The sequence below is a fragment of the Motacilla alba genome, chromosome 4 (genome assembly GCF_015832195.1).
Source record: "Motacilla alba alba isolate MOTALB_02 chromosome 4, Motacilla_alba_V1.0_pri, whole genome shotgun sequence".
Lineage (NCBI taxonomy): Eukaryota > Metazoa > Chordata > Aves > Passeriformes > Motacillidae > Motacilla > Motacilla alba.
Window position 1 is genome coordinate 34,826,033 of NC_052019.1, and position 144,179 is coordinate 34,970,211.

At 36.3% G+C, this 144,179-nt stretch overlaps 3 protein-coding genes across 12 annotated transcripts; 1 reads left to right on the top strand and 2 right to left on the bottom strand.

Annotated features, from left to right (window-relative positions):
- Positions 1–6,455: 6,455 nt before the first annotated feature.
- On the bottom strand, positions 6,456–16,396 carry SPCS3 (signal peptidase complex subunit 3). The gene is made up of 5 exons (XM_038134363.1): positions 16,144–16,396; positions 13,619–13,692; positions 11,032–11,108; positions 9,492–9,607; positions 6,456–9,043 (listed from the first exon to the last, which is right to left on the bottom strand). The coding sequence occupies exons 1-5, from the start codon at positions 16,284–16,286 to the stop codon at positions 8,911–8,913; spliced, it is 543 nt and encodes a 180-aa protein (XP_037990291.1). The 5' UTR covers positions 16,287–16,396; the 3' UTR covers positions 6,456–8,910.
- On the top strand, positions 14,664–56,678 carry ASB5 (ankyrin repeat and SOCS box containing 5). Of its 6 annotated transcripts, XM_038134358.1 has the most exons (9): positions 14,664–16,218; positions 22,880–23,039; positions 46,049–46,116; positions 49,410–49,489; positions 50,538–50,645; positions 52,003–52,153; positions 52,287–52,421; positions 54,404–54,595; positions 55,953–56,678. In XM_038134358.1, exons 3-9 carry the CDS (start codon positions 46,059–46,061, stop codon positions 56,078–56,080), a joined length of 852 nt encoding a protein of 283 aa, XP_037990286.1. In that variant the 5' UTR covers positions 14,664–16,218; positions 22,880–23,039; positions 46,049–46,058; the 3' UTR covers positions 56,081–56,678. The 6 variants fall into 6 exon arrangements, with proteins under 6 accessions (XP_037990286.1, XP_037990290.1, XP_037990284.1 ...); XM_038134362.1 differs by lacking the exon at positions 22,880–23,039 and having other exon boundaries at positions 16,204–16,218; XM_038134361.1 differs by lacking the exons at positions 14,664–16,218; positions 22,880–23,039 and adding an exon at positions 28,419–28,539.
- Positions 56,679–61,006: 4,328 nt separating this feature from the next.
- On the bottom strand, positions 61,007–116,064 carry WDR17 (WD repeat domain 17). 5 transcript variants are annotated; one of them, XM_038134355.1, is made up of 30 exons: positions 115,696–116,064; positions 97,110–97,238; positions 95,940–96,123; positions 93,950–94,180; positions 92,014–92,265; positions 91,146–91,268; positions 90,633–90,820; positions 89,197–89,365; positions 87,151–87,242; positions 82,745–82,827; positions 81,747–81,833; positions 80,874–81,038; positions 79,786–79,988; positions 79,480–79,629; positions 79,255–79,385; positions 77,306–77,431; positions 74,977–75,132; positions 74,630–74,694; positions 74,114–74,246; positions 72,834–72,925; positions 71,620–71,719; positions 70,381–70,520; positions 67,945–67,965; positions 66,874–66,985; positions 66,023–66,164; positions 65,832–65,934; positions 64,898–64,999; positions 63,767–63,862; positions 63,416–63,599; positions 61,007–61,754 (listed from the first exon to the last, which is right to left on the bottom strand). In XM_038134355.1, the coding sequence occupies exons 2-30, from the start codon at positions 97,230–97,232 to the stop codon at positions 61,635–61,637; spliced, it is 3,873 nt and encodes a 1,290-aa protein (XP_037990283.1). In that variant the 5' UTR covers positions 97,233–97,238; positions 115,696–116,064; the 3' UTR covers positions 61,007–61,634. The 5 variants fall into 5 exon arrangements, with proteins under 5 accessions (XP_037990283.1, XP_037990282.1, XP_037990279.1 ...); XM_038134354.1 differs by lacking the exon at positions 115,696–116,064 and adding an exon at positions 115,427–115,689; XM_038134351.1 differs by lacking the exon at positions 115,696–116,064 and adding an exon at positions 103,916–106,340.
- Between the last annotated feature and the right edge of the window lie 28,115 nt (positions 116,065–144,179).

Sequence of the window (144,179 nt, forward strand, 5' to 3'; positions counted from 1 at the left end):
CCCTTTTTATTTGGAGTGGCTAATGTTTGTAGGGAGAGGATAAAAATAGTTGGTCATTTCTAATCCAGTGGGAACTGCAGAGGCAGCAATTCTCATTTCATGCTCATGCTTTCTGTTGTTTTAACCACAGCTGCTTTGAGATTCCCGTTGCTGCAGCATAAGCAACTGACTTGTATCTTGTCTCCTCAGGAAGCAGCTGTTCCCACTTAGCAGGGGTAGATGCTCAGAACACAGACATTTACCTTAAAGAACAGGGTCACTGCGGTTATCTGTATAGAAATACCACCCCACTTCAAAGGACAGCTACTCCTGCTCCACTGCCCAAATATTTATAAAAAATATTTTTTGTTTTCTATTTGAAACATGTAACAGGTAATAAATGCACTGAAAATTGCCTTAAATACATTTGCTACAACAGTGTAGCTTCAGAAAGAAGATGATGTTGCCCAGAATTCATTCCCTACAGCAATCTCTACCCATACTATTCAAAGTTGGAAAAATTGATTTATATTTGCAATGAATTAGGTTTCAAATGCTTGTGAGACAAACAACTGTCACTCCCTATATAGTTTAAACCTCATCTGCAGCTTTTTTTTTTGGCCCATGAAAGATCTGTTGAGGACCCAAGAATAACATCCCAGAGTCCCAAGTCTGTCACAGATTTTAACTGTAAAGATCTTTTCATTTACAACAGATGATGGCAAATCCCATCCCAGGGATGGGATTCCCAGGGATAAACTACACAGCACTCTCTTAAATGTCACCAGACACTTACTGCTTAGAGAACACAAATGCAAGGATGTCACTTGTGTACACATGTACATAATTGACTCATTTTTTTTTTACTGTGTTATACATGACATTCATAAATATGTCAATTTTTTAAAAAAAGATTATGTTACATTAAGACCACCACTGTCTAAATCCAAACACTCTGAACATTCCTTAAATTAAAATCTCTCAGTTCTAATAGGTAAAAAACTGCATAATAGGATTATATACCTAAATGTAAAATCCAAATATCTTATATATCCTACTCTGAAAATGAACATTTCTCTTGCTCCATTGTTTTGTAAAGTGAATGCCTGACATCTGCTGGCAAATATACAAACTGCATATTGTTGAATTAAACTATCTTTGGTTTTTAGACTAAGGAAGATGTTTTAGAATATGTAATTTATTCAAAGAAAATATTAAAATTATTACAATCATGACATAATGAGGTTTCAAAACTGAACTGCATCAATATTGCTTTTATTCATTAGACTCGAGGTAGGTTCTTAGATTTTCCTACAAAATTTTCTTGCAGGAATGATCAAATCCAATCTTCAAAAACCAACATGAAAAGCAATCATTTTTCCTCAACATGATTTTTGTTTATGTTATTTTTACTATACTAAATTAGCAAGAGCAATTTTAGTGCTATTACACTGCCATTTTGTTTAGATTGAACATTCTTCAAAAAGTGTTTCTACACAATTCTGTAATATTTCAGTCATGCTACCAAAAATATAATTGCTGGTTAAAACAACTGGAATGCCCATTAAAATACTGATTTATAAAAGTCCAGTCTGTGACAAAGGATACAAAACTTTTTTTTTTTTAAGACTTCTCAAGACCCAGGAAAGATATGAGAGAAAATAAAGGCTATTTCTCTAGAAAAAGCAGCAGAGAGCACTGCCCCAGGATTGATCAAATGAAGGCTTTCAATTTTTTTGCCCTCTCATGTACTGCAGTTCTTTTTCTAAAATCTGAGGAATTTTTAGCATGGATAATTGGGACTCAATTTTTATGATTTTTATGATGTACCTTTGTAACACAATGTCTTGCTGAAACACAATTCAGAAACTAATTTTGTGCACAAATGGGTCAGCATATCAGAATTAAAATAACATTGCTGGATCACAAGCAGAAATCAGGAAGGAACTAATATGTCCAGGAAAATAAAAAACTAAAATATTGTATGAATTCTTTAATATGGAGTAATATGAAAGTGATAAAAAATGAAAATATTTTTTGACAAAATCTAAAAGGGGAGAAATTTTCCAACGTTAACAACAGACCTTTGCTTAAACTGTATGTGGATATGAAAGAGCAGAACTCCTTCTTCAGTCAGAGAAACTGATCCCTCATTCAAAAAAAAAAATTGTTTGACAAGAACTACTTTTGTAAAGTAAAAGCTATTGTCTTCATTCATTTTTGGTTTTTCATTTGCCCTCTGTACCAACAAAAACAATAAAATATAATTAAAACTTGGTACAGTTTCTCTTGAATGCCTCTATCATAACGTGCATTTCTGGGGGTGAGCAACATAAACACTATACTTTGCTACTATACCACCAAAAAGAGAGCATAAAATAATTACCATAAATTTAATGGCAAATGTATATCAGTTTTCCAAAAGCAAACCATCCACAATTCTCTTTGACAGGAGGTAAACAATAAATAAAAAAAAAAAAAGAGAAAGCACTAAAAAATTACAAAAATTAATTAAAATCCAAGCCACCAAAAACCTTCACTTTGGATCCAGGAAAACAAATCATTTACACCTCACGTAGCTCCCCGGGGAAAGGGTTAAATTTGTGTTGCACCCTGTAGAAGTGGCCAGATAAATCTCAGTGTTTGATGCTGGTTCCTCTGAAATACAAGCAGCACTGAAATAAAAATTGCTAGAGTTCCCTGGTGCTGACCAGCTCTTGAAGGATTACGCTGAACAACAGATACGCACATATAGCATACATATTGATTGGATCTCCCTGAAAAGATAACAGCTTCTTATGTAAAGTACAAATGGAAGTTCCCCATTCTTTGTTTTCTTAAGTACTAAAAAATTATGAATTTCAGAGTACTGGGAAATTCTCATCCTGGGATCAGGAGAGCATTAAAAGAGACATCACTACCAAACCCATGACATTACCATTACGCCAAGTAACCAGAAAAAAAGAAACAAACAAACCCAGACATCTCTTATCTGAAGACACCCACTGGCTTTGATGAATATTGATGGATTCTTACACAGGTTATCTCACTTTTAGGAGTGGCCCACTGTCCATGCTGAGGATGTCAGCATGTGCTTTACAAATTTCTGATTAATAACCTATTAAAGTGAGGGACATGGAAAAAAGATAGTCATCTAGTCAAAGGCTCTACCTATACCCTATTAAGTAAAAAAAAAAGTTGTATTAACTTTGAAAAAACAAATCCTTAAGGAGATACTCCTTTTTAGGAGAGATACTTGACAATACTTTAGGAGAGATATGTGACAACTAGACAAAGCTCACGTGGATCAAAGCTTGTGAAATGAGACAGTCCTTACAGTGAGCTCAGATAACATATCTGATGAGATATATAACATTTGAGTTATTTCATTACAGCATTAAACCATACAAAATATTTTACTTTTTAATATTAAAATATGAAAATATAAAAAAACCCCAAAAAACAGTCCTTAAAAAGAAGAATGTTAATGTTGGTTGTGCAGTTAGAATGCAGGCACCAATGCCCTTCTCTCTTTCTTACTATACTAACTCCTAAAGCAAAACATAAATGAACAAGCAATATTTAATGAGCAATGGGGACTAGAAAGGCAGGAAAGAAAAAGAAACCCTTGCCCACTCTTTCTTTCAGAACTAAGAGAAAGAAAGAAAGAAAACAGGAAGACACTTACCTTTTAGAAATAAAAGTGAAGTAAAAAACCCCAAAAATCAACCAATCAAAAAACCAGGAACACCACCAAACAACAAAATGAAAAACCAGGAAGACTTAAGCAGCCACAATCTCATCACTGTTACTTCCAAATCACAGTTAAACTAGTTTTATCTCAATCTTCAGTTACAATGTCACACAAAAAAGACCTCTGTCTGCCTCTCATAACTACATCTAACATCAACCATTCTTATGTGTAAATATTTTTACACTTCAACTCAGAAATTAGTGTTTGGCTTATCTTCTTTACCCATCTCATAGCTTCTACCACCACACTCTGACACCTCATCTGTGAATCAAATTCAACAAATTCCCTTCAATATGAGCACACAGGACCATAGCAGTCTCTTGGAAAACAGAAGCAAACCCAGACAAAGCAAGAAGAAACACTGAGCAAAGAGGCAGACTGATTGAACAGCACTGTACCTGCTGCGCACATTGCAACACAGAAGCAAAACTCCACGCATGGCATCCAAATCCTAGCTCTGCCAAAGACTTACCTAATTAAGAGCTCTCAATTATCCCTTCTGGTTACCAACCACCTGTGCAGCCAGCTGGTAGAACCTGTGGTGGGTTTATCACATACCACACAGGCAATTCTAGTTATCTCAGGGTACTGTTTTGAAGACTGTTGCTTGGCAAAAGCATTTGCAGTATGGCTTAAGAATGCCAGGATCATTCTGGAACTAAATGTGTATTTTTCTTGTAAAGCACTTGGAAATCATTGTATTTCAAGTGCAAAGCACATGATGACTGCTGCTAACAAAGGTAGGGGTATAATACAAACATGTCTTCCAATTACAGAAATGCGTGCTCACTGTCATGGTCCTCTAGCACTGGAAATATGTATGTTCTCTAACCCCTTTCGGCCAATTTTGTAATTTTTAAAAGTGTGCCAGCTATTTCTTCAGAATTTACACGAGTACTACCAAGGAGCAAAAGAGAATACACCTGGGAAGCAGAAGAAAGTTTCAGATTAATTTGTCCATGGTTAGCCCACAGTTGTTCTTTTTCCACTTTATTTTCTAAATAGCTTATTCACAGAGGATTTAGAATTTCATTATTAGACCATTTATGAGTGAAAAAAGCAGTTGTGTTGAAGCTTGGAGTAAACAGGGAGGGGTACTAGAACGAGGGAAAGGTGAGAGGAGAGAAAGAGGAGAAAGTGGAGAGAAATGAAGAGAAAAATCCTGGCCATTCAGATGATTAGAGGGATGGTTGAGAGAGTTGGGCTGTTCAACCTGGAGAAGGCTCCAGGGACTTCTAATTAAGGCCTTCCAGCACTTGAAGGGGCCCTAAAGAAAGATGGGCATTAACATTTGAGCAGGGCTTGTTGAGCTAGGACAAGTGATAATGATTTTAAACTGAAGAAGGATGGATTTATAAAAGGAAGTAGTTTTTTACAATGAGGGCAGAGAAGCACTGAGCATGTTGTCCAGAGGTGTTAGATGTCCCATTCCAGGAAACATTCATGGTCAGGCTGGATGGGGCTCTGGGCATGGTTTGGAGATGTCTCTGCTCACTATAAAGGGGTTGTACTAGATGATCTTCAAATGTCCTTTCCAACCCAAGCTGTTCTATGACCATTCTTAATATTGAATACTCATTTCCATCTGTGCCTCATCTTTGGCCCATTATCTTCAATAACATGCCAATTTGAGAAAATGGTCTTAGGAAAGTGTTGGGAGGGCACCAGAAAAAGATCCAGAAATTATTTGGCTTGTTCAAGCTAAGGTTTGGACTTTTTTTTGTTTAATAAAAAGATGCCTGATATAACTACTGCAATATGAGCATTTATCAGTACATGCAGAATGGAAGTTTTCAGACTAAACAATATATGTCTGTTGACTTGTTTGTTTGAATGAATAGTTTAAAATGTTTTTGTAAATTTTAACTTTTTTAATGGAAGAAAAATTTCCAAAACATAGCAGCCAAATAAACCAGAAAAACTTTTCTTGAAGTCTGACCGTTATTCTGTATGTATTTTCTGACACAAATTTGGAGTAAGATTGCTTCTCCAGTACCTGAATTTTCAGCCTAAATAGCTTTCATTTTGCAGAACTGATCTGCAAGACCTATAACCTTAAGCAATTTTCAGAAGAACAGTATTTTCAACTGTTGGATTCCAAAAATTATGCAGGAACTCTATTTAAATCTTGCTAGCCAGCAATATATTAGCTAGCTTTAACTTCATTGTTCAGAAGAAACGTATTAAAAGAATTAACAACTGATAGAAATAATTTATTTTCTCAATGTCTACTTTCAATAACTGCAGAGCCACCCATAAATATGACCAGCTGCTCAGGGAAGCAGAGCTCTAAACACAGATTTTTCAAAGCTATTTTGCCTCTCCTGCATAGAGCTGTCAGTATAGCGCTGCATGGTTTTGATGGCAAATGGAAACCCAGGCTACTTTAAAAAATGTCAGTTTTTCAGTCCTTACACAAGAACTCCTGTCACCAGAAACTCACTTAAAAATTACTATCTGAAATGTATCTTTAGTGTTTTCAGTTCAGCCTCTCCCCATGAAGTAAATCACATGCCAGGGAAGACCTTGTTTATACATATTACTCCATAAACCAGCAATCTTTAGTCAGCAACACAGCTAAGAGAACACTCAGCTGCCAGCAATACTAGTACCTCATGAGATGTGTGAGACAAGAGGAGGAAGTAAATGCCGTTAGTTTCCACACAAGCATGTTCCTTTTTGTAATCAATTTGAGAATTGTCACAACAAAATACAGTAGCCATTTGACTTTTGGAAAGGCTTTTTACTTTTTTATAGAGATCAGTTGAGGAATTTGCCTCTTTAAAGTCTGAACCAACACCCTGTCTCACTTAGTGGCTCAGGAGCAAAAACAAAGCTATTACAGCATCAAGCGCTCATCTATGCTGGCCTTTTCCTCAGGATAAAAACAAGTTCTTCTCTCCAAGATTTTGAACTCCATGATGGTTTCTTCTTTATCCCTCTAAAATGCTTACCTCAAACATAATTTCTCTTCACAGGGAAACACTAGTAAAGTATCAAACACATTTGAAAGCTACTGTTTCTGTGTTTTGAAATTCTGCTACTGTCTGCTGGGAGGAATATACCATTTTGTAGGACAGAAAGTAGCTTTCTCCCTGATGCTCTTTGACAGCAGATCCTTGTCTTTGTAGTTAAAGCTTCTCTTTAATAGGCAGACATTATATTCATTGGAAGAGTACTGCCAAAGGAATGCAGGGAAGTGGTTGAATGCCAAGCCACAAGAAATGCTTCAGTAAACAATTCAAGAATATAATTTATGAAAAAACCAACCACTTATTCGGCAATTAGCAAAACAAATCCACAACTTTGCCCAATTATCTCTAAAAATATTTTGTCTTCATTCTCTGTGACAGTTTTAAGTTCTCTGTAACAGTTTTTAGAGCCATATATACAATTGATATCAAAGCACAGCAAAAATAGCATGTGTTTCAATGTGCTGATTATACTACTCTGAGGAAAACACCACAAGTTCAGAGAACTGAAATTCATGCAAATATGCTGGATACAAACGACGAATTCTCCTACAACATTCATGTGAAAAAAATTTTTTAGTTTTTGCACTTAAACAAAATTCTGTTTGTACAGACAAAGCACCTTTTGGGAATTTTTTTCAATACCTTTTTGATTTAATACATCAACATGAAGAATGCATTAAATAGTCACTTAGGGATAATTCACAAATATTAAAGATTCCTTTTTAAAAGCAAGTTAGTTCCTTCAAAATCAATCAGCTCTTATCAATCAGGTGAACTCGAAACAAAGGGGGATACTCTGCTCCAATCTCTTGCATCTCTTCTTTTGTAAGGGTTTTCACAATGCAGCTCTCATCATTTTTCCTATTACTTTTTTTCTGATTTACAGTATTAAAACCTGAGTTTTAGTTTCCTCCTTTTCCAAGTCCCCAGTACATCCAGAACATTCCCTGTCTGGCAAAGAATTCCCTTTGTCATGCTTTGTTTGAAGATACACATGTAAATTAGGGACTGTGGCAGGAAGTCCATAGCAGGCTCCTGGCTATCTCCTGGATGGCCTGAATGCACCAGTCAATCACTGCAAGCTATTGCCTAGAGGCGACCTTGGTACCCTGCTCCTTCCCTCCTTCCAACCCCGAAGGCATTCCCAGCTGTAGCTGAGGGAAGGAGCACAGACAGGGGGGTGTGCAGCCACAGAGAGGCCGCTTTTTTACAGGGGTGCTGCCTGAAGCTGCTGCAGGCTGCTTGCTACCCTTCCCGGCTGATTCAACTCAGCAAGCCTTGCAGGGAGATTCACTGACACTCAAAATTCTCTGCTTTGGAAAGGTTTACCCAGACCGTTTAGGAAACATCTATCCTGTTCCTTGCTGTGGGAAGGTCCCCTCTGATATCAGTTGTCTCAGCCTCTTCTGGAACAAGCATGTTCATTCTCCCTGATGAACAGATCCTAGTAAAAATCTAGAGATTCCATTTCAGAAAGCCTTTCTTTACCTAAAGCTTTTACTTTTCTTACTGACTTAGCCTTATGTCTTATGCTTAAAGAAATAAGACTCATACTGAATAGATTTATTTTTATTCTTCCAGTTTGCTGCACTGCAAGCAGTTACTAAAATGATTTGTAATACAGAACTAAATGTGGACTATATCAGTGGCACTCAAGATTTGAGGCTGACTGACAGATAATGAACTACCAGTTTTCCAAGTAGCTGCTGACAGTCCTAGAAAGGACCAAGCTTAGCCTACTGTAACATACTGCACATGGATTTAAAAAATGCCCTAAAATGGAACAGCCATTTCCTTCAGGCACTTCCAGAAACCAACTCCAGAAAGTATATTTGGGTTCTACACAAAATAAGTAACAATCACAGTACTTAAAAAGCCCAAACACAGGAAGAATATCTTCTGGTTTAAAATTATTTATTTAAAAGAAAAGGAGATCTATACTTAAATGGCCAGGAAAAAAAATCCTCAGTTTCCCCCCCTTAAAACCGTTACTCTGCAATTTACTTTTCCCTTAAGTTTCAGCTTCAATGTTTTATTTAAAAAAAAACCCTGAATTTTCATTTCCTTTTCCTATGCTACTATCCTGAGGAAATTAAACTCCATTCAGTGAAAAATTGCATGGGGTGCAAGAAGAAACTGCAATAAAATGTATCCACAATATACAAGTATAAAAATATTTTGCTTATGATTCAGTACTATAATTTAATAACTTTTTGTTGTTTCATAGGTATCTGGGAAAGGTACAGACACATGTCCTGATCCTGTTACAAGAGGTAGAATGCCAGCATTTGGTACAACATTCCAGGAGAGAGTCAAGGTGATATTCCTGTTTCCCCTGCAAAAGCAACAAAGACTATCAGCACAAACACTCAAGTTAAGTGATTTAATTAACAGTTACTAGTATTAAATAAATTAAGATACAGATTGTTTATGTGGTCCAGAAACAACAAGCTGCTTAATTTTAGGTAGTTACTGCCTAGTTTTTTTTTTTACTTGACTCCTTTGGAGTTGAGTGCATCACAGAACCAATTTTACACAGACTGAAGGCAGAAACCCAGAAGCCTGTTGCTCATAAGAGCAGTGCATCCTCCAGTCTACAGAATGCATAGGATATTTTGTACCTCAAGGCCATCTTCTAACAATCAAAGATGCAATAGAGATGACAAGAGTATCATATAGAATATAGGTACCTTACCACACCAATGAACACACATATTAAATGCAAAGTATGTAAGCAATTTAAGACACCATGAATACCAGTAATAAAACAAGTATTTACTTACTTGAGACCATTTCCATCATCAAAGAAAAAGTACTTTGACTTCATGTCTTTTAACGACAGCCTTGGGTTATCTCCTCTCAACATGATCTTGTCCCAAAGGACCACCTGATTTAGGGCCTAAAATATCAATTGCAATTAAGTCAGCAAGGTACCTTATCAGATCACATTCAGACACTGGACCTTCATTGCACTATTAAACTAAAACTCCTGAAGTACATGCTTGCAACCCGTAACTAATTTAACAAAATAATGCTTCACAATGGGGCAATGTAATACTACTACACAGTGAAGTGTGGCATGGAATAAATGGAAACAACAAGGAACACCTTAAAACACAAGAAAGACATTTAAAAAGAAGTCATATGCTTTAAAAGAATTACAAAGCATAAAGGTGTTTCCTTCTGAATTGCAAAGGCAAGCCACTTTTAAAGCAGTATTTAGACTTTGTTTCAAATAAAGGACTTAAACTGAGTTATCATGACTCTGCTTATGTCCTTAACATTCTTCCAATTTTAACAGAAATCTGTATCTGAAGTGCAAGCATAACCCCCAAAATATTTATTAACAGTTGAAAAAAGTGAGATCTTATGTTACCAGAATTTACACTCTAAAGTGTAAATTTCTTTCAAGTAGATACTAAACAGTCTTGTTTAGTAATTTATAGAACAATTTAGAAAAATACTTCTCCGTATTTGTGAGAAGTGTTGAGTTACACGAAACAAAAATCTAAAACATGGAATAATACAATAAAATCACTGTACAATCTAGTACAAAGACAATATCCACCATCTTGTTTAATATAACTAAAGTACTTTAAAAAAACCCAAAGTTAAAAAAGAAAAGACAGTTTTGTACACCAAGTTAAGAAAACCCCTAAACTTTCACCATATCCTTGCAATGTGACCACATTCAGTGGTCCATTCAGTGGAATTCAGTGGTACCATAGCCGCATGGTGTTCCATGAAAGCAATTTTTAAAGGCTGCTCCACATAGCTTTTATCAGATCAGTAAAAATGGTTTTCAGCTATCCCAAATGGAAGGCTCAGTAGCAACCAATTTAAAGGAGCAAGGCAAATTATTTTGAGAAGTATGACAAGGTAATGTAAATGAATTATGGGGCTACAATAACTGCTAGGATCAACTGTGATCTGTGAACAAAACACACACCACATCAGGCCAGCTCAGAAGCCACTCTCTCTTGTTTCTAACAGCAGCCAACTGCAGAAATTTAGAAAAAAAGTAAAATGGACAGAAAATGTGAAAAAACTGATTTGCATTATACTGTTTTAAGTATACTGCAACACAAGGCATGTGGTTTTTTTCTCCCATTCTACTGGGCATATATCATTAGGTTTTATGGAGGTGAACTTCCCAGCCTACGGTTTAACTGCCAAGAAAATACTCATGAAGGACAGTAAAACCAGCGCAGGCTAGTAGGAAATACTGGTGGCTTTAACTCTTCTCAGCAGAACTACAGAATGTTTAAAAACAGCTGCAATAGTAAAATGGGTAACTGCTTCAAACCTCTTTTTAATACTTACATTGTTTTTTGTTGAATATTCTGCAGACAAATATAGAAACAATTGTTTAACATTCCAATCAAATATACTCTGCAGATGTATGCAAGTTAAGAAAAATACCATACTGTACTTACATAACCTTGTTTTATTTTTACTAGATCTAAGTAGTCTGTAATCACTACAGCGAGCTCTTACCTTTCAACAAACCTCATCTTACTCATAAATCAGAGAACTGCCAGCAGTTTGAACACATGTTTTAATCATTATAAAGTGACAGGTTTTTAGCTGGGTATTTCTTTTTACTACTTATGAAATCTAGCAGCTATTTCTCCTCCAATAATTTAAGAGTTCTATATCTGACAATGCAAGCTAGTAACCACAATCTTCTGCTAGACAACCTATTATAAAACCTTAAACATAAAAGCCACGACAGAATTCTTCCACAAATATCCTCAATGCAATTTTTTATAGTATCAGAGAACCCTTGTATCCAAGAACAGTAACATTCAACAATATATAAATACAAAATTGGTGAAGTGTAGGGAATTCAAAGAGCCTTTAATGCCCATGTTAGAGAAATTAGAATATTTTATATTGGAAGAGACCTCAAAAATTAGCAAATTCAATTCTCTATTGACAAGAAAGAAAGCTCATTAGACTGGAACAAAACTCTGACCAGATTTTTGATCAGCAGTAAAGAACTGATGACTGCCATTTGAGACAGTATAATAATGCTGGGATTCTAAACAGTTGTCTGTTTATTTAACAATAAAGTGTGACTGCTAAGGAAAACACTAATTCACAAAAGAGCTGTAATCTTTAATTTCCTAGTCCTCTTCTCTATTCTATCTGCCATTATTTTAAAGAATAAATAGATTCCCTAACCAGCCTCAAAATCTGTTTTTCCTTCTTCCACTCATCCCAAGACACACATGTTTTCAGCTACTAATTCAAAGGGCAAGAATAGAAAGAATTAAATATTTAACTCCTGTCACTGCAAGAATAGGTAGAAATCTTTTACTTGAAGATTTTTTGTCACCTGGCTCAAAATATCAAACAAGATTCTGAAGATCTCCCTGACAGGATTTCTTATCACTTGCAAAAGGTAACAGTGAATTAAATAAGCTTAAAGGAGATTGTGAAAACTATATGCTCCCCTTTCCTTTGCCTAGTTCCTTTTTCTAACTGCTGTTTGATTTAACTTCTCCCAGGACTAACAACTTCTTTCTTGTAGTTAAGACAGTCCATGTACCTGTATCTCTTCACAAATTTTGAACAGAAAACCTACCATATTTTTACAGCTCTAAATATTGCAAGGTTTATTTATGCCAGGCATGAGAGATTCAGTCGGAATCATTAAAAAAAAAAAACCACAAAAAAACAAGGCTGTTACTAGCAGAAGTCATTCAAACATGGAATCTTTATGCCCACATATTGCAGACTAATCCTCGTATAAGAACATTTCTTTTAGAGGTCTTGTCCTGCCTTGCTCTGCTTCTCTCTACACACAATATGTACAGGTCTGTGCATCTACTTTAGAATTTCAGTCTTCGATTTTAATATGTATAAACATTTCAGGGGTAAAACTCAGACTTAGGAGCTTACCTCTCCTGCTTCCAGTTGATTAAAAAAAATCCTCTTATTCCTGTGCAAACAGACCTGCAAAAATCTGATTAGCCTGTTTACTCAGCATTTTTATCAAGAGTTGTATTTTGTGTGGTCTGCTCACACAACACAGCGTTCTTCAAAAGGGTGAAACCAAAACACAGAGGTGATCAGTGTCTTGCCTTACAGACAAAAACCAGCAGACACAGAAAAATCCCAGGATTCTCAGGCCAGCTGCAAAACACAGTTTAGTGTAATCACCTGAACACACTACCTATTATTTGGTACTGACTTCTGCAGAAAAACTCTTTCAAGAGCCTAAATGCAGACTAGCAGAAAAACAAAGAAATACAAAAGAAAAACTGCAAAACTGCAACAGCAATTGAGAAAGAGGCCAAGAAACAATGTGATACATTTTTTAGTAAATCATCTGCTCCCCAATGAATTCCATACTATTCAATACTAAAGATTAGAGTGTTTAGCATCTAAGCAGGTAAAGGATTACACCTTTTTTTATCTTTAGAAGAAGACAGGTACTTCTATGCAAATGTTATACAGTCAGGACTTGAAAGGCTCACAACAAAGTGAGTTTGAAAGGTGCAGTTCCTCGATTAGGTATGACATTCAAAACAATATGCTATATAAACCCTACCATTAATTCACTCCTCAAACCACTGATACAAACTTCACTTAAAAGTAATAACGTCTAGGTGTTAAACTGCACTCCCCATTATCAGATACAATGCGCTTAACAATAGAGCCTGATTTCAAAAACAGGCATTAAACAACATGTCATCTACTAGAGACCAAAGAGCTGGTTTAAGTTCTATTTCACTGCCGTAGCTATGCAAAACACTATTTTTAGCTGCTTTAAATTTTTATTTTTAGACAAATTGCTAGTTTCCCCATGTCCTGAATATCTGAAGATGATAAGGTAACAAAAATAGCACTAAAGTGTTCTTATTCCAAAAAGTCTGCAAACCAGTTTTTTCATTAAGGATATCTGCAGTAATGTCAAATGTGACGAATCCCAGATCGCTTCTTTCTCTAGGTCCAGTGAAATCTTCTACATTTTTTCTAGAAGAAAACAAAACACAACACAAGATTATCCTTTCTCATTATTATCTCTTACACACTACATAAATTATGGTTTTTATTAGATATTTCCCTCATCCATTTTCTGTATTTTGCTTTGTATAGTTCTGGCTAAAATGCAATCAACATTTCAAACTAACACCTACCTTCCAGAAATTATGGTGTCCCAATTTTAAATGTCAGGCCTTACCACCACAGTGTCTAAGACATACAAGTAGCCTATTGACTTTTTCCTGTTAACAAAAATCTGTATCTAAGCTGGACTACATTTCATTTTAGTAAAATATGTTTTAGCATCCCCCTATATGTAAAACTGACTGGGACATCATCATAGCAGTCTGCTGGCAACCACGTTCAATATTATTTCTCAATTGTCCTCGAAAAAACAAAGCCTCTCATGCTCCGACCATTCCAACACAACAGTTTGTTACATGCATAGTCTACACAAGTTTCAAGATTTATTCCTGTGATGTATTTAAATAACAGCATGAAGAAAATAGTTATTTTCATCTACATTCTGGAAAATTGTATCATTTTGGAAGGCTTTATTGTAAGCCTACATTTGGAAAAGTACCTCACGTTGCCACACAAAACCACAATGGAAAGAGCAACTGGAAAATAACAGACACACAGAAGATATTTCCATATGTATTCATAAAGCTTATCAGTTTACCAAACTTACCATCTACGAAGAGGAGTACCATAAGCAATTAGCTTGGCCATCAACTATGAACCTCAACTCCCCACAGAATAATTTTTTAAAATTATGAACTTCATAGTTATATTTATTCCAGTTCAGAAATTAGTCAACTAAACCATCATTTCATTAAAACCAAGTTTAGTAATATCAAATAAAAAAAAAAAGTTTATAAGAGAAGAAAACACTTTTGAAAATAGCAGTTAACAAAAACATTACCAAATCATCACAATTAAAGCCTTGGTATGAATTTCCATCTCTTTGCAAAAAGCAGTATATTTTTAAGTAGGAAACCTTATCAAGCACTTGACTTCACCTCTCAACCACTGTCAGTCAGATGGAGTAGCAGGCCTTAAGCTTGGGGTCTCCAGAACTTCTCAGACATTCATGAGAAGCAGATTAGGTTAGCACCTCCCAGTGACACCAGATCTGTGCATCACAGAAGGGACCAGCAATACACATTTTCAGGCATTAGTATGCAGCCCTATATACGCTGAGCTCACCATAACACTCAAAGACATGCTTTTATGCCAATTTTTTGCTGTTGCAATCCTTAGTGTAGCATTTTTTCCTGTGGTATCAAACCACTCTGAAAGGTGATGGCAGTCCCTTTATTTGCATTCATGTCTCCTTTCAAGTCCTGATATTAGGCATCCATTGGTGCCACTTATCTTGGGGTGGTTCCAAAGCTCCACAGAAATCATCACCAAATCACAGAATGGGCTGGGTTGGAAGGGACCTTAAAGATCATCAAGTTCCAACCTCCCTGACATGGACAGGGACACCTTTCACTAGACCAAACTGCGCAGAGATCCATCCAACCTGGCACTAAACACTTCCAAAGGTGTGCTGCTTTAGCTCCCTAATCTGAGCCAAAACAAATCAAACAAAAAAGGATGAGCTGAGTTAAAGCAGCTCAGCAAGGTGTCCTACGATTCCCTGTGGAACTGTCCAGATTCCCCTGTGGAACTCTGGTGAAGAACCACGTGGCAAAAACGGGAGCAATGACCTCCACTCATAGGTGGCTGTAACAGCTGCTCCAATGCTTGCGAAACTATTGCCCTCCGTATCACACATACTAAACTTAATGGAAGTTCTCTGTGAGGAAGTCTCCATATAGAGAAAAAAACCACCCCGAACCAACACCAAAATTGGGGAAAAAAGGTCTCTCAGCACAAGTTTGTATCAGCCCATTTTATCGGTGTAGGCAACACGTTTTGATGTGGTATTGTGTCCTACACCTGGCATTTTGCAGACAAGAAGCCATCCCAATCACTTTGCTACCACAGGACAGAAAGTATGCTAGGTTATCAATGGAGAAACCCAAGAAACTACTAATTAAAAGGAAAAGGTACTACGATGGGGTAAATGTTCATAGGATAAACTCCACGTTCCTGTAGGTCCCTGCCTCTCCACAACTGCGGGCAGCAGCTGGCTCCACTCCGCCGTGAGCGGCCGCTCGGCCCCGGGCCGGCCCCCGAGCGCCGCCCCGGCTCCCGCCCGGCCGCGCCGTCGTGGGGCTCCCCCATTGGCCCGCCCGGAGCGCAGGAGGCCGAGCCCCGAGCGCCGCGCGAGGCGCCGGCCGCCCCTGCCGGCCGTCAGCGCGCCCTCACCCGCCCCGGCCCCTGCTCTCGGCTCCCGAACCCTTCACCTTCCCGGCGGGCAGCGACCGCCGCCCGGCCCGGCTCGGCCCGGCCCTCCCCCGCCACTCCCTTCCCTCTCCGCGCCGCACTCACAGCGTGACCCGGGAGACGGCGATGCGGACGGGCACGCTGCGCTCCTTGAAGGCGGTGGTGATGAAGCAGCCGAAGGTGAGCGCCGCCATCACGCTCAGCGAGAAGGCGAAGAGCGAGTTGGCCCGGGACAGCACCGTGTTCATCTCCCCGCTGGGCCCGGCCGGGGCTGCGGCCGCTGCTCGGGCGGGGCGGGGCGGGCGCGCGGACGCGGCAGGAAGCGGGCGGCGGCGGGCAGGGGGGGGCGCGCGCGCGCGACCGCCGCGAGGGGGCGCGGCCTCGCGCCGGCTGGGCGGGCTCCAGGGTGGCCCCGCCCCCTCGCCAGCCACGCCCCGTTCCGCCAGGAGATGGGCGGGGCCGGCGCCGGGGCGCGACATGGCGGCCGGGATGGGGCTGGCGCGGCGGTGTGGATTTGCTGCTCGCCGCCGCCCCCTGTGCTTCCAGGGCACGCCCTCTCAAAGGAGAGTGGGGATCTGTCGTTCTGCTGGATTTTTGCATTCGTGTAGTAAAGCGTAAATAAGTTTCAGGCGGAGGCTTGTATTTTCACTTGATGTCTGTATCTTGCTTTCACTGGTGGTGTTGCTATTCCCTCCCTTGCTTCCTATAGGATGTTCCTATTCATTTCCACTTTGTTACACACGTGCTCAGTATGTCAATGTTGTTGCCTAGAAATTTATTTTAGTAGCTGGGCTTGTTGCTGGAATCTTTGGCGTGGTGATCCCACACTGTTGGCAGGGTGAGGCAGTCTTTTCACCTTAACCCACCAATTTGGTTGAAATTTCAATTTAAATTGGTACCAGCAAAGATCAGTTTATGTATTGAGGTGGTTCCCGACTCCTCCCGGGGCCCCTCTTTGGTGCCCATTCCTGCTTCCCGGAGCTGCAGCATTATCCGTGTGAGAGCCCAGGGGAATGAGAGCTTTTGCAATGCTTCGGGGCCGATCTGTTCGGTGTTCCCAGCCGCTGTATTCCTGTGTATTCACTGTACCAGAGCCGATCGCCGGGGATTTCTCGGGGCTGCCAACAGGTGTCAGCAGTGATTCGGTTTTGTTTCATTTCCTCTTCCCAGCCCTGAGGTCCCAGTGCTACAAATTCTGGGAGTAGGAGCAGGAGCTCAGATGCAGGAGTCTGGAAGGGCCCATGGTGACTGAAGGGACGGGGAGAAGGAGGGCACTGCCAGGCCATTCTGAAATACCTCTGTTCTGTAATGATGGTGCTGTGTCTTTTCCTCCCCGTAGCCAAGATCTATGAATCAGGGAAAATATCTTTGCAGATAAAGGTAGGAAATGGAAGAAGGAGAAAGATCCTACTGAGGCTTTTTGTTTTCCCCCAGCCTGAGTACCTGCAGCACATGCCTGTTTAGCCTGTAGCATGTGAAGGTGCCTGTGCAGACATTCCTTTGGGGACCGTGTGTTCCACTATGCAGTTGGTTTCTGTGTGCCTCTGCATTTGCCACAATTAAATCAGTCACAATCCCAAAGAGTCTAGGCTCTTTTCTGGTTTATATTTACTAATTCTTGGCCTTTCAGATATTTCATATCAGGAAGTTTCAGCAGCACAGAGAGTTCTTTGTGTAAATATTTTAGGCTTTTAAAGGCTTGTTATTATTTTATGCTATTCAAAATATTAATTATTGTCAAATTGTATTGGTTTATGGTCTGGAACTTGTTGTTGCTGAAACCTTGGATTATTTTTTACTGAAAAGTGGGTACTTTTCCTCAAAATAGTTGAAGACTTAGAAGCATTATGGAAGCTTTTACTCTAAGCTTAATTTTAGAAGTTATAAAATGTCTGCTGCTTTAAAAGAGTAGTTCAAAAGTGAACACCATATTTTTTCTCATATCTACAAAAAAAAAAGGTTTAATCACCTTTGTTCTTGCTTTTAGTTCATATAGTTGCTATTTGGAGTTTTTCATACTAAACAACTGTTTAATAAAAAATGGCTCTTGGGCAGAACTTACAGTAATAAAGTAGTGAAATTTTCAAAGCAGTAGTTAGGTACCTGCAAAAGACCAAAATCAAAAGGCTTAGCCAAATTCATGTGTTTTTAAGGCAGTGCATAAATATGGCTATTGCTTGTGGAGGTTTGGATTTATTTTAGTAGAAACCTTAAATAAATGTCACTTAAAAGCACAATAAACAGGGGAAGATAGATGGTGTAATTTATTCAAGGACTGATCTATTACTGCTTCAGAATAAAGAAATCTATAGCTTTTTAATGACTGAAATCTTGCAAAGTCAAAATAGGAAAATATCTTGAAATAAGGCAGTTGTGGGATATAATTATTCACAATAGCTGTTTGGTTGTAAGTTCTAGATTGCTCTTTGAAAGATATAAAATCTGATATTTCATGAAGAATGGTGACATTAATGTGAAAAGTTGCTGACAGCTAAACAAGTTGTGTAACTGGGGATTGAGCAAATACTATAATTATGGAAACAAATTTGAAGGAGCTTGGGGAAGCAGAAAAATTTGGGAGACCATTTCCAAAGATGCAGTGGAATGGTATTCATTACACCCAAGCAGTGTCCTTAAACCCAGACCAGCAGAGCACAAGGCATGTCAGTGTTCAGGCTGCCTATTACTTCAAGAAATGACATCTTTTTCATTACAAACTCATTGAAAAAAAATGCAGAGATAGGATTGGCAGCAGGTCTGAAATGTAGAATTTGCCATCCTTCTCCAGTCCTCACCCTAAGATTATCTGACTTTGAAAATGAGTTTTTGTGCACTCTTTGATCTATTAAACATGTGTTCTTTTTTTGTAGTGCTGGTACTTCAACAGGATTGATCCTTGTCAGCAGCTGATGATAAGTAGTCTTTTGAGAGAGAGTAGCTTGCTTTCTTTGTTGACATGTTTCTACTCTGATGTTCAAGTTACGGAGCGCTTTCTTTCATCAGCTGTAAACAAGATAGCAAGTGTTGACACTGACCATCAACAGAGATCGCCATGAGTTCTTTGTTTTCTCACTGAAGTCTTGTTGGTTCTAACATGGAGCACATAGGTGGAAGCTTTGGGGTGTATGTTGTGAATTTCAAGTGAAAGGGAGGTGTTCAGCCCAGCACCTTTAGCCTTTTTGGGGCATAAGTTTCTGACTAATTTTACAAGTGAAAGTTTAGGTGCCTGTGGCATCTTTGGCACCTAGATAGATGAGGACCTTTTTTTTTTGATCTTGGGACATGAATGTCTAAATATTTCTTGTATTTGTCCTTTATTAATTGTTGAAATGTTAATTCTTTAAGAGATAGTAGCAGCACACAGCCTCTTAGGCAGCTCTGGGTAGGAAGATAAAGATTAAAATAAATGTGGCCATGATCAGCTGTCTCTTGCAACAGCCCCCTTTCAGTTAACACCTCCTCTGGATGGCTCATTTTTACAGCTGGTGTGGAAAGACTGTGACTAAGAGAAGAAACTTTTTGGGCGGCATTTGATTCTAATGTTCTCCTCACCTCCATTTTTTAAACTTTGGATCTACACAGTGTGCAGAATAAGAAGATAAGCAAGAGAAAATTTTCACTTGTCTTTGTAGTATTATTGTGAATCCTTCAGCAAGAAAATCTCGGGGAATTTTTAATTTCTGATTTCAGAATGAAGTTGATATTTTACAACATTGTCCCATTTAGTGGCATAAATATGGCAAAATAAAAGCTGCATCACAGAGAGAACTAAATATTCTTGGCTCCAAAAGTCAATATGTTTTGGAGCCTAACATATTTAATTTTTGGTTCCTGTGAGGTTTGCCCATTTCATGGTCTATGAAGCTGGGTTAGATAAATTCATTCAAACATTACTGATTTAGCTTAACCTTTCTCACTTCATTGTACTTTCCATTCTGGGCTAGAAGCTGAGTGCTACTGCTCCACCTCACCCGGGTTTTTACCTCATTCACTCAACATTCACTCAGTTGCAAGTCTTCATCACAAGGTATTTTTATGTCTCTCGTAAAAGCACCAAGCAGAGACTTGTTGTGCCGCTGCTTGAAGAAAAAGATGTTTTACTAGCTCTGTCATGGTGATATCATTTAGCCTATACCAATTTTAGTGGACGGAAAAAGCCTTTCTGATACGCACACTAGCCATGGGAGTCAGCATATAATGACATAAGCTTGCAGAATAAACTCTCATCCCTACTACTGACTGTAATATCCTTTTATTAACAACATGCTTAGGCACCAAAATATGCTTTGAAAGAAAAAGAAAAATTAAACCCCTTAACCACTTTTACTTAGTCAAGAAGAAAACCTGACAAAGTTTGAGGAAAAGGGAGAATAAAAGGAAACAAATGATTTCACTGTTTTGAGAAACAAAAATTATTTTTTGAAGAAAAAAATTAAATGGTTAAAGAAAAATTTACAGACAGCCTGTAACTTATTTATTAGAATAAAATTAACAATTTTGAAAGGAATTCAAATTGATGACAAAAGATTCACAGTTAAAGTTTTTATTTAGAGGCATCTATTTAATAAGAACAGGTGACATTTTGCTGTTGAAGAAAAGATGAACTATAAAATCTGCAAAAGTACCAGGTTTTAGTTTATTAGAATAAACACAAATTTAGATTAATAAGGTGCTTTCACTGCCTATTAGAGAAATAGCAAAGTTAGTTTGTCAAGCTAGTTGAAATACCAAAAGCATAGCTCCTGTGATACCACAATCCTAAGGAAGAGGTTGAGTTAGTAACCACAGAGGGAATCTGTGTTCTGTAGACATGATGGGCAATGAAAGAAATTGTTCGGACCCAAGAAAGGAGCTATACAAAGGGAAAGAGGTGCAAAATGAGATTCTTTCCAAGATTCACTGATACACCTGTGTCAGTATATAAGGCCATCAAAAATTATACCTGAGTATCCTTAAGAAGAGGCAGTGAGTATGTGCATTTTGACATTGCTTTCCCCTCACAGTTTGCTACGACTTTTTCCAGGGGGTCATTTGCCTTGTTGCAGAATGGATTGTAGGGGATGGGTGTGGGTGTTTTTTTCAGTGTAAAGTCCAACAGGTTGGTTTTAGCTTACCAACAGTTGAAATTGCCAGATTTTGAATTGAGAAATGTACCAGTACACATTCCTTCCTGTTGATCTCCAGCAAGGGAGAGAGAGGGGCAGGAACCTTTAGCTGAGGAATGGAATGGGCAGCTGGAGGTGGTAACTTTTTAAACTTCTGGGGGGCAAGATTTGCTAGAGTTCATCTGTCAGCAGGCTGTGTGTGCCTGCTGTCTGACACGTTTCTGGGTTTAGTAATGTATCTAAGTACACACATGACTTATTTTGGAATCTTCTGTAATACTTTTAATAGTTGAGTTATGTTAGGTATCCAAAGAGGACTGCAACAAATACTGTAAATAAACTTACTATGTTTCTAGCAAAACTCAGATTGAATTTACTTATAAGCTTGTTGGTCATACCTACTTCCCTTCTGAGTAGAGCTTTGCTGTCAGTGATTAGATGGACTGGTTAAGCAGATGAAGCATGTTCATGTGATAATGTGACAGCAGAATTGGCTGATACCAGCCTTGTAGCTGAAGGGGAATCTATCCCCATTATGAGAAGTGGCTATCCAGTGGTGCATAACATAGGGGTACAGATTTAACATTACTATGCTATTTTTTCAAGAACTGAGAAAGTTAGAAAACTAAAATTTCATGGTCACTTAAGTATCTGAGTTACTTTTTATGCTTTTAAATACATGTTATATGGAGAATGTCTGTTATGTGCAGAGATACTGATTGATATTTAATCCCTGCCTAGTAATTCCATTCTCTGGAAATCCAGACATGTAAGTCTGTAGGCTAGAATTATTTTCTAAGATAGGAGTAGTATTTTTAACTACTAGAAAAGGCAAAACACCTCAATGAAACAATTTTGAACTCATTAAGAATTAGTGGAATAAACAATCTTTTCATGATGTTAGAAATTAAAGGTTGCATCATTCATGTACTCAAATAACTTGATTTGTACAGAGCCTAAACTGTGTCAGACCAATGATTTTACTACACTGAATGAAAAAAAGTACCACCGTACCACCCAAAGGCATAAATTTGAACTTTGTAGAGCAGTTCAAGAACTTATGGAAATAATGTGCTACACTATAATATAGACAGAAAGTATCTTTGTAATAAAACCTTTATAAATTTTTGTGCATTAAAGCTCTTTTAAAGGAACAGTTGTGCTTCATTATTAGAGAAGGCAAATGGTGTCTAAATATGTAACTGTTAAGTAGAATGGGTGTCAAAAGCCAGAGCTCACTTATGGGGAGGAATGTTTCAAGACACTCATTTTTCCCTGTTGTGCCACTAAAGTTGTCATTACATTCCATTTTGAAACAGACTTTTGGTTCAAGTCTTTGGTTGGGTTATCAGGCTATTAGCAGGGATTATGAGAACTGCAGAAATCAGAATGAAACATAACTTTGGTTATGAGTTGTAACTCTATGTTCTATGGTTTGTGTAGATCCTGGGTAGATACGGCATTCAGGAAGAAATCTGTAAAAAGGAGATATGAGCCTTTCATTTTTGGTTAACAGTGTTGTATCTGTTGCAATTGGCAACACAACTCTTAGGTTTTTGTGCTGATAGTATGGCTTTGTCATGATGCTCAAGTAATTCTGTAGAATTCTCAAGTAATTCTGTAGATAGCAGTGGGGTGCAGTGAAAAAGCAGTTCAGATCTAAACTAAGTTTCCTCTTTTCTGGATGAAAAAGTTTGTGTTCTCTCATTTTTTGTCTTTTCATTCCCCCAAAACAGTAGCACACAGTCTGTACATCAGCAACCTCCTCTCTTCATACTTTATGAAGAGTAGTATTTGGTTTGAACTAATGGGCTTGAGCTCCTGTTTAGAAAAGGACACAGCAGCTGCTTGATGTTTTCCAGTCACTCCAGCTTCTGAATTTCTTGTACCTCTCAGGTAAGTATGACTTGTTTGGGTTTATTTTCTGTGCCTAAGCATAAATGCATAATAGCCTTTAGAATGATATTAATGAAAAGAGCATTTGAAACTTTTTGAAAATTGTTTTATGATATGTATGCCTTTTTTTGGTCTTCAATATGATGTTAAAGTAACATTTTGAATAATGAGGAAATGAATTTTAAAATATTTTCATTTTAAAAAATAAACCAACTCTTTGAGTCTAGATTTCTCCAGTTCAAATGCTTTGGATATAAAATAGTAGAAAAAATTTGTCGAACCTAGATTAAGGAGGAAATGACATAACATTCAGTAGCTTTAGATAAATAGGTAAAATTTAGAGGATTAGCATCTCTTACACACATTAAAATACAAGTCAGCTGGTCTCTGAGCAGGTAATTTTTCATGCAGAGTTAGACATTTCCTTTTCAGTAGCTCATGCTTCTCTTTTGAGTCCTTCATGAAGCATTTCATACTTATATCAGAAACTCAGTACTAAAACTTGATTTCTTACTGGTATTTTATTTTAAACTTTTTGTTTCAAGGACATTACTTTACAAGTTTCTCCTGATTGGTTGCCTATAATGTATAAAATAATCAATTCTTCAAAGCACCTAAGAGTTCCTGTTCCTCTGCCTGTTATCTTAAAATCTTCTGTTGTATCTGTAATTGGACAGAAGTTTCAGAGCCAGGATGACTATCAACTTCTTGTGTATATTTAGCTGTCTCTTATGTGTGGAGGAAGACATGCAGGTGAAGTGTCATACAAATAATTCCTTGTACTGTATTTCATCTTTGTCTCATTGTTAAAATAAACATTTTCACTTTCAGAGTTTTATATGCATCTCCAAAATACAGAAGAAAACTGTTAAGACTAACTGTAATGGAATTTGTGCTGCAAATATAATTACTCTTTTACATCTTCTATCATTTAGTTTAAATACATTACTTTAGAAAAGAAAAATAGAAGGTAGTATGTTTTCCAAACGTAACAACACAGCATGTGCTACAAAGAAATCATATTTCTAAGGGTTTTATAGTCTTTGATGTTAAAAAAAAATGCCTTCAAAGACTAAATATTCTATCAGTTGTGTTAATTTTCTTGTGTATTTTACCTTACTGAAAATTAGACACACAGGTCTTCTAAAGCATAGATGAAAAATTGCCAGAATAAAGTAGTTTACGACTGTGGTTATGCAATTAATCATAGATGACAGAGCATAGGTTTTGTGGTTTTAGGGGTTTTTTTTTGTTTTCTTTGTTTGTTTGTTTGTTTGTTTTGCTTTAATTTTGTTTTGTTTTTCTAAAAATTACTTTATTTGGTTGAGGGTAAATTGTACACAAGGTTTTGGACAGTTTGAATTAGCACAAACAGGTGCAACTGCTAAATACTTTTTTTCTGCACTTGGCTTCTACACAGCAAAGCATTAAAGGCCAGGCTACTTTGTCTGAGCTCTGGAGTTTGAAATTAACCACTTTCTAGTCATTATAAACAGCAGTATTGCTGTCTTGATTATACAGATTATGTTCTTGAGAAATAATAACTGACCAAGCTACATTATCTAAGACCATAAATTCCAGCATTTGAAGTTTCTTAAGTGGTTTTAAAATTAAAATAGTTAATTTCCAGTAGTGGGGAAGCATATCAGAGGAATCATGACATTGTCCTTGTTTTATTTGCTGGAAATGTGCTAGTATGGCAAGGTAAGGGTATTGTTGTCTGTCACAGTATTACTATCTTCTTAAACAAAATAAAAATCCAAATATTGTTAATCTGCAAAGTAGCTTGGTACCATTGTCTTGTGTGCTATGATAAAATCCTAAATGCTAATAAATGCTAAAATAATTTTACAGCCTATCTCTTCTGTTGACATTAAGTGGATGAACAGTCAAGATTTCCTTTTATTTAGGTTTGTAATCTGAATTTTGTATTAAAATAAAAATACAAAAGAATAATTAGTTATTCTTTTCACAAGGATATCTGAGTGGTTTTTTTAACAGCAATGAAGTTATCTTCAGAATACTCCCCATTTTACTAGTGAGGAAATGAGGCCAAGAAATTTCATTCCCAAAAGTCAAAACGACATGGGAAATGCAAATATCCAGATTAAGCCACTGATCTTTTTAAGTGTTTTGATATCATTATATTGTTGTACATTTGTTACATATGGTGCATTTCCATTTGGAATCTCTCATTATTCTGAAGTGCTGCAAGATCTGACTTCAGTTACTTCACATTGCCATGCAATAGAAAATGTGGGACACTTACGTTCCACCTTTTTACAGTCCCTCATGTCATCACATTGACTGGCAGATCCTTCATTTATTTACCTATGCTTCTATTTTCTGATTTCCATTACAACAGCTGTAGCTTTCTGTTTCTGGTTTTCCCAGTCTGCATGGGCTTCCTCTCAGCTCTTGTGTTCAGATCTCAGCACTCACGTTGTTGGTTCTCCCAAAATTCCATGTGGGCGTTAACTTCTAAGCAGTTGCTCAGTTTTCACGACTGGGTGCCTCATAGCATGGCTTTGCCAACAAGCTGTAATGGTAATTTCTGTAGCATTTTAGAACCCTTAGATTAGGATAGACTTGGTTCTGTGCAGTTGGGAGAGTTTCCAGCTAAGCTGGCACATAAGAGTTACAGAGCTCTAAAGCAAAAGAGGAAATATTATAAGACTGATTTGTCAGCTTCTGATGAGTATGTGTGAACTGGAATTCTCAATACTCGTGATTTCATATCGTTTTTCATCCTTATGCAGCCTATTACTGATGAGGGAAATTTTTGAAAGGACACAAGGCAAGTTTTGATACAGGAATAACCTTCCTGTTCAATTTCCATCTTGTTCCTAAAAGTGATTTTACAATTCCGTGAGGTTATTTGAAACATCGCTTACAAAATACTAAATGCATATTAGGCTTATTATTGTAGTTTTTCATTTAATTTTTTGAACCTAAACCGAAAAAAATTACCTTGAAGAAAACTATTTAACAATTGAGAAATTTATTTTGTGATTTATCTGCTGTAGTTACAAGAAGCAGGAAACAGTATTGTGAGGTGAAGATGAATTCTGAGCACTCTTAACTTCTGCTGTTTTTTATGGTAATTGCTATTTGGAGTTTTGCCTCCAAAAAGAAAGATTATTTTGTTCATTAACAAAATGTGGGAGAAGTCCAGATGAGAAAGCAGGTACTAGATGGTACAACATGAAAAAAGGGAAAAAAGGTCAGGTAAAACACTGTAAGGAAGAAAAAACTTTCTGTAACATAATTATGGCTTTTCCTTGTTCTGCATGGTAAATTTGTGAAATAGGTCCATAAGATGGCTGGGGAATTCTGTGGACTGATCAGGTTAAGCTTAGTAATACTAGTACAAATATGGAAGAAGTAAGAAATTCCAGTATTGTGTGTATTACTAAGGAAAATACCATTTCTATTAATGATTGAAACAGAACTTGGCAGTGGTAGCTCAGAACATAATGCCTTTTATACTTGTGGAAAACATGACACCTCAATTCAGTGTCGGATAACAATGTGCCAAATATAAAAAGGGATTTTCATTTGGCATTTTAAGTACTCATTCCTACTTCTAAGAATGGTATGAGGAAAGCAGTTCCTATTCTGGCTGGATGAGAAAGTGTCTATAAATGAAATTTGGTAAAAAGTTGCCTATTTTTTTTTACTAACTAAAATAGTTTACAGTGTAAACTCCTTTTTAACTGCCTTTTCTAGTTATGTTTGAGTTTTAAGTGGATTAATTTTTTTCAAGGAAAAATACCTATTGCCCGTTTCTCTCAAGATAAGCAAAATTCACTTCCTGTGAGTTAAAATTTTAATGTTTATTTCAAAGAACATTTCCACTTATCATTGTCTTTTCTTTATTTGCATAAGTTTGTTTTAATTTAGTTTCCAGAAAACATTATAACTTCTTAGTAATAAATTACTCCGAGAGTCAGATGATAAGAGGTGCCTTATTGTTTCCACTTTCCTTTCAGAAATATGGTTTTGTATTATAGTGCTTGCTATCTGCTATTCTGTTCATTGAAGTCAGGGTGATCTGTGGATGCAGTGACATTTGGATCATACCCTTTTATCCTGATGGACAGCTGCCAACATTCTAAAACGTCTTTGTTTTTTTTCTAATCACCAAATGAGAATCTAGGGTAGAATAGAAAGGTGTTTAGGATTACTTTGGGTAGAGCATTTTAAGTTATAATTCAAGACACTGTTTTTTAATTTAGAAGGAAGTATAAAAGTTTAGAGTAGGACCCTTTCTTGTGCTGCCATGATTCTTTACTTTAGGTTTATAGTTCTCTTAGAAATCTGGTTCTGTCATGCAGCTCCTCAGTTTGTATCATGTTGCAAGTCAGCAATTTACTGAGCAATTACTCACACTAATGGAACAACTTCTGAGTGACTGCTGATGACTGTGAGTAATAGCCTTATGGTATAAAAGCAAATTAATTCTGAAAAAATTGGAGGAATTTGGATTCCCCTCTCTAAAACTGGCCAACAAATAAAGCCTGTCATGTCATATGATGCAGCACAATGAAATACATGTCATAACTCTTAGAAATTTTCCATGTTGAAATTTTACCATTGCATTTAATTATGATAAAACCTGAAGCACCTAAAATTAAATTAAAAAATCTAGATGATTGATTCGTATCACCTGCTCTGAATACTGTTTTTTGTATAGTGCTAAAGTCTTTCTATACTAGATACTTTCATTCAGTCTGAGCAAAATAATGAGACTGTCAGAGCTGGTATATATTAAATCTCTGTTTATTTATTAGTGTGTACTTCAATTATTTACTGATGTGATTCTAGTTTTCTAAGGAAAGAATATCAGTCTGACACAAAATGAAATATCAGAAAAGAGCAGTTGTACTTAGGCAGCAGGAGAACATATTTTAGCAAAAGCAGGTTATCTGAATTACGTGGTTCAGTACTTGAATTTCAGGGGTTTATAATAATACTTTTGAAAATGTATTTTAAACATGTAAACAAATGAATTAGAAATGCAGAATTTGGAATGCAACAGACTTTTAAGTGGAACAAGTACAATCCAGGATCTTGGAACCTGCTGTCCCACATGAATATCACCAGGCTAGCAAGAGCTGTAGTGAACTCAGTACTATGTACAGTATAAATAATCGTCATATTTTGAGCAGCAGGCATCATGACCAGCTGATATTTTCTTTCCTCGGGACCAGTTGTTCCCAAGAGTGCATGGCTGGAGCCATATGATCTTATCAACACATTTGAGAGCCTGACCCAAACACTGACAGAGGTTTTGCTGCAGCAATGACTGTCATAGAAGAAAGTCGCCCTTTTGCACAGCAGTTATCCAATGTCTACTTTACTATACTTTCACTTTTTTGTTTTAAACTTTTTGTGAAGATCAGCCTTGCTATTCTTAGTCATTTCTACATTGTGAAAGGAAACCGTAAGGAAGCAGCAAGGATAGCTGCTGAATTTTATGGAGTTCCTCAAGGACAAGGTATATTTGTACATACTCTGTTTTCACTACTGTTTGGGGATATTGTTTTTCAGGTAATTACTTATCTGCTAGCCTCATTTACATTCAGTTTTTCAAATTATATGTGTGAGTGGGTTTTTTTCTGTACTTGTTGCTGTGTTTTTGATAACCAAAGTTATCTGTAGGAGTGTTGTTAGATTATTTGAGCTTTTTTTCCTGTGGTTTTTTTTTTTAATTTTATTTTAATTAATATTAAGTTCAGAATAAAACTGAAATATCACAGCTAGTTTTCTGTTCGGAGAGAGGCCTATGTATAAATAAGGTTGCCAAATACTTCCCAATCTGGGACTATTTTCCCAATTGCTCCTAATGTTCCCCAGATTACCATGCATAGTTGAAATTTTCCATGTTTGGCATATGATTATTTTGCACCACTCTAGTGAAACTAGTCCAAATATTTCTGAAAATTATGTCTTGATTTAGCTAAAATTTTCGTATAATAATTTTTTGGAGAAGATATAGTCCTCATGTACCTTGAATAAGTTGTCTCTTGGTACATAGCAGGAACCCTAGTAACACTTTGTCAGGGTCAACTTTTGGGCATGTGTGTGGAAACCCTTCAGATTTTACTGGGTTGAAAACTCTTGCGAAAATTCCTTTTTTCTGTTCACGCAAGCAGAACTTTGGCAGAACTGTTGCCCCAAGCTCATCTGTGGTGAGGTTCCATTTTCATTCAATTCTTCTGCATTACAGAATACTCCTTCTTCTAAATTGTGGCCTGCTGGTACATGACTGAGCCCTGATTTTGGTCAGCTTGGGATCCCTGCTACCTCACTTGTCTTTATTGTTCCTTGTATTCTGGGATGGCATCAAGCTGAATTAGGCAATGGAACAGGAAGACTTGTCTTGCCTCTTACTGCCTTTACCAATCATCCCTAGGTACCACAAATGTGAGGACATAGCCCAGGTTAAACAGTTTCTCTCTTAGAAACAGAGAAACTGTAGAAATGAGCCAGAAAGAGTTTCAAACTCAAAAGATTTTTTCAGCCTTCAGTGTTGGGACTAAAGCTAGACATTTTTTGTAGGGGTGTTAAAATTTGCAATCCAGAAAGAAAGGCTTAATTCCTAAAGTAGGAATTAGCTTGCTTTGCAGAAGATTTACTTGAGATGGATTTGTATCGTGTTTTTTGCAAAAGCTCTGAAACCCAGGGTTTTTACATCTGGGCCTGTTAATGACCACACTTGAACTACTATGCATGAGTGTGTTTGTGTGTGAGTGTATGTGCAGATAGTTATGTGGGAGGCTGTGGGTGTGTATGTATATGTGGGTGTGTATGTATATATTCACTACAGTAGGATAGGAAGAGCACAGACAGGAATACTTGCAGAGAATGGGGAAGGCCTTATTTGAAGTCAAGAATTTTTTGCCAGAAGGTGCTCGCTAGCTCTAAGGCAGCTCTTTATGGGAAGACCAACCCACGAGCTGGGCACAGAAGGAGACTTGGGAGGAACTGGAGTGAAAGGAATAACATGCATCAGGCTGGAGAGTAAAATAGTGTTTATGGTGTTACCTGTTGCTGAGCCCAGGAATCTAATTCAGTCATTTGTCAAAAGTCTCATCTCATACCTAAAGAAATTGTAAGCATTAAGTATTACTAAGCATTCTAGTAGCTGGCCAATGCAAAAGATGAAAATCTATCACTCTTGCAGGTTACTGTTTTGGTCAGGTAGTAGAGGTTTTTATTGATTTAAAGGATCAAACATATGGTAGATTTTCTATTTTTCTGCTTGTTTTATTAAAATAAAATTATTAATGCTACTGTTTTGTGCTTAAGTTTGACTTTTTACAGTTCAACATCAGTGTGCCTTCATTTTTTGCTGTCCAGCTTGCAGTGGTTGGTTCTGGATTTGTAACAGTTGTAAGCACATATTCAGCTAGTGTTATGGAATCTGCTATTCATCCATTTGTTGTGACTAACAGCAGCAATCCTCGTGCTTTGGGATGCAAATAATTCTTCTCAGAATTATTATTTTATCTTATCTTTTCTATACTTTAGTTCTATGTCTGTGGAAAGAGGCATGCTAGGGTCTGAACTCACAGTGTGTTGTGGGATTTGATGTTTTGGTGTTGGTGAAACACAGGGATGCATCAGTAGAGTTCATGTAATACATGTAACAAAATGCCCTGTTAACAGTGATATCTAAAAGATGAACAGTAAGTAACATGAAGCATGAAAATGCTTGAAACATTACATTGTAAAATTAAATTCTGAGTATCCTTCTAATTAATGATCCATTCTGTGTTTTTTCTCAAGTAGCAGAGAAACCTTGGCAGAAAAAAACACAGCACAAAGAACGACCAAGATAGATAATTAGCCTAGCAGCTATCATTAGCTAATTCAAGTTTATAGTGTTTCAATAAGTAATTCAAATTAGAGGAAATGTTTCTTTTTATTTTCTAGTTTTAACCTGATTAGATACTCTCAAAATTCTGCTAGAAATGGTACTTTAGGTTTGCTTTTAATAACAAAAGATTACTTATTGCTGTTATAATGGCTTGGCTAGGACAGAGTGCTATAATTTTGAAGAAAAAAGAACCTTTGTAAATAATATGCTACTAGGCACAGGCATTATTTCATACTTTTTAAATTGACCCCCTGAGTTAAAATAAGTCTTTCTTTTATGAAGTCTGTATAATTGAGGGTGTTTCAGGTACAGAGAGGTAGTTTTTGGAGGAACTCCTTTTGTCAGATTGAAGGTGTAAAGGCCAGTTCAGGAACTGAGGCCCAGGGATCATGCATTTCAAGGCTGTCTTACTTTATTTTGTCACTTTTTCTTTATTAAATATAAGGAGACAGCTTTGCCTGTGTCATCTACTTTGTGTGGTCTTGTTGCTAAACGTTAGTGGTAAAATGGGTCATGCTTTGTTCCTTAATGTTTCAGGAATATTTTCAGTTTCAATAGTCAGCAATCTATACTCCATTTATCCTTTGGATCTCAAGTGTATATGAATGGCTGGATAATGTCACAGTCATTAATTAGAAATTATTATACTGTTTATGTGACATTGAAATGCAGGAACTAGATCAGTGTTCAGCATCAGGTAAGACCAAAAAAGTGCATGTAAAAGCTCTACTAATTATGGGGCACTTTCATTTGTTTATGGAAATGATGTCTGAGTAAAACTTTTCCTGTGTATAGCTCAAAGGTACATTCAGAGGTAAATTGAATGCTCTAGGATCAATTATACATGAGTTATCTGGCGAATGTTTGGCTAACCTGTTTTTTAAATGCTTAGTAATAGTGATTTCTGCAGCATCCTTATGCAACCAATTGCAGGTTTTCTGTTCTCATCACTAAACTGCTTCCCATTTCCCCCAAGGGTGACCTAAATCTTTATTTCTGCTAACTAAATTCATGAAATATGATTATTTCTCTCTGTGTATGAGAAGTAATCTATTTAAGGACTATTATAATGAATTTTCCTACTTCTGCTGTTTTTTTCTTTTCTGGAATAAAGTAAAAAACATTTAACTTAGTCTGTCCTCCTAAGTCTTATTTTCTAGCGCCTGGAGTTACTGCAGTTGCTCTCCCTTGGAATTGTGCCAGTTCATATATAGTTTACAGACATCTTTACTGATGTCTAATTTCCCATGTTAAACAGAGTGCTCCAGCTGAGACTTTATGAGTGTAACCGGGGGAACTATTAGTTGTATACAAGTGGAACACTTATGTCATGTGCCATGTATATGGCGCCCTATGTAATACCTCCTGGAATGATGCTGCCCCCTCAGCAGTAAAGTATTATGGATAGGGGCTCTAGCCTGTAAACCACATGTTAAAACAAAGTCACTGTACTCTGCATTTGCTTTTTCCTCTCTACGTGTAGTACTTTGTACTGGCCTTTAGCTAATTTCATGCTGTCTTGGTATCAGACAATTTCTCTGTTTTACTTGTCTGTTTTGAATTGCTTCCCTCTAAGAAGTTGTAGCATCTACAGTTTAGTGTCACATACTGCCTCCATAACAATAAATACTGTATTCTGTCTTTCACAATATTAAAAGCTTGAATAGCACCAAATGCAGGACAGAACTTTGGATTCTTTTACATTTGCTTAAAGTGAATTGAAGACCTCTGTCCTAATAAGCTATTAAGAGTGGAATGATTTTTTTTTCAGTGAAGTCAGTGGCATTAATACCATAAAAAAATAAATGGAAAAGGGATCCATTCTATTATAAAGGTGTCATTTGCTGGGTTATTTTTAACTTTGGCACTAGTTTTGTAAGCACTTACTCATATCCACTTGCCCCATTGATTTGAAAGGGACTGATTAGTTGTTTGGAGCCAAGTGCTTTCCAGTCAGGGACTAGAGCTAGGTTGTGGTGCCTAGTGTTTCTTTATTTATTTGTTGAAGTGAACATTTACATATTCATTGCATTTGAAACTTTACAAAAGTCAGTATTTTAATAATTTCTTTCCTAATGGCTAAAGATGTAACAAGTATATGTTTGCTCCATTTTAAAATTCTGTTCCCTACAAACTGATACACAAGAATAAAATAACTTGAAAAATTAACTTTGGGTATATTTAGCTCCTTAGCAAACTATATGTAATGACAGTGATCTGCACAGTAACATTTCTTCTCTCATGGTATTTCCAGATCTGTGAAGGGTTAATAAATCAGCCTTTTGTTCAGCTGTCGCTGGATGAACACTGGAGGGTCAAAAGCAGCTTTTAGACTCTTCCTACTGTACCAACTAACAAGTCATATCATGAAAGTGCTCTGTGCATAGGGGTTGGAGCTTCAGATGAGTTTTATAGTTTAGTTGCTTAAGGATGAGGTAGTAGTTCTGTGTTATGAGGTGATTTCAAAGTTTGTGGATCAAATCTAAAGAATAAATTTTGGGTCTGTAAGATATAAGTTCTGCCAAAAAAAATACTAGTAAGATCTTGGTTTGTACGAAAGAGCCTATACTTTGTTACTAAAGATAACTTTATAGAAGGAGACATAGTTCCCACTCATAAACATTTTTATAAGGCAGAAGGTGTCTATTTTATCAAAAGTAAACCTGATGCTCAGTAATTGTCAAAATTATCTACAAGCAGAAAGCAATAGAGAGGAACTTTCTTACAAAAAAAAGGGGAATTTGCAGAGGTTAACATAGCATAAACAGCAGTCATGTACCTATACAGATACTTGGGATCTGATAGACAAGCTAAGTAGTTCTGAGAATATAAAATAATTGGTCTTAAATATCGTATTTTTTGTTACCTCTCTTTAGAAAAAATTATATAAAATTTCACTTTATCCATAAGTCTATAAGTTAAAGTTACTTGAAAGCAGAAATTGTGTTTGTGGTATGCTTCTTAAAATACACATTCTGGTTTTGCAGAACAGGAGAAGTGAATATGCCCTGGTTTCTCTAAGGTTAAGAAAGTCTACTCTTGAATGACTGTAGCAAATTCTAAGTTACCCAGCTTTGCTGTATCTGCCTTGGTCGGGCATGGTAGGAAAGCTCAGTACACTAGTTAGGCTAAATTAGGCCATCAACGGGATTGTGGTAGTTCAGTCTACTGGAGTCTCCATCTTCTCCCAGAGACTGGTAAATACTATGAAGTATTCTGTTTCTTTTTTTTCTTGTACACTGAGAACTACTTGGGTAGTCCCAAGAGTACGGTCCTTAAAATACAGCTCGTAAAGAGGCAATAATGTTGTGTTTCACTGTTAGAGATCTACTGTTTGGAAGGCTTGTAGTGAATGATTAGAGCAAAGTTTTCATATTTATTTTATCCTAACAAGTTGCAATTGATAATGCCACTCAGCAACAGTTGTTAGGTAGGGAAGATAGGCATGAGGCATTTTCTCAACTCGCATTCCACAGAGATCACAGTTCTATTAATAAAAGCCATACAAGACCTCTCTTAGCTTCCTGGATACAATGGAGATTCATTTAGCAATGATAGGAATATTGTATGGCATACCTATTCACCATACCACTTGGTGTAAGGCACCACATTTAGCATTTGTTTTTCATTTGCAGCACGTAAGCTAATGGTGTAAAAATGCTTAAGATAGTGTGAATATTCTTTTTTGAAATTTTAGAAGGTTTTTTTTTTTTTTTTTTGATGGAGCTCATCACTTTCTGTTGCATGCCAAACAACTTTGCCTAGTATGACAAATGACTGCCAAAGAAGAGTCATACTGCAGAATAATGCCAAAAAGGCACCTTCTTTGAAGAAAGAAAATGACACCACATACTAGACAAATACCAGAACATTCTTTTTTGAAGAACATATTCTACCTTAAAGAGGTTTTGCTCAGAGTTATATGATGCAACTAAATTAGCATGGCCTTAGCCCTGACTTGCAACAACAAAAAGCAAGAACATCTGTTGGCAAGCATGTTACTTTTAATTCAGATTTTTCATTTTTTACATCCCTCATCTGAAAGCAAATTTCTGAAGCCACAGAAAAATCTAGTGAATAAGTATGTTGGAGCCTGTTTGCATGTTTGCCTCTCTGAAAGAAACTGATATAGCCTGTTGTGGATTTTTGGTGGGTTTTTTTTACTCTTCTGTCTGTGTATGTGAGGACCTCCTTGAGGTCCACCAGCTGCATTTTTTGGTTGGTTTCATTCAGATGTACCTCCTTGAAATGTATTTTTTTTCTGAATATGGACCTTAACTTGTCACCAAACTAGATCCCATTTGCTTGCTTGGAGTGTACGCTCTAAACTCACATGGAAATGCCCTTCATCAGTTGATTTCTGTATTTTTCTGTGTGAAATGAAGAGTAAGCTTGTGAAATAATAAAAGTACAAAGCGAACATTATGAACTCTGATGTATCTGAAAACCTGGGGTTTTAAAGGTGCATAGCAATAAGACTGAGCAATAAGACTGAAAGGCAGTCCTGGAGCAATCTGTCTGCAAGGCTTTAAAGAGAACTGATGTTAAAGAAAATATGCAGAAAACTGCAGTATTGGCTTGGGGCAAGCTCAGTTGTACCATCTGCACTGGTCTTTCTTGCATTGTTGGGGCATAAGGCAACAGGGGAAGACCAAAATAGCAAAGCTCCCTGAAGGTGATGTTCCTTCCTTCAGCCACTGGATTCCTATGGCCAGGGTTTTGCTCTTCACATTCCTCTCCTGTAGGGGATGTTCTCAAACACTCGCAATGCAGGCAAACAGCGAGTGAACTCCTGCCAGTTAGACGATGATGACTTGGGGGGAATTGCATAGCATGCCTGAGTACTGAGCTCTGCTCAGGACTGCAGCAATGCTGGCTGGCTGGCCATAAATCCTTTGTGGCATGCTGCATCTGTTGCACTAGTGGATGTTACGCTCTGCCATGTCTGGAGTCTTTCTGGCAATAGATATGTTCTCTCTCCTCATGGCTGTTCTTTCACCATAATTGACTGAAGATTCTCTCTGGGCTGCCCTTTGCCACTCCTATGCTGACTACTGGTTTCATGCCTGTGTCTGTCTTTCTGTCAATATCTGAAGCTCAGGCCTGCTTGGTAACTGATTTGCTCAGGTTCTGCCCCATGACTTCTGTAATTTAGTTTAGTTTACATATTAGCAAGTATTCTGTGTTACTGCATGAAGAGTCTGACAGGTACACATTGCAAACAAGCCAAGAAATGTAATAAGTGTGTCATTGTTCTGTACTTGACTTGTGGGACACCTGAGACAAAGCCTTTGTCATATCAGAAGTTTAAATCCTTTTTCAACCTTTAGTTATGATTCCCAGCATCCAAGAACATAAGATGTAAAAACTGTAGAAATCTTAGGAGAAGAGGTAGGGAAATTACTAGCCAGACAGCCATGCTGTTGCTAACATCATCATCATCATCTTCTTCTTCTTCTTCTACTACTGCTACTACTGCTACTACTACTACTACTACTACTGATTTGGATTTCCAGCTAAGAGACAGTGATGAGATTGTATTAAGAGTATATAATAGAATTTTTTAGTGCTTTTAATGGTGTAAAGAAATGTCATTTTATGCTTAAGTAACTAGTGACCATTAGAGCATTGTGTACCTTTCTGCAGGTATTTGTCAAGAGGTCTGGTTGGTGACCTGGATAATGCCTAAGCTTCTGGTTGCCTGCTAATGACTTATATCACCATCATACTTGCCATGAAGTATGGCTTGATGCAAGAATCTATTTAGCAAACAAATAAAAAGTTGTTCCAGGCCTTTCCCTGTTCCCCTCCTAGAGCTTTATCCCTGTACTTTCATGGTGCATTTATGTTCCTTGGCATTGAGCTGGCACTGTAGAATGTAACAGTGGCCACCACTGTGGCCTTGTAGGATGCTGTTTTTGTCAGAAACCACAGTGCCTCAATCTTTCCTAAAATTTGCTTCATCTTGGCATCTTCTACAGGGAGGAATGTTGAAGATTTCTTCTGGTTTGTTTTTGGCAATGTCAAATAGCCGGCCTCTGCTGGAGTACTGGCGCTGAGCCACAGGGGGCCTCTCTGTCATTTCAGCTCCATGGTTGCAGGGTGTGGATCACATGAGCAGGAAGAATCAGTTTCTAGTCCTGTTCCAGAATTTAGTGTGGCACGTTCCATGCAGTCACTGTGACCCCATAGTAATCCTGGTCATGAAAACAGAGTAACCTGAAAGTTCAGAACAGTTTGGGAAGCAAGGTGGGTCATCAGTTTACTGTTTTGAGATGGTTGCCCACAAAATACTGATCTGTGACATTTGAAAAGGTGCAATTTTGTACAATTTTTCCTGAAAGAAAAATTATTGTTATAAGAGTTTAGACTGTATTGCATTGGACTGCATCATGTGTTGAAAGTCAAGGGGGTTTTGGGTATTGTTGGTTTTATTAACAGATTTTTTGTGTATTACGACAGTTGCATCACTGTTGCCTTAAAAATAGTCTTGAAAATATAATGAGTTCCCTGCTGAAAGGGAGGAACAAAAATTTACTTCTATTTTCATTCCCACCTGTTAAGAACTGTTGCCCCTTTAAACTCAGAGCTAGATGCTGACATGGAAATGTTGAAACTTTACTCATATTTCTTTTTATAAAAATCTGGAATAAAAACATTTTGAGAGTTTCCTTCAACACTTCTTCCTCTGGGTTATAAATTTGAACAGAATTAATTATTAATGAAATTTAACATAGTGCTTTATTTAAAGCTTGTATGCTAATTCAGCTCAGAATTCCAAACCCATCAGTGAAGTCCTCTGGTTTCCTTACTCTCAGATTGTAGCATCTGCCCCTGTCTACTTTTTTGAAGGTAACTGCATGATTAACTGTAATCTAAATGCTGTCCCTAATTGCTTGTTTGCCAAGTCAGGAAAAATAATGGTCAACTGTATTTTTTACATGCTTGGACATTTACTTAGACTTGTGTTAAAGGTTTTCTGGCAGATTTTGGAAGTATTTGAATGTCTTCTATAGAGAAAAATCTGAAGAACGTAATCTCAGGACTAAGCCTAAGTGGTTTTGTAGTTTTGAATGTTAATAGTTTTATTACCTAATGAAGTTGAAGGATACTGGTTTTTATTTTGCAGCTAATGTAGTTCAGGGCATAGATGGCTGAAGTGAGAAAGATCACATAGCAAATCCATGTCAGAGGTGGAAGTGAGATAGCACGGTCTTCAGCCTTACTCCATGGTTTTAACCATGTTCATTCCCTCATTTCAAGTATATTTTTAACATAATTTTGGATTATTTTTGATGCTGGTTTAGCTGCTTTATTATTTTATTTTAATCTTGTATTTGTGAACTGTTTTAATAAGACTTTTAAATGTTTTTTGCCTGGAGGTTGAATGGTTTGGCCTAGCAGAATTTAGTGAAAAGTTTCTTCTGGAGTCCTGAACTGGATAAGCTTTGCCTTCTTTAAAGCACAAAAATGCATATTTTTTAATGTCCTCTGGAGTATTCAAAGTAACTCAATGAGTGACAAGCATCTATGGACTATCCCTATGTAATGGAGATATCTTTCCTATAAGCCATGCTTTGGAGGTGGAGGGTTTTGGGGTGCTCTAACTGCATGGGGAGCTCCTTGCTTCCTGTGCAGTTGTCTGCAGAAGAGAGCAGGTGATGCTGGCTCCTGGGGCGCTCTGCCTCTTTGAAGCCATGGCAGCTGTCTGTGTACCTGCTGGTTTCCTTGCTCTTGCCAGTCACACCTCCCAGACAAGTAAGAGAGAACAGGGGCTGGAATCAATGTGGGAAGCATTTGTATGAAGTCCTTCCAGGTTTGTACCACTCCTGTAGAAAGATGCAGATTCATTCTCAGCTGACAACCTCACCCACAAAACTCCTACCAAAAAAATGTAGATTTTTTTTCTTGCCAGACCACTGTCAATTCCTGCTCTGCAGTCCCAGATGCTTTGCTTGATCCTGATCCTCACCACCTTCTGAGAGTCCTGAAATTCCATTCCAAATGGAAAATTGAAACTGAGATGAGCCTCAGAGCCATGGCAAGCACAAAAACTGTCAGGTTATTTCTCACAGGAGAATAGTGCTGGTATCTTCCTTCACAGGCACATGTTACATACACATCCCTAGTATGCTCTCCTGTTAATTCCCCTTCCAATATTTATTTACTTGGAAGAAAGCACTACAAAGTAACAAATAATTCTAGTATTAAAGTGATATATTTATAATGGCCCATTTATAATGAGCCGTTTTGTGAAAGCTCTGTTTCAGATTTACATGCAGAGATGGATATGTTGAAGTGTTTATTTCAGTCTGGGAGATATTCTGATTTGTTCAGCTAGATAACATCCAAGGAAAACAGTTGTCTGAAGGCAGCCTAATGTCTGTGAGAGTTCTGTTTTGTTCTATCTTGTCAGAAAAGCAGTAGCCCACCTGCTTCTGTTCTGTAAAGAGTGTAGCACTATTCCAAGTAAGAAAGCTCTCATGTGCTGCAATTTCAAGGTGAAATTTGCAGCTGCTCCTTCTTCTTCCCCTCACCCTCTCTACCTATAATCTTGCCTCTGATTTTCTCCTAAAGAAAACCAAGAGGGAAATAGAAAATTTCATTAAAATCTGAGCATTATTTCAGAATTTTAGGGATTTAGTTTTGTCAGGTACCTGAAAAGAATAGTAGTAGTGAAAGTGAGTAATGTTGATTTGCTTGTTAAAAAATTACAATTGGCTTCTTTATATATCTGTAGAAGAGCATAATGAGGAAGTACTACAAGGAAATGCCAGGGAGGTAAAGGTGACATTTTAACATATTATTATTACAGAGAAATCACTGTCTTTTACTGTGATGCAATTTTATCATGGATAGCTTCTCTCTGCAGATTTCTGTTGTATAGTATCAGCCTGATACATAGTAAAGAACAAAAAATTCTAGCACTCTTTGGTTGGTTTTGTTACTATTTTTAAAAAATATTGATCTGTGCTTCTTCTGACAAAACTACAGCCTTACTTTCATAACAGGATCAGACTTTCAAAATATTTTTTTTAGTCAAAACATGCTTTTATTCAAGACTTAGTTTCTGTTGACATTTGTAGGATAACTTGCCCCCTATTAAAAACAAACAAACAAACAAACCATAGAAAACCAGGAGTATTTAATAGTTTCATGGATTCTCCTGAATTCTAAAATCACTCTTTACTGCACATTACATAAAACCTGATGCAGTAATAATTGTTGTTACTATTATTAAAAGAATTTCCATTCTGATGAAATAATTTTGGTTTTCTTTTTTAGGCTGCTTGGTATTCAAACAGCAAAGCATTTGAATACTTATGCTTTAAGAATCTGTTTCTTTTTTTGTGTTAAATGATTAAAAAGTTAACACCTTCTTTCCATTTAAATCATGTAAATAGTTAAGACTCATGCTGTAGCTAAGCTGATTCTTTCTGTGTTTTAAAAATAGAAAATGCTGGAGCAGTCCTTCCCTTCCCCCACTCTGTAGTCACTAGTCCAAGCTAGTAAATGTTACTGAATGGATTTCAGCGTTGTAGCCATTCTACAGTAAGTACAGCAAGATCCTTTGTGAAAAAGCCAAAGGAGGAAAAAAGGTAGTAGAGATCATTTGTGGATGTTCGTCAGAGCAGAGTACCTGCACCAATGACAGACAGGCTTTCCTCGAGAAACAGATCATGACAACAAACACTGCTGTTCAGAGGAGCCAGAATCTCCCCAAAAGACGCCTAGAAAGTGTAGGGGAGTGCCCTGCAAAACGGAAAGCTAGCTGGGGTATTCTGACCAGCCAAGGTTAGTATAGCAGCCATTTCAGAAACCGGTACTGAAATATGCTAAGCTGACCCAATTTATGATGGTATAACTATAAAACTGATTTTTGGGTTTTTTTCTAGCTGTAATGTAAATGCATGCTTTTGTTAGTGGGACTTTATTGTCTTGCATGGGTTAACACAAGGGTACCGAGGCTATTTTCGTTCTTTCTGCTCTCTTATCAGCTGATCTAAAATACCATTTCTTGTTTATCTGCCCTGTTTGTTTTATGCAAGTGTTTAAGGCTTGACTTACCCTGACTTTTGCTATCGTGTCACGAGGTAACTGGATACTAAAGGTTAATTGTTTACTATGGGGAACCAGGGAATGAAAGGAGGGGGAGGAGTAAACTTTACATATAACTTTATGTGTAAGGAGTCTATAGACAGCTGAAATAGGAGGCAATAGAGGAGCACAGATGACAGAATTATTTTCCTGTACTAAGATACTAAGGACAAAATATAATTGTAAGGCTTTGCATAGAGAAGTACTTAGGAGGTATTTAAGTTGCTGAACACTGGCATTTTCAAAAACGAGGAATAAACTCTGTTAGAAGTGTTTAGGACTCCTATTGCCTGTGCCATATTTTCCTGTAATTATTTTTTTCCATAGTCTGAGTGTGTAAAAGGAAGCTTTGAATAATTGCAAAAGTCTTAAGAGGATTTTTTTTGAAAGAACGATCATAATTCCATTTAATATTGATATCATAAGTTTTAGAGTGAAACAAAAAAAGAAGGAATTTAGGGAGTCAAGCTTGAAATTCATGATAATACTATATATTAAAAAAAAAAAAAGGAAATGTTAAAATAGTCAATGAAAGTAGTAGACCGGACTGAGTTCATATGTTGTACTAAAGGAACTGTAAATTTACCATGTAAAATATAGCTATATATATTAGCTATATTCTTAAAATATATTCTTATTCTTAAAATACCTTTGATGATTTACAGTATTGACAGTTTTAGAACTAAGCAATATTTAAGAATTTAAGCACCAGTTTCCTTATCTCCCAAGTAACCATTTGAATTCAATGACACTGCGTGATTGCATTTGTTCAGTTTTGATATGCAGAGCATCTTTTGCCCTCATGTTTTTCACTGTTTGGGCTAAGATTTCCTGACCTAAATAAATTTTTATTTATGGTCATTTTAGCTTGTTAGGTCAGTATTTTACAAAAATCTTGGACAATATCCCTCAGCTGAAATTTCATAAGAGTTTATCAGTGTTAGTAATAGCCACTCCATTAAAAGGTTGAAGGTTAGGCTCTCTTGCTACTCTTACCAGTAAATAGCCACAATTAATCTAGTTTTGAAATTCTCAGAACCTAAGTAAAATATGGAAACTAAAATTTTGTGTAGAATCCATCTTAGCAGGGTCAGGCTACTTAAAACCATGCTGGGAATATACATTTATTGATAGACATCCTGAAGTACTGAGAGACTTCTGTTTCACTTAAGGCTTCTGATTGTTGCATTGCACTTGAATAACAAGTATATCTTTTATGAAGTCTGAAGGATGCTTTTTTTCCTTCCTCTCTATCTCATGCATGCAGGTATCCAAACCTGACTTGGCTCTACAGGCACCCTTGCAGAGCAGCGGGAGAGAAAGTCATACTGCAATGCAGTCTGTAATTAAATAGGCAGATTGGAAAATGGACTGAAAGTGATGCAGAGGGTGGAATATATCATAAGATTGGGTAGAAGGGTGAAAGGATAGAGTCAAAATGGGAAAAGGCCTTCAGCCTTCTGGCTTGAGGGGCTGCAACTCCAAAATCTCGTGAATATGACAAAAATTACACACTGGGCTCAGATTTGCTGCGCAATTGCTTGCTGTTTATAATGCTTAGGATTAGGCCCTGGGCTGCATTCACTCTCAGACAAGCTGGGAAAATACAGAGAATTCTCAGCACAGTTTGGGAAGAATTGTTTGTACTCTCATTTAAGGCTGAGACTGTGTTTGAGGAGCAAAATTATTCCAGACTTTATTCTTCAGAGTCTAAACTCAGCTCAGAATGTCCATATGCCTTTTCTGTCACCATCTAGTTGGGAAGGGGACCAAAAAACCCTTACTTTGTTTTAGTGACTTGTCCAAGGAAATAATAACAGCCAAAGAATATTACCAGCTGCTCCTCCTACTTAAGTCATATCTGATGAGGATCTAATAGATTACTGAATTTGGAGATTTATGTGATTTTGCATCTTGGCATTCTAGCTAGGGCACACAGACTTTGCAAGCTGGTTTAGGTTAGAAAAATATCCAGACAGTTGTTGATGCTTCAAGAAGATGGAGAAAACAACCTTTGGATGAGCAATGGACGTGGAGCTGTGGCTGTGCTTCCATGTGACACGAGAAGAGGCCTGACACACTCCTTCCCACATGTGCATGGCCAAGCGCAGAGCCAGCAGCGACTGCTGCTGCTCCCGCCATTACCATTGCCATCATCTTCACATTGCTTCTGTTGGGAACCAAGCAAGCCATGTTTGGAAATTGCTGTTGTGTTATTCTAGGCTTTTTTTGTAGAGTTAAGTGGCTTGTGTTTCTGTGGGAAAAGTATGCTAAAGTGCAATGCCAAACACTCAAAATGTTACCTGTGCCACTTTGATTTGACCGTTGAGTGCATTATACCCCAATATTTGACAGCACAGTCATGCTGTGCTCTTCCACCAAGCCCCAGCCTCCTTAGATGTGCAATATGAATGATGTTCTGAGAATGCATTAGTTTTATACTCAGAAAAAACATAACCTATGTTCTGCTGTTTGATGCAGAGGTTAGAAGGCATGCAGTGAATGGTTGGCAGAAAGGGTTAATGTTTTAATGCCCCTAAAAGTAAATTCCATTCTTGTCTTTGTTTTGGAACCTATGTGTTTTAAGACCAATCATCTAATGTAAAAACTTTTTGGCTAATCATGGTTATTATTATCTAAAGCTGAAATTTCAGAAGCTCAGAGCTCTCATAACCATAATTAAACTGTGCTTTTAGCATGCACTCTAATGTTTAAGAACTCAGAAAAAAAAATAAGCTGTTAGAATGATTTTATAATTCAAGCATCAAAACTCTGTCTTTTAGTTATAAAATAGTATGAATGGATGATGTTCTGATATAGGTTCAGCAGGGGAGTTGAAGTATTCTTTTATTATTGTGACAATACCATGAAAATGGCAGTAGAAAATTAACAATGTTACAGTGAGTTAGTAGTTTGGATGACATGTCTTAAAGAGATCCTACTAGACATGGAGATTAAAAAAAAATTGAATACTAGCTCATTCACTGAATGCAACACTGGAATGGCAAAACTAACATGTAGTCATGTGGTCTGGGTGCATTAGAGAAAGAACTGTGTGGGAAAGCTTTGTATGGCTTTTAGGAGTAGGAAATTGTTAGCATTTACGCTTGGAATGAGGCCCCCAATTTGTAGATTTAAAGTCTACATTATGATAAACATTGGAAAGTATACTGTTTTGAATCAATCAAGTTTTCATTGTTTGTATGCATATATATATATATATATATATATATATATATGTACAGAGCTATATAGTTAGAGAATTTTCATATTATTTGAAACATTGAAATGACATCTGCAAATGCTACTTGAATGGTATCTTCTCTTTTAGACATATTTTAATAATCTCTAGCCTAAATTCTGATTCTCTTGGAATTCTTCAGTATTGACTATTTAAACTTCATTTATTAAAAAAAAAATAGTGGGTTCTGTTTTTATGGTCATGTCTAATCATGGTACTTAAGCATCATAGTTATATTTCTTAAAGTTTAAATCCTTTATTTAAGATTTTTTCAATAGTTTTTAACATCAAATATCAATTAAGTAGTTGACATGCATCTTTATCCCACAAGAGATTTAGACAAATGAGTAATTTTATAATTACAATAAAAATCTTCTAGAGCCTAATTAGACATACAAAATATCAGACACTTTCAACAACTGGAGTGAAGTGATTCTGTTGATCTCGAGACTCTGATGTGCAGGGTTTTACTCTTTAGTTATTGATCCTGTCTGTTGCTTCAGTTGCCAGAAGCTGAAGCACTCAGAATGCATCTTAAGAAATAAAAGGTAACAGTGCTTGTCTTAAGACGTAGCTTTTGTTGGTTTTGCAGAAATAAATATTCGCTACAACACTTTCCAAATACTCTGTGTTTCTCATCTCCCAGTAATGAGCTGTGTCAGGCTTCTATTTTCAGTCTTCTTTGATGATAGTGCTTCTTCTGATGGCTGGGACTCCATCTATTTAGCCATAGAGCAGTAATTTTTTAAACTTCTGAGCCCTGGTATAAATGCTCTCCCAAGGAAGTCAACGAGAAGAACTTCATTCATTACAGTCCTCCTTTGGAAAATCTAACCTTTAATGTATTTTTATATTGAGATTGGGGTTGTTGTTTTGTTTGTTTTTTGGGGATTTTTGGAGACTTGACAAATTTTTAGGAATAAATACAAAAGGAATGACATGACTGGAGGTAAAGACTGTTGAGGTAATATTTTTACTTAGTATTTTACTACTATGATTATAATTGCAGGAATGACTTATAATTGCAGGTAAAGGATGTAAAGGAGTGAAATCTTTAGGGAAATATGAGGAAAAGAACGTTAATGACTTAGAAATGAATCAAAGTCAAGACTTGCAAATCCCTATTTTTGGATATTTTCACTGCTGAGAATAGCTATCAATGCCCCAGTTCAAAAACCAAAGAATATTTTGGAACATAATTGAAGGAAAAGTGATCTACTAAAAGAAAAACACAGTTCAGGTACAGCTCAAACAGCGTTTGAAACATGTTCAGGATATCTTTGCTTTTCTTTTCTAGGTGTATTATGAGTAAGTAGTAAAATAACATAAGGACATTTGGCAGTGCTTCCCTTAAAATCTATCTATGGATACCGATTTCTGAGGACATAAAACTGTATGTCTTTGCACCAGGTTAAAAAAGAAGGAGTTTTTCCTGCAGTTTGTTCATGTCAAGGTTTTCTTGATTTCACTGTGAGTTTCTCTTGTGCTCAAATTCCGGTTAATCTGGCTTGGAAAGCAAATGCACAGATACTGGCACTTTGAGAAGTTGTTGTGTTAAAGAAAGAAATGTGAAAAACTGACAAAAAAGGGCGGCAGTCCTTTACCATAAGAAACTGACAACTTGTACACACTCATATATTCAAAGCTGTGTTTACTGAAGTCTGAAAGTTCATATTACAGGGAGCTGCTGATCTTCCAAACATAGCCAGGGTGTTTTAGGAACAGGTCCAACTAGCAAGAGCAGGTTTTTTATTATTATTATTTTAATTTTTTTTTATTTTCCAGATTGAAAGAAATGAGTAGGATTTGTAATTGCTATTGGCTGGAAGTGCCATGGGGAGATGGAGATTTAGGTATTGTATAATAATTTGTAATTTCTTTTCACTTCACCTCTTAATGCAGTGAATATATTTATTCTTTCTTGTAAATGCTTACAAAGCTTTGATGGTTTGTAATAGTTTGCTCTTCTGGTAAACTCTACATCAGAGAACTTGGAACTAATGTGGCTTCTGTATATAGTTAGACATACTTTGTATTCAGCATTGTCAGAGACTGTAGGGAATTTAAGCATTATCAGTTTTGGAATGGACTACTTTTGCTACTACTGCTGTTACAAACACAATGAATGAAAGTGTTTATATTTTTGCTAATGACTTCTAAGTGAGAGACACTGTAATTTGTAGATTAGCAGAAGGCAGTAATCTAGGCAGAGAGTTTAAGAACACCTTTGATGTTTATTTATGGTAAATATTTATGTTGAACAAATTCTTGTTCCTGTGGTATTTAATGATGAATTACTATGTATATCAACAAGTCAGTTGGAATGTGAATTTTCTTTTCCTAAACTTGATCAGCACAAAATAGTTCTGCAATGCTTTGCTTTTAGATTTTATTTGTAGTAGAGATGATAACAAGCATTTTGCATTTTATGGATTTATCAGAAACAGCTGGCTGCTGAATATCTCTGCCTGAAGACAGGGATATAGGTGGGGCTAGGTGCAAACCAGAGCTTATAACAGGATCTGGCATAATTTGATTATCAAATGTCACTGGAGTCATTAATAGACATTCTTCTGATCAATCCAAGATAGAAAGAGGTGAAGGAAATAAAGGTGGAAAATTGTTGCTTTCAGGTCCTGCCTGCGTCTGTTGTGTTTATACATGGCTACAAAAATGTCTGAAATGTAAGTGTATTGAATGAGCATAAAAGCCTCATAACTCTTACGATTCTAGAAGATGTTTTTCCATATAAGCAGTTCTTTTATTTTTTTTTTCTTTCCATGGAGTAGGATAAATTGTAGAGAAAGAGGTGTTCTCATCTATAGAGACAGAGTGAGGAAATTACCAAATGCAACCTCTAAATACAGATTTAAATTTGGGGAATTTTTTGCAGCAGCCAGCAGGAGAACTTAATGGATTTAATGTATTTGAATTAGAACAACTTGAGTGCTCATTCAGATACTACTGCAGAAGAACACTGAGCAAAATACTCATAGTGATTACACACATCCAAACCACACTACAATAAATCTATCTGAGTTTATTGGTACGACAAAGAAAATACTGATGATTTCTCAAAATTGGGTCACTTGAAGGTTTCTGAGCTCAAGGTTTTTTAATGTATAATAGCCCTTATAATCCTAATCACTTTGTGTGGGGTTTTTTTTTGAAGGTTTTTTTTTTTTGGTGGTGTTTTTGTTGTATTTGTTTGTTTTGGGTTTTTTGTGGGTTTGTTTTTTTATTTTTCTTTTTTTTTGTTTTTTTTCTTTTTTTTTTTTTTTTTTTTTTACTTGGACTATCACTAAGAATTTCAAAACATTATATTAAATAAACCTGAAGTAAAAAGTACAGGCAGTAATGTATGTGCAGGTATATCTACATGTACACACAGATGACCAGAGTTTACTGCAAATAATTCTGACAGAGGATTGGAAGCTGGATCTTGCCAATAGTCCATCTACTGCCATAGATGAAAGAGTTCAAGGGGCTTCACACATCCAGGATACTCTGACATGATAGAAATCTCACTGCATTTTTAAAATCAGGTTTATAAAACCTTACTGTCACATTTTTAAACTTCTGTGATCAGCTTTATGTAGTCTTTTGATAATCTAAATAATCATCTTTGCTTTTGTTTTGCCAAGTTTTTGATCTCAATAGTATTCAGTAGTGCTGAGTCACAAAGTGCACTATGTTCTCCAAGATGCAGTTATACTTCTGTGTAAGTTTTAGTCTCATTCACTAACACCAGTTGGAAAATGGAGGTTTATCTACAATCTCCTATTGAGCACTATTCCATATGTTTTTAACTAGGCCCTGATTTCTTTTCATATTGAATAGCCTTAATCTTTTCATCACTCTTGATGTGATTTGGGGGGGTTGTTTATAGTAAACAAAAGTGTACTTTCTGAAACAGGCTAGTGGACAGAAGGAGTCCAATAGGAAACAGAAACAGGGTCTATTTCTGGGCTGTAGTTATCTTAGAGCTTAGGCTGGTGACTGCCAGTGATTGAGCAACAGTCTTTGCATTTCAGACTCGTTGCTTTGCCAGTAAATGCAGTGCCTGGCTCTGTGGACAGTCCCTGTCCATGGCAGAGTCAAACCTGCATGCCTGGAAGAGTCATCTGCCAGTGTTACCAATTCATCATGCCAGGCTAATTCTCTCTACGTGTCTTCAGGAATTTTGGGCAGCTTGATATAACTCACACAAGTGATTGTATTAGTAGTTTACAGTTCTAGTGATTTTGTTCTCAGAGGAATAATTACTGATAATTCATAATACATTTTGAAGATGTTTTTTCCTGGTGCAGCCTCTCAAAACTAAATTTTCAAAATTCCTGCCATAAATCGGTGTCAGCTTTGGCTGCAACCTTGGCTGGCTAGAAGGGACCTGTCAGTGTGCAGTCTTGCAGAGGAAAGGCCAAGTCCTTCAGCAGGAGCTTCAGGGTGGCTCTGGAAGCTGGGCTGGGAGTTATGGAGGGTTATGTGTGTGAATGCAGGGTTGTTGCTGGATTACTATTTCTTTTCACCTTTCTCTTTTGAGAGTGATAAATAAATTAAAATGGTCTTTACTGTAAACATATCTAATTATTTTTAGGCCTAATAATTTATGGAATGAGAACTCAGACTTTATATCTTCTTTCTACTGTAGTAACTTTTTACTGTGATTCTCACTGTATTTCTGTCCTTGCACTTGTGTAGTAGCTTCAAATTAATCTGACCATACATAAAGATTCCCACATTGCTTTTCATATAAACCAGCTTCTTTGTGACTTCTTCAGGCAGCTTTACATCTGGTTTAAGTTTAAATAATGCCTATATTCCAGCTACAAATTTTTATTATGTGTATTAAAAATGAACAATGCAAAAATAGGGTAATTAATGAATTTATTAAATAGATCACTGATATCAATATCTCAATATTTTGTTCTGTAGACCACATAACGATTTATTAGAGATGTTTGCAATTAATAATAGAGCAATGTTTTACTGTTTATAAACTGATCATTTGAGTCTCTAAAGAGGAAAAATTCATTTAATAGGACATTTGACTTCATCCTGTGCATCATATTTTCTGCTTTGCTCTGTGCATTCCAAACCCTTTCTAGTTCATATGGCTTATTCAATAAATGTTGTTATTATATAGGTTCTTGGGCAGATCGCTCACCTCTGCATGAGGCAGCCAGTCAAGGACGTCTTCTTTCTCTGAAGACTTTATTGTCACAGGTGAAGGCTCTGCTTTTACAACTGCTTTCATTTTAAATGTTATTTAATTTGTCAGCATAGATTATTAATGCAGATTTATTATGCTTTGTTTTGTTTTTTTCACTTGAATTTTTCAGAGCAATACATATTTAGGAATTTTTCGTATTATAAGATTTAAGCCAGTATTTAAAATATTTCCTCTGTGTGTTTCAACCCCCATCCACCCCCCCGCCCCTCCCCCCCCAAAAAAAACCCCAAACCAAAATTGTGTCTAAATTTATGTCAGTCTTTCCCTCTTGCATGGTATAAATCAATATAAAGCAGTTTCACTGCTTTAAGCCTTTGGGTAAATAGAGCTAGTCAGGAAGATACTAGTTAACAAGAAGAATCACTGAAAGATTCTGGATTTTGCATTGTTGTAATTTTAAAAAATTGCTAATATCAAAGGGAGAGAGTGTAAATGCTAAATTTTAATATTTCAATATTTTCCTATTAGCTGTTTCTATATTGAAAAAATTTACTATAGAATACATTTGATGAAAGCAGGTAGACAAAATTGTTCGTTCTTAAGAATCAAACAACATCTACTGCAAAAAATTTAGAGGGCTTGGTGATTTTATCAATTCAGTAAATGTTTTCTTTGCTAAAATTCCTGGCTTTGGATATTTTAGCTCTTAAGTCACAGGTTCATAGAGTCATAGGAGAGTTTAGACTCAGGATTTTTTGGGGTTTTAAAGATCACCAAGAGTGGAGATGCACCACCTTTTTCCTCATCTGTTTCAGGGTTTCGCTGTCCCCCACTTAAATTTTTTTCCACATATCTACTTGGAATTTGCCATGTTCTGACTTGTGTCTGTTGCCTTTTGCCCTGTCACTGTGCATCTAAACAGTCTGCATATTTTATGCTTATTTCTGATCCCAAAAAAATGCTCACTGAGGATTAATTTATTGCAAGTTGAGTTTTAAGCCTATTTAGAGTATTGTAAACTATTCATTTGAACAGTAGGGTGAGGAAACGACTCTTAATAGGTTTTGTATGATCTTTAAATACCATTCACATCTATTTTAGGGGTACAATGTAGACACACTAACAATTGACCAAGTAACTCCACTCCATGAAGCCTGCCTGGGAGACCATGTAGGATGTGCAAGAATCCTCCTTGAAGCAGGAGCGAATGTAAGGCTTTGGTTTTGTTTTCTTTTATATGAAGTTCAGTTCTAACCTTGGCTTCACTGAGAAGGATATATTGCTTGATTTTAATGTAATTGATCTCTACTTACCCTGTTGGCTATGTTCATCTCATGTAATTACAGCTGCCACCTGAATGCTAGCAAATGAGAGTGATGGGCAGCTGCTGAGACAGTAATGAGTTGGAGTGAATCTGTTAGCAGTATTCATTATGATATTTCTATTCAAAAATATGGAATGCATTTCTCTACTTTACTGGATTCCTCTTGCTTTGAGTGGCTTTCAGGAGACTCTCCTTTTAATCTTCAGAATGTCACACTGCACCTGGGTGCTCTTAAAATTCTTTGGTATGAGTAGAAAAAAAATACAGTCTCTTTTCTGCACTCCTGACATAGGCTGTCTTATTTTTTATCCCAAAAAGAAAATGGGACCTTATGGATCACTTTCAGTGCAATGTCTGCTGACATCAGAGTTCAAGTGCATAGCTTCCCAGGTCTCTGATCTTTGTAATGGAAATATTTATTGTTAAAATTCAGTTTGCAGAACCATGTGGAATACGTCCGTATTATCATAGAAAACCAAAAAAATACATAGATATTTCCAAAGGAAATTTCTTCCTACTTCAATTGGCACAAGGAGTCTAAAGATACAAAACTGTAAGAAAAAAAAAAAATTAATTTTCCCACCTGGTTTATTTTTAGTATTTGTAATTGTTTTGGTGGGTTTGGGGGGCGCATGGAAGAAGATGGCCCAGAGTCCTGGAAGGAGCCTTCTCTTCATACCTGTGTTCCTTCCTTTAGTATTATTAGGTCTCACAACTTGTCTACTTCATCTCCTTACTCTCTCACACTGGAAATATTCAGTTGAAGAGTGAGGTTGGTATTAAAGCAGTGAGCCTATGCTATTAGCTTTGTCTCCATCCTGTGGAATATCACTTGAACCTGGAGACTAAAACAACAGAAGAAAAATAGCCAATAATCCTCAATTTCTGCCAGAGCTGTGGAGAGAAGATCCTTTTATCCCGTTGGTATGCAAAGTGTAAATTTCCTATATCATTGAAACAAGCTCAGTGCAATGACTTTTGAAAATTATTTACTGCCCAGATGTCAATATATGCTCTTTAGTATTCCAGGTGTTTTTATCCAATATAGTTTAACAAGAATAATAGTAAACTAATTCCAACTGAGAAGTATGATAAGAGGAAGACAATTTCACAGAGACTGGTCAGTTAACTTGTAATTTTAACTAGTACTTTTTTTGTATTTTATACAATTTCTAACTATTTCCTGTTTAAAAATCTACCTTTCTTTCAATTCTTTTTGTAAAAAGATTTTATATATTCTAGGTAAATGCTACAACAATTGATGGAGTGACACCTTTATTTAATGCCTGTTCGAGAGGCAGTGCAGCATGTGCTGAGCTCCTGTTACAATATGGTGCCAAAGCTCAGTGGGAGTCCTGTCTGCCATCACCAACACATGAAGCAGCCAGCAGAGGTAAGAAATTAGCTCCTCAATAAACATGGAGCAGCTGAGCAATGTCTCAGTAAGAGGATTAAGAAATGTGTGTGGTTTTGTCCATGAGACAACATACTGAAGTCCAGCAAACTGTCATGCTTTGTACTGACAGGTCACAGTGAATGTCTGGAGGTACTGATATCCTGGGGTATAGATGTTGACCAAGATCTTCCTCATTTAGGAACACCTCTGTATGTAGCTTGTGTTTCACAGCAGATCCATTGCATTCGAAAGCTTCTTTATGCAGGTATGTCATGATTTAAATAACAATATAACAATATTACTGGTCGGCAAAATAAGCATATTGTACTCACCTTTGAAGTCAGCTGTGCTCAGCCAATGGAACTGGAACCCTTGCTTGCAGGGTTCTACCTCAAAGTTTATGCTGAGTCATGTTTTCTCATAACTTAATTTTTTTTTTTTGGTGCCACAGTAAGCTTAAGATGTAAAGAGGAAGCAAGACCAGTAAGAATCAATGTTCAAAATTTTCAGCACATAGTGCAGCTTTCTGCATTTCTGCAGGAAAAACAAGGGTAAAAAAATGAGCTTTAAGAAATTTCACATAGTAATCATTGACATTTCAGTCAAACTACTTTAGCAATGAAGTCCCCTTTGCTTTCATTCTTCAGCAAGTTCTGACTGATTTTTGCATGAGGCATAGAGGCTGATTTGCAGAGGGAAGGGGTGTGGTAAAAGGCATCTGATCCTAAATTTCAGATTGTTTATTTAATCAATGGCTAAGAGATGTTGAAGGCTGTCTCTGTTTCAGCACAAGTCCAGGGACACAATTGGCATAGCTGAAAGACAATTTGGTGCATTTCAGGTATTTCCATACAGGGCTTTTGCATCCTGCAGAACAAGGAATTAAAATGTATATATGAATAATTCAGGCTTGCTATCATTGCAGCAGAATAGTTTTTGTAGTTGATTGCATGCCATATTTAGAACTTAAACAAGCAGTGAAAGTGTTTCTCATTGAGTCCATCTCCTTGGATGATTAATTATCCTATGTCATGATTTTTTTTGTGTTTAAGAACAGCAAAAGTATAATGAGCATACTTTGGCATTCAAATACTACCATACAGAAAAAACAGTAAAAGAAGGGCATAGTCTACATTTGTTGGTGCCCTGAAGTGGAATAGTGTATGTAAATTGAGACTATAAGTAACTGCTTATGTAATTTCTTTTTTCATGTTTTATCAGTTAGTGAGAATGTATTAGAAGTTGAAAGACAGATAGACAATGAAATAAGCAAGAGAATGCAGAAGCATGCTCCAAATCATTAATATTGAGAACAGTGAATTACTCAGATTTCAGATCAAATTTCTAGACCTGTGACATTATTATTTTACTCAAATAGACATTTAAAATGCAAAAAGTGTTTATTCAGGGAGTAAAGTTCGTACAGAAGGCAATTTTTGGTCTCTCAAGGTCAGTATAAAGTCTGAAGAAGGCTGGGTTTTAGATGAAACAACAGCTTCCCTGTAAGGGAGATTTTTCCATACTAGCTAGTATAGTTTAACTCTTGTATGGATTTTTTTTTCTTGAATATGAATGCATTATTGCAAATTAATTTAGTTCATTTTAATTTAAAACATGTTAACAATTACCTGTTAATATAAAAGTGTAATAATTAGAACCCATGGATTGGGAGAATTAATAGTTTGGGCTTTTTTTTTCCCTATTAGCTTTCTTGACTGTGTATCTCACCTTAATTAAAATAAAAACTAATTTATAGATTAATAAATAAAGGTTGGATGGGATGGGAGTCTATTTCAAACACTTTTCCAGATTCAACATGTGAAAAATTATAAGGCATCCAAGACTCTTTCTTGAGTTGGTGTACTCACAAAAATATACATACAAAATTTAAGTTTAGTGATTTTTTTAAGACTTGAATAAGGAAAGAATGTTTTTTTTATGCAGCACAAATTTTCTTAAATGTGTACAAAAAGTGCTTTTTCATGATTAGGCTACAGTGATGCTCATGTTACCTTTTTATCTGGTTGTATTTAGATAATAAAACCTAGGATAAAAAAACCAAAACCCAAACAAAACAGTGATGTGATTAGTTATAATTCTGTGCAATAAAATAATAAAGTGGCTAAATGCACTGTGGCATTCCAGGCCAGTGGTGGGTTTTGTTTGTTTTGTAGCCTCGTCTTTCTCACTCAATGGCAAATTTAATCAATATCTTCTTACGTCTCTCTATGTGCATCTACCTACCAGGTGCCAACGTGCAGAAAGGAAAGCATTTGCAAACTCCACTCCATGCTGCTGCCCAGCATTCTAGTACAGAGATTGTAAACTTACTCCTTGAATTTGGGGCAGACATAAATGCCAAAAATTCAGATTTTGAGAGGCCTGTTGATTTAGCTGCTCCAAGCAGTTTAGTGGAGAGACTGCTGCTCTTCCATGAAGGTAAGTTTTAGATGTTTATATTTGAAACTGCAGCTTGTATTATTAAAAAACCAAACCCACCTAGAAAAACCCCCAGCTTAATAGTCCAAACAACCCATGTTATAGTGTTTCATTCACTGTGCTGAATGAAATTAATATATGAGCATTCAGGTAATTTCCTTTCTAACTATAAACATACTCAGCAATATTTAGCCTCAGGCCAGAGCCCATTGACCAAGCAGCATCAGAATTTATACAAGCTGAAAAAGTATCGTCATATGTTTATTGGGTGTTTACTTAAGTAGACATTTAAGCTACATTTTTATTTGTTTTTACAGACCTTGTTAAAAAGAAACAGTATTTAAATTTCAGGTTAAAAATATATTTCATTTTGGTCAGCTGTCATAATATTTTTAAATACCTATTTTATGTGCATATAAAGCAAAGTATTTTGATTGTGGGCAAAAAAAAAGCATAAGAAGTTTAATTTTCTAAGTTTTCTTCACAAAATTTTAAAAACCTGAGAAACAGGAGACCAAAGAGTCTATAGTTCCACAAACCTCTTAAAGGTCTATCTGCTTTGGTGGGAGATAATATTCAAAAGGGAACTGGACTTGTTCAGACTGAACTATTATAATGTAGAAGTAAGCCACAAGAGAATGAAACTATTTCAACAACCATGGACATCTCTTTAGAGGTGAACTGACAAGTAACACTGATTCATGTTTTCCTCCAAAAAAACACCCTGTAGTCTGAATGCTGTTAAGAAAACCCCTCAAAAAACTATGTTTTCACAAATTTACAAGACTAATAGTGTTTTTAGAAGTTAGAGCAAAGAAAAAAAAATTACATGGCATGAAACAGATACAGGTTTATTGTCCAGAGAAAATAGCATTTTGAAAGAATGGGGGATAGAATGATAAAGACATTATGATTAAGTAGTAAGACCTCTAAATATAGTCCAGGATCTTGGGGAATTTTGCCTGCTTATTCTTGTTGCAGTGATGCATTGGTAATGCAGCTGGTAGTGCTGTAGCGGGTATGTAACATGTGCTGTGAATAAATCCCAAAACAACAAGTCTGCAGTTTTTAAAGCTATTGACATTGGATATTTTCTGGGAGCTGGTTCTTAATTTTAAAAAACTGACCTTGTCTTGCTTTCTTTAGTATTTCCCTATTATTAAGGTTTAAGCAGCCCCAGTCTTTATCTTTGAGGGCAGAAAAGCAATGAAGGAAATGGAATGAAAAAAAAGGTCAAATTAGCAAAATGTGAACTTTTTTTTTTTTTTTTAAATCTCATTATTGTGCAAGGCTGTTGTAAAACAGAGTGCTGGCTTTTATAATTGTACAATTAAACTCCTTTCTTTATTGTTTGCAGCCACACCATCGTCTCTTTGTCAGCTCTGCCGACTATGTATCCGAAATTACATAGGAAGAGCTAGACTGCATCTTGTTCCACAACTCCAGTTGCCAACAATACTTAAGAATTTCTTACAGTATAGATAACATAGTAATTAATAGTTAGAAACTTAAATGTAGTGAGTACATTTTTTTCTCTCTGTTTATCTATGTATGTTTTATCTGAAGAACTGCTGGGCGGAAAAAAAAAAAGCCTTTTGCATATTGCTTAAAAAAATTGTATCTTTGACACCTGGTGTTGGTAATGTAATAGTAATTGTGAGCCATTCAGCAACTAGTGCCAAGGTGCTAATCCAGCTGAATTGAATAAGTGTGCTGATACTCTGGGACATGATTGTATAACTTTATCTTAACTCTTTATAGCTTTAGTGCTGTTAACTTTAACTGTGTTTATGTTTTTAAAATCTGTTTGACACACCTCAACCACAAAGAGTTTCTTCATTATTATTTGTTAAGTTTGTCCATTTGGAGTCAATATTTTATGTATTTTCAAATTTCTGTTGTTTGTGTACCTAAAAATACTTGGTGATGGGTACACTATATGCATTGATAAAAATAAAACAATTAAACATTAATTCTTTTTATTTTTCTTCATATAGACAATTCATTAATCACAGTGAGAAACTTGCTTTACTCTTCCTCACTGCCTGTGTTGTGGGTTGTAATTAAACTGATATGAACATAACCTAAATTTTTTGTAGAATTCTGTTTACTGGTACAATTAGTAACTTATCTCTCAAAAGCCTTATGCGGAGATACTTTTGGTATCCTCGTATAAAACAGAATTTTATGGGGACCTCACTTATCTTTTCATAACAGTGCTGCATCACAAGCATTTAATGGGCATATTAAATAATTATTTGCCTCAGAGAAAGGCATATTTTAATATGTAGTGTCTGTGAGGTTTCTGAAGGCATACAGTGGAGATGTGGATACTGAATCTTCAAGCTCAAGTTCTGGAGGTGAATACAAGGTTTCAAAAATGTCAGTTTTCTGTATCAAGATGGATACAGCTTGTGAAAGGGCATTACTTCTCTTACTACCTGTTTTGTAAACATTTATTCAGCTCCAAAAATCCTATTGCAAATTCCCAGCATACTCCAGCAGGCATTTCTGTGAAAAGGTATTGTTCAGCTCTAGCCAGAATAGAATGGTGACACCCCCAAGAGACATTAGAAAACCCTGAGGCTTTGCTTATGCCCTTGAATTTTTGATGACTGTGATCTGAATAGATTAAAATGCAGCACTCCTCCTTTCCCTCTTCTCATTTGCTGTTCTATCTGAGAACAGATTATTTTCTCAGTGATACTCAGTTCCTGCAAACCAAAGCATGGGACACCTGAAAACTTGCCATTTGCCCTTGGTGATTCACCCTCTTCCATTCCTTTTCAGTGACTCCTTTCAGTATTTATGTTTCTACTGGAAAGATGATAAGTGAGGAACTAACTTTGGAGGAAGCTTTCGCAAAGAGGAATGCTTACTCAGTTGCTAAATAATATGCTCCTAATAAAAAATGTAGCTGTCTTGACACTGTTAAATAACCCTAATTTGCTTCTGTTCCCTGTAAAATCTCTATTTAGGGGGCTTTTCTGGAGTCCTTGTAAAGGAAAGTCAGATGGAGATATGAGGAGCTGCTTAGGAGTCCATCATATCCTGAGTCTACTGGGGTGAATGTAGTGGTTTTTATTTTCATCCAGAAAATAGCAATTTGTAGTTTTAGGTACAACACCATTACTGTGTATTACTCTGACAAACAAGCCAACTTTGAAGTGCCAAGCCAACCACAGCGCTGTTGAACTTCTCCACGTAGAATGAGCTCATTTAGAACCTCATCTTCAGGTGTACACATCGCTTTTCAAGTTTGATTCAGACAAAGTGGCAAAAAAAGCTCTCATGTTCTATATACCTATATCAGATTGGAGGAAGCATGGCTATTCTGCAAAACACCTATTTGGAACAAAAATAGATACAGTTAAAAGTTTTGCAGAGAGTCACACCAGACTCCAGGCCATCTCACTGCAAATAGGTGTGTTCATGCTCTTGGGGCATTTGCAATATCTATTCTCACCATTGTCCCTGATCCCTACCACCATCCAAAGAGCAAACAAGACCATCTTTGTAGTTTGCAGGTATTTGGTACTATTTTGATACTATTTTTTTTGGTGTAATTATACAGAATAGGAGACTAGTCAGAAGAAACTGGCATGTGGTAATACTATTACTTCAATCTCAGGCAAGAGGCACTTTTCAACATAAACTTCCATCTTTTGCTAACAGATAATTGTGTGAAAATTGAGTTTATTTTGGCAAGCTGAGCCGAGTTGGATGGGGCATTGCTTCTGTTACTATGTACAGGAACAAACAAAAGAGGGAATGGATGTGGTTGGCCTGGCAGGACTATGCACTGGGACAGGTCTCTGGCAGACCAGAGCATGCTACTGCCACATACCAAAAACACAGGGCAGTGAAATACCTGGTGTTAGTGCTCAGTAAAATCCCTTCCAGAAATGATCCCTTGTTTAGCCAGAAATGACAGATTTATTACTGTTCTTGTGCTGTCAGGGCCCTATTCAGTGTGGCTTTGATGGATTGAATTCTTAATATGAAATAAATGTTATGTATTAAAATATTAGGAAGCAGGATCTGAAGCCAACAGTGACCCAGGTTGGAGCACTGTTTAAGTGCCCTATTACAATAAAGCTCTTATTAAATGAACTGTTATACCTGTTAAAAAGTGTTCTAAGGCATTTTCAGGAAAAAAAAAAGGTAGTGAGATATGTCAATTCTGGAAAGAAATCCAACAGTGAAATCCTGTAGGCTTGCTGAAAGTATTCCAGAGACCCACAGGAGGTACTTCACTGGCAGGTGAGAAAGCACGTGGAGAACAAGGTTCTCCTTGTGCTTCTCCTGGGCCTATGCTGGGGCTGTGGGACTGCTTGGCTCTGGCCATGGCCAGTGCAGCATTACTGGCCCAGCCTGGTGGGAGCCCTGTGCAGGGTGCACCAGACAGGGCATCATTCCAGCCCACAGCATGGCTTTAAAGTGCCAAATCTCCTATCTCAGACTGCTGCTGCCAGTGGAGCTGTATCTGAAGCTTATAAAGACATTTAATAGTAATTGGAAAGCACTAGATGTGTAGCTTCATATGTTTTTTCATTTAAATGGAAATATGACTTTTACAGAGGAGTCAAACAGTCTTTTGAAGACAAAGTATTCTTTAATATTAAGGGGGAGATATCTGTATTTGACTTGCTGTACTAGACAATGAAGCTACATATTAGCAAACAATCTGAAATTATTTTTGAAATTGATGAACCAGTTGACAGTTGCAACCACAGCTGTAACAGCAGACACAATTACAACCTTTTCTGCATATACCCCTCACTCACCACTGTACAAACAACTTCAAGGAAAATGCAACCTCATGTTATGCACAATGACTGTTACCTGATGGATCCCCAATACAAAAAATACCCTTTGACTTAATTTTTGTACTTTAGTAAGGAATGAATTCTTAACCCTCACTCTGTAATTTAGAGGGAGTAGATTTGCCCGAGATTCCATATTAAGGCACAATTTATGTGCAACACATTGATGCAGTTATACTACATATTCAATATATTTTTAACTGTGAAAATTAATAAAAATCTTTATTATACAACTAAAGATTTTAAATATAGTAGAATGGCAGTTAATACTTCAGATCCCGATCCTCAGTCATGGGGCTGCATGTTCAGTTCTTATGTTTGCTCTCCACCTCTGTATCAAGAACTTTTACATACCAGGTTGTAAGATTTATGTGCTAAAAGACAGAAAGTCTTTCATTTGACAGAAGCAAGATCAGATACTGACTGATGGAAAATTCTTTCAAAAACTATGAATTTTAACATCTGAAACAGAATTCTTCTTCTGCAAGCTCCGTGGAGTAAACAAAGGAAAAACATTTTCAGAGAATACTTGCAGGAAGTAAAAGATTCAGTTCCAGCACCCAAGTATGTACAAAAATGGGGTTTTAGGATACAAAACAGCTGTGTAATGGTTCTGTATAATAACAGCTGTATAATGGTTCCCTGAACCCATTATATTCTTACACCAGAAAGCCTGTAATAATACTCTAGAACTTTGCCAGAGGGAAATTTTACCATTTTAAAGAGGGAGGAGAAAAAAACCTACCCAGGATTTTCTTTTATTTCTAATCTCCATCCCACCTTTCCAGCATGGTGGCATTGTTATTTCTATAGTTAAATAAGGGCAAGGCTTACCTCTAAATTGAGGCTTTTTTTGAAAGAATCTACTACATAGAGACCTGATATTATTTCCAGTTTTACAACAGTTGCTATAGAAATAAATCTGCCAATTTTTAATTGCAACCTCTTTATATTTAATGTAATTATCAGGAATTTAAATAAATTTCAAAATTTATTTTAAAGTAGCAGCAAAAAATGTAAGAACAGATAAAGTAGATTTCTGCTTATGTACCATCAATTAAGCTAATAAAAAGTATTGCAACCAAAGCATCTTTTCTAAAAGTGAGCAAGTCTGATTATAAGAATTATTAATAAGAATAATGAATATAATATTTGCCTTATAATTAAATTCCATACTATACACAGCTTTAAATATTTTTTAGTATTCTATTGCCATAACTCTTTTTCCATTTGAGAGCAGATGTAGTAAATAAAAATATAAATGCACAAGTGCTTACTTCTGGTCTGTCATATATGCATGTTAATAACTAATACAAAATGTAAAGAGAAAACAAGATTTTAAAATGTACATATTATAGTTAAATAACTTCAATAAATATTCTGCTTGTTCTATACAAAGCCTTTGTTAAAAAAACCAAGCAAATTTATAAAGAATTTTAGCCTCTGGTGAAAGTATAACGGAGAATGTTGCCAAATATGATCCTATTAGAAAATACAATTTTGTAATCTAGATAATCTAAATAAATAAATAAAAGATAATAAAGATAATAGATAAAAGATAATAAAAGATAATAAATAAAAGATAATCTAAACAAAACATAGATAATCTAAACAAAACATAAGTGACCTTCTATTTGTACTGCTATTAAAGCACAATAACAAGTGGATGAAAGAAACACCTACTCTTTAAATTTTACTTTTGCTATAGAACCCTGTGTGTAAAAATTAGTTCAAATTAAAAAGGGGGACAGTGTGAAACAGCCAAAATATTCCAGTCATTCTAAAAAAACTTTGGAGTTGTTGTCAATAAAGTCATTCTATGATTATATATTTGGAAGAGTGTTTATGGGTTTCACAGTTTATTATCAATATTTTGGTAATATGTAGATAGTTGCTTACTTTACAAAGCATCTATTCACACAGAGTTGACAAAAATAATTGTCTGATGACAATATTCTTACTAAAAAATGACATGGCTATATATGAAATTAGGACTTTTTCTTTGGATTATCAAGTAACTCTTTTCTTTGGATTCTCAAAAAACATTTGTATAGAAATCCTTTTGTTCTCATTTTAAAATTTTCGAAGTTCAAGTAATTGACTGTCAGGAGAAATCAACTACCACCTCTCTGTCCTTTGACAATCAAGGTTAAATCAGCATTAACTCCCAGAGTGTTATTTTAAGCACTATAAAGTACAGAGGAAACACCTCATCAAAATGGATTAAGTCGTATTCCTGTTCCTAATGGTGAAAAAGGATTCACTTTGGCCCACATCAAAGCATCATTCAGTGAAATAGTAGATTTTCCATCTTCGAGGAAGAACACAGGGCCCTGTAAAGCAAAAATATTTGGGAAGGGAGAGAAAAAGAAATTATACATGGATTGTGTAAAGGCGCCACAACAAAAAGCATATTTTATCTCAGAAGAACACAAAAGCCTTGTTTAGACCTATCCACTATGTTCATACAGAAATTTTTCCCCACTCAATTGAAACTCTGATAACAGCTACACATTATCAATTGAGGGCACTTATGTTCCCAAATCTGTCAACCCTACCTTTCATAATATTTAAATTTTTAGTTTGATGTGTTTTATTGTTATTGTATATATGCTTGTCAATTATTCCAGAGTTAAGTTTAGCTTGAATTAGAAACTGAGGTAACACGCATTTTTCTTCAGAATACTGAAGAATGAATATTATTTCTTCTGATTTGTACTTTTTTCCTACCCACAAAAATCCCCTTGATATAATGTCTCCATGAATTGTTTGAAAACAGAGTCTACATGCAGTCTACAGAATAATTTGACTATTCACTATGAAAAGGACAAAGTACTCATTCATGTGATAGAAAAAGATCTATTTGCTAATTTATTAATTTGACAAAATGTGCTCTCAAAGCTGCAGTTCAATTTCAGTGCTCTCTTAAAGAGTTATGCTCTCCAAACTTGCTATGTAAAACTTGTAAACCCATACAAGTAGGCTGCCCTGCTTTAGTATTAACTGATTTTGATTGTTGCGCTGATCTGCGTGCCCAAAGCCACGACTCCTAATGTATGGTAATCCAGAAATAAGGACCCTGTAGACGAGAAGCTGGTGACACCAGATTTGCTATTCTTGTTGAATGGACTATAACATTGGCAGCTTTACATGGCTGTTAGCAAATGTTGAGAGTACAGCCATAGACAGAGACCACTGATCTAATCTGGAAGTGTTGAGAGCAAGTTTTTTTAGATTGATGGTGAGCAGCTGAGAATTTTTTTACCTCAAAAATCCCACTAGCATTTTGTAAACTCTAATTTTTGTCAGAAAACTATCCATCCTTCTTAGTCCCTAAACCACCCCGTTACTCTTTGGGCTGACATCTTACACTGGACAGAGGAAACAGATATGGCATCACATGGAAAGTAAATTTGTACTGAGGCATTGTCTGGAGTCAAGAGTAGTGTTTTCAAGATCTTTCAGTTCTCTCCTCATTAAAATAACAAGATATGCTAAAGAGGTTTTACAAGGACTAATGTGTATTAATCATAAAACTCAATGTGAGTGATGAAGAAATATATTTGAATATTTAGTCCTCTAATGTCTGGATTTAATTAGTCATGAATTCCAAGTTTTATAGTAATCATTTTCCATAGTGATAAAAAGAAAAATCAGAAAAATATTCGTATGTGGTTGAAGACAAATAATTTCCTGGCTTTTATTCAAGCTGTGGTGAGGGATTAGCCAATAAGATACATGCACTTTAGACACAACATTTACCAAAGGAAATCTTTCACGTGTAAATTAAAAGGTTTTGGATTTAGGAAATGACAACTATTTGATTGGACAATTCTTTATACAGACTTTCTTATATGGCAGATGTCACTGCCTGTCATTTTAACTCTGCTCCATTTGCCAGCCAAATGGTGGGAGGGACGTTTGATTTATGGCAACCTCACAAGTAGTCAGTGCTATCAGCAAGAAAGAACACTTCAGCTCTCTGAAACCGTACCTGGATCTTTAGTCCTGTCAAACAAGAGGTATGAACATCTGAATGACTGGGAAGATTTGATCCAGTGACACAGTCTGGCCCAACCATTCCTTTCAGAGGCTCCCCCTGAATTCGCGAGACAAGAACTGAATACAGCGCTCTCTGCGATTCAGAGGGTGGGGTGCATGGCAACTCATCCGTAGGCCTAGGAACATAAAAGAAATTTAGTTTTCAACTTGGCTTCCTAATTTGTGTTAGAAGTTAAGACCTGCAAAGAAGTTACATTCAGACTTTACAAAGGGACTAAATTTACAACTAAACTGTTAAATACTACTAGTCTCACTCATGGTAATTTTATATTTTTCCACCTACTTGTTTGATTGTGTGCAAGCTCTCCATGCATCTAATTCCTCAGAAAGCTGTTCAATTTTCAAAGGTACAGATACTTCCCGTCTTTTTAAAAGCTGACTGAAAAAGAATGCAAGTAATTAAAATCCTAATTAATCCTAATAATGACTATTTTCTTAGAAGCAAAACATGATAGGCAGTAGTAAATTAAAACTATTTCTGATTGGATATGGAATAATTATGAAAATAAATGGATCCTTCACAATATACACTATATTAAACTTAAGTAATGCTCATACAAGTTATAGAAGTATAGCTTTGGATTTAAATTTTATTTTAATTATCCCTATTTACATCTTATTTAATTTGCTGTATTTTTTTAACTTGAGGCCACTCCATATTTCAAGGCTACATATGTTTTTATTTCTTAATATTGTCAACTTTACTAAAATTAAGGATCCATTTTGCCTGCATGTACCACATATGGTAAAAATGCAATTAGAGAATCATGGTTCAACACTTACACTGGGACAGCCTTGTTTCCTTTGCAAAAAGCAGTTTCAAAGCCCTTGCAGTGGATGCATTTTTTATTTATCAAAATGTAATAAATACAGGGGGCAGTTACTACCTGACCTAATTCCGCCATCTTTCATTTGTGTTGGTATATCTTAAAAATGTCCTACTTAAGCATGTAAGTCCACCTTAAGCAGATAAGTGTCCAGTTTAAGATGGGCCAGAAACTAAAAATCTGTGAGTCTTGAAAATATTGGGCAATCCAAGAACAAAACTTTGAGTGGTATTGTTCTGTGGTTCTTTCCATAATAAGTAATTGAAAGCCTCACAGCCAAAAGTATCACAAACTGAGTCTCAAAGACTGCTTGTCACTAGTCTAATAATATCCATATCAGAATAGCCCTTCTATAAAAACTATTTCATCTTGTTTTTAATTTAGGTTCAGAAAAGAAAAACCAAATCAACAACAAACAAATGCTCCTTTTCCCCAATCCTCTCACTAAGTTTCAGACATGAGGACAGCTAACAGGAAAGACATGTTTTCATTTTTTTTGGATATGATGTGAAGAAGTGGGCTCAATGTATGGCATATGTTGTAATAAGGACTGAGATTACTCAGAGTTAATGAAAACACAGTATTACCTTGTATACTCATATAGTGCAGGTACAATGCTGTTGTACTGTCTTCTGATAGCAAGTAAGGCACCAACGTAACCACACAAAATCAGCAACTCATTCCGAAACCTATAAATGAACAAGTATCAATCATGAAAACAACAAGCATTTGGAAAAACATTAAATACACTCATATTCATGCTATAATTTTAAAACCTAATTTATCCATCCACCTTTTGTAGAGAATATATGTTCACTGATTATGCTTACTTTCTCTGTCAAGGAATTGTTAAAACAGACTCCATCTGCTTCATATTGATTTCCATTATTAAAATTTAAATGGCATATACAACACAATTTTTTAGCACAATCAAACAGAGTTACACAAACAACATTACTCAGACCTTTGATTGTGATAGAACTCTAAATGTAAATAAAAGTGCCCCAAATATTAGTGTAGATTGCAGTTTCACCAAGTTTCCCCAACTTTTTTCTCCTTTTTGTTCTTCGCACATATACTTGTGCAGGCTACAACCATCATAAAGGTGAACTAGAGCTATCCAACTATTTTAGAGTTAATTCTGAGAGTGACAGCCCAACGTTCCTTAACACTTTGACATAAAAGCCCACATGATTTGTGATAACACTTCAGCAAACTGAAACTAGAGCTGATCAAAATGAAGCTTTTCACATAAGACCAATATTGATTCACAAACAGTAAATACTGCACAGAGAAAGAAGCAGTAATTTTTTTTTTTTTTTCTTACTAAATCTTCATAATTTGGGAGAGTCCACATTCTATTCTCCAGACTGGAAACAAGCATGCTTGCTGGAATTTTTTTTGTGTCCCTCTTCTGTTAAACAATAAAAAGGATACTAACAGCATGCGCCTATATATATCCAATCTGAAAGATTCCTTTAAGGAAAGTCCCACTTTTCTAAGTCAGGAAAATATACTCACTCACTACACTTAGGCAACATTAACTGTTCAGTCCGTATGTAACTTAAAAGATCAAGATATGGAAAGACTGAATCTAAAGTCCAATCTGAGCCACAAAGTTGTTCTGTTGAAAAATAAAAAGAAAAATATCTCATGAGGAAAGTTATACAGATGACTTTTGCTTTAAAATTGTTCTTCATCCAACTACCTACCTTTCACATACTGAATGCCAACAGGGAGAGCCTTTTCAGGTTCTGTGCTTAAGAGATAGTACTTTATTGTTTCAAATACATCCCCATCTGCCTGAATTGTCTCTGCCACTCGCATACATTCTTCCACATCAGGAAGATTACACTGGAAAAAAAACATTTTGCCAGAAAATTAGTGAAATTTTCAAACACTTCTCTAAGATGCAGAGAAATACTGGTGTTTGCACAGAACAATAAGAAAAAATTGTCTCTGAAGGAGTCATTGAAAGACATACCTGCATATAATGCGCATTAAGAAAGTCATCTAGACCAGAGCAACACTGGAAAAGGCTCTGTAACTTTAATTTAAGCAGTACCAGTTTTCATTGCTAATGTTTTTGGGAAGTTTTTATTACTGTTTAATAATGTGCAGTCTGAGTTGCACCCTAAGGGGGAGCAACCAAAGCAGACCCTTCGGCTGCTGAAGAGGAAAGAGGACATTTATGGACATTACAGGCATAAAATATAAACCAATTCAGACTACAGAAAGCTGATCTGCCAAAACATGATTAGGCTGCACATCTAGTAGGTTATAAATCGTACTGACAGGTAATTCTGAAGATGATAAGCTACTTCAGAAAGTAACATGTGTCAGGGAAAGAGTGCACTAAAGGATAGAAATGAAGAACTAAATTTTTTGTATGATACTGAAAATAAAGTCAACAAAGACTAATAGAGGAGAAAAGAATATATTACATATAAGATAGTAAAGACAAATTCATCCTATGGTTTTATATGGCCTTATGTTTTTTGAAATTAGTAAATAAATCAATACAAAACCTTATTAGATTCAGGTAAATTCTTTTACATTGTACCTTTTCATGCAGGTCATTTATTTCTGCTGTGCATCCAGGATAAAAAGCACATAGTTTTACTAACTGCAGTTTATTATCAGGAATCATCATAAGAAGATCAACTGCTAAATCCCTGCACAAACAAAAGATGACATATAGTTACTCCTGATGGTTTGTAATAGAAGGAAGCCATTTTCTCGTTTACATTCCTTATAAAATAAGAGTTTACTGAAAAATACTATTTCCAGAGAAGTGCAGAAGCAAGCTCAGTATCTAAGACTATTTTTGTTCAATAAATGAGGCCTAATTATTCATCTTATTGGGAAAGTCATTCATTAATTTTCTGTTGCTTTAGTTGGTTGAATTAAACAGCTGTGCAATTCTTAAGCCTCAGAACCATCTCAAAGTGAAATGGAAGAATATGTCAGCAGGGATAGGAAACAAGAGTAGGAACCCTCCAATTTGAGAGAAGAAAAGATGATAATGTGGTTCTGTGTCATGAAACCATCCTCAAAATTCCAGGCTTCTAAAGCTTCATGACATCAACACAGGACATCTCTCCGTCATCCAGAATGGCTTGATGCTCATGTGACATAGAAATAGAGAGATTATATGGGAAAAAATATGATACCTATTTTCATCCTTCTCAAAGTAAATCTGTTTTAGCAAACTGACATTTCTTACATTTTCCTAAACTTTTCACCATTTGTTATCCAATCCTGCACACAACAAACAGATGAAGGGAACATATACTATTAGGAAATTATTTGGAAATTGTTCTATCTAAGTTTTAATAACTGGTTAATCTGTGACTCTTCTATTCAAGCAGGCATCATTTCTCCTGTGAACCTCAAGATTGACTTGCCCCTGTGTAAGGAAAAAATCCTACTGATTGCCTCTGGATTTTCAGAATGTGGCCCTTAGCTTAAGAATGTTCAAGAAAGCTATTATCCAATATTTGCAACTGTGTTCTATCTCACTTTCAAGTATTAATTGCAATTAAAACTTAGGACACTTAGAGAAATTTGAAAAGCTTGTGACTTAATTAAGGGAAAAAAAACAAGCTTAAACTTTCTCCAAAAAGCAAAATACCTGTATCCAAGTGATGGGAAGCTAAAAGGAAGACATTGAGACAGTATTGAACAAAATTTTGTATTAATTTACAGAGAAACTATCTGATAGAAAATAATTAAACTACAGCAGCAAATCTATGGGTCAGGGCAACTGACTTCAACAGCAACAACAAAAAAATAGCTTTCTATTTTATGCCTATTGACAACATAAAGCAACCATGCCAAAAGGATTTAGAAAATCTGTTATATTATTACTGTGCAACAGCCACTTTTCCAAGTTACAAAAGCATTCTTTGAGAATCTAGGATATTTCACAAGTTCTTAAGCTATTTTTAAGATCGCTTACTCATATGTACTAATCTTCATAAGCAATTTAAATATTTTTAAGTGATTAGAAATTGTCTTGTCAAAAAACTGAAATCCAATATTCATTTGAAAAAAAGTAATTCAAAGAAGATAATGGCCTACAAATTGGGCTACCTGGAATGATTTTTAAGAACCTGGAGATTCTGAGGAGCTGGAATTTTTAAGAATCAAACTGAAAACACTGTTTGGTATAAAGATCAAAATTAGGTGGCTGAGTTTACATATGCAGAATTCAGTATCTCAGGTAAATTATGACTAGCTTTTTGAATAGTAGAAAGTTGCTTTTGACAGTACTTAGGTGTTAAATACAAATAAAAATGTGTCCTTAAACATTCACACATTTTCTCAAGGCTCTAGATTTGGGAAAGTGCATGAACGTTTAGTTTTAAAATTTTTTTTGGCTTAATTTTATATTTCAGAGCATTTCTAAAAACAACAAACCAAAACCCAAGAAACATTCCACCAGTGACTGATTTCTTTATTAACTCCTCAGGATCCTTCTGGTATTCCTTTTTCTGTCTACAATTAAGTGCTTCACTATAGTGAAATCTTTCCAACTGATGGATATCTCTAAGCATAAGAACCAGTAAATTTAAAAAGGGAGCCCTTCAAATATCAGAGAGCCTTGAACTCCACCTTCCCTATACATGATCTTATGAGTGCAGTTAACCAAGGGGATTATGATGCGTGAAAATCTCTTTACTACAAAACAAAGAGATTCATGAATCTCTGATCTTGTCTGACAGAATATAAAAAATACGCTGCAATGGCTGAAAATCAGAATCCAGGATTGCAAGGTGTTCAGTACAGCGTGTGAAAGCCATTGAAAAATCCAGATGTATACTTGGGCAATATGCAGTACATCACTTTAAAATCTTATATCCTACAGAGTTTATCACCATGTAGACTTCAGTGTACACATGCTGTAAGTTTACAGAACCTTTATGGACATAAACATAGATGCCGTACCATTATTAGCAGTAATTACGGCCCTGAGATCAGAACAAGATTTTGTTATGGAACTGGAAAAAATAGACACTGTTTTTTTTTTAACTCCACATCCAGTGCTTCCTATCAGAGGCTACATGAAAATCACCCTTAACAATGAAAGAGCTTCAGACTCCTTAAAAGCTGCAGATGAAGTTGCCAAAACAACCCTATTAAGGCTGGTGCAATGCAGACATGCTAAATCACTGCAAAATGAAAGCACCAAGTCACCCGTTTCTTATTTTATCTTTTTCTACAATGCTTCATTGTTTATTGAAAGCTAAGTGTTCTGTAGAGAGGAGTTCCACTATGTTTCTCTCAGACTACCTCTAAATACATTAGCAAATACTAACTGTAGAAGAAAAACTGATCCTTGACTGTTTAAGTACACATTTTTTGTGAAATGTTAATTACAAACTAGTTATACAGCTGCCAAATGCACCTTAGAAAGGTTTTCTGCTATTTCATTGTTAGATAAAAAACAAGAAGAACAAATATTTTTTCAAAGTAAAACCACTATGATGAGGAAAAAAAAATTACCACAGAAGGCTTCCCCTATATGCAAAAGAGAAGTTACTTCTGCAGAAGTAAATAGTAATTCTGTTTCATCCTTATATCTTTGCAGAGTCTTGTGTTCCTAATACCAATAGAAGATAATTCCTCAGAGTGATAGTTTTACATTTTTTCAATCAAGTACTTAAAAATCACTTCACATATCCTACTTGAGCTGTTCCTTTTGACTTTTTAACTCAATTCCAGCCTTACTTTTTTTGAAGCAATTCTTTTTACTCAGTACAAACTAGGACTTCATAAGCTACCTATTGCCCAAGTAGCTAGGGTGTTTTTTTCAATGGGTTTCATGCTCTGACAATGACTCCTCTCTCATTTACAATGCATACAAAATATATTTTGAGATTAAAGCAGAACATTTGCATGCCCTGTACTTCAAAGTTCTCATATAGCAATTCTTATTCAAGCAGCAATTTTTATTCTCCCTTCCCATGGTGCTTTGATCTCTACAAAAGTTTCACAATGACACACCTTGATCGCTTTATCAGGGAAAAAATTTTTAAAAATCTTCTTTGGGTTAAGAAATTCTTACCATGTTGTTACTGCCATACATTTTCTTGCTAGTAATTCTAGGGCATAATGTGTTGCTTGTGCTGCACTTTCTCCCAAGACAGTACCCACACTGATTGCCAGCTCCAGTTCATTTCCACGAATCAGGTTTGCCATCGCAAGCTTGCTCAATGAAAAAATTACATCATTAAGGGACAGAAGCAGTTTTGGGCATTCATCATGTTGAGCATATGACATTCACTTATAACACTTTTTACAGAAGGACAAAATATGCAATAGTCAAACTCAATTTTATATATTTGGGTCTCTTGAATGAGTAAATAATTGTGCACCATGTGTTAATGTGCTTTTAAACAACCAAATAGATTTCCTTTAGCAGAATCTTCCTCTATTCAACTGAAGAGATCACATAAATACAATACCTAAAATGCATGCTAGGAATTCCATCTAATCTTAAAGACACTGGCATTTAGAGTGCATATTTCCCCCTCTCTTTCAATGAAAGGAGGCTCAAAAACCCCAGAAAACAGGAAGGATTGTCCTGTTCTTACTCTCTCTGAGCATAGTTACTGATAGGCATAGCAGAATGTCAGACCCTGCAAGACTACATAACAACTTCAAATATAGCTATATAGTAATATAGGAATTAACTGATTCTCAGTTTGTCTCAGAATAGCTCATTGGGATGTAATTATATTTATTTGGGGGGATAGAGGAGGACAAACATGTTAAGCCAGCAACAAAATCCAGATAAAATGAGGAAAATAAACAATTTGTAAAACTGCAAGCAAATAAAGAACATAATAAAATGTTTCCTACATGTCCGTTCTATTTTTGTACTGAGGGGTGGGGTTTTCTTTTCCTATTTACTTCTTCATTTAGACTGGAAATTCTTCAAGGTGGATGACTGCATCTTCTTTAGCACAATAACTTACAGTTCTGAATGGGTATTTTGGGTCACCATAAACAGTGACACTTAGATGTATATATCTAAGGTACTTAAGTATCTTATATTGTCTAATATAACAACATATTGTAAATAAAATTCAGCAGCAACACGCTACCTTCAGTGCATGAGAGAAACCTTGAATTTAATAGAATCAAGGGAGTTCTGCTATTAACTTTAATACTATACCTAACTTTATAAAAAAATCAAATGCCAAATACAATTTTAAAATATGATACAAAAATTTTAAAACGTGTAGAGATGTAGAAAGGAAGCAAATGTTGGCTTTTTCATCATTAAAGAAAAATAAATTACCTCTATATTTTCAACAGCCAGATGACAACATGCTGCAAGCACTGCACGACCATCCTGGAAATACCAATCTGCCAGTTCTTTACTGACCTTCTGCAGGAGACTGCGAGAACAAAAAATTAATTATGCAATATCACTTCAAGGTTGGAGTACATTAGGTCTTAATTTATGTAAAATTCACCACATTTGCTTCTGTACCCTAAAAGTTGCTACATTTGGCTCACAGATAACGACTCTGGTAGCTTGAAAAATGCAATCTGTTTGAGCTTCATCCACTACTTATGTTGGTGCATACTGAGGTGGGTCAGTTTCCCAACACTTACATCAGTAGGAAATGTCTCTTCAGATTGACAGAAGGAAAATTAAATACTTGGATATCCAATCTGTACCTGTAAACTCTTCACTAGTACTTCTCTAATTGCTCAAAAACTGCTCATGTAAATGAAGTAACTACACAGCCTCCAAGCTGTTTTTGTTATTACAACTATAACTTGATAATGTAATTCAAGTTTTTGAGCAAGGAGAGCTGCATATTTGGGGTTTTTTTAATGGGCATGGACAATGAGAATCATAAAATGGCTTGTGTTGGAAGGGACCTTAAAGATTATTCTGTTCCAAGCCCCCTGCCGTGGAAGGGATGCCTTCCCCTAGACTGGGTTACTCAGAGCCCCATCCAACCTGACCTTGAACACTTCCAGAGATGGAGCAGCCACAGCTTCTCTGGGCAGCCTGTTGCAGTACCTCACTGTAAAGTATTTTTCCTAATATATAATCTAAACCTACTCTCTCAGTTTGATTTTTATTTTACATTATCAGAACCTTCACTTATGACAAAGAGCAAAGCTTCAGGAGGAGATTATGTGTAATAACAGAGGATCACAGATACTCGTTAATGCTAAATCTTACTCACCAAAAGTTCTTGGTTAGTATGCTATATATTTTAGTGCACAGGAATGCATCTTACATATTGAGCAAGAAAAAAGGACATTTATAATTATAATGCACACATATGAAAAATCCATTTTGTGCCAGGAGGCACAATAGGGAAATTAGTGTAGTAGAGTTACTAACTACCTGATGCTAAGTACTAGAAGATGCAATATTTTGTTGAACACTACATTGCTCATGCCAAATGAAACCACTATGCTTTATCACCCTTAATGACTTTACACTCTGCAGTAAAATGAGGTTTACAGTTCTAAACTAGAACAACTTACTCATTATAATCATCTGTATTGTTTCCACCAGAATTTGAAGTTCCACTTGTTGTGGAGAGTGGTAACATCTGTATATTTCCTTCACAAGCTGCCTGGAAGTGAATAAAATATAGATTAATTAATGCAGAATTTAAACTGAAGATGAAATTAAATATTTCTAAAAAAACTTTCTAAAGCCCAGTTACAACAAAGAAAATGTTTGAATGTTTAAACTAATGAACTTATTCATAGCTAAATCTTAGCCTAGTTTTATCTAGCCATACAAGAATTCTACTGAAGCAAGAGACTTCTTCCTTCCTATGCATTTGTGCAGGATTCTTCAGCATTTGGATATAATGGATGGTGAAGGCTACAACCTTGATTTTTATACCCCAAGGAGCAAGCAGCTCTGAGGGAAGGATGAAGTCCATAGATACTTCTCAGCAGGTATACCAGCAAATCTGGAAAGATTATATAGTGGCTTAAGGTGAACTTTTCTTTGTATCTGATAATAATTTATTTCTAACATTAAATACAAAGAGATGAGCGTGGGTTAAAATGAAATCAGTTGACAAAGTGGTGGTTGGTAAAGGGTTGGACTAAGTGATCTCACAGATCTTTTCTAATCTAATTGATTCTGTGATTTTTTAAAAATTATTTCACATGCTTTAATATGTAGCTAGGATAACAACCTTAAACCTCAGGGCTCAGTTACAAGGGAAGGTAAATCCTGGCATTTAGTTGCTCATTATTATCTTATTTAACCTTTGAGACAAAGACTATTCTATGAATTGTAGTAGCTCTGCAATACCTCTCTTATATGAAAAAATTAAGATCTTTCTGGAGCTTAACTTGCTTTAAAGTTCAAACACAATAGTTTGAACTATAGTTCAAAACAATCTAAATATGTGTCTAAGTTACATTCTGTAGATTATTCAGGTATTTAACTAAAACATACAGATGATTTCTCAGTAGAAATTCAAGAAAAATCAAATCCTACATGAATTTGATGTTAAGGCAATACCAGCTGTTGAAAATCAGGTTCCATTTCAATTGAAATGGAACACATCAGTTTTCATTAAGATCATTTGGTTGCAGTTGAGAAGAATCAGGCTTTAAATCTGTAAACATGAGGTACCTCCTTCTTATGATTTCTGTATAAAAACTGCTCAATACCACATGGAAGTAAAGACTAGGGCATCATTATTCAGCTATTTTGCCTTTTAAATATGAATGTTATATTCTGACTTACAAGCTAAGAGCTAAATACATCTCCCACATTAGTATATATGTAGTAATACCTGTGCAACAAGTAGAGCCTCTTTAAGCTGACCTCTTGAAGTAAAGAAAGAAACCAGTTTCTTCACATCTCCAATAGCTATACAGTATGGGATGACATCATCATTTTCTTCCTGAATTAACTGATCAGCTCTCCTAATTAAGCAAATGAATAAATAAAGAAGAAAGAACCATATATATGAACAATCACCAAGCTTAACTACATGGTGTAGGTATTAGATGAAGCCAAATAAAGTTCATTGAAACCCATCTGCCTTTCCAGACTTACAAACTGTGAATACTGCACCTAAAGAGTATATAAAGTTGCAATTTATTTTCAACCCTTAGATTCTTGTACACAAAGTTATTGTTGAAATCCTCCACAGTTCCATCCCAAAGCTTACTGAACAAAAAGTAACATCACTAGAATGCTGTAACAAAAGACAAGTATATCTGGTAATAGTATCCATCCTTCCTACTTGTCTGTGTCCTTTTATGAACTGAAGCTACAATTTGCCATCTCATTTTAATTAACTTACCTTTGCATTAACTTCCGCCAATATTTCATTGATACACCAGGTGCAACTGAGAGAGCTTTGTCCCACTAGAAGAAAGCAGTAATACATCTAATGTGATCATTTCCATTTGAGAAGCAGCCATATTTTCAACTAGTGTAACTTTTCTTCCATTAAAAATATATTTGCTAAGAGTTAAATAAGGAATGAGTTATGCTTTACACTGCATATGTTAAAAATAAGTGGAACAAGATTACTTTTACTTTTTTGGGGACTTGTGACCCATTCACTGCCTCCCCATCTTTGCTAGGGTAGCTGGTTTTCAGAAACCTTTACTTTTTTTTTTATTCAATAGTGTTCTAATATTTTACCTCTCCGAGTTCTACCATTAGTTCACAATATCGCTGAATTTGTCCCAGTCTTAAATGTATTTCTGCAGCTTCTTTGAGTCTCTCCTCTTTGCTTGGTGCACCAATACCACCTCCAAATTTAGACATCTTTACTGTTGTCAGTTCTTGTGCCTTGGACTGAGGGGGGAAAAAAAAAGATTAAGAAGTCTTTTGTGATGAAAAAAAATTTCCTTAAGAATGAACTATTGCTAAATATTACAGCAGAATATAAAGGGTATAATTTAAGAAAAAAATTCTTTAGCAAAAAGGCTAATTGAAAGAGATTTCAATGAGATTACAGTGAACTATATTTATGTTGTTAAAGTAAATTTGTTAGTGTTTTATTGTACATATACATTTTCATTTATTATCTTCCTATAATAGCTTAATTTTATGATTCTCATACATAATAGTAATTCATCCAGATGTCCCTTATAAAAATCTTGATGTTTTGAAATTAAAAAAAAAAAATTGCGAACATAAACCACACAGAGCTGAAAATTGTACATATTACCATTATAATGATGTCCACACAAAGAAATAACTGGTAGACAACAAGCTCTGTGATCTGATTTGTCATGCCCCATTAACCTTATAGCCAATAAATTATTTATATTCCCAAATTCTGCAATTTTTATATTAGTTGGGGAGATAAGACTAAATTTCTTCATCTGGCAGAGTCTGAGAAACAAGCTACAACAGAATTATATGTACAGGAAAAAAAAAAACAACAAAGGGAGATTCCCATTTCAAGAATTCTCAGTTGAATTCTATCATCAGTGCACATTTGGCTATTCATGACTTTGCAGAACAATGTATGGAAGATGGAGAACAAATTTTGAACATTCTTCACCAAAGTAAACTGTTGTGTAGACCAATGGCAGCTCCCAAGAATCTGTTTTTTGGTTTTGTTTTTTTTTAAACATGCTACATTAATTTTTTTCCTTAGCACCTCTATATTTTTTATTATTTTCATGCTAAAAAGTCTCCAATGCATCCTCTCTGTTTACTAAAAACAGAAAAAACAGAGTTGCTGTACATCCTTACTTCATGCTAAAATGTATAGGTGCTGCAGTGCCATTATTTAGTTTCCTAAGGAAAAGAGAATATTAGCAGTCCTTAACAAGCAGTCAGCATTACCCAACCCCATACTTTCTCTAAAGCTTTCAAACAAGATTCTGAGTCAGCAAGAAGGGGAAAAATGCTTTTAATTTATGTGAACACTTAATCCAGGTCCACAGAATGACCATCAATTACTGTAGTTACTCTAGGTCACTGAAGTTATAGGTGCATGAAATCATTTTGCAGGGGTAAACAGACTGCTAGCACTGTACAAGTCAAGATTTAATGTCTACTCAGGCTAAATGGCTGAGAAAACTGGTTTTTTGGACACATGAACACACAGAGTTTCATAGGATTAGCAGAGCAGCTACTACTATTACAGTTAACAACACTAATAAACTTTAATCACTTGAGAGTCAAAAGGAACATAGGACACTCTAAAAAATCCTGTGTTTTTACAAAAGAGACTGCATGTAACAGCAAACAACAGGTGATACCTGGCAAGTATTAGCCCTGGCCTGGCAGGTGCATTCCCTGATCCATACAAGTAGATCATCTTTCCTCTATTTACAATCCAGTCATTAGAGTATGGGATTCTTTAGTACTCCTAAGAACTTCCTGACAGAATGATGAATCTTCATACTCTACACAAACTGTGTATCTGGTTGCATATTCATAAATGCAGCTACTAATAAATTTATGGCCTAGTACTTGAATTTTCTTTTCTCATCCAAGTCACTCTTAAGCTGTGTATCTGTGTTAAGGACAGGTTCTTGTCATTCCTTCTTCCAGAGAGCTACAGAACATATTTCTGCTGACTGTCCCCCATTTTTAGACATTAATTCCTCTGTCTGTGCATCTGAACATAGCTACACACTTCATGTTTACACAAACAAATAATTTGACTTTACTGAACATAAAAGTACAGTGTATATAATAGGCAAGACAAATCACTTCATAGCTGAAACTGTAGTGATGATTGTTTGCAATTGATTTTAATTGTTTTGAAAAATGCTTTTCTAGTTAGTAACTGTAACCTAGCATTTTAACACTGAGTATGCATGAAGTCACACAGACGCAGCTAGATACTATTGTAACAGACTAGTATTGCAGTGAAGAATTGGTATTACACAAATATCTTCGGATATGATGTTGTCACCTTTTTGTAAAGCATTGAATGTTATTTTTAAATAGTGAAATACTACATGGACTAACAACCATTTTCACATACTGTTTGTGCTTCACTTACCAGTCTGAATCTAATGAGGTGTTTTATATGCATAATTCCTTTGCAGTAGTTTTGTGGAAGCAAACTGTCATCCTGTCCCTTTATTACAGCAACCAAATCCCATAAATTTTTGCTGCCTCCTGGAGGCTAAAATTGTTAGGGAAGAAGAGTTTTATTACAGTTATGTTCAAGAGAGAAACTTGAACTTATAAAGATATTGGAAAACATTTGTCAGTCAACTCCAAGAAATACAATTGCAGACAATTTCAATATTAGAACCTTTATTATGAAAACATGAGGTAGGTCAAGAGACTACAAGTCCTTCAGTCTTCTTGAAGGCTGTAAAGATACAGTGAGATCCATGAACCTATTTGGTTATGTGCAGACATAGCTGAGGGCTTGCCATTAGTTTTCCCTTTTGCTCCCAAATAAATGCAAGCTATCTTGTGTCTGCTGCTGGTGCAAGCCAACAGTCAGCTGCTGCCATGCAGGAGCTGACCCAGGGCTTGTTTACTGCTTTCTGTAAAACAAAGGCATGGGCCAGGTAGAAAAGAGCTTCAAGGCTTGACTGCCACAACCTGCTTTACTATCTTAATATTAAATCCTAAAATAGACACATATAGTATAATGGTATATGCACAAAATATTTTTTTTAAAGTAAATTTTAAGCATTTCCACTGGTCTAGCCTTTGAATCAATCCTTCTGTAGAAACAGGACCACAGTTTAACACTGAATGAGGTCTGGAAGAGAGTGCGTATTCAAAAGCTTAAAAAAAAATATTAAACCTTTGACGTAAAGAAGCTTTTCTAAGAATAAAAGGATCACAAGTTTAGAAGTCCAATTATTTCTGAGCTGGTAAAAAGCATAAAATCCTACTATAGAATCCACTCCCCACCACCCCCCCAAAATAATAAAAAAAAAAAATTAAAAAAATAAAAAAGACTACTCTCTCTTTTTTTCTGCCCACTAAAACTCTTATTAGACTCCTCATAGTTTAGCACAATACCTCATTTTCTGGACTCAAAAAGCACTGCCCATACCTGATCAAAAAAGATTTTGTTCTCAGAAAATTCTAGTATTCTTAAAACAGTTTTACTGTCAAATCAACAAGGGAAAATAAAATTTATAACTTCTGTAAAATTAGGCATTCCATAAATATATTTTTAACGAAAGAGAAAATGTCAAAGTTTGAAATTGAAAAAGATTGTTTCATCATTTCTCAATTATACACTTCAATTTAGCTAGAACTCAAACCAAATATTTTGGATGAACTAGGTCTTTTAGATCAATGTTTTGATTTAAATTACAACAGTATTGGACACAAGTTTCAGTAGTAGTAGAACCTGTAGTTCAAAGTAATTTTGTCCTTGTACCTCAAGTGCAGCTCCTATTCAGGTAAGAACTCACAGGAGCCCATATTTTTTAACTCATTTGCACTGAGAGCCTGCAGCAATTTATAGAAAATATTACTGTGCAATGGAGAAAAGGCAGTAGATGGATACTGAGGCACAGGTCATCTGGATCTACAGTTCCTAAAACATAAAGAGCAGTTTGGACACAGACACTGGAGCAGTTCAAAACAGTAATGAGGGTGTTCTTTTAAAAACTCTAATGCAGTTTGATTAAACACATAATTTCATTTTCTTCAATAGCAAATTGCTGTCAAATTAACCTTTCCTATAAAAAACTATATTATTTCACTAATTTACCTTTGCAAAAAGCTGGTTTGTTTTTTTGCAAAGCTAAATTAGTGAAATTTGTTTTTCACAACTGACAAACAATTAAATCATGGATATTTTTATATGCCGACCTGTTAAGAAATGAACTTATTTCTGCCTATTTTCTAAGCTCCCTTCAAGAAAGAGAGAAAAAAATGGTAGAGAAAAAAAGAAATCTCAATTTTGGAGATTGACTTCAGAAAAGAAAATTATGCACATTGACAAAATCCCTAAGTTTGCAGAATACTTACTGAAAAAAATTCTGAAAACCACCTGAGTTTTTTTCCTCGAGGACTTCCTGATAATTTTTCCAATTCTTGTTTAATATCCCTGGAAACTTTACCACAGAGCAATGGAGGAGCTCCAGACTCCACAGCGCGATCTAACACACACAAAGATTTATATATGAAATTAAAATAAAAAACAACCAAAGGAGTAGGAATATTAACATAAAGAAAATTAAAACCATGGCTTACCTGTACTGCCAATAATATCATCCCAACATCTGTCTGTTACGACATTTATTTGTAGAGGGTTTATAAGAGGTGTCAATGACCAGAGTCTCACAGTGGAATCACGAGAGCAAGATGCCATAGTAAATGGACGACTAGGATGACACGTTAATCCTAGCAGAGGGGATATTTTAAAATGCAGTCAAATAAGTTTACCTAATAACCTGTTTGATTAAATTACTTTAAAATTTCAAACCCTATTATTGAATTTCAAACCCCTATTGAAATGCATTTCAATACAGAAATTTAAAAAAATTTAAAATATATTACCATATACATCTGCACCATGATCATAAACTGTGTCCAAACATGTTCCATCTCTTGTGTCCCAGACTCGAATTGTATAGTCCCAACTGCCAGATATTAGAAGGTAAGGAATTTCAGGATTCCACATCAATCCCCGTACTGGAGCTGTATGTCCACTAAGAACATTGATACAAGCATCTTGTGTATAATCCCATATCCGAACGGTACTGAAACAGGATAAAAGAGGACAATCTACATCAGATCACCTATTGAAATATAATTATGTCTCTACTTCAGCAATATTTTAAGTTTCAAATTTATCAGAATATTTATTTGCATCACAACAGGGCTCAAAGAGTTGTAGTGAAAGGGGCTAAATCTGGCTGGCAACTGGTCAGCAGCAATGCTCCTAAGGGTTCAGCTCTAGGGCCAGTCCTGTTCAATGTATTTTATTGTCAAGAAGGTTGCTATCAAGTTGTCATCTGTCATGAATCACTACACTATGAACTAATAGATTTTGCTTAAAGTATAAACTTCTAATGAATGATAATGGGAAAGCAATAGAAGCCAATACTCCAAACTTTACAAAATATCCTTTACAAAAATATCTTGTATATTCTACAGGGAAGTGGCTTAGATTCATAGAAAAATGCTTCCTTCTGCTTACCATGAACTGATGTGCTCCCCTCAAAAACAATGGCATCAAATCAAAAAAACAGAAGTATCCAATACTCATTAAAATTCTCTGCAGATTCTACTTAAGTATGCTTTTGAAAAATACCAAGAGCAGGTCTGGCACCTGTTTATTCAGACGTTATGTAAACATGTAGAATCCACCTGGTGCTATTCCTTGCAGTAACAGTATCAGGCACTGACCCTAATTTTGGGAAAGCATATGGAAACTTGCACTACTGCAGCAGTTGTGACTATTTTAGATAAAGATCCTGCTGTCCAAATACTACATAAAGCTAAGAGCAGAGCTAAAACCTGGATCTGGACAAGACAGAGATTTAGATTATTAAGTACTGACAATACCATTACAATTAAAGATGTAAGTTTCTCCAATAGTCGTACTTGAGGTTTAAGTTTTCTAATAGTTCAGAAATACTCACCCATCATCAGAGCCACTGCAGAGGATTCCTTCTCTGAGAGGAGACCACCGAACATGAAATACCTTTGCAGTATGCCCAGCAAAAACTTTCAGTGGTTGATCAGAGCTGGTTGCCAAGTAGTAAACGCGAACATTTTTATCCTCACAACCAGTAGCTATCATATCTCTGCGAAATAAGAACAGCAAAATCCTTGGTCACAGAGATGATGAATGCTTTTTTAAATTAAAAAATATGATGTGCAATCTGCATTTTTTTAATAGCAATTTTTTGCTTCTCCTTCATCTCTTCAGGATGTAGCTATCGATAAGCCAATTAAAAAAACTAAATCATAAAAAATCTGATAAAGATCATTTAGTTGCAATGAGGAATATATTTGCATTCGTCTGACTATGCACCCAATACGCAACTATTATTAAATTGAATTAATATAATTTTTTTTACAAAAAACTCTCATGTCATTATAAGGAATTATCTACAAAATTTATGTATAATCACAATGTACTTAGTTGTCTGCTACATTTTCACCTTAGCAGTCATTACAAGGACAACAGTCTACACCCCTCTTTCCTGGTATTGAATGTCTTTTTTTTCTCTCTATTATATATTCAGCTTGATAATTTTTTTTCTCTCATCAATATGAAGTGATCCTCCTTTGAAAGATAAGAAAGTTCATGGTGATCAATGAAATACTACAGGGAAGAGAGAGCTGCTATAGGTATACAGATATATATATACCTGTTCTACTTTGGAACAGATAATTTCAGTGTTTTACTATCACAGTGAATATCATATTCTAGATAAATTTGTGTTACTTTACTGGTAATCCATTTAAATAGTAAATATTGTCAATTCTTCAGGTTAATTTTTACTTACTTGTTGTTTTGGCTCCAATCACAGCCAAACACTGCAGCTGGATGTTTGTACTTGTGAAGAACATTGCCATCGATGGTTCGAATAATACTGAAATCAATTACAATGTGATAAAATTAAGGAAAAATACATTCTGAGTAGGCTATCCAAAATTAAGTTTTATTCTGTGCAAATAAACCAGAGCAAAAAGATGTACACAAAGAATCGGAGAAACAGCCACAAACAAATCAGCCCCTCAGTCGCAACATTTAACTGGATGTTGATTGTACAACATCTAACTTGACTTCAGTTATCTATGTTTAAAGGGGCTTTAAGGGGATTTAAAGGGGGCTTAAAGATGTTCACTGTGGTATATCTTTCTTGAAAGGATCTCATAGTCCAGAATCAAAGTTGTAGTCATGGCTTTAAGGTACAAAGAGATCTTTATGAATTTAGAAGAAAGTTGATTTTTTTCTAAAATTTCTGCCCATTATGTTTGAGCTGGAATGATATAGGTAGCAGAGGAAACAAATGCAAGAAGGATTTTTAAAATGCACTGAAACACAATATATGCAAAATTGGTTTCAATAGACATTTATGCATTTTTAGAAATGAGGTATTATACTCCTGTGATAGTGCACTTGTAGTTATTTCATTCTAAAATAGTACTTTTTAGTCCTTGAAACCACAAACTAAAAAAAATTAAAAATTAAGACAAGTAAAGCTGGATGTCTTTGGAAAGGTGTCCTCTACAGATAAGAAACCTAGAAGGATATTCTTGTCCAAATAAAAATCACTATTTAGTTTCACTATCAGTGTGTCTTAGACACTATTCCTTTTGAGAACATTTCCTTTATTTTTTCCTTAAAATCATGAAAAATGTACTCTTACAAGTACAGAAGAATAATATGATTTGTTTTGTCCAGTAAGAAAAGTTTTTAAATTAAATACTGAGAGTACTGTCAAAATTTATGGATTTGAGAAGTGCATTCAGCAATTTTTTTTCTTCCAATAACACTCACCAAAATCCATCACTGCTGCAGGTTGCTATTCTTTTGGAATCTTTATGACTCCAGGCAATGCAGAAGATTCCATTCTTTCCATGCTTCAAAAAATGCAAAATACCTATCAATAAGAAATAATTCACCCCTTTTTCTCTCATCTATTGACTCATATTTTTTACTTTATTCTCCTATGGTCTTCAGCCCTTTTCTCCCAGTACAGTATTCTGTAAAAAACCACATTACAATGAGTACCCAATATAAGCTGGATGTTTGAGAATTCAAGTCCAAACCATTGGTACTATGGAGATAAGTAGTAAAACTGCTACAGCCTCCAGGATCTAAGAGACAAAAGTGGGTCAAGCTGAAGAATGAGCAATCCATAACTATGTAAACCTGAACTTCAAATAAACAACACTGTGGACACTCAAGAGGGGCCTTAGGGCAACGGCTCAAGGGATGTGAAGCATAAGTTGTGTTCTCTTCTGTCCTGCCAGTTGCAGGGAATGATGTGGCAAGAAACAAGAAGACCATGCAGATGAACAACTGGACTTGATGATGGTGTTGCCAGCATGGTTTTGGGGGTTTTGATCATGGGTCAGTTTATACAATACCAAGCCTGCTGGCAACAAATGGGGTCCAGCTCTCTCCAAAGAGAAAAAGGATCTCAGGTCAGGAGTTCATAGGGCTCAATGTGAAAGCTTTAAACTAGTTTGGAAAGAGGCCAGGGCCAGGCTTGCCAGAGAGAATGTGTAGGGAAGGAGAGAACAAAAGAAACCACTCTAATAGCATTAGGAGGCTTAAGAGGCAGTACCTGGAGCAAGCACAAGCAGCCAAAGACATACTCACTAGACAGGACTACAGGGAATCCCTTTGCACCTCCACTGGGATGTGGACAGAATCAAATACTTCTATTAGGTGCCTGTACCCCAACTCATGCAGTATAGGGAACAAACTGGATGAATTAGAGATACGTGCGCAGTCACAGGCCTTTGACTGCACTGTGATTACAGAGACACAGTGGGATAGCTCACATGACTGGAATGTTGCCACAAAAGGCTACACAATGTTTAGGAAAGAGAGGCCAGGAGCTCACATAGGTGGAATTTCCCCCTGTGTGAGGCAAACTGAGGATGTATCAAATTCTGTCTGGGGTTGGATGATAGGCAAGTCAAGAGCTTATGGTTTGGAGAAAAGACACTGTTGTGGGCGTTTGCTATATAGGTATATATAGGGCGTTTGCCTGATATGTAAAAAGAAGTGGATGAAGCCTTCTACAGCCAGCTAGAAGCAGCCCCAAAGTGACAGGCACTAGTTCTTGTTGGGTGCTTTAACTACTCTCACATCTGCTGGAGAAGCAGCACAGTGACACGCAGAGTCCAAGAAGTTCCTGAAAGTGTTAATGACAACTTCCTCTCACAGGTAGTGTAGGATCCCACAGGAATGTTGTGCTTTGCTACTAACAAACAGGGAAAGCCTTGTGGGAAATGTGAAGGTTGGGGGCAACCTTGGCTGTAGTAACCATTGAGACTGTGGAGTTCAGTATCAGACACAGCAGAAGCAGGACAGCAAGTAAGATACAATCATGGACCACAGCAGAGCTACCTTTAGTCTCTTCAGGGATTTTTTTTTAACAGTTCCATGAGAACATGTCTTGCGGGGAAAAAGGGTCCAAGAGAACCAGTTGATATTCAAGGATCACTTCCTCCAGGCTCAAGAACAATGCACCCAGTGAGCAAGAAACTGGGGAAAGGGAACAAGAGATCTTCATGGATGACCGAGGAACTTCTGCCATTACTTAAAAGCGCACGTAGAAAATGTACAGGAGATAGAAGCAGGGTCAGTCGACTTGGAATTAATACAGAGAGGTTGGCAGAATAAGTAGAAAGGAGATAAGGAAGCTAAAGGCTCATCTAGAATTAAATCTGGCCAAGGATGTCAAGGACAACAAGCAGTGCTTCCTCAAGGACAACAAGCAGTGCTTCTTTAACTCCATTAATAACAAAAAGAAAACGAAGGATAATGTAGGCCCACTACTAAATGGAGGGGGGACCTTGGTAGCAGAGGATGCAGAAAAGGCAGGGTTATTATTGAACATCTTTACAACAATCTTCATTGACAGATCCAGCTCTCAGGAATCTCTGACTCAAGGGACCAGCATAGAAGAATGCTGGAAGGAAGACTTTCCCTTGATCAAGATGAACTGGGTTAGAGAACACACAGAAAAACTTGACATCCACAGGTCCATGGGCCCTGACAGGATGCATCCACAAATGCTGAAAGAGTATCACCACAGCGAGGCTGCTCATGGTCGTCTTTGAAAGGAAGGCTGTGGCAATCAGGAGAGGTGTCTTAGGTGAGGACTTCAAGAAAGCAAATGTCACTCCAGTCTTCAAAAAGAAAGAGGAAGATCCAGGGAACTACTAGCCAATTAGCCTCACCTCAGTAGATGATGAGGGGAGAGCAGTGCGTATTGCCCACCTTGACTTCAGCAAGAATTTCAACACTGTCACAAAGTCCTCATAGTCAAACTCAGGAAGTGTGGACTGTATGAGTGGATAGTGAGGTGGATTGAGAACTGGCCGAACAGCAGATCCCAGGGGGCTGTAATCAGTGGCACAGGCTCTAGTTGGAGGCCTATCACTGGCGGCCCCCAAGATTCAATACCAGTACCAGAATCGTTTAGCTTGCTCATCAATGACTTGATGAAGGGGCAGATGCCTCCTCAGCAAGTTCACTGATGATACAAAGCTGGGAGGAGTGGCCAGTAACTCAGAGTGCTGTGCAGCCCTTCAGAGGGACCTTGGCAGGGTAGAGAGATGGGAGAGAGGAACCAGCTGAAATTCAGCAAAGACGACTGCAGGGTCCTGCACCTGGGGAAGAAAAAAACTCATGTACCAGCACAGGCCAGGGCTGATCCGCTGGAAAGCAGGTCTGTGGAGAAGGACCTGGGGGTCCTGGTGGACACCAAGTTGTCAATGAGCAAGCAGTGTGACCTTGTGGCCAATGGTCTCCTGGGGTGCATTAGGAAGAGCATTCCAACAGGGCAACGGAGGTGATCCTGCTCTTCTTCTCTGCCCTGGTGAGGACATATCCGGAGTATTGTGCCCAGTTTTGTCCTCCTCAGTACGAGATATGGAACTTGTGGAGAGGGTCCAATAGGGGTCCACAAAAATTATTTCTCTTACAAAAAAGGCTGAGAGAGCTATTCAGTCTTGAGAAGTCACAACTGAGAGATGATCATCAATGTCTGTCAGTATCTGATGGGAGCGGGCCAAGAGGATGGAGCCAGGCTCTGCTCAGTAGTGCCAAACAAGAGGCAATGGGCAGAAACTGATGCACAGGAAGTTCCAACTGAACATGAGGAAGAACTTCTCTATTGTGTAAGTGACCAAGCACTGGAACAGATTGTCCTCAGAGGCTGGGGAGTCTCCCTCTCTGGAGATATTCCAGAACCATCTGGATGCAATCCTCTGCAAAGTGTTCTAGGATGACTCTGCTTGAGCAAGGAGGTTGAACCACTTGACTCCCTGTTGTCCCTTCCAACATTAATCATTCAGTGATTCTGAATAAAGGTTAGTTACTTGTTGGAATAATGAAGTATGCGGGCATGAAAAACTGTGGTATGAGAAAACTTAATTGGTATGTGTAGCAGGACCAGTATTACAGAAAAGATATTTAGTAGCACAAATGCTAATATTAGTATTAGAATGCCAGAACTCCTGAAGGTAGGTATATTCGTTTTCTGCTCATGCCTCTCCTCACTCCCCCCCCCCCATTCTTAAAGAGCATCCCTTGTACATTGAAGCAAATCCTATATTTAAAGGATTATGTCTGTATAATCTGAAGATCACAGCTATATATTGGGAACACAAAATAGTGTAAAATACTACAGCATAGTATTGCACAACTCCTTCTGCCAATATAAACTATGCTACTATTTCAGGACTTAAAAATGCCTGCATAAATTTCAGGTAATACAAGACAAGCCACTAAATGAGTCATACTGCTTAGTGTGCTGCAAAATGGAGCTTTATTGATCTAGACTTCAGGTACTCAAAGTTTTTTTCTGGCCCTTATGTTTGAAAATATAAAAAACAGCTTTCATTTTGATGCTGAGTCTGAATGTCCATACATGTTTACACAGTTAAGGAATGAGCAATGCTTTTGCCATATGTCCCTACAGGACCAATTTTAAGATAATGGTGTCCCTCTGGTGCTTCATCACTCTCACATCACAAATCCAGCCTTAAGAAGTAAAAATACTTCTGCCACACATGTAAACTGGCACCTACATAACTCCATAGATTTTTATACTATAGCACCTTTTAAAAACATATGTACTTTGGCCATCTCTATTTATGGACACTAGAGGCAATGACTGACTTACATATCATATAGACAAAAAAGTAGTAATCCCATCTTACCTCACTGAATCTGGTTATCATTTTGCCTTTTCGAACATCCCAGATAAAGCCACCATTTCTGGATGTTCCACCCGCTATGCAGTTCAGATTGCCTTTAAAGAGAGATACTTGTAAAATATTACAATAATTATAAAATCACAATATTGTTTGACAGTGGTTCTACTGTAAATTGAAGAAATCTAATATGAATATAAGACATCAATGGTACATGAACATGAGTTTTCCAAAGTTTAAGGCCAGCATTTGCTACTAGTCACAAACATCAATTTCAGTGAAAGCCTGACCTGTTTTTCTACATTCCTGTTTTGAGGAATAGTCAAATAAAAATTGTATTCCTGTAAAAAGTGTCTTAATGCCTGCTAAAAGTCTTGCATGTAAGAAATTAATGATCATGATGCATATGACTCAAGCTGAAAGGGAGGTAACCTCAATGTTTCAAGCCTGAAGTTGTAGCAACTAGAGCATTTTCCTTTAAAGTTCCCTACATATAAAGATAAATCATAAAAATGAGAGACATCACCTAACAGAACTTTGTTTCCTTAATCTTGCACCGCTGCTGCACCTAAGACCATCAAGAATCTGTAACCACACTCTAGAGGATGGAAAATCTGAGTATAGAACTCCACACTGAGAACCAGAAATTCAGGTCTAATTCAAAAGCCACCAAAGTCTTCTCACCACAGTGACTCTCTATCCCAATATAGCTATGCTTTTCATTAAATAGCAGATTTATAGGAAAGTTTTGACTGTTATTTTATTCCAAGCTTCAGAACCAGAAAAGACAATCTATGCAGGAGGAGTCTAGCAAGGTAAATATATAAAATGGGAATAAACTTGGGTAGGAGAATGATGGGGGAGAAAAAGAAAAAAGGACAAATCACTTTTTTCAAAGGTCTGAGACCAAACAAATGGGGGCATGCATTAGATTGCATATTAGGAACAAAGTACAAGGCAGATAGAAACTGTCTGGGAGTAAGGTGAAAGAAGCACCAAAAGTTCTGGCTGGGAGAGACAGGAGCTTTTGGACAGGGTGCTAAGGAACAAAATTGAAGCATGTACTTCTAATTTACTTAAAAAAAAAATAAAAAAACCCAACCCAAAAACCAAAAGCAAAAGCAACAAACCTACACCCCACCTGCAGCAAACAAACTATTGATTCCCTGTGAGATTCAACTAAACATGGAATTTAAACTTCAAAATTAAATAACCAAGCATAAGCACTGTATTTCATATTGCCATGATTTCCATATAGCAAGACAAATTATTTGTGAAGATGTATATAAGGTGCAAGAGACTCTCTGAAATTAAAAAGTGCAAATTTATTTCACATATGCAGACTACATTAAGCTTCCCACCACAATATTTTTCTTCTGTTGGTTTTATTTCCTAAGAACTTAAAAGTGCAAGTGAGAAGAGAGAGATGAATTATTTAGATTAAAAAAAATACATCTGCTGTCCAAAGAAATAAAACACGACAGGGAAGTCAACTTATTGTCAACTATTGACAACTATCAGAAGTGTATTTTCAGGTACACCAAAGGGGGTTGTGGAACAACTTAGAAAACAAAATTTCCCAGCGAGTCCAGTGATTTGTCTAAGAAAAAGCAGAAGCTTTGCAGAAAAGACACTTCCTAATGTAATAAGGTTAAATCAGAGTTCTTCAGTTATTAGACTCCTACACAAAGAAGGAAGAAAAAGATCTAAATACATATGTTCCACCATTTCTGCACAAAATATAATCTGAATTCCTTTAAGTAGCTGCTTCTCATGCAAAGCAGGACATTTTGTCATCTGCATAATGCTATGTTAGAAATGTTCCAGAGATTTTCCTCCCTCCATTTTGAGTATGAAATACTGAGAGCATTACTCAAAAGGGTAAGCTTCAGCAAGGTCTGAAGCATTGAATTCTACTGGTTTCACAGATAATTAAGTTTTGGTTAAACCTTAGAAGATGCCTTTCTATATAAAACTAATACTTTTATAAGACAAATTCTGCAGTTAATGCTAATTTAAAGAACATTTAGACATACAGCAAAATATTCTTACCTGGAGCCCAAGAAATGGAATAAATAACCCCCTCATTACCAGGAGATGTATAAACCGCTGATAAAGTATTTATGTCCCAAACTTTTATTGTGCCATCAAATGAAGCTGTAGCAAGAAGATCAGGATTATCAGGTTTGAATTTGCAATCAAAGATGGTCTCAACATGTCCCTTAAATGAAACAAATATTTAATCCATTTTTATTACATTTGATTTTCTTCATAAGTCCAACTATAGATCAAACTCTAAAATACATTGTATTTAATTTAATTGTCAGGGCAATTAAGAGTTCCAAAAACTTTTAATAATTAGGCTTATCAAAATTAAAAGGCATAAAATAACTTAGACTATAACATGCTCTTTCATAGGTTATTATTAAAACCAGAAAAAATCTTTCCTGAAACCACAAGGTACACAATGCCAGGAACTTGTTAGCATTTTCTGTTGGAAATATGTTGCTAAAATATTGAATTAAAAAATAAAGCAAAAAAACCCAAACAACCTAATTTTTTAAAATAGGAACAGTTTTTTCCTTTTGGTAAAAAGTACCTGACTGAAAAAATAAAGCTCTGTATATTGAACATGTTCTACAAGTTGTCTAGTGCCCCACTGAATATTCTGTGTTTCTAGATACAGTCTGTGCTCTATTGCAGCTTAAACTTCAATCCATCAGAGTTTTGAAGTATCAACTGGTTGTTTTCCAAGACATGCATTTGTAGAATTTAACTTGATAAATATATGAAACACAAGTATTATGTAAGAATTTTTTTTAAGCCTCAGTTGCTTTCCAGGACCAAACCCAATAAAAATGGAAAGAGAGAACCAACCAGCAGCCTCTATTCAAATACATATGGAAATACAGCTAAAAATTATTTGGGCTTTGTTTGTTTGGGTTTTTTTCAGTGAAAAGGGAATTTGGAAAGAGGAAAAGAGAAATATCCCCAAGAACCTCAATAACCAACAGCCTAGTGAAGAAAAGTGTCATCTAATATATGTTAAACCTATTTCTGAATTTCAGCTTCAAAGAAAATTTAATAATTCTTTGTAATGTTAAACTGAGAGTATTCACTATATAGCTCTCTGATTTGACTCAAACATTTATTCTGAATTATAGAAAACCCACTAGAGAAAATTTCTGAGAAGGTCATCAAACTAAAATTTCAGTTAAAAAAATAAACAAACTAAAAACAAGTCTGTAAATATTTATTTCTGTTTTTACAAAAACTGTCAGAATACTTCCAGCAGAATTCAGTAATTTCCAATAAAAGATTACTTTAAACTTCAGAACTGTCATTTTGTTCCCTAGAAATTTGGGCTCTTTTTAACAATAGAAACTGCTGTACAGTGCTGCATAGACTTCATTCTCCATTTTTTTGCTGTTAGAAGAAAGTGCATAAGCCAAATAAACTCTCTATTCAAAGACAGAGATGAACCATACCAAATCTCTAAGGAAATCCCACTTTTTGGCTCCCATGTCATAAAGCCCCACTCCACCATCCATGAAGCAACAGACCGTATGACCAGGAGGAAGAGAAAATGCTTGGTTTTGGGTTAAAGTTGGAGGAGGAACAGCCTCACTTGTTGAAGATGTATGTTGATTTTTAGTAGGATACTGTGATGAACATGCTTAACAATATAAAGCAAAAGACAAAGAGAGAAGATTATTTCTTATTTCAATAACAAGTGAAATTATAAAGTGTAAAATGCTTGTATTCTAATAAGATTTAAAACAAAAAAAAATTGAGAATTCCTGTATGAAGCCTGGCCTACTAAAGAAGGACCCTATAAAGTACTTGATCCTTTATGCATTTGTCTAGTCCACTGGCAGCAGAAGGTACTTTAATTAAAACTTTAATAGCTGACCAACGCTACAGAGATTGATCTGGACTCATAAATAAGATTTTCTTAAGTTGCAGCCATTACAATGAATAACAATCAAAATTACACTTACACTTTTTTTTTGGAGGAGAACTTAGCACATGCAAGCCGTGGAAACCAGTTTGCTTCAATTTAAAATTATCTATAGGTGTTGTACGTGAAACATTCCAAACACGTAACACACCAACCTGAGAATCTGAGGTTTAAAAACAAAACAAAACACAGAGGTATGTGGTTTGAGGACTGATTTATACAAAAATATAGCAGTGAATTAAACTTCAAGTCCTAAGAATAATTTTATAAGCAGGCACTGTCAACTTCATAGAATCATAGAATAGTTAGGGCTGAAGGGAGCCTCTGGAGATCATCGAGTGTAACATCCATGGCATCCTATTTATCCTCCATTCACCACCATGGCCATATCACTATTAACAAAAATCATTATTAACGTTAGCTATTTAAACACAGATAAATTCCACTTCTATTTTTATAAAATATTCTGCCAGTCTTAATTTCTTCATTCATTACTTCACCTGAGCCATAATGTTCTCTGGTGTAGAAAAGGGGCAGGAAACAGATTACTTTCTTCTTTTAATTTTTTAAAGCTTTGAAATGACATCAATTAGTACAATGCATTTTTATTCCTATTCCCAAAGGAATTAATATATTTTTTGTTAAAGGATTCATGAGGAAAATATTATTTAGCAAATTGTAGAAAGTCACATATTTATGTAGCTAAAATTTTTAAAACATGAAAAAACCGCTCAGTGTAGTTTTATTATTTTCTGGCTTTGTGTTATGGTCTTTTTTATGTACAATTCATCTATGCTTCTACTTGTAAAAATATTATGAAACAGAAAAATCAAACTTGGAGTATCCATTTTTGAAGACTCAGTCCTGTATTTGTTATCTTTGTATAAATCAGGAAATAAAAGCCTTACCTCCAGTTATAAACATTCCAGGTGCACTAGAAACCCAGGCTAAACACTGAACAGATGCTGCTGCACTGGGAAAACTAAAAGTTGTGATACAGGACAGAGATTCAGAATCAACTAGTCGAATACCATTATGTAAATTAGCAACAAGAAGGTAATCAGTTGACAAAGGGTCCCACTCCAGAGCTGTAACTGGATCCTCTTCGTCTGTTCCTTCAAGAGACTCAGGTCTTAAGACATGTTTCTGATTTTTAGAACCTTTAAAGTGCACAAGAAAACAGGTTATTTAAAAATTAAATCAAATACATACTTTCAATAGTCACAAGGTTGGCAAACATTTTTTCCTCTCTCCTTGAAATTTTCACTAGCCTGCTCTCTTGTCTGCAGCAGTGAAATTAATGAAGCTGTCTTGGCAATATTTGACTAGAGTATTACTTTTTCTATCAGATTTGACTTTACGTTTAATACAGAAGAAAACAGAAACAGCTATCAGAGTTATAAACATAATTTTATAGGAAAGGAAAGTATGTTAAATCACATACATTGTTCTAAGAATTTCTGTGAACAAGCCATTTGAGTGCAAGTAAATCTTCACACCACAGCATATATAGGCAAAATAAAGGCAGTAAAAGAACCAAAAAAACACTGTGGCAGTAAAGGCTTATTCTGAAGAACTGCTTTTAGACTTTTTTTCTTCTTTAAAAGTGTGTGTGCAGCTATGAATTGTTTGTAGATTCTGCAGCCAAAACAGACCATAAGTATGTAGTCTGACATACACAAAAAAGAGGACATGTTTCACTTGATGATCCATATTATTGAAACCCACATTTTTTAATATCATATTTATCTCCCACTTTTTATTTTTACAGAGAGATTAATCTTAGTTGTATAAGACAGAGTACCGTCCAAATGAAATAGATCTGTAATTTTGAAGCTGTGATCTTATAAAAACAAAAAAAAAATACTGCTTTTCTAGAAATAAGGAATTGATATCTTGCATTATTCATAGATAGACTTCATGAAAAGTATCAGTCTGATAAATACTTATCATATTAAAATTGATTTCCTTTTCCCAATGCCAGTGCTAACTCAGTCAGCACTACAAAAGCAAGGGAATCTAATCTCTGTGACATCCTGTGTGACAAATTAGTAGAGTGAACTGAAGGAAAATAAATTTTGCATGGCTGTTGGAGAACAACTCTATGTAAAATTAACACATTTTACATTTAAAGAACAGTTTTTCTCAAAAAGTTGAAAATCAATTTTTATTCAAGGAAGAAGCTATCAAAAAATTCAAATAATCAACCTAATACAGATATCTGCCTTTGAAGAAAATTATGAAAACAAGTGAAATTTTACCTTCAAATGAGCATATCAACATGACACCTTCTTAGCAGAGAACTAGACTATTTATAAAGTATTCACAAATATATGTGGTAGATTTCAGACAAAAAGAGATAAATATTTTCCTTTGACAGAACAGAACCATGAAGGTAATATTAAGTATGAGGTGAGATTCTATCTATAAAATTGCAGAGGATTCTAGAATATGAAACAGAGGACTCCAGAACAAATGCAAAAGTAGGAAAATAAACAGAAGATTCAAGTCTTTCCATTCAGAAAAATAAATTTGCAGGAAAATATAGTTCAGTAGAAGATCGTGGCTGTTACCATTTGCAAAAAAAAAGTGCTTACTGCAGTTGTGAAAAAAATGCAGTCTTATCTTGTTCTCAAAAGGCAGGAGACATAAAGAAAATGCTCTGAGTTCTTTATCTAAGAAAGCATATTTTTGTGATATGGAAGGAATAGGAATATTGTGAAACAAGAAAAAATGTTATGTATGTACCTGCATTATAGAATCAAATTTTAAAAAGTGAAGAATTACATATGGAGAAACAAGAGACATATATAAAACTAAATATTCTGTCATATGAGTTTTTACCTGATTGAAAAATAGATAAGCTTCCATCAGTATGTCCAAATACCACCTTCCCTTTTTTCTTTGGATGCCATCTAAACAGACTGATATCTGACAAGAAACTATGTGCTTCTCTGTGCACAGTTACCCCGCTGTCAGGTCCTGAGATAGTCCAAATGTACAGTGGACCTCTGTGCGACACAAATGCAACTGCGTCACCTGCATTCCAGCACCAGCCAAGGGACGCAGGAATTCCTGAAACATACAGGTAAACCTTATAAAAACCAGGACACAAAATTCAGGCAGTATTCCTTGACCTAGTATCAGCAATTGTCTTGAAAAACAGTATAAATAGTTTTTCTACATAGAAGTTGCTAGACTGACATTTAGAGATGTGTGTGAACATCTTACAGTGTAAAACTAAACTAGACTTCCAGAGGCAGGAAGTAAAATAATTTCCCAAATTACTTTTATGCTACTTTGATGGGCCGTATTTCATGATATCTGTACTTCATCAGTGCCAAAGACAATCACACATTTAAAAGAGGATAAGCCTAATCCTGCAAACAATACTTTCATTCATTCAGAATTTCATTCACTACTGTGCTTCGCTGTAAGTTATTTACTACTAACATAGTAAAAGACTGAGAATTTCAAAATGCCCGTTTTAGCAAAATGCAATGAAATTTAGAGATACATCTAACAAAAGCAGATATTTGTGACAAAATCTGAAAGCCAGCTCTGTAATAAAAGGGAACTCTTGATAGCTTTCTTCTGGATACATGACAGTTTTAATTCCGTTGTCTAATACCTAACTGTAGGCAGTCTCATTTAAGAATTTTGATCTTAATGTCTCCAACCCTCATAATCCTCATAACTTAATAATGTGTGCCTGAAGGAATAAATGACAGTAAGATGAATTTCTCAAGCTGAAAAAACTTAAGACTGTATTTAGACATTTTTATATGGCAGTGTAAAAGGGAATAAAAGAGAAAGCAATAGAAGGTTTAAACATATTATCTTAATTTAGTTTATAAAAATATTAAAATAGTAATAACATTTCTCCATGTGTAGTCATTGGCTGAAGTAGATTTTTAAACAAGCCATGTATTGAAAAATGACTACCGGCATTTATATTCATGCATAAACTGATACAATATTTCTTTTGGAGTAGATTAAATCACTGAGGAGTTTTCTTTTGCATGATACGCAAGATATAAAGATTTCTAGAGGTATCCCTAAGTGCTCTGGAGAGAAAAGAGTAGGGAGCCCCAAAATAGCTTATTAAATACTGAGATTCTAACTGTTCTTGGTTTTCGCCCAGTTTCCAAGAATGAAAATGTAGGAGTCAAGCATACCTGATGAGACTGTCTGTAAGAACAGAAATACAGGTACTGGTTTTGACTAAAAGGCATAAATCAGAACTGGACACGGAAATGTAACTGTAACACAGATGCTTAACCCTCTAGACTTGTAATACAACCTCCAGCAGTTTCAAGGCCTGAGACAAGCTTCAGATAGACAAGCATATTTAAACAAAAGCTGTTGTTCAAATTCACTGATGATTTATACTTGAATCTGTTAAGGCTAACTTTTATTTGCTTTCACTTAGCTAAAGTCATTGTGAAATATATTATTTTAAAATTTAATTGTTTATCCTTTTATACAGTGATGAAAATAATGTTGGTTTGGGGATTTTTTTCTCCCCTGCTCAACAAGAAAACAAAGTTAATTCCTGAACTGGTTAAGTTCTTTAGAGAAAAAGAATCATGTCTTTCTTTATCAAATACAAGATGGTTGAAGGCAATATACTCAAACACACTATTATTATTTTCTAGAATGAACTGCAACAAATCTGACAAGAATATTGTCAGATCGTGTTAGGCAATTATTATTGTGTTAGGCAACTGTTAAAACTCCAACCTACCAACTATAGAGTTTACACTATATCAAGTATTTCTCATACCCATGGATCAAGCTGTGTGGATGAAACAGATCTCCATGTCTAAAATACCTTTTGTATTGTCCAGCTTGGCCACAACTTTCTGTTCATTCACATTCCATATGATCACTAAACTATCTGCACTGGCACTTGCAAACACGTCAGGGTTGTGGGGACACCAAGATATGGCTGTGATTGTCTTCTTGTGCTCAGACATAATCGCATGGAGCTTGAATTCATTGTATCGGTGATCCAGCTAAACAAATAGTAAAATTCATTTTAGAAATACATTTTTGCAAACTTACTTTAAATATGGAGAATACTTCATATAACAGTATTAGAGTTATGGATGAATTTATAGTGCATTTAACTATTGCCAGTTCCTCACATCTCAATAAAATAAATTTTCATACACTTGACTTTGGAATAAAGGTTGCCTGATATCCAACTATCCAAAATACAGTTTTAAGTCTATCTTCCTGTCACTTATAAATTATTATATTTCACTTAGAAGTGTACTCAAACAATCCTAAAATGCTTTATTTATAGGCACGGTAACAATCATTTAGTAATCTCCAAGGGGGTGAACAGGAAAGAATACAAAAATGAGTTTGAAATCCGTCACATTTTTTAAATTACTTAGTACAGTTAAAAATATTTATTAAAAAAATGCCCAAACATGACATAGTAAATTTTGTTCATTTTAATCCTACTACCTGTAAAACTCTTAAAATGAAAGTAAGTACATCCTTTATTTCCTCACATATTTCTCAATCTGAAAATTCTATGTCACAGCATTTCTGTTTTTTAGTTAGGTGTTGATACACAACAAGTGCAAACTTCGGAAGACCACAGCGCTGAGCTGTTTGGGCTCCAAATAAAATAAAATTTGGTCACTGAATCCACAGCTTTGAACCATTTTAATCCACTGTGCAAAAGACTATTTTATACTACAGCTTCAAATGAAATTCTGGAAATACTTCATTTCTTCCTCAGAACCCAGTCTTCTGTCACTGAACTTCACTCATCTTAAAGGTTTGCTGCACTGTGAGCCTTTCTTCTAAAAATAATTATTGACACACACAACTTCAAGGGTATTTGAATGGAATTGAGCTTTACATAGACATCTCAGCAGCAACCAAACTTGCAAAAGCATTGCAGAAACATTTGTTGAAAAGGTTCAAAGTGAGATCAACAACAATGTAAAACTGTAACTAATCTGATAAACAAGAATAATCTTACTTGATAAATATAAACAGCAAGGGTAGCACAGTAGGCAAATCTGTCCCCACTAGCGGCACATATATCCTTGTTCCATGGCTGACATCCAGCAGCTAAAAGTCCCACTTGCTTCACATGTGACATTTTTGCCTTTAAGACAGAAATTCATTAGACTCCAAGATGACAGAATATTAAAGAATAGAATAATACTTTTTTGTTCCCATAAATAATTTATAAATGTGTACTTTAAAAATATAACTCACCTAAGATACAAATGAATGTATCTGAAATAAAGACAAGCAGATGTTCAGAGGCTTCAGTGCTACACAAGAAAGGGTGCCTAATACCATTCACAACAATCCAGTTGGAAGTAAGTGGGGGGTGGGGGGTCTGGCCCCTAAAAACTTGAATTCTTTTTGATTTGTACTAGCTGGAACTGTTCATCATGTCCATTTTCCTCTGTGGTCTGGTTCAATACTTTCTCTACTACAGTTTAATGCCTCCTCTGCTCTCCCATTCATCTCCCACTGACAGCCAGACAAAATAAACCATATACTAATAGTTTTAAGGAAAACCGACAGGTAGAAAGGTCTTCAAACCACTTGCATAGAACAACTCTTCATCATATTATCCTCCTTATTATCATCCTTTCTCTAGAAGCTTTCTAAATTTTCTTTAATAGTTACTGCTTAACAAAAAATGTTGAAGTGAGCTGTGAAAAATCAAAAGCAAAGCTTAAGGTAACACTACTGTACAGCAAAATATGCTTTCTCTGTCCAAAACAAGTCTCACAGTACCAGCCGTGCTCAGAGTGACAAAGCTGACTTCAATGTAAAAATGCAAGAAAGGCTTTGCTGCGCCAGACCAATTATTTACCTAGCCCCCATTTCATTAAGTACACGTTACCAAGTAACAGAATGTCTCAGGGTCACATTTATGCTGTGGATAGATTAATGGACTGAGAGACATTAGGTGAAAAAATATTGCACGGAATATGGATGACGACATCTTTAGGTCAAAGAGCTAAGACTATAATCCTGAAAGAGGAGGAGAGCTATGTTAAATTTACCAAGCGTTAGGTACCATTTCAAGTTCCACAAAGGAAAGGGAATTAACGAGAAATGAGACTTCAAAAGCAATCAGGAACTTAGAGGGAGCAACTGTTGATGAAGTACAAGGGTCAGTTACTCAATGCACTGCTGTGTAACAGTTTAGCACAGATATGTTGCTGTAGATCAGTCTTGACCTACTTGATGCCAAGTGTATACGGGGGGGGGGGGGGGGGGGGGGGGGGGAATATTCTTCTGGATGACATATATTAAAGCACATACAGAACAGACTTTATACAGGTGTTGCAGCAGTGATCTGCAGTACCCAAAGGAACCTATTGGTCACTATCAACTAAAAACTGGTTGCCTAAATATTATCAAAATTTTATTTTAATACATTTATACTAGGGATAGAAATAAAGTTGAATGAATAATTTTATTTTTAATTTTTCTCCTCTGCTTGGTGTATTTCCTTGGCAGGTAAACAGTAATGAATAATTATAGGTAGCAAATTTCATAACAGCATGTTTCTCTCACTTTGGAAAGTGTGAAAGAAAAAGAAAAAAATTGAGAGTGACTTATTTTGGGGGCTTCTTTAGCAGAAGATCAGGATCAGTTGAATGTTTGAGACTGACCATCTCAAAGATATCACTGACCCTAGTTATAGTGCTTAAACATTCTGAGTGAGTACCAAATGACTGAAGGAAATTAAATGCTCACATGTAATCTTTGAAAATTTTGGTAAAAGAGACTGCAACAGCAGAGCAGAAATATACAGAAAATCAAGTTACAAGGTATAGCTTTGTTGCAGACTAGGGCTCTGGCTATTAGACTTCCTTTCTGTCTGTCAATAATATTTATTCTTCCGACTTCTGCAGTAAATTTAGAGTTTCCAGAGAGAACATTTCTATAAATTGCATAATCTTGCAGCTTCTTTGCAATCCATCTCATGTTCTAAATTATATGGGTTCCCCAGAGAGAAATTTATCTAAATATTTAAAGAATCAACATCATCAAGTGGTAAAAATAGCCTCCAAACTTCTAATTTTTCCATTTAGTGTTCTTTTACTGTTCTTTTCAAATTCTTGATTTGATGAAGTTTTAATCTGTAAGAAAATATTATTTAAGTCTTGTTTAATTTGCAGTTTGATTACATGTAAAATTTATCATAAAGCTAAGATCTCTTACAGAGGCTAAAACAGAATTCCACAGATTTTTCTTTCAGAGTAATAACAGATTTGTCTTGTAGGATTCTGCAGTAATCTCTATAAAAATGCCACTAATAGATGAAATTTTTCAGTTTTAGATGAAATATGTTGCTCTGTGTTATTTCACTGAGTTAAGAATTCATGCTTAATAAGTATTCTTAAACTTTGACTAGATTTTCCCTATTTAAATATATGTTAAAAAGTTACATATGTAAAATAGTCTGAGCTTTATTACAGAAAAGAATTTGCATCTTATTTACTAATATTTATTGCTTAAAACTTGTTATTATATTCTGCTCTTTGTAATGATATACCATTTTACAAAAGGATGCATTCGCCTTGAAATTCAAAATGACAATATCTAGAAGAAATTACAGTTGTTTGGAATACTGACTTGCTCTCTCATAGGTACCATGTTTTAAAGCAATTTCCTGCACATCTTTTCAAACATTATAAGATTTCTGTTAAGCATAATTAACAGAGTAAGCAGAGTATAAAAGAGAAAGATATATGCATCAGAACAGCCTGAGTAAAATGACAAAAACGTAGAAATGCAGCATAACTGAAAATATGTATGATTACACATGCTGCATTTTTATACAATGGAGATTTTTTATTCTTTGTAAGAAAGTATTTTATTTTTAAATAAGGGATGTACAAGTAATTATATTTGGCTCTTAAGTATACAATGAAAAAAACCCTCTGCATGTAAAAAATGTATACCACATTGGGAAAGCTAGCAGCATGTGCTCACAGTTTCCAAGGAGATGAAGGAAAGAGGGAGGACAACAAAACCCTTTCTTTTCAATTGGCAGAAGCAACAACATTCTAAGTCCTTCCTTGTAGCTTAATATAGAAAAAACCCCAACAACCAACCACATTAAACTGAAATTTGGTACATCATAAATATTATTTAAAAATAACAACTGAATTGATTAGATACATACCATGGCTTCATATCAATAACTTAAAGATAAATGCCTAATAATCCCTACCTTAGCATAGGTATCAATTTTTGCAAAGCACTTTAGAATTTCCAAATTCATTCAAATACATTGCTCGTCCCAAAAATGGAAAATATTGTTCTCATTGTAGAATGAAATCACTTTACTTGACAGATGGAGGAACTAAATCTCGATGTTCACGAATAATGCAGTTACTACAGGATGCAGGAGAACAGACTGAGTGTTGTGTCACACCACACACAAAACTGCAGTGCCAGTAGCCTGGCAACTGCAGCTATTTAACAGGCACCATTTTAATTTTAATCTAACTCCTTTTTCTCTGCTTCAGCTACTCAGTGTATTTCACTGTATTTCCCAATCGTACTATGAAAACACTTGTAGAATAATAATAGCTCTTTAAACCCACCACTTAACACTTTCATTATCAATACAGTGCTTGCATATTATCAGCATCCATAAATGTCTAACCATCAAGCACAAGCAACAACAGATGCTCACATGTGCTTTGATTGTAGTCCATGTGGTGTTTGACCGATCCAAATATGCAATATGGCATGCATACAAAAGTGGACATAGAGTAGCCTAATGTTAATCAATATGCCTCAGTGTAGTTTCTTAACAGCTACAAACAGTAAAGTGCTAGTGTCTTCTGCTTCTGTTCACTCTATTGTCATTATTTTTCATCAGGTTTGTTTCTTCTCTTATGTGGGTTTGTCTCTTATGTGGAAAGCTTGCTGTCACTCCTGTATGTCTGACATATAAAACTGTTATATCTCATCCACACTACTGTCCCAAGGTACCAATATTTTTGCCAGCAAATCAATGATAACATAATAATTAGTAAGATCTTTAGTGATATAAAGACATTATATCACATTATTTCTCCTTGAAAACATTGGGTATATTTACCCATCCCTGGGAGGAAATCCATTGGAGATGAAAATGTCACCTGTGAACCACAGAGTTTCAAATTCATTACCCTATCCAGTGGGACCAGTTAGAAGCACCAGATAATCAACAATCATTTTATCTTGCTAAAAGCTTGAAGGTCTTCAAACTTATGAAGAAATGTTGGCATGTTTGCAAGACAGAGCAGAAAATTACTTCTGACTGACAATGTCTGCCTCAACAGCACTGAGACACAAGTAAAAACACAAACATAATTAGCACTGGTGTTCCTCCAGTGGAACTGAGAACCATCAAACATATTATAGTCATGTCAGGAAATTAAATTCTTATTCATTTTTCCTGACTCATGAAATAAGGGTAATTGGAAATACTCTGGTGTATATGGAAATACTCTGGTATATATACAGCTTAAAAGCCAATATATAACTTACAATATGAAAACATTGACAGAAAAAACAAAAGTTCTTCCTACTTTGGAATACTGCAAAATGCTAACCAATTTGCACTCTTGACATGGCTTACTAAACTGCAGTTACTACTGCAGGTCTCTGAATAGTCTGAGACAACACACACTACTCAAGCAACTGCTTCTGGGCAAAAGATGAATGAAGTCTGCCTATATTAGTAGTGACAGTCACAATGTAGAACAATGTAGAATAATTATGTAGGTTTACACATGTACTTCTCTACACAAGTGAAGCCCTTCATACTTTCCAGGAGAATTCTACCAAGGCAATCTACTGCTTATTAAAGTGCCAGGCTGGTTGGTGGCTTACCACTAAGCAGTATAGATAATTTGCAAAAATTGGAAAAGTTTTTTCTAATTTTGTGAAGCACATATAGTTCATGGCACATAGGCCATGTATAGCTCCCAGATAACCAGAAGGCCAACCACAGTAAGGAAGAGGGTGCCTTGGACAAGGCTTTAAATTTCAACAAGATTCCCCAAAAATACCAGAAGCTTTGGCTAGACTCTTGCAACCAGAATTTGCAGATGACATTTCCTAACCTATGACAACCTAGCAAGTGTTCAAAATGGGTATTCACTTATTCAGACACTGACCAGGAAAATAATACTCTGATTTAAAAGATTATTTGAAATTAACAAATGTTCTACTAGTGTTCACTGCCATTTTAAACCCTCACAATAAACTTGTACCCAAATCACTAACAGAACTGATTTAACCACAGGATCTCTGGCTTCACAAGGGAAGAAGTTTTGGACATTTCCTTAAAGTTTGAAACTTGAAATCACAGCCTGAGGCTGTTTTTCAGAAACAAACAGTCAAAATAAAACCCAAATGTATTAATCCAAGATAGATACCTTGCTTAGAAAACATAAGGCAATAACATTAAAAAAATGTTACATAATAAGTCTTACAAAGTAGCGCTTTTGATTGTCTTCACTATACTAGTGCATTTAACTAGAATACCCTTTATTGTGCCACCTTAACAAGATAATCTAAAGAGCCATACTAGCCACACATTTCTCCAAGCATGGAGAAATGCTGATATTTCTAACAGTAAATCACCAGCAATGTTGGACTACACACCTAATCAATATGAAAGCATCTAGCAGTGATAACAAAGCCATTATCTGCGGAGCATTGCTTAATCATAGTTTGCAGATGATGTGTGCAATACACAGAGATATGTATACAACCATGCCTGATCACAGTACGAAGCATCTAAGAGTCTGCATAAGATTCTGTTCTCATCTTCCAATCCAGAGCTACAACAGTCACCAGAAGATTGCTTTTCTGCTGGCAAATTGCCAAGCCTGTTCTGATTTCAGATAAAGTTACCTCTTGACACATCTCACATCTGAATCCCTGATGACAGCTATTAAAAGGTAATTCTACATCTGAAGTATCCATATCATGAGTGACATGTAAAATGAGAACAGTGGAACAGTATTAATATCTGCCAGTTTTTTTATACTTGTGAGCATATAGCTGGCATTATCAAGTAATACACAATAATACTATGAAAGCAGCTGCTTTCACTAGCATTTCCTGCATTCTAACTAGCTGACCATAGACAATGAAAACAGAAAAAGAAATAACAGAAATATAAGGTACCATAAAAGACTTTAATACAGTGAAAGAAATGTGACTTATATTCATTTCCCACCATAAATCTATGAAAGCAGCTGTAGACATGCAACTAATAAATGCTAAAAATAAATCCAAGTTATCCTGCAAATGTTGCTATAGTAACAACTCCTCCTCAGAAAAATGCTAATAAAAACATAAAGCTATCCAAGATACAACTTGGAAATGACCCTAGGTGAATTTAATCTCTCCCAAATATTTTTGGTTTACCCTATTACTACCTATAACTATTTTATTTTTATCCATGCATATTAATTCCTTCTAATAAAACAAAATGTAATGTTTGCGTTCCATCTCATTGCATATTAAAAATTATTACTTGTTTAATTATGCAACCTAAAAAATGCAAGTATGTCATTGTCACTTCCAGTACCTTTTATGCAGCAACATTAATTTTCAAAAAACTCATTTTGGATATGCTTTATTTATAATTCAACACCTCACTAAAACTACTAAAAATCTCTTCCTATACCACTATAGAAATACTACTTTTGATATTATCAATATAATAATAAAGAGCAGCTTAAATAAGAAAAATATAAAAACAGTAAAAGAGAAAATATTACTTTAAGCAATTCTTACTCTTTGTTGTCCTTCATACCAATCGTCTTCATCAAACCAGTGGGAAATATAAGTCATCCAAGCCATGAAAGAAGTAAATACAGAATCTGAACACATATAAGTACAATAAATCCTGTGCTAAAATTTATTCAACAGTACCATAAGCTACTCAAAGATCAGATCTGAAGTCTATGGTATGATTTGAGATTAACAAGTTTTAAATTCATAAATATGTAAGCTGAAATACTTTTAACAGCAATTTAAATGTTCTACCTATTGGATTATTTCTAATGGAAAACAGAATTCAATACTAAAGTAATTATTAGATTATATATTCCAGTATTTAAATATGAAGCAGGTTAGGGCTTCAAGATTGATTTTGCTGTGTTTCTGAGCTCCGAAAATGAGGTGCTGTTTGAGTCATTCTTATCTGTCTCCTAAAAAAAATTACTTTCATTTTTTAAAAATGTACTATCTACAAAATGTAGTTCAGTGTACAAAAGCTTGTACTGAAATATAAAATATCCTCAGAATCATGGGGAATGATTTGTTTTGGTTATGTAGGGAGTGGTTTCAATCGGCACAGTAGGAGGGGCCAAAATTATCGCAAATACCAAGCATCGGTTTAACTTTTTTTTTTAAGAGGAAAAAAAATTTGCAAGTCCCTTGTTCACAGCCAGCAGAGCCTAAAGGGCTCAGCTGCAGTCACCAGCATTGGCTGAAAAATGTAAAAAGCCTAATTTAACTAATTCATCAGAATGGATCTGCTTCTTTTCTCTTCCTTAGAGGAGTTTCACATATCTGACAGCATTTATTCCTTCTGCAGATAGTATCCTTTTCTGGTATGCTTCCAAGTTTCACATTAGGTTTCACAGTGCATTATGCCAGTGAAAATGAAAGGTAAAAAGGAATAAAAGCTGTACTACCACATTTCAGTACTGCAGCAATATACTTCTTCAGCTGTGCTGTTTAGGAGACATTATCATACAAATCTTCCTGACTGTATGGTTACAGCAACTATCAAACCTTCAAAAGAGATTGTGCAGACCTAAAAAAAAACCAAAACAGTTTCTTAAGAAACCTAGGATCCCGACAACTTCTGCCTTTCTATACTGACTTAACAAGCTGTTCTCCACAGTTTGTAATATAATAAAACAAAAAACTAAACAGGGAAGTCTATTGTTTAATCAAGAAATAAACAAAGTAAAGTAGGAAAAGTAGTTGAAAGTACCAGATACTAACTGGTCGACATTACTTGCCAATTCCACAGAGCAATTCTGTGTTATTACCTGTCCTAACCCAGAATGTGTAGCTTCCATTAAGGGTACTGTATAAGCAGGTGATATTCTCCAGTGGAATAAAGAAAAACAGCAATATTTTTGATTCACAACCTCTAACTCAGAACTTCTGACAGCCAAGGAGAAAAAAAAAAAACAAACCAAAAATACAAACCACACACACAAACCCATAAACATTTAAATCAAGATACCCAGTAATAGGAAGTAGAATTCCAAGATTATCAGATTTTTTGTAGTTTTACAGTCATCCATGTAAATGGATACAGACACGAGAATATACAGAAGAACTTCCTACAATGCTGCTGAAGTTTTTCAAATTACTTGCCGTTTGAGACTTCAGCTCAAGCATTAACAATGCAAAGTGCACAGAACTGCATGGTCTCATAAACTGTATGAGAAACATTGCTGCACTTCAGTCACCTCGAATGACACTGCTCAAGAAATCCCTGACCATAACCATGGTGTATGAGCAATCAAGGAAAACATTACTCCTGTACCGCTTCTGTGAACAAAAATTTTACAAATTGTTAAAACATATCCACATTATTACTGATTGTTACACATGAAAATCATGGTTTCAAGTAAATTAATACTTGCCCATTAAGGAAAATCTTTGCTTTCAGGGTGTTGTGTCTTTTTTATAAGGGCACATAGTTTCACTGAGAATCTTGATCAAAGAATTACAAGTACTTCAATAGTATCATACTTGTTTCTCTTTTATGCCTGTAGCTGTTCCACCATCTAAAAAAACATTTTTTGTTTCTTTTTTGTGCCTGTGTATTGGTTTTTCACCCTCTGGTTTTTGGTAGTGAGGGGGCCACCGAGGCGGCTTCTGTGAGAAGTTGCTGGAAGCTTCCACCATGCCTGGCAGAGCCAATTCCTGATGGCTCTGAAGATGGACATGCTGCTCACCAAAGCTGGGCCAATGAGAGAGGTTGGTAACACCTCTCTGATAACATACTTAAGAAGGAAATCAAAACAAAGTGCACAGTTTTTTTCTAGTCAGACGAGAGGAGGAGGTGACAACATGTGAGGGAAACAGCAGAGACACCAAGGTCAGTGGAAAAGGAGGGAAGGAGCTGCTCCAGGTGCCACAGCCGAGATTCCTCTGCAGGCCATGGTGAGACCACGGTGAAGCAGCTGTGCCCCTGCAGCTCTTGGGGATCCATGGGGAATGCAGAGATCCACCTGCAGTCTGTGGGGGAGGTGCTCATGCTGGAGAAGATGGATGCCTGGAGGAGGCTGTGATCCAGTGGGAGACCTGGTGGAGAGAGGGCCCCTGCTTCCAGGCTGGAGCAGCCTGTCCTTGGAGGACTGCAGCCTGTGGAAGTGACCCACACCACAGCAGCTTTAGGAGGCCTGTGTGCCCATGGGAAGGACTCACGTTGCAGCAGTTTTGGGAGGACTCCTGCTCATGAGAGTGGACCCACTCATAAGACCCACTCTGCAGAGGTTCATGGAGAACCAGCCCCCCGTGGGAGGAACCCCATGGTGCAGCAGGGGGAGGACTCCTCTCCCTGTGCAGGGGAAGAAAACCTGGGGTGATGAACTGAGCAAACCCCTATGCCCTGTCTCACTGCACTGTCAGTGGGAAGAAGGCAGGGGCTGGGGGAGGAAAGGACATTTTTAAGGGCTTATTTTACTTCTCATTATTCTTCTCTGATTTAGTTAGCAATAAATTCACTTTGTACCTTTAAGTTGAGCTTGTTTTGCCCTTGGACTTTTTTTTCTCTCAATCCTTACCTCAACTCATGAACACCTCATTAATTTTTCTCTCCTCTGCCCAGCTGTGGCAGGGGAGGGTAAGCAAGTGGCTTTTGTGGGTGCCTGAAGTTTGGCCAGTGTCAAACCACAACAGCCTGTAGCTGCTCCACCATCTATGTGATCTGTTTTCTAGTCTCAATACCAACCTCAGAACAATTGTCAGAACAATGAGTCTCTCAAGGCAGACAAACACTGTGACTCACATTTAGTTTCAGCATCATCAGGGAAGCATGGGCCAAAGTGGATATGGATACTGTATTATCCTTTCAATAAACTGGTAAATATCTTCAACTGAAAAGTACAGATGTAATTAAAATCTTCTCAGGATAGCAGATGGGAACTTAAACTACTTAAAAATATCTGTTACAATTACCTGTGAATAAATTAAGAAGTTTGGTGTTAAATTATACATGAAAAAATAAATACCAGAAAGACTGCAAATGCATTATGAGGCAATTATATGTTTTTGCGTACTTCATCATTCATCTCCAAATGCTGGGAAAACTATTATAATATAGTGTGCTGGTTTTGGCTAGGGTAGAGATAATTTTCTTCCCAGTGGCTGGCTGGTATGGGGATATGTTTTGGGTTTGTGCTGAACAGAACTGGCAACACAGAGATTATAATTAATATAGATTACAGAGCCAAGGTATTTCTGGGTGTGTGTGTGAAGCTGGAGGAAATTCAGGCTGGGACACTTGACCCCAGTTGACCGAAGGGATATTCCAGACCATACTGTATCATGCCAAGTACATAAAGCAAGGGGAAGAAGGAGCAGGGGAAGACATTCAGAGTGATGGTGTTTGTCTTCCCAAGTAACCACTAATGGGGCCCTGCTCTTCTGGAGATGGTGGAGCACCTACCTGCCCATGCGAGAAAGAATTCCTTGTTTAGCTTTGCTTGTGTGCTTGGTTTTTGATTTCCCTATTAAACTGTCTTTATCTCAACCCACAAGTTCTCTGGCTTTTACCCTGCAGATTCTCTCCCCTATCCTGCTGGTGGGGGAGTGAGAGAGTAGCTGAGTGGGTGAGTGAGTCTTGGCTGTTGGTTGGGGTTAAACCATGACACACAGGTATAACAAAAAATATGCGTTGGATGAATAAAACTATGTGCACTAAATATTATAATAAAATTATGAAAAAACTCCAAGTGTTTGATCTCTTAAATTGTTGTAATTAATAATAATATTAAGTGTTTTACAAGTAACTTAGTATGCTCTCAACCTGAAGTCCAGTTGGTACCTCCAGTTAAGTGTTCTTTGATCTCAATTTAAGCACAACAAAATGTACTATAATAGATCAGACCAAAAGAGACATCTTCAAGGCATATACAGTCTTTTATGATATATTGCCCAACAAAATAAAGTTGTTTACAATATTCTAGAAGGAATAAAAAAAAAAGACAAAACATCCTATTCATTTGATGCAGAAGAAATGTTTTAATTCTTGAGCTGACACAAGAAAATAGCATGAAACTGTGTCAGGACATGTTCAGGTTAGACATTAATGAAAGGTTCTTCACTGAGAGGGGCGTCAGTCACTGGGACAGATTCCTCCTGAAGCTTTCATGACACCAAACCATTCAGATTTCACTGAGCATCTGGACAATGCTCTTAGTCATGTGGTTTAGCAAGGAGCAGGACATTGGACTCAATGATCCTTACAGACCCCTTCAAACTGGAGATAGACTATGATTCTATGATTGAACTTGTGCAGCAGGCATTTCACAGTCCTCTCTTTGGAACTAGGTACTCTCATTTTAGCTCATTTCAGATTGACTAGGCATAAATATAAAAAATCTAAAACAGTCAGAAGGAAAAAGTGGAAGGGATATTGAAAATAATAACGCTTTACCATATGAACATCACAATGTGTTGTTGAAGTTCAGCACTACAATGGTCAAGAATTACAAGAAAACAAATAAAACCAACCACTCCACCTCCCAAAGGAAACTCATTTAAAAAAATCAAAAACAAACAAACAAAAAATCAACAACAAAAAAACACCAGCAGTTATCTTCTCTTTGTATTTCATATCAAAGTTGAACTTCTGGACATTAGAGTACAGATATCTGTTTAGTATAAGAGCAGGCTACTAGCTTGCTCTTTAAAAACACATGAATTAAGAATCAGGAAGAATATGCTGGAGAGTATAGCAGCCTCAATCTCTACACACTGAAAAAACCTGTACCTAAATATAACATACATGTATAATTTACCTAGAAAACAGAGGATAAAAGATTACAACTGAAAATAATGTCCTATATTGCATTGGAATGAGCAACATATGCTACTCTCCCATGTTATCTGGCAATATCAGAAATCAGCAATGCTCTTTAGTTATGAATAAAGATTTTCAGAAATTTATGAGAGGTAAGAAACCTATATTTTGATCTTCCACTTTTGCTGCCAAATTTGCTGTTAATTAATAATTTGAAGTTGATATACTGTACAACCATGTACAACCAACCATGAACTTTTTTTCAAACACATCTTTAACCACTGTTTCTGTTTCTGTTTAACTATTTTTTACAGAAACATTTAGACATTTGTCTGCTTAACTTCTATAAAAAGTCATGTTTGATATATTCTTGCCATAAATCAGTAGCATTATATATGTTTCAAAATTAAGAATTATTTTCAACTAATTCAATTTTTACCTCAGAATTTTTCATTTTTGATGTACTCAATTCTGTGAGAAAATGTCCTGCCAATCCATGTTGACATAATTTCATAATATGTCCCATCATAACTCTAAAAATTATCTGTCTTAACTACTGAATTAGTAAAAATTAACATGCTGTGACTCTGCTTTAAAGACACAAAACTCATTATAAGAATGTCTTCATAACAAAAATGCACAACAACCCAAGAACAAAATACTTTAAAATTTCCTTTAATTACAAAAGTATGGAAATTAATTACTTTCATAATTTATATGCCATTATGCAAATTCATTACACCAACATCTACAGTAGTCAATTAAATCTTCAGTTTTTAATTATTAACTAGCACTTTAAGAATCTTTGCACTGAGAACACAAAGCATGTATGGATGCCAAGTATCCTAAAATACAATATTTAGAGTAAAGCTGTGCAGGAACCAATCATATGATAACGACACAGCAAACCTATACCTCAGCAATCTTATGTCATGCGAGGTCAGGCAACAGTTAGATTTTCCTGGACTTCCCCAACTCCTCCTAATGGCTACTAATGGCACAAACATAGCATGGCTCTAAATAGTTGTCCTTTTTTTATTTTTTCCCTCACTTGCTCTTTCCCAACAAGCTGTATGGATTTATCAGGACAAGATGACATACAGAACAACCAGGCCACCTCACAGTGATTGGAATAAGCTGTTAGTAACACATGTACAACACTATCATCACCACCAGATCTACACTGGGCTGAGACTTTCACACAACCTTCTCACAAGCTACTTTTAAGATTGAGCTTTATCAGTTTATAAGAGGAGATTAAGCTTTAGCTACCAACAATAGCAATGGATTGGACTTCATCATGTATCTTCTTAAGGATGTTCTATAACTGGATTTTAAAAATAAATTCAATGAAGCTTTATAGTCTTTTTCCAAGAAAATAAATTAACACCTCTTCAGAAAAAAAAAAAAAGTAAGTTTATATATATTTATAGTACTTTTACTATGGCTTAGCAGATGTCATTCTAATTCTGTGAAGAATACATATAAAAATGGAAATTTTAAATATTGCCAATTGTATCTTTGATCAAAAAAAGACAAAAAGGACTATATTTACAGAGAAAAATTACAGTCTTATTCGTTAGTCTATATTGAAATACTTGTATCAGTTTCATAATCAATACTTGTATAAAATTTGAATGCAGTCAACATTAAAGTGTCCCATTTATGATTTAACCTGGCAGGTAGCTAACTCCCCATGGCCACTTGAGAATTTTTTGGTCTGTCAGCAAATGGTTCATATGCCAAGAAATATATTGCATGTATTTTTTTGTATCATCATTACAAGATTTTATCTATGTCTACATAAGTCATTCCATTATAACATATTCTTCAGAGACATATTAGATTCTAATAAATTTAGATTGTAATAGTGCAAATCCCTGTCTGCAATTATAATGCACACATTATAAAGTAAATATTTGATTTACATCAACTTTTTATACTATAGTTGACTGATTTGGATGTTAAGATAAATATAAATTAAATATTAATTAACATAAAGTACATTTCTAAGGCAGATATAACAAATAACATAAGCACTCTCTCATGTACCAAAAACTTATCTATGAAGAAAAAAATGTCAGCAACTGTAGTCCAAAAAAGACCACAAAGAAAATAAACTGAAAGTAGGAAAATAATTTAATGAAATGAAACAAATTCTTTCTAGCTGTGAAACTCAAAGCAATATTTAAAATCAACTGTATTTGTTAATGGATTTGCTGAGATAAGAAAGGTTGAACAGTCAAAGTGGGGATGATATCCAGTTGTATATCAACTTACTAATTTTCCAAATTTGAACTAGTAGTTAAAGCTGGACATGGGCAAGAAAAACTTGATTTTATTAGAAAAAGAGGTCAACTCTTGAAAAGTATATCTCCAATATAATGTTCTAAAACGTGAAATTTTCTGCCCTAGGAAGTTTTACAGCACAGTGAGTTTAACAAGTTTGTTCAGACACTTCAGAGCTACTTGTGCCCAAATATCCATAAAGGCAAAAGAAACCTCGAAAAGCAACAACCATCACAACAAACCCCAAAAGAAGAAACCCTTTAACTGCAAAATGACTGCCCTTGATTCTCTGGGAAACCAGTATGGGATATAAGTACATGAACCGATGACAGCCAGCAGTTAGGTATAAAAGATGTGCTTAGGTTAGCAACAGATGGTCAGTGTCAAGAAGAGCTCTTCTCAACACTAACCTCACACTTGACAGCAGAAATCTCAATCTTTCTTTCCAAAATCTAAACCAATGTATGAAACTGATCTCCTGGATCTGACATATCCTCTTTCACCCGTCATTACCAGTCCTCCATCACAGGTATTTTCAGACAATAGGTAACAACTTGAAAAGGAAGTTAGGAGAATGAAAATAGTAGCTTTAATTAGTTTTCTTAGACTTTGATTAACCTATGTAGGGTAAAAACATTAAATATAATCAACTCTAACATAAAACCCCCAAATGATTCTTTAGCCAGATTGAAAGAGATAATACCCAAGTTTAAAACCAAAGAATTAGGTTTCAGACTGTCAACAAACTAGGTGATATACGTTTTATTAAGAAAGAGGTTACAGAGCATGTTATCTAATGGTACAAGTAAATGTCAACAATTACACCTAAGACAGCAACAAAGTGATGTTAAAACATTCAACTCAAAGGGATGAGATAAATGATGTGTGTTGCATCCCCCTTCTCACCCTCCCAAAAAAATTGCACATAGAGGTGGTGGGTTTTAAGAGACCATGAAATTGAGTACATACTACACAACTACAGTACATCAAGTAGAATGGAATCAGTCAAAAGGAGAGAAAGAGGGAAAAAAAAAACCCTTACAAAATCAGTCAAACAATGGATGTAATAAACCATGGGAAAAGTATGAGCCACCAACAGGATGTAGCCAGAAGAGATGTACAACACGTTAGGAAATATATTGTCAACACAGAAGGAGGCCTAACATCATTTTACCAGCCATTCATGCATTATGTTTGGTTAGCACATTCAAGAGAGATGGTTTAAAACATTTAAATACAGAGGTTTAAAAAACAATGAAACAAGGAGGCAATTATCAAAGATATAGAAATGATAATTGAATCAAGATATCATACATGCTAATCAGCTGGGTTCAAACTGGTCATGGTGCTAGAAGGTAGGTGAAGGTTCCTGAACCAAAGCAAATTTATATTCAGTAGAAGCATTAAGAAAAAAAAATCATTAAGTAGGGAAAAGGCAATACTAACCTCATCAATAGGCATATAATACACAGCACAAGGGGAAAAAAAAAAGATTACATCAATCCTTTTCCACTGCAACAACTGCTTCTGAGAGCCTCTACCATCAATAAATGGGAAATTAGATACTGGACAATAACAACAACAACAACAAAAAAAAAAAAAAAAAAGAAAAAAAAGAAAAAAAAGAAAAAGGATTCACCACTGATGAAGATCTTAAAAATCACTACTTATCAACTTGTTTCCTTACAAACAGTTTTCCACATACAATCAAACGAAGTAGTCCAAGAAAGAAAAAGAAAATCTAAGGAGAAGACTTAGCATGGTCATGCAGTCAAGGTCATCAGCATAAAATAAAACACCAACAAAGGAAGCACTGGAAGAGGCAAGTTCCTACACTTGACATCACTCTGAGAACTAATAAATTATATTGTCAACAAATAAAAAAAGTCAGCAAAGTTCTACAGGTCTTTACTGATAACCAAATAAATCCCACACATACCAGAAAAACCAAATTCTCCAACCAATACTAGAACAGGATAAGGAATAAACGGCCCCAATGGATACAGCCAAGGTGTGCTTATAGGATGCAACTGGGGAAAAGATTACCATAAAAGCTTCTCTCTTTCTCCAGTGCCCATAGTACAGCTCAGCTTCTACCATAAATAATGGCTAGCCTGAGAGATAGGATGTCATCGAATTGCCTATACCCTACAGGGGAATTCACAGTTCTTGTAGCCACTTTCTGTAATTCAAATGTTTTATTAATATTTACTTCTCTTGTGCTGCCTATATTTTACTTTATAAAACAAATAATGTCAGTTACACATCACCACCACCAGGACTTGGTGAAGTGAGTCTTACTGGCCACATCAACTTCAATTCACAGACTGCAGGAAGAGGAAATTCTGCTTTCCTTAAGTTATAATCACCTATTACCACCGCTACAAATAAAATACTGAATTAAATGGACCATTAGGATTCACCAAGGACCTCCTTTACTTCTTTCTATGTGGGAATTTTCCTCATAGCAGATGACCAAATGACAAGTTTTTTGTGTGTTATAGGTCCTTTAAACAGCCAGAGCTACTCAATGAGTCCAAGATTTCATATAATACAACATAGGGAATCCTGTAACGGAGGAAGAAGCCTCTAGATATCTTATCAGGGAGAATAAGTAATAAGTGGAAAAAAAAAATCAGTAAGTAAAACAATAGCCCCATGATATTTTTAAATGTTTGCAGTATCCGTATTCTTCCATACATACTCCATATTACCTTTGCAAATTCTTTATACCACCATGTCTCCATATGGGTTACAACAATTTGTCAAAGATGACTACAGTCTTAACTGAAGCTTTTGAACAGTTTTGAAATGCAAAATAATAATAATGACATCACAAAATCATCTAGGACTGATTAATGCAAGGCACTTATTCTCTAACAGAAACCTTAAAATGTATCAGTAACTTATGCAGTTGTGCATGTGATTAGGAAACAAATGCCACAACAGAAGTGTATTTTCCCGACTTTAGGACTACAAAAAATTAGGAAGTACAAGGATTAGAACCTTGAACTTATTTTAAAACAGTGGGAAATATGCCTTACCAGAAATAACTTAAAGCAAAAGAACTCTACTAAAGTTTGAAGAACATCTAACTGTTGTGTGTTTCTTACCAGAATTCTTCCCCTGTTATACTCCTATGAACGGCAGGTAGCTGCATAATGCCATGGCAAAAAATTTAAACAAGGTACAAAACCAAAAGTCTCAACACTCCTATAAAAACCATCTAAAATTAGTTAGAAAGAGATACAATGAACTTCCTAGCCCATTAAATTTTTGAAAGACTAAGTGCGTGGCAATCAGGACACTCTTGAACCAATATGGTTCAGCACTCGAAAAAGGACATTTCCAAATATTTATTTTCTATATCATTCCATGGTTAACCCCATTATTAAGACCAGTATGGTCTTGTATTGAGTCTAAAATCCAGGATTATGTTCTTCACTGCAGCATTACAAGTAATTAAAGATCTCGCTCAGACTTTGATTTCATACCTGCCATCTTCAAGCCTTCCAAAACAGTTTCTTAAATTGTTGCATGATAATGTCTATGTAAAGCAACATCTCTTAAGATATTAGAAGAATTTACTGTACAGAAAAAAAACCCCTTAAACTTATTTCTTCATTTGTAGAGTCTGCTGTCTTAAATTCACTTTCATAAGCTTTGCTTATTTAGCTTGTAGTTTGCTTTTGTATTTGAATGATTTTTTTTTTTTTTTTTAACTCTCTAAGCTTGATTTTTCTTCCCTCTCCCACTCTCGCCCCAGCTGGGAAAAGCATTTATAGTATCAACAAGCCCAAAGCTCTCCCTCCCTGCGGAGGACAAGCGTTGCTTTCCTCTTTTAGAGATTGCTGCCTCCGCCTTTACTCGATCCTAAGTTCGCGTTTTCTCACAAGCACGATTGTAAAGAGACGCACACACAGTAGGACAGTCCCCAGAACGGTGTAAAATCCCGATAATACCGTCAGACGGCTCCTGGATGCTTCAGACACCGCCCGCAGCCCCGAGAGCTGCCCGGGGCCGCTCCGTCCCCGCAGCGCAGGTGGGCGCAGGGCGGCGCGCAACCTCCCGGGCCGTGCCGCACCCCGCGGGGCAAGAAACGCCGGGCAAGAAACGCGAGGCAAGAAACGCCGCACCACGCCGCACCTCCCCTGCCCTGCCGGGCGCGGCCGCCGCGCTGTCGCCCGCTGCTCGGGGGCGGCCGCCGGCCCTGCCTCCCCGCGTCCCTCACCTGCCGGCCCGCAGCGCGGCCGCGGTAGCGCCGGGCACGGCAGCGCCGTCTCCGGGCAACCCGCGCGCCCGCCCCCGCCGCGTTACCGGGCAACGAGCCGGCCGCGCGCGCGCCCCGGGGGCGGCTGCTGGGAGCGGCGCGCGCGGGCCGTGTGGGGTCGCGGCCCTGGCTCTGCTCCCGCAGACGCCCGAGTGCGGCCGCGCCGTGCGCCTCGTGGATTAGGGGCTGCTGCGGTGCGGCTGGATGGCCTTGAGGGTCTCTTCCAACCTCAGTGATGCTGTCATTGTGTGACTGTTCCGTGCGGGCTCCGGCTGGGGCGGCGGCTGGGATTCAGAGCTCGCAAGCCGCATTCCCCGTTACTGGGAGGGCACCAGAGACCAGCGCCGGGCGAGAAGGGCGGATTTTGCGCTCCCCGAGGATCTGCGGGGGCTGCTCGTCCGTCCCTGGACGCCCCAGCTGTCAAGCCAAGCATATGAAAAGTGACATGAAATTGACTCGGTTTGATAAAGTGACATGAATATTGACTCATTCAGCTGTAGCTGCACCTCGCTCGCAGGGACCGTGGCTACATGCTGAGGGGCTGAAAGGAGCTGCAGACTAACACACTAATCCCATCAAACAGGAGTCACAAAATGCATTCCACCAGACCCCACTCCACCTGGGGTTATCATGTGCCTATGTGGGTTTAAGATTCACGGACACTTATTGAGCAATATCCACTTGGTTTTCTCTTCTATTTTTCCCTCCTCCTTTGTTGGAGGAGGGAAAGCCAGATGATGGTGGCTTGCAGTGTGGAACTTGCTTAGTGAAAAGTATTTTTCCTCGAATTATATTTCAGACAGAAGAATTTCCTGGTCCAGCTCAGTTTATCACCATTGCTGTGTTTGTGTCAAAGTGATGCAAACAGTGGGAAGGTACCCAATAGAGTGTGAAACTACAGTCCCAAAGATAGTTCTTGATTTCTTTCAATAAAGCTGGTACAAATAAAGCTGGTACAATCCACTGTACCTGACATGTATACAAATAAGAAAAAATGCCTTATTACCCAGTTATCTGCAAAAAAAGCAACGTGTTACTTGAGAAGATTTGTTGTACCGTGTAATTCCTGACAGATTCTTCTTTAGCAGAAGGAACTGAGAAGAGCTGGATAAGGAATCACTTTGTCTATGATTTACTGGGCAGAAAATTTACAATATACATCAACTGCCAGTGAAACTTTAATTTGCTTCCTTCCTCAGAAGACTATGCTATGTTTTAACCTAAAGGATCTGGAAGATCATAGCAACCATAGTTGGTCATAGTCTCAAGCACTATCTATTTTCCATATCCAACAACAGTCAGTACAAGAAGTGGGTGCAGACTGAGAATGGAAGAAAAGGCCATTAAGTATTATACTTCAAGAAAAGTTTCTGGCAGAGGTAATGCAAAAAATAAAAGGAAAATAGATGTGTTCTTTCACTCTTAATATTATATCTTTTGGCAAAAATAAACTATGAGATTCTTATACTAAATGTTGCATTTGAGGTCATGATTATGTACCCCGTACATTTATCCATCATCCTGGAATTTTGATCTCCAAAACATCTCACAACACGGAACACTGTTTTTAAAGTCAGCATTTGCATTTGTTATTTTTAAAACATCCATCTGAAAATCCATGTGTTCCCTTTTTAATAAAAGATAACAAATAATTTTCTGTTCAATTTTTGTCTGTTCATGCTTCCCTAGCTCTTTTCAGCCAAACCTTCCACCAGGTGAAGAGATCTAGCCAACTTTCACTCTTAGATAAGATCTAACTGATAAATGCAAATTACCCCACAGGCTGCCTTTATCTTTTCTAGTTCAACTTCATTCTTTTGGCCTAGGATGACTGGAACTGCCTAGAGCTTATTCCTAGAAAAGTGTCTGTGGATCAAAGGACTGATTCACAGGACCATAATATAGTAAAAGAGGATGACTCAGATTAGAAGGACCTTTTGAGACAATCCAGTAAACCTCCTGTTCAAAGCAGGGTGAGCTATGAGGACAGAACAGATAGCTCATGGTTTTATTTTGGCAGTCCTCCGCTGAACTGACTCCCTTTTGTTGATGCCTTTCTTGTGTTGGGGGCCCAAAACTGGAAGCAGTAGGACAGATGTGGCCTAAGAAGTGCTTAGTAGAGAGAAATAAATTAAAGATGTAAAACAGAAAACAGTTTTAATACTTTCTCTTCTACATGCTAAGGATAGAAACCTTTTCTTTAAATAGAACTAATCACATTTGAGTGCATAAAGTAATTTTCTTTGGATTCTGAGATTATATTTAGCACTGCAATCTCTCCTATGTTGTGTTTTATTTTAGTTACTCATAAAAGAAATATAATTTTTTGCTATTAGGATTCTTGATTAACATAGACATACCTAATAACTCCTTTATGCAAGGTGTCTAGCTCTACTACACTAAGAATAAATCCTACTTTTTCTAGCCACTCTGTGACTTTTAGCCCAAGAAGTAAATGTATCAAGGTGAAATGCAGTAGTTTATGGTCATCCATGTCCACCATACACAGTCTTATCTACAGCATTAGTTATCGTTACTAAAGCCTTAAGTTTTTGCAGATTTTTTTCTTGTTTTTTCTCAGTCACTGAAAGCTAAGAAAAAGTTTATCCAGCCAGTTGTTTCTTATTCTTACCAGAGCTCTGTATTTTCTCCTGCACTCCTGTTATTAAAGGAGGATACATTTATTCCAACTATGAATATTCAATACAACCAGTAGAAATAGAAATTTAAATGGATTGAAAATGGAATTTCAATTTCCATCATTTGTAGAATCAACAAGTATTTAGAATTTTGGTAACTTTCATTTTATTCCTATGATATGAGTGACCTCTGGTGGGAATATGTAAATATTGTTTTAATTTCTCACTAAGAATTTTTTTTTCCCACTAGTTATCCTATTCACTTGCTGCCTGGCAGGGAGCATATGCCTTTCTACCTCATGTTAACTGAGGTAGAAATTATATCCAGCAAATTATTTAATAGGGGACTCAGACTGGTGGTTATCTTCTCCCATTTTTTCTAAGAAGTCTTTAATGAAAGGTGTCAAAATGAGAAAATACTTGAAAGAAGCTTAATTCATTGTGTTCATGCAGTGTTTTTATTCGATGCATACAGTCTTTGCTGTGACTAAAATCAGTAACATTTCATAAACTATTTTAAGCAGAGGAATTACCACCTTGGCAGTGGTATTGATGATTGTTGGTAGTTACAGCACTGGGATTGCCTAGAATTCATTCCAGGAAATGAAATGCAATGAGTCCAACATTTGCAAATGAGATCAGGACACATCATAAGGTCCCACTTGTCATTAGTGACTTGCACAACTTTGAACAGCCACTGCAGGATGTGAGGAAGAAGAAGAAGATGACAGACCCTTCCTGGCTGATGATTAGTGATAGTTTTCAAAAAGCAGTAACCAGGGATAATCACTGCTCTGAACAGGCTCTGGTTACCAAATCTAGCACTTGGATGAGATTTGCTTTGAAGTGCTGGCCCAGTATGTCATTACTGTGTTTTCCTCACAGGAGTCCTACAAGATCCTCCACAGTCTTGCACTGTGGAAGTGCTCAGTAGCTCAGTTTCCTAGAAACTAGGAGTTTAGGATAAAAATAGTTGTTTGCTCTAGTCTATTGAATGTATTGATTAAATCATTAGCGATTATAATAGGAATTTAAAACACCTAAATTTAAACCATCTCCAGAGTCTTAGCAGCAGCAGATGTTTAGGTTAGGTAACACCTCTGTCCTGGAGTGATACTCACTATAAGACTCTTGCATATTGCAGAGCTCCTAGCACAGACAACATGGAATCTGAGAAGGCTCAGGCCTGTGCTGTGCTGTGCTGCACATCTCTTCAGGCTCTCAGGCCTGTGGCTGTTGAACACTATCAGCCTGCCCACTTTGACAGAGCAGACTGTGAGCCTGCTCCTGCTTGGTACCTGGTGGCTTTGCCATTATCTAGAAGTGCAGTAGGAAGTTTTCCTGTGGATATCTTTCCTGTTCAGGAGTAGAAATGATGACTGTAGTTATACATATGTAAAAAAATCCTATAGTAGCTCAAATGACCAACATGGGGTAGCCTTTTCTACAGGCAGGGTGTGCATGGCATGCTGCACACTGACCAGGGGCCTGTTCAATGCTGCACAGCTTTGAGCTCTAAGCATCTGAAGGAAGGTAAGATTACCTGCACTATTCTCAATTTTTTTATCATTTTAACTATTACAAAGAGCATTTTGACTTATACTTTGCAGCATTCAAGTGCCTTTCTAAATGGGAGCATAATGGACAAGTATCTTGTAATATAAAATACCTACTTTTCTGATTTTTTTCGTTTTTCTTTTTTCAGAAATGCTGGTGGGATTTCTAGACTACAGAGAAGAGACAAAGAAGTAATCAAGAGACAAATATTTTTGAATCAAAAAAGTGTTGAGGCTTCTCTGGTTCCCTTCTTCAGGTTTCTTCAGATTTTGTACAGTTCCAATTGGCTTGGCAGAATTCCTTTGACATAGAAAATGCAAGGAGCTGGCAAATGTAATTATATATAACTCTTTAACTCTTTTTATTATAGATCAGAATAGGTAAATTTGATGCGGTGGAATTGAGGTTCCCTGAGAATTTTATGCTCTTACACATCTGTATAGAAACAAGGTCTTAGCAACAGTACTTAGAAGCCTTTTTGTTAAAGGCAGTACCTACTATTGTAATGATATGTGCTCAGGCCCTATGGCAGTAACTCATGTCTATGTATGGGTCTCTACAACCAAGATTTATGATTAAACCATCAAGATTGTACTTGAAATCATTATTTCCTTGTTACAATGCCTTCAGTAATGGCCCTCTATAACATTTTCATAGAATAACAGAATCATCAGGATTGGAAGAGACCTTCAAGACCATCAAGTTCAACCATCAATTTTGTATCACGAAATATCAAATGGAATATCAATAAACCTAAAATTAAAACCTAAACCCCAAGAGTTAACATTTTGGCTCTGCTGGATAATATAGGATGTGCTCAATGGACCTTTTGATGTAGAAGTACAATGTGTTCTCCCCCTCAATTGCTTCCTTCTTCTCCTGCATATCCTTCTTCAGAGATAAGAAAGAAAGGGAGAGAGAAGGATGGGTATAAATTGTTTACTCATTCTGCCCCACTAACAACACCTCTTATTTCACAGGTAGCAATCATATTTTGTCTCAAATAATTTATTTCATACACTTCTAATTAAACTTTCCCATCTCACATTTAGCCTGTGAACATGTCTCATTTTAAATTCTGTGAACTAGGTTCTTTTTTCTTGTGAATATCTTGACATTATTTTGAACTAATCAATTACATATGAAAAGCTATGTTTTATGAATTCTGTTTTATAGCAACCAGGCAATCAATTTTTTTAGTTTTAGATAATTACAAAAGCTGGGGTAATATCGGGTCTTTAATGATGGACAACTTTTCTACTCATTATTAGTAAGTCTTTTGGTAGAAAGGAAAAAGCTGTGCAACTGCTTCAATAGCAACTATAGTTCAAAAGCAACAATAGATGCCAGCTGTACCATAATTTTGTGTTGTTTTAAATCTATTGTCGCTCATTGCAAGCTCTTAACACTTCCAATGAACTTTGATCTTGTGGCACTGCCAGCAGAAGAACTAGATCTATCATCAGACGCAGACTGAAATCACCCCTTTGGCTAGGGAAGTGTGTCCTGCTCAAACAGTAGTGGCTGGATCTGGATGAGGTGGGATTTGGTGATTTCAAATACAGCGCTGTGTCCAGTGCCAACAGGTGTGTGTGGGCCATGGAGCTCCCTGGGGAGTGCAATGGAGCAGGGATATGTGGTAGAGCTGTGTGATGTGGGCAGGAGCCATGCAATGGTGCTGTAGGTTGATGCTACAAAGCATGTGGCATGCATGGGCCAGACATCACCACTTCAGGAGGTGGAGACTGGAAATTGGTTGAGTAAGGGTCTTCTGGTTTTGCTGAAACTTCAGTTTTGTGGTAGTCCTGTTCATTGTCAGTACATTAAATTGCATAACTACAATCTGATCTCTTCCCTCATGGGTTTATGAAATAATTTCTTTAGAGTTCTTACCATATCCTTCCCCCTTCTGTTCTGCCTCCTTCTTACTTCCTTCAGTCCCTCATCTGCACCTTTTATCCTTGAGAAGCCTTTCAGTGACCAGGTGCATAGTTAATTTTCTTCTTAGCCCTCTTCTTACTGTGCTTTTCAGAGTGTTTAAATCTAACTCAATGTAGCTTCTTCTTAACAAGAGTTCTCTCTGCTTTTATTTTATTTTCTTCTACCATTATCTCTTGATTATAAGTAAAATCTGACAGCTTAAATAAAGGATGGTAATATAGTCAATACATAGTAAAATTATGTCAGACTATGACAGTTCTGCTGAAGAATTAAAAAGTCAGAGTTCACACACTTTTTTTTTCTGTAGAAAGATGTTATACACATTAATCCTTCATATGCAAAAAGTGGAACATTAAAGAACAATTCTACTTATTTAGGTTTTCTTTCTGTCTTTTTTCCTTGTCCTTCCCTCCTGCTTGCTCCCTGATGCCATTCAAAGTCTTCAGTTTCCATTGAATAAAGTAGGATATTATGTTTCTTGTCAAGTGCTTTCATGCAGATATAATTTCTTAATGCTTTCTTATTCATCTCCGGAGGCTAAATCAGTCATTTGCAAGAAAGCAACACAGCAGATGTAACTGGAACAAGACCAAGTTCCAGAACTGAGATCTTATTGCTTTCCAATTTGGAGCATCATGGCATCTACATAAAATAAGGGTAATACTATAACTGCTTTTAAAGAAGCAATGCATTTTTTAGAGAACTTTATAGTAGTAAGATCCAAGAGTAATGAATCTCACCTTTCATTACATCAGACAAAAGTTTTGTCCCTGATTTCAATGGGGCAAGGTTGTGCTTGGACGTACTTGAAACAGAAAGATAAGGTCTATTTTCAGCACACTTTCAACATGATAGAATTTACTGAAACATCAAACATAGCGTTAGGAAAGTACAGCAGAGCTACTATAGTAGATAAATGTATTGTATGATTCGTAAAATATAATGCAACACTGAAAAAGGGTCAAGCCCATTTTTTTAGTCTGCCACACTTGTTAAATAATGGCAAATATATGCTTGATTTGCTTAAATGAACTAAACATAAGAGTAATGCACCCTTCAACAAAATAGCTAATTTTTCCCTTTCATAATGCTGAACATTTCATAATCCAGTGTCAGTGGATACATCAGTACATTCAGTAGAAGCAAAATTTACTACTTGTTCTGTACCAGATGATTTACAAACTTATGATTGTAATAAGTTATAATGTCCCCTTTGCTGCATAACTGAAGCTTAAAAGCAGGTAGAGCATTCTAATTTTCCCTTTTATCTTGAAGTAGTTAAGGATATTTTTCAATTCCCTGCTGTTTTTACTCTTCCCCCCACCCACCCTCTTTTTTTCACTTTTTTCTTTATGTTCTTACTCTGTGCTATTTTTACCTGTAGAGCTGGAAAAAAATAAGTGTTTTCCTCTCTGACTGCAAGCCCTGTAACTTTCAGAGCATTTGTCTCCTGTAACCATCTCAATGCTTTTGCCTTGTTGCTGAGAGACCCCATCTCCTGACCCTGCAAGCTCTGCTTGTGGAACTTGACACTTTCATGCAACACTGCTAAGAAATACAGCAAATAGCAAGGTTGGCTTTGTGGAGAGAGATGCATATTTTCAGGAGTATTTGACTGGGGGATCTGGAAGAGTAATGTTATCATCCTTGTAGAGGAATCAACCCACCACAGACAGTGGTGGGCTGGTTTTCAGGGTTTTGTTTGTTCATTTTCTGTGCTTTTTTGGTTGTTGTTTGGCTATGTTTGGTTTTAGCCTCGGGTTGTTTTTTTAGTGGGGGGGGAGGGATATTCTATAAATTGCTTGTGTTACCGACACAGCAGGATGTTGTGTTATTTTTCTGAGAAATGGTTCTTGGCCCTGTAAACAAGGGAGTGGTAGTAATGCTGACTGCCTCACTAGCACTGCACCTCACTTAGGCTTGTTCATTTATTGCTCAACAGAAAGGTACATTTAGTTTGCAGCGCATGCCAGTGACATCACCGATTTAGCTCAGCTGAATAACCTGAGCCGATGTCTGTCCAATTCGATGCGTTTCTCTCAGGCTTCCTTTACAATCGGGTCACGTTCCGACACCAAAAATTTTCAGACCAGCTATTTAAAAAATGTACCTAAAACGAAAAGAGAGAGAAAGAAAAAAAAACAAAAACAAACAAACAAAAAAAACCCAAACAACAAAACCACAAAACCCCAGGCAACAAGAGCAGGGTGAGAACCTGCCGGAGCATCATTTGCCCGCCGTGCCGGTGGGCGGCCGGCGGAGCGGAGCCGCTGCAGCGGTGATGTCATGCAGAAGGCGCTGGCGGGAGCGCGCCCGGCAGGGGGCGCCGCTCCGTCCCCGCAGCGGCCGCTGCGCCGGGGTGCGGGGAGCGGGCGCGGCTGGGGCCGCGGGCTGCTCCGGAACCGTGGGGTGGTTATCTCTGTTCCATGCAAAAACAAAAAAAAACCAGCGCCCCAACCCCCGCCCCCCCCCCCCCCCCCCCAAAAAAAAAAAAAAAGAGGGATTACGTCATTTGTTTTTAAAGTGAGTGGAAATCCTTTTTCCTTGAGGAGTGAAGGGAGGCTGTTTTTCCCGCAGCCTCCTGCAGGTGGAGAGCTGGAGGATAATTTAAGGTTTGATGCGGTCGGACACGGAAGGCAGCGCAGTTCCTAATCTCAGACAGGAATTTCATGAAGTCAGAATTGTTGATCTTGATTCAAGTCGCCGCCCCATCATAAAACAGCTTTTGCTTTTTTTTTTTTTTTTTTTTTTTTTTTTTTTTTCCTGATTGATTAGAGCTGTTTCGGTTCTCAGAGGAATGCAGTTCGAATGAAAAACAGCGCTTCCATTGGACAAAGCCGAAGCTTCGATCAGCTTCTCAGAGAAGCCCCCCCCCCCCCCCCCCCCCGTATCCTCCCTCCCCTGTTACAAAACCTCGCCGCATCACCCCAATACAACTGCCAAAACAAATAGTCCTGGAAGGTGATTGTTTCTCTCTTTATGAGCACGTGAAACAGTCCAGTGGTTGCTTCAGAGCTGGGTAGACAGTGGCTCAACAAAGTTGCAGTAATCAGTTTTCTGGTAAAGAAAATAAAATATACTGCCACTAAGGAGGGTAAAGGGAGCATGTTGAAGAAGGCTTATTCCAAATTGTTGCTTGTGAAATATGCAATATTTTGGTGATCTTTGTAAAGAAGAATGCTCTCCACTGTGAAAAAACCCCAAACCCTCTTTGTAATCTCATCCTGAGTAATTTTGTGTTTTGTGAGAATCTTGTTGCTGGTAGTGAAACCAATTAGAGTATTGTCAGATGTGCTTTGATACTGTATGAGAAAGCTAGTGCAATCACTGAAATTATTAGCATGGGGGAAAAGTGTATGATAGTAACATAAATAAATGAAGGGACTGATACTGGAATGGGAAAAAAATACTGATTATACTGAAAATACTTTGCTGATGACTTGTGTGTTGAGAACTCCTGGCTTTTATTAAGAAAACAGATAAAATTTCACAGGTATCCTAGGTAGACATGATTTCTTTATCTTGAATACTAATTCATTTTACTAAAGCTTTTTTGGTTTGCCTTTTTCCCCCGAAATCACTTAGATTCATTGACAGAATCCCTGTATTCAGAGAAAAAATTTTCCAACTGACTTTTAAAACTATAATTATCTCAATAATGTAGTAAAGCTTTTAATTTGAGATTTTTCCTCATCTTTTCAGTGTAAAAGTTGTAGAAGTCATGGGACATGGACATATTTTTGTAGGTATGGACTTTTGCATTCTCTTCTCTTCCAGTTGTGAAAATACAGTTCCAAAACTAAAACCAGTTTATGTTGGTAACCTTTTTTTCCCAAAGTTCCAAAGGAATTATTACCTGTCTCTGCTGATGCAGCAAAAATTGGTGAATGTAGTCACCATGCAGGACACAGATGTTGAATTTAAAGATGATTATAATGACACTTTTCCTCACCCAAGTGATGCTAGTATGATGAGTGTTGATGAGATCCTGTTGCTGGTTCTACTAGGTTTTCTTCCTTTAGAAGATGTTAGAGCCTACGCAGTAGAGGAAATAAAATAGTTGGAAGCACATTTTGAAGCAAAAACTCCAGGCAGAAGTAGCAGGGGAAAAAAGTCTCTGTCCTTCAAAGTGTTGCTCTTTATATTTTGTTTTATGAATATTTGCACAGGTGTTGAGAGGCAGCAGGAGGAGGAGGCCAGGAAAACACTTAAGTGTGAATGATGAAATTGAACTTATTAGACCAAGTGTTTTCTTGAAAAGAAAGTTAGAATTGTAAGATTTTGTATTATTTAGGCAATGAGGAGAAAAAGTTTTAGTTTGATCTATGGGATTTTTCCATTTCAAAGCAGGATACCAATCAACAATTAAGTACTTTCTGACCAGGTCAATGTCAGATCTTACATATTAGGAAACTGTGTAATAAGTCTGTCTGAAAGTACTGATATTAAGTGTGATATCTGAAATGTTTATTCATACTTTGTCATATCCCAGAGAATGGCTTGGACCAGATCCCCTTCCACAGTCATCTTCTGAGAAAAGTGTACTTTTTAACAGTTCTCTCATATTAATGGCCCAATAATGTACCAAATATTGACACTGAGTGTCATAAATTGTCCCTGTCTGAAGGCAGGTACAGTTTGCTTATATGTAACATAGCTAACACACCTACTGTTTTTCCATTTTAAGATTTGAAAATCTTAGGGTGATATCTTTGGGCCTCTGGTCACTAGCCTCCCAGACCTCTGTGCCTCCTGGGAAAGTCTCGGGGAGAGGAATGCTAACTGTTAGAGGGTGTTCATATAAGCAGACTGAGACTGTAGGATGTGCATCCAATATTGCTATTTCTTATCTTTCTTTAAGGATTGTGGTGATTATGAGAGGTCTTCAGTAACTGAAGAAAGCTAATTAATATATCCACTTTCAAAAGGGAAAGGAAAGATATCCAAAGAGCTGTACACAGCATAGTGTCATCTCAGTTCCTGGGAAGATTATGAAATAAATCTTTCTGGAAGCCATTATTAGGCACATCAAGGTAAATAATGTGATTCGTAACAGCCATCATGGCTTTACTGAGGACAAACCATGTCTGACTAACCTGATTACATTCTGTAATGGGGCACCTGTCTCTGTAGACAAGGACACAAGAGGTAAACAATTTTGTTTACCTTGATTAAACCAAGTATTTTGACACGGTTTCTTAAAGCATTAGGGACTGGTGGCTGGAACACAGGTGGGAAAACAGCTCCACTGTATGTCTCAAAGGACAGAGGTGTACAGCATGGTGTCTAAGGAGTGGCTGCACTTTAGAGGCTGATACTGGTGCAGATATTGCTTAACATTTTCATCATTGACCTGGATGATGGCAGGGAAAGTGACCTTTTGATTGTGAATGACAGCAGAATGGGTGGCAAAGCGAGTCAGCCTATACACTGGGCTATACACAGGGATAGCATTCAAAAGGACCTCAGCTAACCTGACTATAAGGTACCTGGTGGAATTTGGTAGGAACAGACATACCTGGGCTGGCATAACCCTATGCAGCAGCACAGGCTGGTGAGTGACTTACCACGAATCAGCTCTTTCATAAAAGACCTGAGGCTGAATGAGAATTTAAACGTGAGTCAGCGCTGTGTCACGAAGGCTGTCTGCCTGCTTGGTGGTCACAGTGTAGCCTGCATAGCAAGGGAGGTGATTCTTCCCCCTCATTCAGTACTTGAGATTGCATCAGGTGAGTACAGCTCAGAGATGCATCCATCCTTCCCCCACACCCATCAGGCGATTGCTAAACCGGAACATGTTCAGCGGATGGCTATTGGAATAGCTAAGGGGATAGGGCACCATGGAGATTTTTGGCTGTTGAAAACATGGAGTTCTCATTTCAAAAAGGGATAAATATATTCAATTTTTTAATACAGAATGGATCTTTTAAAATGGTGTGCTTTTAACACCTAAGATTGTGTGGGTAGAGAAGTTCTGGAGTGAAAAAAATCTAATACTAGGAAGTAGTTTGGAAAGAATACTGTTCTTTCCAAACAGACAAAGGTTAAAAAAAAGTAAGAAAGTAGTATTGACCCTTAGTATTCCAATTTGCATTATGAGAAAGATTAAAAATAAACAGATTAAAGGAATTTTATGATTGGCTTCTTCGCTATTCTCCTTTTACACTTATTCTAGTCTGCTTTGGTTTCCATAGCTACTAGTTTAATCATGATGCACGGAGCTATTTCTAATTACAGTATATGCCAGCATAAAATTAATTCTTTGAGTATCTCAAGCAAAAAAAACCAGCTTGCAGCTTGTTCTTTGGCATTTTATTATTGCAAATCCTGAAGTAGCACACTAGCACATCACATTCAGTCTGTTCAATTTTATTTAAAAAAAGTCTTTAAATATAGACCTGCTTAGATCTGTGTCAAGGGAGACAGGTTAGAAAAGGACTGTATTATACCCAAGTCTGATGCATTAATTTCAAATTATATAGCACTCGTAAATTATCAGTGGCTATTACAGAAAAAACTTGTCATACTGAACATCCAGTGTCATCTAGTTCTATTTTCTGTCTTTTATCAATGTGAAATTTCTGTGACATCTTTAAATTCCTCTTAGGCAAATAAATGGTTTTTCCTTCCAAAATAAAGAAAATGAATTAGATATATCTTCTGTCTTGAAGCACTTGTAAGGACTCAGGTTCTACAACTGAGTACAGGTGAACCAGAAACACAGTTCAGTGAGAAGTTGTTCAAGTGCCATGATTGCAGGTTAGGTCAAAAATTAATCCTCCCCATAATTCAGTAAAAGTCTTTCTGTGAGTAGAGAATGTGAATTCAGATCTGAATACATTTCTAAATAAGACCTAGAATTTTAAACTTTTAAAATGATATACTGTCTTTACTTGTTTTATGAGTTTTAACAATGTTTAATTAGTTGGAAAAGTTTATGTGCATATTTCCCTTCAACAGAATTTGGATCATGTGTCTCCCATTTGCTTCCTTCGTAAACATCCTTGCTATATTGTATAGTGAACTCTGTGTTTTTATATAATGTACATTATATATTTGTATTTCTTAAAAAACTTTGCCAAACTTTATTGATTCAATCACTTCTAGATGAGTTTTCACATGTACATCAAAAGATGCTGCACTCATTGTATGATAATCATTAGTGTCTCATAAAGTTTCTAAGTTGTTGGGTTTTTTTGGGTTGTTTTTTTTTTTTTTTTTTTTGTTTTGTTTTGTTTGGTTTGTTTTTGGGTTTTTTGGTTGGTTTTTTTTTTTTAATGTAGAATTTTACCTGCATGGGATGGCTGGTCTACTAGACCTCAAAGGTATCTTTTATGTTTATGTATATATATATGCCTTTTTCAGCTACCTTAATTCTGGACTTGCATTGCACCAAATTAGAATATGATTTTACTGAAGAATGTATGACTATTTCACTTTCTCATCTGTAAAGTTTGGTTGTTTTTTTTTTTTTTGAGAGTAAATATTAGTGTAGTTAAAATACCATTCTGTGAGCACTTTGCAAAAACTTGTCTGTTCCACCAGTACTGATAGAGCTACCAATTTAAATCAACATAGCAAAAAAGAAACAAAGTTTAAAAAACCAAACCAACCAACCAACCAATCAACCAACCAGACAAACCCAATAAATAATAAAAGTAGACTTGCTAAGTTTGATGCAGAATGCTTGGAATGTTTCTTTTTATGCTCTCTTAGCTGTTGGCATTCTCATCCTGTTGTGATTAAAAAGTGCTGTCTGAGTAAATTAGAAAGTTTAATCAATAGAAGCTGGCCTATAGCACAGCGCACTCAAACAAAATCCAGTCTAAAAACTCTCACAATTCATTGTATTCTTATGTATTCCCATGAACACTATTTTAAAGTTGATAGGCATATATTTGTTTCAGAAACTATGGGGCCGTACTGATAATACAAAATAGTTTGTTTATCTCATTGGAATTAACTGTGAAAATCCTTGTAGAGTTTCCAAAAAGATTTTGGATGCTTGCTTCAAAATGTATTGACATATTCAAGTATATTGGTCTGTTATTGGAGCAGAATGATTTGCCATAATTTATTATTGGCAGATGGAATTGATAGCTCTGTGTTACAGATTACAATCTACTCAAACCTTGTTCTGTCCTGATTCTTCAAGCCTAATGGATACAGCATAGACTAGTGCTTACATCCATTTGTTTTAAATGTCTTGAAAACTCACTTTTTTATTTCCCTTTTTGAGTGATCTTATAACTATCCTAGTGTATTTAAATAACCAAATAATTGCTAAATATTTCTCTGGTAAACTGATGAGGGAGAAAAATAATATAGAAGATACACAAGAACCAACGGATCATATGATCACCTAATTTCATTTTTCTTCATATTTAGTGATAGAGGAAGTGTGAATTGATCCCACAAAATTAAAGAAGTTAGTGTTAGCCAGTTCAGAGTTAAAATAATATGACTTTTTTGATGGTAGCTGAATCCAATGAACCTTGCTAGATTCAAGGTGGCAGCTTCTCTGTGTTCGCAGGCAGTCTCTAGCCAGGCTACTTCCCAGTGGGCACACATGTACACAGCCACAGCCACACGTATTTCAGGGACAGCCAGCCATTGCAGACACCTGCAAAAACACACAGCACATTCATAAACATGAACAAGATGAGCCAGAAAAACCTAATGACCAGTAGCTTGTCTACATGCGTCAGGTCTTTTTTTTTCCCTGACTTCTCTCCGTTTTGCTGGTCATGTTTCTTGTTGATTCATTTTGATCCCACTTCATCTCCATCCTTGTCTTCCCCAAATTAACAATTTTTAAGTGATTACTTCTACCCAATTACTTCACCATTGTACCTAGGTACCACTGGCTTTGCAATCTCTATTCGGTAAAATCAGACCATTTTTTTCACCTAACTGGGCAAACGATTCATATTGCTTTGTCTAAAATGATGTGTGGGGTTGTTATTGTTGCTAGTTGGAGGAAATAGGCCGTTGCCTTAACAATGGAAACAAACTTTGGTAATAACAGGATTGTTCATGTTATAGTTCATGTTTTATCAGCCCTTTAAGTGAAACATTGGTCAAAAAACTTTTTCTAAAAGGCTTTAAAAATATTCTGTGTGACTCATTTAGGGTTTTGGGCTTTGTACTCAATGTAAACTGCAGTAGTGTGATTTTTTTTAATATATAATGCCTTTGAAATACAGTGTATTCTTTATAAGCAAAAAATTTACTGTTTAAAAAGCATGAAATGCAGATGTTTAAAATTATGCAAAGTGCTTATTTTGACTCAATGAGTGTTCCAATGGATGATGATGCAGACATTTAAATTTCATAAATGGTTGCTTTTCAGAATCACTGTTAATGGAACTGAAAAATTATCAGTATCTCTCTATTTTAGCCTTGAGCAGTACACCAGGTCTAGTTTGATATGCAGTTAGGAAAAGAGTTCTACGAGGAGTTATATATATGTTAATAGTAACACATTTACATTCAAAATCTTTGTAGAAATAATCCATCCATCCATTTGGTTTAGTAGTGGTTATGTAGGGATTAAAATTTTTAAAGTGGGAATTAGAAGGGCCCAATAAATAGCTAATATGCTTGTAGATAGCAGGGAACTTTTTAGAATGTGAAGAGAAATAAGTTGAGCATTCCTAAGGAAGTTCCTGTCAAAAGTAAAAGGATAGTATTTTTGAAAGTGAAAAGTCTAAACACATGAAAGAGGAACAGGTCAGACAGAATATTGCAATACTATGTTTAATTCAAATGAAAAGAGTTTGAGGTTTACAATGTGAACAATGTCCCTCCTCTCCCCCAAGTTATTTAAGTCATACGGATGACACCAGGAGGGAACTCATAGACTACTCATAGACTATAAAATTTGAACTCAACAAAAATGGAGCTTACAGTTGGCAATGGCATACTTGAGAGTCTCTAGGTAAGAATTAAGGGACAGACAAGTAATGCGGATGTCATTGTGGGAGTCAATTATAGACCACTTAGCCAGGATGGTGACACTAAGGAGTTATTCTTTGAGGAACTAAGAGACACCTCCAAATCAAGTGCCTTTGTCTTTATGGAAGACTTCAACTTGCCAGAAATTAACTGGGAGCATCACACAGCTCTGGAAGATTCCTAAGGCATTTAGATGATAACTTCATGGTCCAGGTACTAAGGGAGCAAACTAGGAAAAATGCCCTCATTGATTTGTTGATGTTAACAGAGTAGGTCTGATGAGTGAAATGGAGATTGGTGGCTGTCTTGTCCACTGTGACCACAAAGCAATTGAGTTTAAAATCTCTGTTGACAGAAGGAAAAGTGCCAGTGCCAATGAAAGTTCAGCTCTGGATATGAGAGCAGACTTGAGGCTTCTCAGGGAACTAGGGAGTGAGGTTCCCTGGGAAGGTACTTCTAAAGATGCTTGGGATCCATCAGTGCTGGTCAGTTTTTAAGCACTGGCTACTAAACGCCTGGGACCTGGAAATTCCAAACTGTCAGGAGTCAAGCAGGTGAGGTGCAGAACGCCAGCTTGGCTGACTAGAATCTTATTTTGGATATAAGGCAAAAAAGGAAAGAACATGGCCAGTGGAAGGAAATACGGGTGACATGTAAGGCACACAAAGATCCTACTTGACAGTCTAGGGAGAAAATTAATGTGGGCAAAGCTCAACTGGAGTTGAAGCTGGCAAGAACTATGGGGGACAATAAAAAAGTTTTAAAAATATATTAATGTCAAAAGGCAGTGCAGAAATTACACCAAACCAATACAGTCAGGGACATTGACAAGGTAGATGTTTAATGCTTTCTTTGCCTCTGTCTTCAACATCATTCCTGGGCTATGGAGATCCCAGCATCGTGAGCAGAAGGATCATAGTTGTGAGACCGATAAACTCCCAGTTGATCCTGAACTTGTGTGGGATTTTCTCCTCTAGCTGGATCTCTGTAAATCTATGGGGCCTGGTAGGATTCATCTGAGAATACTCAAAGAGCTTGCTGTCATTACAAGGCCTCTCTGGATGATTTTTGAATGGTCTTGGGAATCTGGAGAGGTACCAGTTCACTGGAAACTGGAGACAGTTATCCCAGTTTTCAAGAAGGGCAAGAAAAATGACCCTGGGAATTTCAGGCCTGTCAGTCTCGTTTAAGTGACTGGTAAAATTATGGAGAAGATTATTCCGGGAGGTGTTGGAAATCACCTAAAAGACAACACAGTCATTGGTCACAGCCAACAGGGCTTCATTAAAGTCCTGTTTTTCAGACCTGATTTAAAATCTGTAAGGAAGAAAATTAGTTGCAGTTTTGGTTCTTAGATATTTGAAGTCGCAAAAGGAGATTGAGGTTCCAAACTGTCATTTTACTATCCACTGATTGTAAGAGAAATGTAAAGAAACCCCCTTTGACTAACTTGGCCATGGAAAGTGTAAGAGAGGATCATTGAGTTCAGGGTGTCTAAAAGCATAGCAGCTGAGACACTGTACTTCTTGGTGAAAAGTCAGAAGACAGGGATAAAAATACAGTCTGAATAGTTGATAGAGTTTGGGATGTGGGTAGGGTATCTGTTTTTTTCTGAACATCAGCTGGGAGAAATGAGGAATGTCCCACCCAGAGAATGCTACGATTTGGTGTTGGGGATGCATCATTAAAACAGTATTTAAATTGCCTCAGACAGAAACAGAAAATGAATTTGCATCTGCCATTTCACAGGTGGGCTTGGATTGTACTGTGGTGTAAAATATGTTTTTTCTCCATCTGAACTTTACAATAGAATATTTATCTCTGAATTATTGAAAGAGAAGCAGTTGACAGTTACCCTCCTTCTGATACCTATTTTACTGAAGGTATGCCAGAAAAGGGATAGGTTTTTATATATTCTTCATTTCTTAGTCTTCCTCTTGGGTAATCCTAGACACCCTTCTGATTGATGAACATGATATTATTTATATCCTTTAAAATATCAAGCTTTGTTCCTGGAGTCTTCTCATAGGATCCTAACTTTCAGACCAAACTTGTGACCAAACAGATAAAGTTAAGGTAACTTGTAGATGCCTGAATATTTTCTTATATCTATATCTTATCAAAGTATTGAAAAGATCTGAAAGCATATATGAAAAATTAACTCCACAATGCACTGATATCAAATCAGCAAGAAGCAGGATTCATGGGAGTTACTTGTGTAAATAGTTTTTTCTTATTCCAGTGCTGTTCTCTGGGAAAGTATTCAAGCCTCAAAGAAAGAACTATTTAATAAGAATCCTTGCTATTGCCAGGGAGCACACACACTTCCATGAATTAACTGACTAACTAGACCAATTTCTCATTTTTTTTGTTATTTTTTAATACATTATTTTCATCAGATCCTTTTTAGAAATTATGATATGATATTATAATATGATATTGATCTATCATCACCTATTACTCTGTTACATACATCAGATCCAGATGGATGTATTGAGCCTCACCCAACTGTTAGTGATTTTAATTACTGTTGGGTCCCTTGCTTGGATTGACAAACGTGTAACTTGCTTCTGAGTCATTTCTGCACAGAGCACACAGGGACCATCATGCTGAACACATCCCCAGTCATGTGACTGAAAAGTCTGATGCATGATTTATCTTGAATCATACTCTGTATTTTTCGGGAACAAACAAAATATATTTGCAACAGCCAGGAGCATGGCAAACCTCACTGGTTTCCTAAACAGACATTGCAGTAAGCTCTTTAAAAGAGTAGAAAAGTTAAAGCTTATCCAAGCTTGTGCCAAGAGATTTAGACTACATTCCCAGTCCTCTTTTCTGTCCTTTTACTTTATATGCAGGGACAACTTAGCCTCCTTGCTTGTTTCACACACATTTTCTTTGCTGGGTATGACTGTGGTTTTGGCTGCATAATGCAGATATTGCTTATGTATTAGGTAATCTGTGAGCCACAGAAGATGCAGAATACTGTCTTATGGTACAAAGCCTGCCTTGAGTTACTGAGGAGCATTTTATTTTCCAGACCTGTGGAGAAAAGCAGGTCCTCATATTCACTGTTTCTGTAAGCAAGTTCTGGATTGTTACCTGGCTTAACCTGGGATGCTGTCCAGAGAGTCTAATTCTGACATGCCTTAGGAAAGGAGTTTAGGTATTTAAATGGGAGAATATTCTGTAGCTATTACTATAAATATGTAGCATTAAAACAAAGTCAGCAGCAACATCTCTCAGGTGAATTTAGAAATCTTTTTGTATAATGCTTTCTGTTTTCTTTCATTTTATTTAAAGGCCAACAAAATTTGTAGAATCTTAAATGCTTTGTTCTTTAAATAGAGGTTTCTGAAAATTAATATTCCTGTCACTAGAACAGTACTGCAAACAGAAAGCAGTCATACTGCCAAGTGACAGTGAATGCAACAGTTGCTTTTGGAACTGAATAGAGTTCTTTTGATGTGGTTTATACTGTGAAACATCTAAAAATGTTATGTACTTTTGCACACTATATGAGTAGTAGTAAGAGTATGTCAAAATACACAGCTTTAACATAAGTGGTGTGTTTACTTACAGATTTTACTTTGTATGCCCCAGAGTGTAAAGATTACTTTTTTCCCCTAGTGAAATTCAGTAAGTGTTGAGTTGAATTTGTATTTATAATAGAAAATTTATTTCAGAAACTACTTGGCCCAAAAGAATAAGCATGTTAATTTTAACTAGTCACAGTCAGCTAGGTTTATTCCTCAAGTAAAATAGAAATTTTTGTTTATTACTGTACCATTTGCTGCCTTCTAGGCAAACTAAAATAATTTTGTTCCTTCCTATTTTGAAATTACCACTACCATTGCATTCTGAATCCTAAGAAAATCTACAAAGACTTACTCTAAGAATCATTCATCCACTATTTGAAAATACTGATATATTTTTTTGCTGTTTTAAGGAAGGATGATGAAATGGCTTTAGCATGTGGTAATTCATACTATGGTATCTGTATGTGTGTATGCTATGGCTTTGCCTGTATTGAATTTTATTTGATTGAAAATATGCAACAGCTTATTTTCTTTTAAAATATATAGCCAGAAAAATTCTTTGGAGCAAGGAGGCTGACATAGATACTAGCAAGTATTTATTTTTCTTTGTGTATGTGCGAACTGCAAGATCGTTATGGTTGACATTTCTATCTGATCCACACTGGCAAAATATTTTATTTAAATATTAAATTTGTTACAGAATTTCTTTCCATCTCTGCATTGCCTATAGAACTGTTAGCAGCAGAATGCATGTTCAGATATTTCTATTTCACTCTCCATTGGATATCTGAAATTAAAAAGTATTCCAACAGCAGTCATATATATTCAGTATCAGTCTTGTTTAATACTTTTATCAGTGATCTGGACAGGGGGATTAAGTGCACCCTCAGTGAGTTTGCAGGTTGGATCACTGGGTTGAGGCCAGTGGTACAAGGTTCAACAAGGCCAAGTGCTGGGTCCTGCACTTGGGTTACAACAACCCTCTGCAGCACTACAGGCTTGGGAATGGGTGGCTGGAAAGCTGTCTGGCAGAAAGGGACATGGAAGTGTTCGTCAATGAGAGCAGAATTTATTTGTCAGCTATGGGGTTATCTGGAATTTCCTGTGTCCTCCCATAGAGTAATAACACATGAGGGTTTTTTGTTCATCTTTATAAGGCCGTCTAGGTTTCAGTTATTCATATGTTCTGGTAAGTTGTATGTGCCCATGATGATTTTTTTCAGGTATAGCACCTACTTATAACTATAAATTCAATTCTTACTTACTAGTCTTAGTACTATATTTATACTTTGGATTTTCTCGTGGATCATCTGAGAATTGGACAACTTTGTCAGGAGTCCAACTGGACACGAGTGTCAAATGCCCACATTTCAAAATTTGGTGGCATATAGTGGCCTGAGAGTCTGCTGCAAGAAGGTGCAACTTTCAGGCTCTGTCCTGTTCTCTTGTCAATACTGCCACTATGTGATAAAGACAGCTTAAAATAGGCACAGTTTTAATGTAATCCTGTGTTACCTTGATGCAAAAGTCTTATGGAAAAGATACTGCGTGCTGCCAGGCAGTCAGTAGTGGTGAGGAGGTAAAGTGGAGCAGGCAAACTATTACAATCTGCTGGGAATTTTCATTACAGGCATTCTCATGAGTTTTGTCAATACTTGTGTATCAATCTCATCAATTTTCTCATAATTATAAGTGCAAAGAGCTACCAGAGCAAAAGAGTGAAATTGTATCCTTCTTTAGATATCTTCTATATATAAATATTGATTAAAAATCATAAGCAAAACCCAGACCATCCCTTAAGAGAAGCTCCTTCCTAACATATGGCAGGCTGACGTTTTGTCTTCATTGCTTGACTAGAATTCTAGCATCTGTATCTCTGGCCTGAAGGCCTTATCCTTTCCAGGAATGGTCTTTGGCCTATACCTGCTTTTATGTAGCTGGATTAAGATGAAACAGATGGCTGGTTGCAAAAGAGAATATAAAACTGCACAGAAATATTCTAAATGCTCTACTGCTTCTCGTCTTGGTTAACACAAGGTCATTTCATGATTTTTTTTCCTGTCCAAATCCTTCCTGAAGACGAAAATGTGCTGTGGGTTGTAAAACTCTTAATTCCCCACCCTTAATGGCCTGATGAAAGATTGAATAATCCTCATGCAAGTTAGAACATTAACATGAAGTCCACAGAGGCGGAAAGAAACCAGGAAAGCCTAAAAAAGATCAACAGCTTCTGATTAAACAACACGTTATTTTAATTCTGTCTTGATTTAGCAGATGAGTTAAAATCTGTGGATTTTGAATAAAATCTCTTCTGTGCAGTAGATGTAGCATGTGTCTGATGCAAGTTGATATTCAGAGTAGAGGTTTATCATCCTGGGAAGCTGTTTACTAGTTTGGGGTGACCCAGCTTTTTTTGATCCTTAAGGGATAGAGTTCTTATTTTTAATGAGCTTGAAGATCTTTGTGCTTAATTGATTAGTTAGATTTTTAAAGCAGTAGTGCATGAATTTCTTAGCTTGAAAAATTATTTCTGCCTGTAGTCCACAGTGTTTTTCAGTTTAACCATGAAGGATGCAGAATTTTGTAGTCTGACAGTGTTTTCCTTTTATCACTTTTCCACTGATCATCAACCTTTAACCCTGGGTATCCTTATCTATTTTAAAATATTATTCAGATGGATTATTTGCATGCTAGATTATCAATTGAAAAGAGGAGTCAGTGAAAGACTGATGAGCCCACTGCTGCACTGAATAGAGTAAAACATGCCTACTACATAATACTTATTCTTGTTTATCAGATAGTGTGCTTGGCATCTCATCTTCTAGGACCTGTGCATGTCCTGATATACTCACCTGAGAATAATTTGAAGTCTGCAGTGTTCCACATTCTTGGTATGTTGTTTTGAAGACTGTACTACTCTCATCAGCAGTTTTTGTTAGACAGACTTCTACTCTTCCATGGGAAATGGTAAATATGGCAAAATATGGCTTTCATTGTGGTAGATTTCACTTGGTTTTGGGGTTTAGCTGAGTCTCAGATTTGAGTTTTGTATTTGAAATTGAAGACAGTAAGTACTGATCTTTTGCTCCATAGTTCAGGGAATAAAGTAAAATGGTTAGGGCTTATCTGACTTGCTACCAATCAGTCATGACTAGCCCTACTGAAATCAATGTGGATAGAGTAGTATAAAATCAGTGTTGAATGTGTGTCAAAGTTAATAGTTTTTAGAACTGAGCACAATCAATGTGATTTCTAAAGCCTAGTATTTTATTTTGTCTTTTACTATCACTACACAAAGCATCATTCCACAAAGACTTCTATAGGTCCTCTATGCCTGGCTAAATTCTAAGTAAATAATTTTGAGAAGGAGAAAGAAGACCTTGTTCATAAGCCCTATTCCAGCTACTAAAACCAAAGCTGTAAATAACCCACCTGCTCTCTGACTGCCTGCTGGCATATTTGCTGACTTTGCCTTTTCTTAACTGGCATAATTTCTTGTATGATATTTGAACAATGAAGACAAGGCTTTTTTAAAAACAATTTTTGATAGCTAAGATTTTAACTGTTGAGACTTCCATGACAGTGCAAATTTGATAAAATTTCTCTCAAACAGCAGGTTAGTGGTGGTGCTGCTTCAAAATAAATAGTTTTGTTTAGAAATAAGACAAGAAGTCTCATCTAACTGATATGTTTACAGAGAGACCATCTCAAGGTGGACTAAAACTCTCTTGAGACAAGTTCAGGATCAAGTTTTAATATTTTTTTTTCTGATTTTAGAAATTACAAAGCAAAGTTTGCAGAAAGCTCATTGAGGGCCTGGATTGGTAGATTAAATGCCAACCTTTTAAGGAGTCTCAAGGAACAGATGAAAGAATGTCTTCTGCACTTGTGAGACTGGTTTTATAGCTTCATTGTTCTAACACTTCTCTAGAATATAATTCTCCTGTTTAGCAGAGAAAAAAATAGTCACTTTTTCAGACCCTATTGCAAATTTCCTAGCTGGAAAATATTTATTCTACTTGAAAATCTGCTAGATGTTCTGGAGAAGGTACTTCAAAGATTTTAAATGTTAAAAGAACTAATAATTAACTGGGATTTAATTTTTTGGAAATCTGTCAAGAATTCTATGGCTTTCAGAGAGAACAATAAAGGTCAACCCATCCTGACTCAATTTATGTGTAAAAGCTGATATTGTGGTACATGGGTACTATTCAGAAAGAATTAAAAATTAACTCAAGGAACGTGTGATAGTTCCAGCATCTCTTGTGACCTCTAGGCTTAGTATGTGTGCCCTTGCTTTTCACTTTCATAAATCCTTCATTTCTCCATGTATTATATCTAAATGCTTCTTAATACCAATATCTTAAAGCATTGAAGAAGTATAATGAAGGATGGGAGCTTAATTATTTCAGTATGATGAGAAGGTTATTCTTAAAGTCAAGAAAAAAAACTAAATTTCTGAATTTTGAAACATCACTATTTCTGTCACAATATTTTCATGATGTAAATATATATTAGATGCTCCATGAAAAAGTAATGGTTCTAAGGACCTTGGAAAATGTAATCAGGTCTTTCATTTTTAATATTGTGACCAAGTAGCGGTTTTATTTCCAAATGAATTTGATTATTGTGTTTTAAATAATGAAGTAGCCTCTGGTGAGGCAGAGCTAGTGATGGTTGTAAATACAGGAAAACTCCTGTGATGTTAGAAGACAGGGACTGTAATCCACTCAAATGGAAGGACAAGAGGATTTTATAGCAGTTACTAAATGGAAGCTACTGCCCAAAGATGTGTTAAATTGCAATATACACTTTGGAGATGGGAGTGCTTCCTGGTATATAATTCTTTCATATCTGTATATTCAGTTGCTATAGGAACAAGACTTTAGATAGAGTTAAGTAGGGAATAAACTGAGAACTTAATGTACAGCTCTTTCTGATGAAAGAGATGTCCTTTAATCCTCACATCTTGGTGCCATCTGGACTATAGTTCAATATTATTTTACTATGCCATCTAAGTTTCTTCTAAAATACACTTTTGGTTATGCCTTAGCAATAAATGCTGAGTACAGTAAACTACTTGAGCGAAGGAACTGTTGCTCTGCAGGGGGTGGGTAATTTACACCTAATAAGTAGAAGGCTTAGTAACAGATCTCAATTTCCTTTTACATATGTTGCATACATGCCTGTTAAATCCCTGTATACATGAAACTTGCATGTAACTTCAAATAACAATTCTGGAAATAATTGTACCAAATTCTATTTAGTCTTCTGGTGGAAGCTGGTGCCTGACCACTGTCTGTTTTCAATGTTAATGAACCTTTTCTTTGATTATATTGGCTGAGTAATAAATGGCATCAATGACTCTAGTTCTTTGTGTTCAAATAGAAGGGCTGATACTGAGAAATGTGGGAGTAGTCATGAAGAGGAAGATTTCAGATTACATATTTAGATGTTTAAAATAGAGGAAAAATAGTCAAATTTGAGCACTCTATCAGTGGAAGCTCTATGGTGAGGATAATGATAGATTGAATGAACTGAGAATTAGATAGGCTTTCGAAAAGCACGGTGAAAACTGAGAATTGAAATGCACTGAAATATTTTTTTTTGTTACAAAGAAAAGTTTTCTGGGCAATATGGACTGCATTATACAAAAGCTTTAGATGCTTCTAAACACCATTTTCCCTGTTCCCAATCATGGATATCCAACATGGACATGGATGGTGACCTGAAACTCAGTAACTTCAAGAAAGATTCTGTGCTTTCTGCTGAATCCCCATTGCCTCATTGCAGTCTCTCTTTTCATTTTTATCTTTTCTTTTCCCTTTATTTATTTTTTTTAATCATAGACAATCCTGTCTACAGTTCTTTGAATAATTTTCTTTTATCTTTTGTGGGAAGAAAACTTGCATAAAAAGTGCACATATAAGAACTGAGAATTTTATTACCTGACATTTTCAATATGAATTATTAACAGTCAGATTTATTTCCGTGTGGCAGTGTCTCTTCAGGTATGATTGAATATCTGCTACTGATGGAGCTCTCATAAATTTTCAAAAAGTCAGTTTCTTGTTTAAGAATGTATTTCAGATCTTACCTGTAATACTTGCTTAATATTATGTTGATGTGGTGCTTTGATAACTTACATTGAATATACTAATGCAATAGAAATTATTATTCTGTAGTGGGTCCCAGAGAAGTAAAGTTGTAGGGTTTTGGTGTTTTGTTTCTTTGTTTTGTTTGTTTGTTTCTTTCTTTTTTGAATGATCCACAAAATCCAGGATTTATAAGAATAAAATTGGAATTATTACCTTATTAAATATAGAAAACTCAAAAAGATTATGTCAGGGAGAGCAGAAATAAAAGAGGACAGTTGTAAAATTCTGCCCACAGTGCTCTAGTGTGTGGGGTCTTACTAAAGTTAGTTCAGTGGCTTTCTGCTCTGCAGGAAAGTCTGTGGACTCCTGCCTGGTACGTGGGGTGTTTGTTCTCTGAGACTTGGTTGCCTGCTTCACACGCTGCTCTGCACTAATCTGATTCTCTTTGCTTGAAATGCAGCTTGAAGCTCTTTGGTGCCACTCTTACTTCCTTCTTTGTGTGCTGCCTACTTCAAAGTATCTCCACCATAAGCATGCTCAGCTTCTCCTTGGGAAAAGAGCAGCCTTCCCTTGCCACCCATTCATTTTTTAAGTTTTTTTTTTCTTTCCCCATGGGGTCTTACCTTAGATAGTCTACTAAAGCCATATACTATAAAAGATGAACAACCAATAAAGCATATTATTTTAATTTTAGAATTTTTTAAGACCAATGTATCATTCATATCAGTAAACAGAATTACAACCTTTTGCTTCATTTCCTTAGGGACTTCACTGTAGCATAATAAAACAAGTAACATGAAAAACCTTTTAGCTGTAATGAAACTCAAGAAATTGTTTAAACTTTTATGAAGTAAGCTGATCTCAAACTGAAATAATCTGAATGAGTATTCTAGCTACATATGGTTATGTAATAAAAGCATCAGACCACTGATATTTCCCCCTGGTATTGGAATGGCTATATGAGTGGGAATTTGTTTGTAAGAGCTGTCTTTCCTATATTTCAAGTCTGTTGTTCTGCTATTTCTCATCTCATTTGCTTCTTGGATTCATTATTCTTTTCACCCTTTATTTGAAACCTTCTTTTACAGAAGAGGGCTTTACGGAAGGGATTGCCTGAAGCTGTTATGGAGGAGATTTGACTTATTTTGAGATGCTTCTCGCTCCTCATTTTACCCACTTTTTTCCACAAGTCTGGATTGTGCAGACGCTGTTTCTTTCTTTGCTGCTGAGTTCTTATCACACAGCTGCCCACTTAGTCTGCAGTCAATTCAGTGCACCTTGTTTACAGAGGCAGTTCAAGCAGCTGTTACTTAGCCACACTGTGAAGTAAGCATTAGAGCTTAATCATTGCATGTTGGTCAGTGCTAAAGTCAGTCCTGTCTTTTGCTGACTGGGGATGAGATTTGCATTCTAAAGATTTAATTAAAGTATGAGTTTCAAAGGCAGTTTACACTGACCTGGTTAATATTTAATGCTTTTTTTTTTTCTTTCTTTCTTCTTCCATGGACTTCATTAAGTTTTCTTAGTGTAAGTGTGGGTAATAACTTTTTAGTCATAGGGAACGATCCCCAAAAGACAGTGCTTTTTGAATCCTTTTACTTATGGTAATAGTAATACAGAACAGTAAGCAGTCTTCTTCTGTGTTCCAGTGCTTTTCCGTGGATCTTTTCTAAATCTGACTTCTTCAAATGTGAAATTCCCCTGTAAAAGATGCTTTTTTTTGTTACATATTCAGTTTGGACAGAAGGCTAGTGGGGGTGGAGAACAGTGCCAGTCTGGATTGACACAGGTAAGTACTGTAACTGGAACAAAACTGAGCAGCTACTCCCTGGTAGATCTGTGTTACTGACGACATAAGGTGCCCTGATCAACACCCAGGTCTGTGCACCCCATAGTGCACAAGGGCAAACTGAGTGATCTCTAAAGTCCTGGAAATAGCTTTACTGTTTTACAAGTTTGAATCTGGCAAGCTGACAACGTGTACCTGCACTCTGACCTAAAACTCTGACATAGTCTGTGGGGATGTCACAGGAGTTAAATCCACAGATTCCAAAGATTTCACAGAATATTCTGAGTTGGAAGGACCCACAAGGATTGTCAAGTCCAACTCTTAAGTGAGTAGCCTGCACAAAAGAGATTAATTGCACAGTATATGAGAGCTAGAAAGGAAAATATTGTACATCTAAAGAAATAAAATACCCCATCTTACTAACACTGTCTCTAGCCATAGTGATCCTCAATGTCCAAAACCTGTCACTGGGTGTGTGGTCGGGTAGTTACCGTAGCATAATTCAACAGTAACACAAAAAAAATTCACAGATTTCTCATGCAAATAAAATTCCTTTCTGCTATTTTGTGGAGCATCCTGAAATGCACTGTAATTAATTTTGTTTTCAGAAAATGTATAGATAATAGATGCATTTTCAATACTTAAGGCCCACCCTATTGTATAAGATAGGCTACTTAGCCATAGAGCCATGCATCTAAATAATTATTCCATGAGTCTTGGCTTATACCATTTCTTTTTACAATTAGTCTGGTGACAGCTTGAATGAAAATTAGTTGAGTGACATTAGCTAGATGAATAGCATTTATCTAGTTATTAATAGACCTTGAAAATATTTCTGTCTTCTGGAATCATTCAGCTATTTTCTTTGGCAGCTAATGTCTTAATGAAAATTAAGATCATAAAGGGTATGCTTCTGTTCTTA

Excerpts from the sequence above, each read along its gene's own strand:
- SPCS3 (XM_038134363.1), bottom strand. The coding sequence starts at position 16,286 with ATGAACACGGTGCTGTCCCGGGCCAACTCGCTCTTCGCCTTCTCGCTG. Across the intron at positions 13,693-16,143 it reads GCCGTCTCCCGGGTCACGCT|AAAAAATGTAGAAGATTTCA; the intron begins GTGAGTGCGGCG and ends GTTTTCTTCTAG. Across the intron at positions 11,109-13,618 it reads CACATTTGACATTACTGCAG|ATCTGCAGAGTATATTTGAT; the intron begins ATATCCTTAATG and ends TAACTTGCATAC.
- ASB5 (XM_038134356.1), top strand. The coding sequence starts at position 28,344 with ATGACTGTCATAGAAGAAAGTCGCCCTTTTGCACAGCAGTTATCCAAT. Across the intron at positions 50,646-52,002 it reads TCCTTGAAGCAGGAGCGAAT|GTAAATGCTACAACAATTGA; the intron begins GTAAGGCTTTGG and ends TATATATTCTAG. Across the intron at positions 52,154-52,286 it reads ACATGAAGCAGCCAGCAGAG|GTCACAGTGAATGTCTGGAG; the intron begins GTAAGAAATTAG and ends TTGTACTGACAG.
- WDR17 (XM_038134351.1), bottom strand. The coding sequence starts at position 104,011 with ATGTGTTCAGATTCTGTATTTACTTCTTTCATGGCTTGGATGACTTAT. Across the intron at positions 66,165-66,873 it reads TAAATGACCTGCATGAAAAG|TGTAATCTTCCTGATGTGGA; the intron begins GTACAATGTAAA and ends TTTTTTTTCCAG. Across the intron at positions 61,755-63,415 it reads TGACAGGACTAAAGATCCAG|GGCCCTGTGTTCTTCCTCGA; the intron begins GTACGGTTTCAG and ends TTTGCTTTACAG.